Source organism: Acomys minous, assembly GCF_964271855.1.
Source record: "Acomys minous genome assembly, chromosome: 16".
Lineage (NCBI taxonomy): Eukaryota > Metazoa > Chordata > Mammalia > Rodentia > Muridae > Acomys > Acomys minous.
The window spans coordinates 65,600,762-65,702,519 of NC_140498.1; the positions used below are offsets into that span (position 1 = coordinate 65,600,762).

At 48.0% G+C, this 101,758-nt stretch overlaps 3 protein-coding genes across 4 annotated transcripts; 1 reads left to right on the forward strand and 2 right to left on the reverse strand.

Annotated features, from left to right (window-relative positions):
* Positions 1-1,233: 1,233 nt before the first annotated feature.
* Positions 1,234-25,121, forward strand: RAC1 (Rac family small GTPase 1). Of its 2 annotated transcripts, XM_084763587.1 has the most exons (7): positions 1,234-1,533; positions 13,157-13,228; positions 14,828-14,945; positions 20,864-20,920; positions 22,340-22,402; positions 23,063-23,222; positions 23,488-25,121. In XM_084763587.1, exons 1-7 carry the CDS (start codon positions 1,499-1,501, stop codon positions 23,616-23,618), a joined length of 636 nt encoding a protein of 211 aa, XP_084619713.1. In that variant the 5' UTR covers positions 1,234-1,498; the 3' UTR covers positions 23,619-25,121. The 2 variants fall into 2 exon arrangements, with proteins under 2 accessions (XP_084619713.1, XP_084619714.1); XM_084763588.1 differs by lacking the exon at positions 20,864-20,920 and having other exon boundaries at positions 1,240-1,533.
* A 1,916-nt stretch (positions 25,122-27,037) lies between these two features.
* On the reverse strand, positions 27,038-67,745 carry DAGLB (diacylglycerol lipase beta). Its single transcript, XM_084763913.1, has 15 exons — positions 67,564-67,745; positions 65,915-66,066; positions 58,622-58,793; positions 56,089-56,347; positions 52,279-52,401; positions 49,886-50,013; positions 45,649-45,775; positions 44,681-44,764; positions 41,717-41,794; positions 37,104-37,184; positions 36,887-37,014; positions 30,156-30,224; positions 29,992-30,064; positions 27,900-28,144; positions 27,038-27,798 (listed from the first exon to the last, which is right to left on the reverse strand). Exons 1-15 carry the CDS (start codon positions 67,656-67,658, stop codon positions 27,606-27,608), a joined length of 2,007 nt encoding a protein of 668 aa, XP_084620039.1. The 5' UTR covers positions 67,659-67,745; the 3' UTR covers positions 27,038-27,605.
* A 10,802-nt stretch (positions 67,746-78,547) lies between these two features.
* KDELR2 (KDEL endoplasmic reticulum protein retention receptor 2) lies at positions 78,548-95,448 on the reverse strand. The gene is made up of 5 exons (XM_084761088.1): positions 95,215-95,448; positions 86,780-86,880; positions 81,563-81,721; positions 80,004-80,256; positions 78,548-78,724 (listed from the first exon to the last, which is right to left on the reverse strand). The coding sequence occupies exons 1-5, from the start codon at positions 95,303-95,305 to the stop codon at positions 78,690-78,692; spliced, it is 639 nt and encodes a 212-aa protein (XP_084617214.1). The 5' UTR covers positions 95,306-95,448; the 3' UTR covers positions 78,548-78,689.
* Positions 95,449-101,758: the final 6,310 nt, after the last annotated feature.

A 101,758-nucleotide genomic window follows, 5' to 3' on the forward strand; every position in this document is an offset into this window, starting at 1 on the left:
TTAAGCTCAGGGAGTAGGGAACTTGCCAGGCAAGTCTGAGGAACAGCATGTGAGGACCAGAGTTCCAATCCAGAACCTTTGTGTAGACTAGGAGGGCATGGTGACTCATCTGTAATTTCAGTGCACGGGAGGTAAAGACGGGATCTCCGAGACAAGCCGTTGGCCAGAGTAACTGGAATTGGCTAGTTTTGCGTTCAAAGATCCTGAGAATACGCTCAGTGTCAACCTTGGTCCCTCTGAACACTTGTGCATTCACAAGTATGAACACTCTCATATGCATGCCCACACATGAAAACATGCACACACACACACACATAGGGACAATACATATATACACCAAAAATATCTTTAATGCGCCTATCTTCTAATAGGCTACCTTCTTTGTGAATGAATTATATTATATTCTTACCCTGTTATATCAGCAACCTTAAAAAAATTCTTCCAGCCTCCCCCCCCCCCCGCCTTTTTTTATTTTATTTTATTTATTTATTTATTTATTTTTTCGAGACAGGTTTCTCTGTGTAACAGCCCTGGCTGTCCTGGACTCACTTTGTAAACCAGGCTGGCTTCCAACTCAAATCGATCCGCCGCCACCAAGCCCGGCCTGCCAGTCCTTTATTTTCTTTGTTATTTTATTTTAATGGTATATACATGGTTTTTCTTGCATGTTTATCTAGTGCTCCCCCCTCCCCCTTGAGAGAGTCTCATGGGAGCTCAGGCTACCACCTGTGGAGAGCTGGGATGCCAGGTGTGCACTACCGCATCTGTTTCGCGCCCTGGTGGGCATCAAACCTAGGGCTAGGTGTGGAACCCCAAGTTGTACACGCCGGCAAGCATTCTAACTGGGTTACATCCTCAGCAGTTTCTTTTGGGGACAGGATCTCATTGAAGCACAAGCTATATATAATTTTCCAGAAGGTCCTTATGCTACAGCATATTGTAGTTACCACGTAGCAAGGCGTCTCAAGAATCTCCCCCATGCCGTGAATAGGAGTGGGTGAGAGAGGACCCGAACAGGTAACCCGAGGATCCACAGACCTTCCTAATCTTGGTCACGCCCGGGACGCGTTAGCGTGCCAAGATGGCGGACGCCCCGCCCCGCAGCTCTCAGAGGCGCCTTCGCCGGCCGGAGCCGACTACTTCCGAGCTTTCCCGAGCGTTCCCGAAAGCCCGTGGAACCCAGGAACGGCTCGGGCGGGAGCGGCCCCGCCCGGAGCCTGGGAGCTGCGTCGACGGCACCGAGGGGGAGGGGAGGCCGGATGTGAGTGGAGCGGCCATTTCCTGTTTCTCTGCAGTTTTCCTCAGCTTTGGGTGGTGGCTGCTGCTGTGCTTCGCCTTCCAGTCCGCTGAGGGCCAGGCGGCGTGGACAGCGGTCCCGGCACTCCGGCGCCCCGCCGCCCGCAGCCTCGCACCCGCCCGCCCCGCGCTTCCCGCAGCCCGCCGCTTCCCGCTTCAGTGACCGGCCGCCGCCGCCGCCGCGGCCCACGGAGCGGCCCAAATGCAGGCCATCAAGTGTGTGGTGGTGGGAGACGGGTGAGTGCACGACCATGCTGGGGGCTACGGAGCGGGTGTGTGACGCGGCGACATCGGGGGCGGGCGGCACTCGGTGTGTCCCCCCCCCCACCCCCCGGCAGGCCCGAAAAGCCTCGGGCTGGCGTAGAGCTCGCGCCCGGCTTTCTAGGGGGGCGCGGGCCTCCCACCCTCCCGGGCCTGGTTCCGGCTTCTGGTTGGGGGAGGGCCTGGGCGAGCCGGCCGGAGGGAAAAGTGAACTCCACCCTCCTGCATTTCTTCCCGGGCCGGACACCGCCCGTCGCCCTGCTCTTCGTTGGCATGTAGATCGAGGCTGGTTTGAAGAATTTTCCTTTAAAAAAAAAAATTTTTTTTTTCCTTGTACTTCTTTTTGAGAAAGAGAATTAACTCAGGGTGCATCCCCCGCCCACCCCATCCTCCGAAAGCTGGGATAGGTAACGGCCTCCAAGTCGGTCCTATTCGATGCGTGGTTTTTTTTTTTTTTTTTCACCGGTCACTTGGGTGACCTGGAACTTAGGAACGGACTCGGTTGTGTTTGGACTTTGCAGGGTGTTCATAAAAATCTTGATTTTTTATTTTATTTTTTTCACGCTTTGCGCCGAGAAAGTTGGCTGGGATGCTAGCTGAAGGAGTGTGATGAAGATTGTGCATTGAAAGTAGTGTGGTCATTAAGGAAAAAAAAAAAAACAACAAACCAGCCTTCTCTGACGGCGTTAGCTACGGACTTAGCAGATCCAGCTCCCTGTGACTTGAGGCCATTCTTTGCATGACTGTCCGTGATGGTTTCAGGCCCTTGAGGCAGACAAGACTGGTTTTATGCAGTTTTCCCCCCCCCTTTGGGTAGAAACAAGAATCTCAGTGTAATCGGAGCAGAATCGCGCGTCTCAGGGTTGCTTGTGTAGGTTCGTGGTAAGGAGGAAGCTTGGAGATTTGCTACCCGTTTTCCTCAAAACGCAGAATGCAACTGGTACCTTTTTAAGTTGAGTACAGCGCACCGCAAACTTGGTTAATATCTTCCACGCCTGCAGCCGAGCACCGATTTTCCTGAATCGCTGCCTCTGGGTTTATGATGGGTTGTTCAGAATATTTACGTTAAGTCCGTTCTGGACGTTTGGGATGGTCCCTGTAACTAATTGAACCAAACGGTCCGACGACTTGATTAGTTTGCTAACACGTCAGTCTGAGGGTTTTGTTTCAGAGACAGGAAGTCATAGGAACGCGGTTCAGTGTGTTTTAACTACACGTTGGGATCCCATTGAGTAGGAATGTGTATGCTGCTTTCCCCTTCACCTGCTGAAAGAAAGCCGCACTTTGTCTCTTGGGACAGTTAGTTTGATAATGAAAGCAGTTTAGTTCTGGTTCGGAGCCAGGGTCTTTCTGTGTATTTCTGACTGTCTTGGGCCTCTATTGATTGTTGCCCTGTCACAGCCTTGGAAGTGTTGGGCTTACAGGTGTGAGCCGCCAGGCCTGCTTTAACTGAAGACTGGCTTTCTTTTCTTTTTTTTTTCTTTCTTTCTTTCTTTCTTTCTTTCTTTCTTTCTTTCTTTTTCTCTTCTCTTTCTCTCAACTTACTGTGAAAGAACTAAAGCAAGCACCTTGTCTGGGGAACGTTTGAAAGTTACCTGAATTTCCTTTAAAAGTTAAAACTGTTGCATCAGTAATTTGGAATGGGGAGTACCACCCCATTCCTAGTTTTTTTAATAAGCTAAATTGCTATGTCACCGTCTATTTTCCCTCCCACAGCTTAGGGATCATTGAGGAAGAGGAGTGACTTTTAAGACCTAGAGGTCAGGGACACTGGAGGAAACAGTATTTTCTGGACTTCACTTGGAACCACAACCGCAGCTGTACAATATCCTAGCCCAGGGCGTAGAGGGCCTAGGCCAAGCAGAAATGGACCCTTGATGGCTCGTGGGGGTGGGAAAGTCGGCTTTCTTTATGGGTGTGGCCCTTGGCAGATCCACCTAGCTCCAGTGGTTGGCTCCACACTCCAGAGTGTATGGGCAGCACCCAGTTGGACTAGGTGAACTTTTTAAGGGCTTGGGTGAAGTTGGGAGGAAGTAGGGAACGAACATGATCAAAATACATTGAAAGATGTCTTTAAAAAATTAGTTTTTATGAAAGAGGTTAACTGCTGCTAATGCAGTGCAAGCCCATAGTGTTTGAAGATTCCTTAGATTGAAATACACATGCAACAGGTGTGCTAGGACTGAGTTTATCTGATACTAACATTATATTGTAGCTCTGGGTGCCCCCCCTTTTTATTTTTATTTTTATTTTTGCTGGAACTGGAGCTTAGGACCTTATGCTTCCCGGCTAGTGCTGGACAACTGAGATACATCCCGTTACTAGCTTTAAAAAAAAAAAAAAAAAAAAACTTAGTAGAATACTTATAGAATGCCTACTGTGAGGGTCTGGATACTTCCTTTGGATTCCCACTACTTTTTAAGTTTGTTTTGTTTTGTTTTTTAATGTGCATGGGTGTTTTGCATGGATGTCTGTGCCATATGTTTGTGCCAGCAGAGGATCCCCCTGAAACTGGAGTTACTGATAGTGATGAGCCACTCGGTGGGTGCTGAGAATTGGACCCAGATCTCTCTAGCCCCCCATTACTTGTTTGACTTTTGGAGTAACCCTCAGCATTGTCACTCTAACCTCAAGGGGGATGCCTTGGGGTGGGGTGGGGTGGGGGGCCCCCCGGGCAGAGAATTGAGCAAGATGCTGAATAGTAAGAGGCTCTTAAGTGGCTGGTCCTTACAAAGTGCTTAGTAAGTGCTGGTTATCATTGTTACTGTGGGTTTCTTTTTTTCTTTTTGTTTGAGAGTCTGTGAAGAATGTTAGACATAAAAATTCCTGTCCTTGAAATTTTCAGTCTTCTTTAAAAAAAAAAAAACTTAATTATTTTTATATTGATTTATTTGTGTATGTGGAAGGCACCTTTTCATGGCAGGCTTGTGAAGGTCACAGGATAACCTGAAGAAATTGGCTCTCTTCTTCCATCGTGTGGGTCCTGGGGTTTGAACTCAGGTAGTCAGGTTTGCCTTTACCTGCTGACCCATTTTTCTGCCCCAGTATACTTTTTTTCCTTTAAAAACAAAACAAAGTCTCCCATGCACTTCTCTGGCTGGCCTGGAGTTCACAGAGATCTGCCTGTTCCTCACTCCTGAATATTGGGATTAAAGGTGTGCATCACCACATCTAACTGTGCTTAAGAGAAAAAATACTGAATGAGTAAGAGTGCCTGCATGTATATCTAGATCAGGAAGACCAGAAGGGAGGGCGTTGGATCCCCTGGAACTAAAGTTACCGATGGTTAGGAGTCACCATGTGGGAATTGAACCTGAGTTCTCGGCAAGAAGAGCCAGGGCTCCTAACCATTGAGTATCTCCAGAACCCTTTCTATGCGTTTGTTTGTTGTTTGTTTGTTTGTTTTTTGAGACAGTATTTCTGGGTGTAGCCTTGGCTGTCCTGGACTCGCTTTGTAGACCAGGCTGGTCTTGAACTCACAGTGATCTGCCTGCCTCTGCCTCCTGAGTGCTGGGATTACAGGTGTGTGCCTCCACATCCAGCTTTTTGAAGCAAGCTTTCTCTGTGTAGCCTTGGCTGTCCTGGCTCTCACTGTGTAGACCAGGCTGGCCTCAAACTCAGAGATCCGCCTGCTTCTGCCTCCTGAGTGCTGTGATTAAAGGCATGTGCCACCACACCTGGCTGCTGTGCCTTTTCATATTGCATTTGAATTGATATTGTTGGAGCTGTGTGACAGAAGGGAAGTGTACATTTACCAAAAGATTGAAATTTACACTCTTGAGGACAATGTATAAGCAAACACTGGCTTAGAACATTGGCTCCTGAGCTGGAGGTCGTGACCCCCTTGGGATGGAATATCACATACCCTGCACATCAGATGCTTGCCTTACAATTCATAACAGTGGCAAAATTACAGTTATGAAGTAGCAACTAAAATACTTTCGTGATTGAGGGGTCACCGTTACATGAGGAACTGGATTAAAGGGCTGCGGGATTAGGAAGGGTGAGAACCACCAGTTTAGAAGTGTGGGAACATAGCTTTTCATGCCAATAATATTTTTCTGCTTTTCATCACATAAACTATATGCCTGAGTTATAGCTGGAATGTCTTTTATTCCAAAAAATTTAAAGCTGTTAAACCTAATACCACATAGAGTTAATACATTTTATAGGTCTAAAAGCCAACTGATGACAGTTGGTTGAAGTTGTACAAATTGGGAACTTTCTTGCCTAAAAGTTCTTCTGAGGAATTACAGTTAAAAACTCCATTACAGCCGGGCGTGGTGGCGCACGCCTTTAATCCCAGCACTCGGGAGGCAGAGGCAGGCGGATCGCTGTGAGTTCGAGGCCAGCCTGGTCTACAAAGTGAGTCTAGGACAGACAAGGCTACACAGAGAGACCCTGTCTCGAAAAACCAAAAAAAAAAAAACCCCCCCCCCCAAAAAAAAAACCCAACACTCCATTACAGCCATGGTAGATTAGTGGGCCTGTATTCTTCTAATGGGTTAGTCCATGTTCAGTAGTTACTGACAGTGGATACAAAATATGAGTGATTTAAAACTTATTATCAAATGGTCTTTCTGAAAACAGAACCCATGTGTTTTTCTTAGCGATGGTATGGCATGTGCTGAGCCGGTGTTCTTATTCATTCATATTCTTTCTCTCTCTCTCTCTCTCTCTCTCTCTCTCTCTCTCTCTCTCTCCAGACACACACACACATCTTTCTTTGTTCTGGAGTTATGGAACCCTGGCTCTAGCTGTGTTCTCTTGCCTTTATTGAGTGCTGGGATCACAGAGATATGCCATCACTACTAACTCAGCGTTTGTTTTATTTTGTTTTGTTACTGGTGTTTTGTTTTGTTTTTTTGTTTTCCGAGACAGGGTTTCTCTGTGTAGCCCTGGCTATCCTGGACTCACTTTACAGACCAGGCTGGCCTCGAACTCAACACCCAGAGTTCTGCGGTCGTAGGCATGCACCACCATTCCTGGCTAATTCAGTGGTGTTTACCAGTATTAGTTTAGTTTTGGCTGACCAGAAACCTAACAAGTGAATGTCTTGAAGTTTTCTTCTTGTCTGCATATAGGCTTGGGCTTGTAGTCTGTTCAGTACAATGTCTAACTTAGACATTGCTATTCAGGCAAGTTCAGCCTCCTATGATGTCATCCTTACAGGAATGGACACTTTTACTCTGTTTCCTTAACGCAGTGATGGCCTGACCCATGAATTTGCGTAAGTGCTTTATGAGTTTTTGGTTTTTACTTTTTTGTTTGTTTGTTTGTTTTTGGTTTTTGGTTTTTCGAGACGGGTTTCTCTGTGTAGCCTTGGTTGTCCTGGGCTTGCTTTGTAGACCAGGCTGGCCTGGAACTCACAGTGGTCGGCTTGCCTCTGCCCCAGCCAAGTGCTGCCACCACACCTAGCCTGAATTTTTTGTTTTTTCTTTTCTTTCTTTTTGTTTTTCAAGACAGGGTGTCCCTGTGTAGCCTTGGCTGCCCTGGACTCGCTTTGTAGACGAGGCTGGCCTTGAATTCACAGAGATCTACCTGCCTCTGCCTCTCAAGTGCTGGGATTAAAGGCGTGTGCCACCATACTCTGCTTGGTTTTTTTCTTGATGCAGACTTCTGTGCTTATTTTGACCTGTTACCCCAATACTTGAATTCTGTTCTGGCTTCCAAATTTAGATACTGATGATACTACTACTACTACTACTATTATTATTATTATTAATCATAATCTTATATGCATGGGTGTTTTGCCTGCATGTATGTTTGTGCTCCAAGTTCCTAGTACCCTCAGAAGCCAGAAGAATGATTTAGATCCCCTGGAGTTGGAGTTACATGCTGTTGTGAGCCACCATATGGGTGTTGGGAATTGACCTAAGTCCTTCAAAACAACCAGTGCTCTTAATCTATGATGCATCTCTACCTGTCGTATCTTTGCTGGACGCCGTTTGCTACTCCATAGTGATTTGAAGATTCTAGAAGTGAGGAGTGGTCTAGAATAAATCCTCCTTGAAGCTTTGTTATGTGCAGCATAATCAGCCTGTGGTGTTTGAGAAACTTAATGTAGTGTTAATATTTTGGAGTCTCTAATGGTGGTAATGACTATGCACATTGGTTATGGTGTTCCTGTGAGAGTTTTGAATTCTTTTCATGGTACAGTACTATTCTTACTGATTCATCAATTTTTATGAACATACTCTGGTTCTTCAAACATATTTGTGGAAGAAATACTGTTACAGAGAAATTGAGGATTTTAGTTCAAGGTCTTTCAGTTACTCAGATAGGAGAGGTCTTTCTCAATTATTCCTCATTTCATTAATTACTTTGCTGTTTGTTTTTTGAGACAGGGTTTCTCTGTGTAGCCTTGGCTGTCCTGGACTCGCTTTGTAGACCAGGCTGGCCTTGAACTCACAGAGATCTGCCTGCCTCTGCCTCCCGAGTGCTGGGATTAAAGGTGTGCACTATCATGCCTGAGATTACTTTAAATTTTTATGAGTGGATGCCATATGTATGTGGGTGACACAGAGGCCATTGAGTATTCTGAAGCCAGAGTTCAGGTGCTTGTGTTTTGTGCAACCTGATGTTGCAGCTGGCAAATAAACTTGAGTCTTCTAGACAAGCCACAAGCTCTCTTAACCAACCCCAGCCATCTCTCCAGCACCCACGATATTTTTTGAGACAGGATCTCATTACCCCAGATTAGTTCCAATTTCCCTGCGTACCCAAGGCTAGACTTGCACCCTGGACAGGTAGGTATCACCATGCCCTGTCCTTAGGATTGCCTTTTGTCAGATCTGTGTGCTTTTAGACAGTATTGCCTGACTGCATTGCTTTACAGTTATTGGATGAGTACGGTTTTTTCAAGCTTAGGGACATTTTATCTTACAAGGTCATGTACAAAGTTTTTATTTGTTTTAGATCTACATCCCATTGTTTGGTGCTGGGCATGGAATTCAGGGGATTGTATATACTAGGCAAACTCTACTACTGTGCCAGGGCTGATGGGATCTCTTTTCTCTGGGGCCAGGGTCTTGTTGTGCAGGACTCAAATGGGAAGAAACCCTTTTTTTTAAGATTTCCAAGTGATGCCGGATGTGGTGGCACACGCCTTTAATCCTAGCACTTGGGAGGCAGAGGCAGGCGGATTGCTCTGAGTTTGAGACCAGCCTGGTCTACAAAGGGAGTCCAGGACAGCCAAGGCTACACAGAGAAATCCTGTCTTGAAAAACAAAAAACAAAACAAAACAAAAAAAGGCTTCCAAGTGCTAAGATTACACACCCAATTTTTTTAGATGCCTTACAATTTTTTATGTGTGTATAAGACTGTCTTGTGTATGTATGCACATAAGTAGATTCCTGCAAAAGACAGTTAGAGGCGTTGGGAACTCTGATGTGGATGCTGGGAATCAAACTCCGGAAGAGCTCTTACACAGAGCAATCATCCATCTGTCTGCTTATCTATCTATTTTGTCTTTTGACACAGGGTTTTTCTGTGTAACTCTGGCTGTCCTGGAACCCACTCTGTAGAACAGGCTGGCCTCAAACTGAGATCCGCCTGCCTCTGCCTCCCAAATGCTGGGATTAAAGGTGTGGACCACCACATCTAGCTTCTGTGTATGTTTTTTAATGTGAGAATATTGTCAGTGCTTCTGGGATATTGATTTGTGTTTAAGGTTTGGTTTGTAGGTTTCAGAAAAGAATAATAAAGCTGGTGAAAGCAGAAGGGCCATTAAGTACAAAGTTCTCTTAACAGGAAAATGAAGACTTCAGTAGGAACAGAAGTCACTAGTGGGCTCCGTTCTTGGGCCTTTCTGCAGGACAGGGCAGGAAGGGCAGATAGGCTAAAAAAATTAGTAATGTCATGCACTAGGGGAAGAGCCTGTCCGTTTTATATTTGTAGAGTGGACAGGAGCGTTTTCCAGTAGACCCAAGCTCATTTTCTTTCTATCTTTTTTCTTTCTTTAGAGTTTTGTTTGTTTGGTTTTGGTTTTTTGAGACAGGGTTTCTCTGTGTAACAGCTCTGGCTGTCCTGGAACTCACTCTGTAGACCAGGCTGGCCTTGAACTCATAAAGATCCTCTGTCTCCCAAGTGCTGGGATTAAAGGCGTGTGCCACCACCGCCCAGCTCCAAACTCATTTTCTAGAGTTTAAAGATTAAAAAACGAGGTTGAACTGAGCATTTAAACATACAAATTTAGAAAGTTCCAAAAATCCTGCAGCTTGTTAGTCATGGCTCTGACCAAATATGGCTTCCATTCTCCATGTGGACTTATTCTTGATGTTACTTCCTGTAGTTCAGATGTTGACTTTGGCTTCTAAAGTGGATTTATGCCATGAGTTTACGAGCAATGAGTAAATACCCTAAGAGAAGGGTAATAACTTTCTATTTATTTTAATCCATTTTTAAGTTAAGAATTTAGTAAAAGTCCACAGAGACAGGCTTATACAGAGCTTACTTGCTGTGACCTTGAACTTTGATCTTCTCTGCTTTGTGAACTGGGTACTGGGATTACAGACATGTGCCCCCCTGCCTGGTTTTATTTGGTGTTGGAGACCAAACCTAGCATTTGGTGCATGCTAGGCCAACAGAGCTGCATCACCAGCGCTATAGTTAAGGGTGTTTTTTTTTGTTTGTTTGTTTTTGGTTTTGGTTTGAGACAGGTTTCTCTGTGTAGCCCTGGCTGTCCTGGACTCACTTTGTAGACCCGGCTGGCCTCGAACTCACAGTGATCCGCCTGCCTCTGCCTCCTGAGTGCTGGGATTAAAGGCATGTGCCACTGTAGTTAAGTTTTTATAGATCATAAATTGTAGTCAATAATGATTAAGTACATTTCAGCCAGGTGTGGCCTACAACTGGAACCCCAGCACTGAGCAGGCAGAAGTGAATGGGGCACAGGATTATGATGGACACAAATGCAGAGTCAGTCTGGCCTATATAGTGAGTTCAAGACCATGAGGGCCATGTGGTGAGACCAGTTTAGTAGGCGGAGTTACTTGCTGACAACCTGACAACTGGGTTGGATGCCTGGGCTGCACATGGTGTGAGTACCCTGACATTAGTGTATCAGCAGAAGACAGCAGCGAGCTGGGCCCATTGCAGAGAACTGTTTAACCTGAGCCTCCAGGATGCCTCTCAGATCAGTTAAGGGACTGGGTGAAATTTAGAGATTTTAATTAATTAACTAATTAATTACTTAATTTGCAACCTGTTCCTTTAAAGCAGTAGTTCTCAGCCTTCCTAAAGCCATGGCCTTTTAATACAGTTTCTCATGTTGTGGTGACCTCAACCATAGCATTGTTTTCATTGCTACTTCATAACTGTCATTTTGCTACTGTTACACATTGTAATGTAGGGCTGAGTGTGGTGGCGCACACCTTTAATCCCAGCACTCGGGAGGCAGAGGCAGGCGGATCACTGTGAGTTCGAGGCCAGCCTGGTCTACAAAGTGAGTCCAGGACAGCTGAGGCTACACAGAGAAACCCTGTCTGAAAACCAAAACAAACAAACAAACAAACAGAACCAAATTGTACTGTAAGCATGTTTTCTAGTTGTTTTAGGTGACCCTAGTGAAAGGGTCGTTTGACATCTCACCAAGGAGCCATGACCCGCAGGTTGAGAAATGCTGCCTTTGGTTTTTTCTTCATCCCTTGCAAGCTAGGACGTGTATGGTGTGCACATGCACATTCTTACAAATAATAACAACACAATTCTCAGACAGATTTTGCCAGGACCTTCCCAGTTGGACCTTTCAAAGCCGCTGCCTCCAGCTGGGGTGCAGGTCTGGTAGAAGGCTTACCTAGCATGCTGGGGAGCATGGTGGTAGAGGAAGAGGAAGTGCTGCTGCGGATTGAATACAGGGTTTGTGTGTGCGTGGAGAGCGCTCTACCACAGCCCCAGCTGAGAGTTTACTGTTTTAGTTATTACATACATTAATTGTACCAAGGGCTTTCACTGACAAATCCATGTATGTATGGAGTGCACTTTGATCATCCTCACCCCTGTTGTTTTCTCTCTGTCCTCCACCCCTTTCCACCATCCTATATGTTTTGTTGGTTTGTTTGAAGTAGATTCTTAATAAGTAGCCCTGGCTAGAGTGAAGCTCACTGTGTAGCCTGCACTGACCTGGGACTCCCCAAACACCGAGGTTGCAGGCTTGAGCCTCCACTCGGGGATCCCTTGAGTCTTGTTCGTGCAGAGTATCTCGGCATCTCCCTTCCTTCCTTCGTTGCTGTGAGTTCACTATAGTTGAGTGCATTTGCTTACCAGCAGGAAAACTGAGACAGAAAAGGAAGTTCGAATGTACCAGAAGCTGCTACAGGTAAACGAGCTGGTCTGAACCTCAGATCTGGACCTCTCCAGATCTTAGGCTCTTGCTCACACAGGTTTGTGTTGATGTTCTTAGCCTTTCATAAGATAAATGTCTAATGAGTCATTGCTGTCTAGAAAGCCACTAGGGATTGGAAGTTACCTGCCATGATGTAATGTTTGACAGGGAGATCTTTAGGGTGGGGAGTTCAGCTTCATTAAGCCCTTTGTACTGTTTTAAGTCAGACAAGTATTGGCAGGACTGCGTGGTGGAGCTCCTAACCCTAAAGAGTGGCAGGGAAATACAGAGCTTACCTTCTGGATAGTGAGCCCTAGTCTATGGTGGGCTGTGCTGAACAGCAAAATCTTACAAGTCAATTCTAATGGATCAGCTTGACCTGGGTAAACCAGCAGAAGACAGCAGGAGGGCTCATTACAGAGAACTGCTTTAACTGAGCCTGCGGGATGCCCCTCAAATCTTTTAGGGACTGGGGTAAAGAAACTCAGAGATTTTATTTATTTATTTACTTATTTGCAAATGGTGCAACAGTCTTTATTTTTAGTAATATTCCTAAAACCGTACTTCAAGTGTTTGGGAGCTTTTTGAACAGTACCCTAACTTCTGCCTAAGGGAACACTAGCAATCAATCATCTGCCCCTTAATGTACTTATTTCTGCACATTCCTCTTTCACTCTCTCTTTGTAGCTGTTTGAGAAGTTTTGCTCGGTCCCTGTGCCCTTCGTTAACATGCTTAGGATAGATGATGTTAGCTCCTTTTACAGCTCCTAAGGGTGAGAGCACTGTGGCTGCTTACCAGGCTATGCTCTGTTGGGGAAAGGCTCTGGGGGGGGGGGCGGCATGGGAGTTTGAGAGCTGTGCCACTTAGAAGCAGTCAGTCCTCGCTAAATAACAGTGCAGGTTGCAAAGGCAGCCATCTTCCCATATTAATCAACCGTGAGTCAAAGTGTTCTAGAAGAGACTTTATGCTAATTGCTTTTGAGTTTTTACTTAGCATATACTTGGTGACTGCTGGTCCTGATGCCACACACCTAAACAGAAAGGGGGATTGCTGAATCTGCCTTTCCGACACCACCACACCTAACTTGGTTTTTGTTTTTTTCTTTTTTAAGATAAAAAACGTGTACAGAGTGTTAAATGTTACAGAAACTCCTTTGTATACTTTTATGGGTGTGGTATAGGTGTTTCCTGGCCTTTTCTAGATTATTGTAGCAGAATGGTGGAAGCCAGGCTTGTGCCCACATTGACTAACCAGCCTTTTTCTCTCCTTTCAGAGCTGTTGGTAAAACCTGCCTGCTGATCAGTTACACGACTAATGCATTTCCTGGAGAGTACATCCCCACTGTGTGAGTATCTTCCACAGGTGGGAGCCAACTTGCCTGTGTTGCGTTTTATTTTCCTCTGAAACATCAACTGAAATCTAATTGTTGGGTATTTAGAGCTTCACAAAACTGAGCCAGTTTAATATATGATTTTTCTCATATGAGGGAATATACAGTTACCTGATTGATTTCTAGATGTTTAGGAAACAAGAGAATCACACCATGAAGTGCATAGGCTAGAGATGTAAAGAGCTTGACACAGCAGTCAAGGTTTTTGATAACTTGGCTCTGGCAGCTGGAGCACGGAGTGTGGCTTTAGGTTTAGTTGGCCTTTCTGGTAAATCATCAGTTGCTTCCGTGTCACTGCTACAGGTCTATAGAGTTGAAACTAGGGTGCAGGTGGGGCTGGGTTGGATTCTGGGCTGCTACTTTTGTATTGGTTGTCCAATTGAGTTGGAAGAAAAAGTGCTCTAATCACTGAGGGCTCATGGGGGTGGGGGCCTCAGCGGCATCATCACAGACCTCGGGCAGGCCCCTGGGGTTTAACTGGAAAGCCTAGGCGGGCTTTGAGCTCTTGATTGTCCTGCCTCCCAGTGCATACCCCCATGCCCACCACTATCTTTATAAAGGCTGCTTTTATAGTCTGTAAATCACATTAGCTTAAACATTGCTTTTATGCTAAGAGCCCCTATTTTTAAAAGTACTACAAATAATAAAAACAAGTCCCTTTTGCCTTAAGACCGATGTGGTAGGATATTTGTCCTGGGGCTGGAAAAATGACTCAGTGACTAAGAGCACTGGCTGTTGTTTCAGAGGATCTGTCTAGGTTTGATTCCCAGCACCCACACGGCAGCTCCAGTTTCAGGGCTATGCTGCCCTCTTGTAAATTCCATGGCACCAGACATGCGTGTGCTATCCATACATACATGCCATTGTTTTTGAATAATCAGTGATACCAGTAGCATTTTGTTGTTGCTGTTGTTGATTTGAGACAAGGTTTTGCTCTGTAGCTGAAGCTGATGTTGAACTCTTAGTCATCCTCCTGCCTCGTATTGAGATCACGGCACTTTAAATAAGGATTTTTCCTCTCTCATTAGTTAGTAGGCTTTTCTACTGTAGTTAACTAATTTGCACATAGTAATTTCAGGCTAATTTGCACATATATATGGTCAGGTGTACTCACTCTGAAAACCTGGGTGGCTTCTAAAATCCAGCTATTTTTTTCACCTCCTAACTTTGGCCTCTGGTGTAGGTGACTTTGGATGTATAATTTAACTTAGGACGCTCATTGAAAGTGAGCAAAATATGTACATGAGAAACTTGACGAGTGGAATTTGGAAGAGGAAACTCTTTCTGTTTATTAAAGGCGGTTCATTTTGATTTCCGCACTTGTTTCCTTGTGAGTTAGTTGCCTGTCCTTTGCTTACCATCTCTCCGGAGGGTTTGGTTGGTACCTGTGTCCTCCTCCCTCCAGGTGCTTCTCATGCTTCAGGGATGTTTCCTGGACTAGCAGCCTCTAAGGCCACTCTCCTCTTGCTTTGTAGTGGACCTCCTTTGGGAAGCTGTGGGTCTGTGACTTAGTCCCCATGTCTGTGACTAACCTTTTCTTGTCCCATTCTACAGCTTTGACAACTATTCTGCCAATGTTATGGTAGATGGGAAACCAGTGAATCTGGGCCTATGGGACACAGCTGGACAAGAAGATTATGACAGATTGCGTCCCCTCTCCTACCCGCAAACAGTAAGGCTCACTCACATTTGACTTTTACTGGGTTTTACTGTGCATAATGACTCAGTGTCCAGTGCTCGTGCTTGTGTTCTGTGGGGCCTGTGATAACAGTAAATGAAGGTAAATACCTTTGATGCAAGCCAGAATTTGGGTTTTTGAACACTATCCAGCCTTTCTTATTTGCATTCTTTTATTTAGTTTCAAGGTAACCACATACAACAAGCACTATCTTTTGGTTTTACAACATTGTTCTTAAGAGCAATTACTTTGAAATCCAGTTTGTTTGGGGATGGTTTTGCACTGTATTTGTTTTTGGTTTTTTGTTTTGTTTTGTATTGTTTTTCGAGATAGGGTTTCTCTATGTAGACTTGGCTGTCCTGGACTCACTTTGTAGACCAGGCTGGCCTCGAACTCTCATCGATCCTCCGCCTCTGGGATAAAAAGGCATGCGCCACCACACCGGGCTGGTTTTGCACTGTAAAGTCAAATTAAGCAGTTGGGTTGAGCATGACGGCTCATACCTTCATCTAGCACTTGGGACACAGAGGCAACATTGCTACAAGTTTGGGGTCGGGATGGCCTATAATTTGAGACCTCCTCTCAAAAATCCAAATTAAGCAGTTAATGGTAAAGCTTCTTGAGCTGGAGATGTTGTTCAGCTGGAAGGATTGCCTGCCATTCACAGTCCTGAGTCACATCCTGCTACACATAAACACTGGAGACAGTGGCTTGTGCCTGTCATCAGAAGTGAAGGCAAGATGATCAAGGGTATCCTTGATTACATAGTTCCGGCCTGGACTATGTGAGACCCGGTCTTTAAACAAAAAAGGTTAATGCTTTCTTTAAACTAAATTAGTAACTTATCTTAGGGCGTAATATTTATTTTTCTTTTCATAAAGCACACAATTCTTGGCTTCAGTAATAAGTCTTTAGTGTAGATTGAGATTTTAGCTTTGTAAAATAGACCTTTGTGTACAGATAGGAAAACATTTTTTAGATTAGTTTTGTTTCTGTATGGGGCAGCCAAATAATTATTTACTAAAGCTAAGCAGAGCAGTACTTGGCAAGATCAGTGGGTACTTGGTAAACAGTGTCTGGTGCAAAGCAGTTGTCGTATGTATGTCATTTGCTTATCTTAACCGTGTTCTTCATTTTAGACAGAGTCACACCAGGGCGGTGACTCAGGTAGCACATTGGCCTTTCTCCATAGCAGCAGGGAGTAAGGAAGCAAGAGTATCTCTTAGAACAGATTTGGTACCAAAGTGACCAACCTCAAGTGTTGTGACAGGCAGCAGAGCAAATGCCTTGCATTCAGGTCCTGCATTTTGTACCTTGCTGTGTGTTCCAGGCAGTTTCTTCATCTCTGGCCTCTGCCTGCTTCTCACTAGCATAAGACAAGTTAATACACCTCAGGCCAGGTGTGCTGGTTCAGGCCTATAATCTCAGGACTTGAGACAAAGGCAGGTGGGTATCTGTGAGTTCAAGGCCAGCCTGTCTACATAGTGAAAACACAACACAGTAATACATGTTGTGTGCACACCAGTTCTAGCACAGTCCACGCCCTCTAGTGCCATTTCTCCTCCTTACTGATTTGATGGGCCGAGGCTCCTCTGCTTAGGTTTTGCTTGGATGAGCGTTACTTGTGCTCTCGTTAGTGCCGCTCATTGTCTGGCTTGCGGGGGGTGGGGGTGGTGGGGGGGGGGCAGGGGGGGGAGCTTAGAGAAAGGCAGGCTTTCCACCTTGACTGGCTGGGCAGCTACATAACCCTTTGGAGTGCCAGGAATCAGTTCCAATCTGCACCGCTTGGGTTTTAAATGAACTTCCTGTTTGGTTAGTGATGGTTTTACATGTCAGAAGATGTCTTTTCTCTGCAGTTAGAGGAAATGTTACAGATACTGTCTCTGTGAACTGTAGGTTTTTGTTAATTGGTTGTAGCCAAATTTCAAATTTTGAACTGAATGGTTTTTTTTTTCCTTCAGTTAATCTAGTGCTAAAAACGAACTGTGATTAAGAATTTAAAATCAGCCACAGTCACAAGATTACTGTAGTCCTCAGTGTTTCAGAGATGCTCTGTGACTAGTGGATGCTGAATAATCCCAGATTTAAAAACACAGCAGCAGTTGGTATATATCCAGCCCATTGGATGTGTCTGGGAGGGTGTGGTGTCATTTCTGAGAAATGAGAGACACCCTGTTGTGACTCAGTGGGTACAGAGCAGGGCGAGGCCGTTCTGTCTACTGGAGTCATTCTTAGCAAGTCAAAGGTAACTTGGCAGGAGTCAGACTCTGCTGAGTGTCACAGATAAGTGAGGTGGGTTCTTCCCAGATTGACTAAGCTGTAACTGTGTGAGGCCAGACTCAGGCGGGTATTGTAAACCTGTTATGTCTTACCTGTGTTTAGCAGGTGGATGGTTCCCTCATTTAAGGACTGAGCAAGAAAGGAAGGAGTAAGACAAGATTCTTGGTATCACAGCACGTTCCAGTGTGGTGGTAGGGTGGAGGTCCTTAGGGGCAGAGGGGAGAGCACACCAATGGCAGCTACAGACTTGCCTGCTAAGACTTCTGAGATGTGGGAGTTACGCTCAAATGTGCTCACAAATCTGCCTTGCTTTGGGCCACACTGATTAAGTTGGTTGTGGTGGTGCACACCTTTAATCCCAGCACTCAGGAGACAGAAGCAGGCCGATCAGTTTGAGTTCGAGGCCAGCATGGTCTGCAAAGTGAGTCCAGGACAGCCAAGGCTACACAGAGAGACCCTGTCTCGGAAAACCAAAAACAACAACAACAACAAAACTCCCAAAAAACTATGGTTAGAGCCCAGCGGTGGTTGCGAATACCTTTAGCCCCAGCAGGCAGATCTCTGAGTTCAAGGCTAGCAGGGTCTACAGGACAGGTCTATAGGGTTACATAGAGAAAACCCCAGTCAACAAAACAAGCAAGCAAACAAACAAACAAAAAACAAAAACAAAAGAAACCCTGTGATCAGATAGTCTTCTGAAGGGCCAAGTGAGAGATATTTTTGTTTTTGTTTTTGTTTAAGACTTCCTGTGGCCATTGTTGTTATTTTGAGACAGGGTCTTGAGCAGTATGTGTAGCCTAGGGAGGCCTGCAACTCACAGTGTTTTGGTTGGGGCCTCATCTTTCTGAAGGCAGAGATTATGGCTTTTGTTCCTTTTTAAAGACTTGGTTTTGTGTGTATGAATATTTACCTATGTGTATGACCGTGTATCATGAACATGTCTGGTGCCTACAGGGGCTAGGTGAGTCCCTAGGAGCTTTGTGAACGGCCTCGTGGTGCTGGGAACCAGCCCTGGGTTCCTAACCGTGCAAGAGTAGCCTTCTAATTACAGAGCAAAGCTGTCATCTCTCTAGCTCCTCCTGCTAGCACAGTTGAGCACTCACAGCTGGCTGCAGCTTTGCTTTTCGGTTTGGTTTTGGGCAGGGTTTCTCTGTATAGTCCTGGCTGTCCTAGAACTTGCTCAGGTTGTAGGCCACGCTGCCCTCAAACTCAGATCTGCCTGCCTCCACCTTCCACGTGCTGGGATTAAAGGCCTGCGCCACCACTGCTGAGTACAGATTTTCTTTTCTTTTTTTAAGATTTATTTATTTTGTCTACAGTGCTCTATCTGTGTGTACACCTGCAGGCTAGAAGAGAGCATCAGATCACATTATAGATGGCTGTGAGCGACCATGTGCTTGCAGGGAATTGAACTGAGGACCTCTGGAAAACCAGACAGTGCTCTTAACCTCTGAGCCATCTTCCCAGCCCCAGATTTGACTTTCAAAAGGTTTCCTTTGTTAAGATGACTGAGATGTTGGGTCCTCCAGCCAGGGGTCACCAGAATAGGGTATATCCCTCTTGGCCATGAGGGAAGCCCATTGGGGACCATATTATGTGATGGGGTGTGCAGGACTTGGCTCTTGCTGAGTGCTCTCTCAATCTTGTATTTTAGGGCACCCCACCTAGAAGGTGGGTGGGATTCAGTAGGCCCGAAGCTGCTACAGATGAAAAGGCAGTAGCTTATATTCCATGCCTCTTGAAGTGACCTTGGGTCAGGAAATGATGTTTTAGGCTTTATTTCCTTGTGGTTGCATTTCATCAGCATAGTCACACGGGGGCCTGGGCACTTGTTAGAATTTACAGGAACACCTCTACTGAAATGAAGCCGTCTGCCTTTTTTCCAGGTTGTGTTTTCTTGGGAACGCCTGTCCAGTTCTTCTAAATTCTGCCTTTCTCTGTTGTGTGTATAAGCCTTGATCCTGCTGCCTGTGTGTGGAATCCCTATATTAAAAAGAATTTTAAAAATCCAAATGTGAACCTGAAATAAAGATATAAATTGTTTAGGGCAGTGTATAATAAAAGCCACCATACTTCTGTGGTGGTGAGATTTCAGCTACCCCTTGCTCTGCCCTGTCTTCATCTAAAATCTGGCTCATACTGGGGACGGTACCAGCGACAGAGGTGTGACAAGTGGGACCACTGGAGTTGTAGTTGGTGTATGTTTCTGTGCGTATCTGTGACAGAGGTCAACTTCAGGTGCTGTTTCTTAAGAGACACCGTTTTGTTTTGTGTGTGTGTGGTTTTTTTTTTTTAATTTTAAGACAGGGTCTCTTACTGGGACTTGGGGCATACCACAGGGATCCCTGCCTGCCCAGCAAGCACTTGACTAATAAGTGTCCTGGTGATCTGAAGACAGTAGTGTCCCAGTCTCCAGGAAAGATGGGTCAGTGACCCCTGAGAAAAGAGAGGCAAGTTCTGTCACAAGGATAGGGAGGAGCAGAGACAGCAGCAGCAGCACCCTTCCTTGTGCCCTGGTATCAGGAAAGCAAGGTCGGAAGGTACTGAGGGTAGGAAAAAAGCACCCAAAGCCGACTAACTTAATGAAGCTGTATTTAGGCTAAGTGGAGGGGCTCAGAAAGGGAGCAAGAGAGGAGGAGGCCGATGGGGTCGGTTAGGAGTGGAACTATGGCACTGAGCCTCTGCTTCCTCTGGAAGATGCGAGAGCCAAGGCAGGAAGAGTGGATGAAGCTAGAGGGTGCTCCAGCTGTTTCCTGACTATCCCGATGACTGTCACAGTGTAAAACAATGCTTTATTTTTGGTGGAGTTCCCTGTGCCAAGTCCTTCAGAAATAGCCCATAGATGAAACCTGGAGTTTGGATATTGTTACTCTTTGAATTGTGAATACAAGCTTGAGGTGAAGTTAAAACAATTCCCTTGCTTGTCTTTTATTAGAATTTCTGGGGTTCCATATTGGGAAAGTAAGCCTGTCAATTTATACTGAGCATAGAAACAAATGGAGTGTATTACAATGGAAATGGAGTAGGTTGTCACTTACAAAGTTGCCACTGAGTGGTGGCCTTTTCAACTTACAAAGGAACCTTAGTTTGAATAATAACACTGTTCATTTCACTCGCTACTTCAGCCTGAATCCATACCTCACTCCCAGAGCTGGGGAGGATGCTTAGGGCCAGCATGGCTCTCTGCTCTGGAAAGCTTTGAGGTGCCTTCAGGCAGCGCCTCTCCTGTCTTTGAGGCTTCCTTTGGCTGGTTTCTGAGAACTGTAGAGTTCTTTGAAGACCTTGTCACTAATGGGTGCCATTGACAGGCTTTGTTATGTGAAGGGACACTTTTTGAGCACTTTGAACTCTGTGGGGTGTGTTCTGCTGTGGCCAGTGCTGCCACAGCGGAAGTGTCTTGGTGGCAGGCCCACTGTTCCCTAGACTTCCTTGTTGAGCTGCCCGGGACAGCCCCTTAGCTCCAGGCTTCATGGAGTCATGATTTTGTGGCTCTTGCTTTCTAAGATGAATTGTACACCTTTGGCTTCCTCAGGAGGGCTGAGACAGACTTCTGATGAAAACTAACAGGTTATATTGATTTTTGTATTTCTTAGTTTGTACTGAACTCAAGCAAAGTTCTCCTGCATTACTAGGTTGGAGACACATGTGGTAAAGATAGAACCTCCAGGGGCAAAGACAAGCCGATTGCCGTATGTAAGACTTCAGTCGACTAGCCTCAAGCTTTGTCTCTTCTCTCATCTCAGTCTTCCCAGGAATACTGTCTGTCGACCTCAGGCCCCTTGAGTGTCCTCCATCTGACTCACTCAAGGAAAGGTCTCACTTGATGACATAAGCTTTCACTGGAGTGTGACTGCTCACTGATTAAAGTGCTGGATGAACTGCTTGCTTCCCTCTTCCCAAGTGAAAGGAGGGGTGTCCGGAAGCCCCTCTCTGGGATGGTTGGAGGTGCAGGTGTGGAGGGTCCACCTGGTGCTCATGTGGGTGGTTATGCGCTGGGCCAGACTAACCGCCCTCTCAGGGCCTTTCCTCTGACTCTGGTGTCCTCTGGCCTGTGGGGCGGCTGTGCAGTGCTGGTGAGCTAACCCAACTGTGCTTTGAGAGGGTTTGGAATCAACTTGGATGCTGGGAGGCCCTGGTGATTCTCTGACAGGCTTGTGCATGCGCCAGCATTGAAGTAAACAATGTCATTTATAAAAAGCTGTCGTGTGGGATGTTTCTTTCCTTTTCAGGTACGAGATACCAGCTGGATGGTTTAAGGTGCTAGCTTGGGAACTGTACACATTTCACAAAATAGTATAATTGCCTTTTCTAGGGCTGTGTCTTGATAAGCCTAGCATTTTTAGAAACTCTTGGGCATTATTTTATATGTGGAAATATCTGATTTTTACTTTATGTGAAATACCAGATAGGAAGAAAAACTCAGATATTTTATATTTAACCAGCAATTTCTCTTCAAGTAAGCACTCTTGCACTGCTTTTCCTTTGCATTCTTTGGGGCCACTGCTGCCCTGGGTGCAGGTTTCCCAGAGGCCCTTGGCTGTGCTTGGGAAGCTGTGACAGTGCTGGCGTGGTTGGTGCTTGTCTGCTGGGAGATGTCCAACTTAGTTCCCTCCCTGGCTGGAGGGGTGGGGAGCAAATCCTTGGAACTCCATTTTGTGCCAGGGACAGTGACAAGCTGGCTGATTGACGCTAGTGATGATGTAAGATGGTTTGCACTTAATGTGCATGTGGAGAGCTTAATGAAAAGCCTGTCTTGTTAGATGATGTGTTTAAATCGACTGCAGTCATAAGCTGGAGAGAGACTATGCTTTTCAGAAGAGTTTCTGTGTTGATAACAGATAATTAGGTTCCCAGTTGGGCATGACTAGAAAGCTGCCTCCTGGGAATGTGATTTGATCCTTCCCTAGCCTCAAACGGCTTCCAGTGGTTTCTGCTTCCGCTTTCCCTTTCTCACAGGGAAATATGTAAGAAGCCTGCTTGACAGGCTTGGTAATGGTGTGGGTAAGGGAGGCAGCTAGGGCCTGCCTAGGTGCAGGTAGCAGCCTTAGGCAGAGCGCTCCAGGAGTTGAGGTTGGCTTCTTCATGTTGCCTGTGTTTCCTTTCTGTAGGACGTGTTCTTAATTTGCTTTTCCCTTGTGAGTCCTGCCTCATTTGAAAATGTCCGTGCTAAGGTAAGTGGAACTTATGGAAAGACTCTTGCATAACGTCACTCCCAGACAGAAGTGTTAGAAAGTGAAGTGAATGCCATCTGCTGGGAACTTTGGGTGGTTTAGCTGGGCTTTAGTCACTGTACTGAGGAGTGGCCATTGTTAAGCCTATGGTGGCTTCAGGGTGTGGGGTTCCAGCCTCCTTTCTTTGGGAAGCAGGCTCTCCTCACTACAGTGACAAGCACTGGAGACTTGGTCTACCGACCATTTCTTTCTGCTCTAGCATTTTTGTACAACTTAGTAAAAAGGATGAAGGACCCTTTTGGTGTAGAGGTAGGGACCATGATGGGGGTAATGGAGAGTTAGCTTAGGTATTTTCATCCCTGAGTTGATGGTGAGTTTTCTGCGTGATCTTATAAATTAGACTTGTTTTCCTAAAAACAGAAGTGGTTTCCTTTGGGGGTACTTTCCATTCTGCCCTCCTTTCTCCTGGTCCTCGGCGGGTTGTCTGTCGTGTTGTCTTCTGTCTTGGGGCTCTTGCTAGCCAGGGTGCGTGGTTCTTTGAGGCTTGAGAAGGCAGGGAAGCTCTGTGGGCCAGCTGTGGCTGGAGCGTTGGCAAGGTGGGTGGAGGAAGTCTGTCTGTACAGGAGAGCGGCACGGCCATGTTTCTTTCTTCACATCTAGTGGTATCCTGAAGTGCGACACCACTGTCCCAACACTCCCATCATCCTAGTGGGGACGAAGCTTGATCTTAGGGATGACAAGGACACGATTGAGAAGCTGAAGGAGAAGAAACTGACTCCCATCACCTACCCACAGGGGCTAGCCATGGCCAAAGAGATCGGTAGGCTACCCACGTTTCTTGTGTCTGCCTTGCGGTCCTGAGTGCGAGCATCTGGAGTCGCCTGAGAGGGAAGTTCCTCCGGCTTGGGAGTCTCTTTGCTTTGGGCAACCAGCCAAGCCAGGCCTTCACTGGCCTTAGTGTTGGTGGGGCATTGGCTGCTGAGCCACTTCACACTGGCTCACCAGGGGACTGTGCTAACAGTAGGTGCTGTGGAGTGTCATTGCTCTGTGGGGTGCCTGTCATTCCCTGTGGCTGTCTTTTCTAGGTGCTGTCAAATACCTGGAGTGCTCAGCACTCACACAGCGGGGCCTCAAGACAGTGTTTGATGAAGCTATCCGCGCAGTTCTCTGTCCGCCTCCTGTCAAGAAGAGGAAGAGAAAATGCCTGCTGTTGTAAATGTCTGAGCCCCTCGTTCTTGGTCCTGTCCCTGGAACCTTTGTACGCTTTGCTCAAAAACGGTGGAGCCTTCGCATTTGATGCCAAGTTTTTGTTACAGATTAATTTTTCCATAAAACCATTTTGAACCAATGAACCAGTCGATAATTTTAAGGTTCTGTTTTAAATGTAAGAATTCCAACTTACGGTCTATTAAAATTCAGCCCTAAAATGACAAGCCTTCTTAAAGCCTTATTTTTCAAAACCCCCTATTCTTGCTCAGATTAAGAGTTGCCAAAATACCTTCTGAACTAAGTTGTGTTGTGCTGAGAACACATAAGCGCTAAACTGTCGAGAGACTTCTGTCGTTAAGAAGACTGCAGCTTCTGGAGTCGGGCAGACCCTCCCCTAGTTTCCAGACCGTGTGACGCAGCACAGCCTCCTTAATGACACGTTGCCATGTAACGCATCTGTAACTTATCAGCCCATGTTCATTACATAACTTTGTACTGTATATCACAAGGAATGAGTGTAACAGCTCAGCTCTTTGATTTCATAGTGAGTTTTCTAAAATACCAGTTGACTAGCTTTTGCAGAGACTTTGAACAGAACTCTGGTTCCCGTGTGGCCTCTAATGAAGTATTCTGTTCCTAGTCGTGGGTGTGCTGGGTGGAGTTGGAAACACGACATGATCAAAGGATAAAGACAGTATTTTGACTAATATGAAGTAGAGATTACACTACATTGTACATGGAGTAATTCAACTGAATAAAAAAGTGTCACGGGTAAAGATTTTTAACGGTTAATTTCTGTCAAACACAGTAGATGAGAAATGGCCGGTCTTAACGGGGTCTCTCTTGAGCTTTTCCTTCACCCCACACTGCCGTCCCTCCCCAAATGGGGCGTTGAATCCATATTTAAACTGGCCATCCCACAGTTGCTAACTTAGCAAGTGCTTTTCTTTAGGATCCCCTTCTTAACGAGCAATATGTCTGACCTGTACTATAAGATCTTTCTGATAATGCATTTGAAGATTTTTTTTTTTGGTAGATTAGTAGAAGTGCATTCCTGTTTTCACCTTACTTTATTCAATGCTAATAAGTGCTTTCCTTAGTTTTCTAGTAACTAGGTGTAAAAATCATGTGTTGCAGCTTTACAGTTTTTAAACTATTTTAGATATTCTTAAACTATGAACCTTCTAAACATCACTGTCTTGCCAGAGTACCAACAATGTCACGTGACTAATGCTGCCCCTCTAGACCTCACCCATGTGGACACACGCTTCCCGTCGTGGCTCTGCCTAGACATGTTCCTTTGGGTGTGTGAGGTTCTGTCAACTGCTAGTGCTAACGCTGTTCTCTACAGCCTAACTCACTGGCAAGAACAGTGTTGAGCCTTTCAACCACTAGAACAAACTCTTTTCAATTGACAGTTGCAGAATTGTGGAGTGTTTTTACATTGATCTTTTGCTAATGCAGTTAGCATATGTTTTGCATGTATGACTTAATAAATCCTTGAATCATACATCTGGTCATGCTTGTGTTTTTGGAACTTCGCAGAGAGGCTGAGTGTTTGTCTCACTTTAAAACCTTGGGCTGTTGGAGATGTGCTCTTCACACTGGAGGGAGGAGGGAGTGCATGCTGCCTTCAGGGAAAGGGGTGGGTGAGGTGCTTGTGGGGAGATGCCCACAGTGGGGGAGGGGGTGCATGAGCACGTGCCTGTGGGCTTGGCAGGATGAACCACGTCTCCATCCATTGCTTTGGGACCAGTTTCGGTGACTTGTACTTTGAATCTTTAAAAATGGTATTACTTACGGATATGCACGTGGCACAGCAGAGCGTGCTGGGCTTCAAGGTGTGTGCCACCATGCCCAGCTCCAAACTTTTAACCAGAGTTAAGTGAACAATTTTTAAACAAGCAACAGCAAGTAAAGACTACAAGTAGATTATCAGCCCAGCCTGACCCATTCCAGGAGGAGGACTGTGGTGTTTTGACTTGCATTTTGCCCAAATGTATGTTTGTGTACCGTTAGTATGCAGTGCCTGCTGACATCAGAAAAGGACTTTGGATCCCCTGGGGCTGGGAACCAGACCTGGGTCCTCTGTAAGAACAAGTGCTTTTAACTGCTCAGCCAGCACTCCAGGCCCCAGTCTTGCCTGTCTGCGTAGCCCTGGCTGTCCTGGAACTTGCCTTCCCCTGCCTCCTGGGTGCGACTAACAGTGTGCACTACCACTGTTCTCCCCGGTCTAGATTCAGATGTCCACCTTCACTGCAGTGTTCAGCCACAGTTTGCAGGCTGCTGCCTCTTCAGTGGCAGCCCAACGCTGTCTTGTCTCCGAACAGCTTTAGGCTGTACCTGGTAGTGACAGAACTCGGCCTCTTCTGCACCTCTGGTTCCCTGAGGATAGAGCTTAAGGTGCCCTGTTTATCTGTGAAGACTTCAAGTAAGACTTCAAGTCTTATGGCAACTCACTGAACCTGGAGGTCACTGGCAAGCCAGTATGACCCTGGGTGCCTCTAGTCAACCTCTCTCCAGCAGAGTGTGAACTCAGGCCCTCACACTTGCACGACACACTAGCCAAGCTGTCTCAAACCTTGTTAAAAATAGCACATTTTAAGATTTCATCAATCTTACTTTGTTAAGTCTTGCAGGAATCTTGCCTGTCAAATCTTTATACCCCACACGACTCCATGGAATACTTAACCTAACGAAGCTGCGTGTCTGAGGACTCTCATTTTAGAAACTCCAGGCTGGTTATTTCTGGGCTCATCGTGGCTGGCCTTGAACTCAGAGAATGGTCTGCTTCTGCTCTGGAATGTTAAGATTAAAGGTGTGTATCTGGCATGTGTCCTTAGTCTTGGCAGGTTTCCCTTTAGTGTTTTTTTGTTTTTTGTTTTTGTTGTTTTTCTAGACAGGGTTTTTCTGTGTAGCCTTGGCTATTCTAGAGTCATTTTGTAGACTAGGCTGGCCTCAAACTTATATTGATCTGCCTGCCTTTGCCTCCCGAGTGCTGGGATTAAAGGTGTGCACCACCACGCCCGACTTCCCTTAGTCTTAACTAGCCCCCTGGTGGAGTTTTGTGTGGAGACCGCATCTCTGGCAGCACAAGATGGCCTGGGTCAGCTGCGAGTGTGACCTCAATTCCTGGTCCTCCTGCCTGAGTGCTAGGAATAAATAGCAGGCTCAAGTCACCATCAACACTTGGCCTTTCTGTTGGTTTCTGGATGTTGTGTTCTGTGCTTAGTGGACTCTATTGGGAATGTGTGCGGTTCTCAGTAGCCAGAGTGACAAGACAACTTGGTTGACAGTAGAAAGACAAAGACTTAGGACCAGCGGGGTCCAGCAGTGCATGCTCTTGTAGTCCAGCATGAAGAGGCTGATGGGCTATTAACTAGTCCCATTCCCCCAGCAATACAGACCTTCTCGTGCAGCCACTGGTGGTGTATCAACTACTTTATTTCTAAAAGTCCCTCTGAGCTCACCAGCTGGCTCCAGAGCTAGAATGTGAGAATTACTCATACATGAAAGTTAAACAGTCAGTTTCTGTATAAATGAGGAGCTGCTGTGCTGGGCTCAGAGGACGCTCTGCTGCCCGTGGTGCCCCATGAAGAATGCAGGGAAAGAATATAAAGTGCACATCTGTTGTCTTAAGTTCAGACTCATGTAAACAGCTGGATGGGAGCCCAGCAGGAGCGGGGATCTGCAGACCCACTGAGAGTTCTCGGGCAGCCATGGGAGGCTTGCTGCTAGAAGTCCCAATGCCTGTGCATGGTGCCACCTCCAGACCCTATTAATACTGTGGTTTAAGGGAAAAAAACAAAACTAAACAAAACCAACAAAAAAGATTCTATAAATTGTATGGTCATATTGATGCCCATTCTACTGGGCCCCATCAGGTTACTGTTGACGGATACCACCATACCAGCCTCACAGAAGCCACTCACATTCAGTCTAAGAAAGATCAAAGCGCAGGTCCACTGTGCTGGGCAGTGTCCAGCAGAGCTGGTTAATCCACGTTAGAGCCGCCGGGCCCTGGGCAGGAGACACAGGCTGTTCTGTCAGCCACCACTCTGTCCAGGGCCTGAGTTACAACGGTAGGCAGGTGGTCAGTCAGCATCTTCGGGCCTAACAGGATCCTGCTGAATTCTGCTTCGTGTGCCCACCTCGCCCTGTAGTGTGCAGCGGAACAGCAGCCAAACCTGGAACAAACGAGAGCATCTGCTAGTGAGGCCACGCTTGGTCAGGCTTCTGGGCACCCTTGGTGGACAGGCACGTCAGGCCCACGTGTCACCACGCTCACCTTGAACCAGCCTCCTCTTCCAGGTGGATGATCCTGCCAGGTGGGTACAGCGGTGGGTACTTGGTGGGAGAATCTGTTGGGGAGTCGCTGGAACTGTAGCCTGGGGAGGATCGTGTCAGCAGACTCTGCTCCCCAAGAAGAGGCTGAGTCAGGGCTCCCTGGCAGCCTTCATCCAGTTCAGTTGGGCAGTTATCAGGGCTTCCTCCGAACAGCCCATACCAACAGCCGTGCAGCAAGATCTTGTACTGAAAGGTGAGACCCAAGGACCAGGTTGGTCTTGCGCTGGGAAGCAGCCCTGCGGGCTCAGTCTGCCCACCACAGCTGTGGATCATGAGGAGCTTGCGGCACCGTGAAGCCATCATACTCAAGAGCAGTAGCCAAAACGCAAATACAAGTATCTTGAAGTATACATACATAAATATGTGTGTGTATATATACATATGTATATGTGTATATATGCACACATATGTATATATGCGTACACACACATATACATACTAGAGATTGACCCCAGAGCTAAGCCCTATACACGCTAATACTATACCATTGAGCTAGCTACACCCCAGGAGACAGGTGCTACTTTCTGGGGAAAAAAAAAAAATACAAGCAAAGCCTTGGATTTCATACTCATGTAAAACCAGGTATGGCGGTGCAACACCTCTAATTCAGCACTTGGGAGGTAGATGCAGAAAGAGTAAAAGTTCATGGTCAGCAGCTACACAGGTTTGAGGCCAGCCCAGGCTACCTGAGACCCTAGCTCAAAAAAAAAAAAAAAAAAAAAAAAAAAAAAAAAAGCCAAAAGCCTGGCTAGGCTCCCTGAGCCCTTAGCTCTGGGGGGTGGGGGGTGGGGGGTGGGGGGGAAGGCCAGTCCAGTATGATGGCGCACACCTTTAATCCCAGCACTTGAGAGGCAGAGGCAGGCAGATCTCTCTGTGAGTTTAAGGCCAGCCTTGTCTACAGAGCGAGTTCCAGAACAGCCAGGGCTACACAGAGAAACCCTGCCTCAAAAAACCCCAGGAAAAAAAATTATATGTCTGGTAAGATGTGAATATTACGTTTTCTGTTTGGCAACAAAATTAAAAACAAAAAGGGTGGGGGTTGGAGAGATGGTTCAGCAGTTAAGAGCACTGGCAGTTCTTCCAGAGGGCCTGGATTCAATTCCATGGCAGCTCACACCTGTCTGTAACTCCAGTTCCAGAGGATTCGGCAAGCTCACACCAACAAACATGCAGAAAAAACCCACCAATACACATGAAATAAATCAATTAAAAGGGCAAGAAAATAAAGGCATCTACAGTCCCATTATGCCGGTGAAACCGCACATCAGCAGTTTTTTAAATATTGTCAAAACTACCATTGAGTGTGTGTGTTGGTGGATGTTTCAGAGCACAGGCTGGGAGCTGGCTCCTCCACCCCCTGGGTTCCAAGGCCTGGAATCACGTGGCTCACCTAGCCGCCTTGTCTCACTGGCCTTCCCTTCCTTTTCTAAACTACCCCAAAGGCAACAAAACTAGGGCCTCATGCATGCTAGGCAACTGTTCTACCACTGAGCTCTAGCCTCCGCCCGCCCCCTCCTTGGCTTCTTCCTCCTCCTGGCCACACATTTTTGGCAGCCCTACCTCAGTCTCCCAGGGACTGGGATTGTAGGCCAACACCACAGCCCCGCCTCATGGCCATCAGCTTCTACTGGTTAATAGACTTCCTCTCTTTCCCTGAGTGTGTGGGTTTGAATCTTGAGTCTCGTGGACGCTAGGGAAGTGCTTTACCACTGAGCTACACACCCAAGCCTCTACCATTAAAATGTTCCTATCACATTTACTTAGATATTTGTATGTGTGAGACTGACGGGAGGGCCTCCCCCACCACAAGGACTCAATGCCAACCAGACAGTTTGGCAGCAAGCGCCTCCCCCCATCCACCCCCAGCCATCTTGCCGGCCCCCTAGAACCTTTTAGAAGCTGTATGTGTCAGCCTTTCTCTCTAAGCCTGGGAGCAGCCTAACTGAGCGCACTGGGAAGGGCTGCAGTGGGGGGGGGGGGCAGTGTGCTCTCACTGGCCCCTCCTGCACATCTAGCCCCGGCGGGGTGGTTACCTTCGGCTTATTGCAGTTAGCGATCACTCGCAGGATCCTTCGCTTCAGATCCTCCAAGTTGGCCACGCTTAACCTGTTCAGTAAACAGCAGACTGAGCTCAGGACCCAGGACTCAGGCCAAGAGCCCTGACTGACCCCAGGGGCCAACCTCGGAGCACACCAACCTGGGGATCACATCTATCCCAAGGATAAGCGACACAACGAAGTCCTTGGAGTGTTCGTAAAGGGATTTGCTGGAATTTCAAACAAGAGACAAGTTAGGCCAGGTTCCGCTGCTGCAGGAGGCTTCAGACAGAGTGGAACAGCTGCTGGGACAGACGCTGCTGTCACCACTCCAGATCCCCCACAGGAGAGAAGGGGCGTGAGGACTCCAGGGCAGCGTCAAAGCCACAAGGAGTCAGTCAGAAAGAGACTATAGAACTAAACCATCACATGATCCCGGTGACCAAGCAGGCTCAGAAGACACAATCTGCCAAGGTGCCCTGGCAATGTATGAGCAGGCAGGGGCACGAGGCTAGCCACCTGCAAGAACAGGCTGGCCCAGTGTGGTGGCACAGGCCTGTCAACCCAGCCATTCAGAAAAGTGAGGCAAGACCACTGACCTACTAGGGCTAGACTGAATTCAAGGACAGCCTGGGCTCCCATCTAGCACTTAAGTGGTAGAGGGAGAGGGGTTGAAAATTGGGGATAGCTAGGCGTGGTGGCACACGCCTTTAATCCCCGCACTCGGGAGGCAGAGGCAGGTGGATCACTGTGTGTTCCAGGCCAGCCTGGTCAACAAGTGAGTCTAGGCAGCCAAGGCTACACAGAGAAACCCTGTTTTGAAAAAAAAAATGGGAGGGGAGGGAGAAAAAAATTGAGGCTAGCCTGGGCTACATATAGTTAAGAACCTACCTAGAAATCCCTAAAAGTAAATTATGTAAACAAAATATAAAGGTGAAAATCACCTAAGAGATACCTACTTCTGGTGTGAAAGGACTTTTTTTTTTTTTGAGAGAATGAGAAAATAGTGTGAATGTGGGTTTTATGAAATTGTCTTTGGAACTATGTTGATGTTCTGTATGCTAAATTAGAAAACAAAGTTAAGTAACAACAAAGTCAATCCCCCAAATCAAGCTCCTAGGGTAGTTTCCAAACTGAGCAGGGTTCTAATCCAGGGCACACCTGCAGTACCAGCACTCGTGAATCTGAGGTGGAAAGATCAAGGCTAGCCTGGGCTACACAATGAGATTCAAGCCAAGCTGGGATACACGGTAAAATCCCATCTCAAAACCAAACCACCACCAACAACAACAACGACAAAAAACAAAAAACAAAAACAAAATCCTCAAAACCCCACAATATTTCTGCATCTCTCCTATTTCTCTTATGAATTATACCTCAGCACAAGCTGATATGTGACAAACCCTTTTTATGGGGGGGGTTTCAAGATAGGGTCTCTCTGTGTAGCCTTGGCTGTCCTGGACTCACTTTGTAGACCAGGCTGGCCTCGAACTCACAGCAATCCGCCTGCCTCTGCCTCCCGAGTGCTGGGATTAAAGGCGTGCGCCACTGTGCCTGGCTCGACAAGTTCTTTATAGGTCATTTTCAGCTAACCAATGAAGAAGGAACAGAGGCCCACTTCCCAATTCTCAGCCTCTGATAAAATCTATCAAGTCAACGACTCTCACTGCTGACACTATGGAGTGACGAGGTGACAGTTTGGCTGTGAGTGTGGCCAGTAGGAAGTATACGGGGCTCAAACCATCCACTCTGAATCCGATCTAATTACTCAGTGATTACTGCTATTTTCTTCTAATTCTGTAAGGTGTGTGTGTGTGTGTGTGTGTGTGTGTGTGTGTGTGTGTGTGTGTGTGTGTGTGTGTGTGGTGTGTGTGTGTGGTGTGTGTGTGTGGTGTGTGTGTGGTGTGTGTGTGTGTGGTGTGTGTGTGGTGTGTGTGTGTGTGTGTGTGTGTGTGTGTGTGTGTAGGTGCCCACAGAGGCCAGAAGGGGGTGTCAGACCCCTCAGAGCTGGAGTTAGGGCAGTTGAGAACTGCCTGCTCTGCACGCTTGACCTAAACACATGTCCTCATGATGGAGCAGCAGGAGCTCTTATCCTGAGCCATCTCTCTGTCCCCTTACCATTTCCTGGGTAAAACCAACTATGTGGGTGGGACACAGTGTGGGGAGCAGGTTAACCCCAATGTCTCAGACCCACCCACACGGATGGGAATGCTGACTGTGCAGAAAAACATCAGCTGCTCCTCCACAGAGACCCTACAGAATTCCGTATACACACACCACACACACACAAACCCACTCACACACACATCTACACCACACACACACATACACTGCTGTGCTGGGATTAAAGGCGTGCGGCATCATGCCCAGCTTAAACCTGCCTTCTCATTCAGCTTATACAATAAATGTCCTGTGCTTTGGGGCTGCTGGTGTGGCTCCATCAGGGCACAAGCCCACTTGATCCCAGCCTTTCTGTAAACCGCTCTGTTGTTTCTTCTAGGTAAGCGTTGTGCAGGTCATGACAAGACACACATTCACTGACACAAGGGAAGGAGCGCCAAAGCCAGGGTGTGACATAAGCTCTTCTCAAGAAATGCCCTGGTTTCTTCTAGAAATAAAGGGAAAGCTGGATGGTGGGTGGCAGGTGCCTGCTGTGAGGTGGGAGGCAGAGACCTGACAGACCTGAAGCTGGCTGGCTAGCCTGGGCCACACAGTGCAGCATGAACAGGAGGCTTCGTCTGGTAACACTGCGGAAGGAGGGGACTGGCTCCGGAAAGTTGTTTTCTGACTCTCATACGCATGCCACAATTTGCACACCTATACCTGCACCCATACACCGGTAATACTATTTTTTTTTTAAGATTTATTTATTTATTACGTATGCAGTGTTCTGCCTGTGTGTGTGCTTGCACGCCAGAAGAGGGAACCAGATCTCATTATAGAGGCTGTGAGCCACCATGTGGTTGCTGGGAACTGAACTCAGGACCTTTGGGAGAGCGGTCAGTGCTCTTAACCTCTGAGCCATCTCTCCAGCCTGTAATACTTTGTTTTGAAAGGAGTTATAAGGAAAAGACAAAAACAAAACCCATGAAGAGAGTTGTAAGGCAAATCTTCCGTATCCACTCTGAGAAGTGGCACGTAGAGCCTCAACGCAGACAAACTGGGAACCGTTTAGGGATCTATCGGAAAAATGTATCTGTTATTAGAAACCTAGACATTATTTAAAGATGTCCAGTCTCTGTCTTGGGGCTAGAGAGATGGCTTAGCAGTCAAGAGCATGGCTGCTCTTTCAGAGGACATGCACCCAGCACCCAGCACCCAGCACCCAGCACCTGGCCAACAGTTCCCAGGGATCCAACACCCTCACCAGACCAATGAACATAAAATAAAAATAAATTATATTTAAAACCTCTCTGTTTTAAGCCAGGCAGTGGTGGCACACACCTTTATTCTCAGCACTCGAAAGAGAGAGGTGGACAGATCTCCGAGTTTGAAGCTAGCCTGGTCGATTGAGGGAGTTCCAGGATAGCCAGGGCTACACAGAGAAACCCTGCCTCGAAAAACCAAAACCAGTCAACCAACCAAAAAAAAAACCAAAAAACAAAAAAACAAAAAAACAAACAAAAAAAACCCCAAACAAACAAAAAACAAAACACAAAAACACAAGCCAACAACTAAAAAACCCCTCTTGTTGGGTGGTGGTGGTACATACCATTAATCCCAGCACCTAGGGAGGAAGAAGCAGGTGGATTGCTGTCAATTCAAGGCTAGCCTGGTCTACAAAGCAAGTCCAGGAAAGTCAAGGCTACACAGAGAAACTCTTGAAAAACCAAAACCAAAACAAAACAACAGGAAAAAAAAAAACCCAAACCCTCTCTATCTTTAGATATATTTCTTACTGATGAAAAGGTACATCTCAGACTTGCTTCAAAGCTAGTTTATGCGCATGTGTGCTTGTGTGTGTACATTACATTGGAGGTAAGGGAGACATATAAACAGCTTTATACCCTGTCTCAAAAACAAAAAAAACCAAAAAAACCCAGCTTTATATTGACACATGGTTGAAGCTGACTAAATGAAGTTTACAAAGTATACTTTTTCTTCTCCCTTTTGGGAGTGGTACTCCCAATAATCCTCAGACTTTTCGTGAACAAAGGGGAAGCTCTTTTGCCGGGTATGAAGGTGCACATCTTTAGTCCCAGCACCCAAAAGGCAGAGGCAGGTTGATGTTGGTGAGCTCGAGGCCAGCAAGGCCTCCATAGTAAGGACCTGTCTTAAAAACAAAAGTCAAATTTTCTGATGGATATGTAATATTTTGGGTTGGTTTGTTATTTATTTATTTTTTTTACCTTTTCTTTTTCTTTCATTCATTAATTCATTTTTTTTCCCTTTTTCTTTCTTTTTCTTTTTTCTTTCTTTCTTTCTTTCTTTTTTTTTTTTTTTGGTTTTTCGAGACAGGGTTTCTCTAAGTAACAGCTCTGGCTGTCCTGGAACTTGCTCTGTAGATCAAGCTGGCCTCGAACTCACAGAGATCCACCTGCCTCTGCTTCCCAAGTGCTGGGATTAAAGGTGTGCGCCACCACCGCCTGACCCATTTTTGGTTTTCCAAGCCAGGGTTTTTGGACTTACTCTGTAGCCCACGCTGGCCTCCCACTCAGGAGATCTGCCCGCCTCTGCCTCCCTGAGTGCTAGGATTACAGGTGTGTGCCACCGCATCTGGCTAATTTTAGTCTTTGTCGTTGTGGCGAAAGTTTACACAGCGTAGTCTAGTCAACATGCTCAACGTGCTCGTCAGCGAGGAAAAACCATTTTCAAACTCCTGAAAATAAATATCCTGTCTGTTCAAGGCCAGGGAATGCGGACCGTTCAGGTGAACTCTATATACATGACTGACTAGGTGCCATGATGTGTCATTAAGAGCTGGGGCTGGGGGAGGTGGCAGGCAGCAGGGGAGGCTCAAGGGGAGGGCGCAGAGTAAGTGGGAATTCTCCGCCTCCTGCTTAATCCATTACAGAAGACTAGCAGGTAAAAAACATTTGCTGCCAAGCCAGGTGATCTGAGTTCAATCCCTGGGATAGGAGAACCAACCCCTCCAAATTATCCTGCAGCCTTGGCACACCAGCACACAACACACTCACATATGCACCTGTGCATGCTGGTACAAAGAAATGCAACTGACACTAAGGAAAGTTTGAGGCTAGAGAGATGCGCAGTGGTCCAGAGTGTTTATTGCTCTTGCAGAGGACCCAGCAACCACTCTGGGTGGCTCACAACCACCCACAGTAGCTCCAGCTGCCTGGGAACGGATGCCCTCTTCTGGCCTACATGGACACCCGCACAGTTGTGGCAGACACACATACAGATGTATAAATTAAGTAGTATTGGGAATTGAACCCAGGGCCTCACACATGGTAGACAAGTGCTCTACCATTAAGCTACACCCCTAGTCCTAAAATAAAACATCTTAAACAAACAAACAAACAACAACAACAACAACCCTAGGGACTGGAGAGATGCCTCAACAGTCATGAGAACACGCTGCTCTTCCAGAGGACCTGAGCTCGGTTCCCAGCACCCAGGTTGGGCGGCTTACAACTGCCTACAACTGGAGCCGCAGGAAATCCTAATGTCTCTGTCCTCTATAGGTCCCTGCACACATGGGCACACACACATGTAACTGTAAAAAGACCTTTAAAAAAACCAAAACTTAGCCGTGTGGTGGTAGCACATGCCTTTAATCCCAGCACTCAGGAGGCAGAGGCAGGTGGATCTCTGTGAGTTCAAGGCCAGCCTGGTCTACAAAAACGAGTCCAGGATAACCAAGGCAACACAGAACAACCCTGTCTCAAAACAAAACAATACAAAAAAATGGGAGGGGGGCCACTAGAGAGATGGCTCAGAGGTTAAAAGCACTGGCTGCTCTTCCAGAGGTCCTGAGTTCAATTGCCAACAACCACGTGGTAGCTCACAGCCATCTATAATGAGGTCTGGTGCCCTTTTCTGGTGTGTACTTGTACATGCAGATACAACATTGTATACATAATAAATAAATACTTTTTTTAAAAAGAAAAATAAAAACTCAAAACTTAGAACTCTATTAATTTACCAGGATTTTTTGTTTTGTTTTGTTTTTTGTTTTTCAAAACAGGGTTTCTCTGTGTAGCCTTGGCTGTCCTGGACTAACTTTGTAGACCAGGCTGGCCTCGAACTCACAGCGATCCGCCTGTCTCTACCTCCTGAGTGCTAGGATTAAAGGCGTGCGCCACCACACTCGGCCTATTTACCAGGATTTTAATTCCAGTGACTACAGAGGCCGAGGTGTGGGGATCAGTTCAATGTCTCCCTCAGCTCCATATTAAGCTCTGGACTAGCCTGGCTATTTAAGAAATTAAATCTGCCAGACATCTCTAAGGCTCCACTGCTCGGCCTCTGCCTGAGTGCTTGCGTCACAGGCGTGCACTGCCATGTTCAATTTACATGTCTTTCTTTAACTACATAGTTTTTTGTTTGTTTCTTGTTTCTTTTTTCCAAACAGGGTTTCTCTGTGTAGCTCTGGCTGTCCTGGAACACACTGTAGACTAGGCTGCTTTGAACTCAAGTTACTCACAGAGATCCTCCTGCCTCTGCCTCTCAAGTGCTGTGTGCACCAAGCCAAGCCCAACTACAAAGTATTTCTTTCCCTTTTTGATACAGAGTTCCATGCAGTGCTGGGTGGTCTAACCTACTGCAAACCCAAAGAGAACTGTAACCTCGCGTAACCCTCCACACAGCTTCTCCAGTGCTGGGATGACAGGTGCTACCTCTCCCCAGCCCGACCTGACCCCAGGCTTCAGCTGTTTGACTTGTCCTGCGGGGGGGGCGGGGGGGTGGGGGCAGGGGGCACACCTCTTACCTCAGCAGCCCCCTGGGCGGGGAGAAGGCATAGGCACGGACTTGTGGGTAGGCCCTCCGGAGCATGATGGCCAACAGGGACGCAGCTCCGGCTCCCAGGCTGTGCCCCACCAGAACGAGCCGGTACTCCTAGGAGACAGGGAGCAGAGGGAGTTGAGGCCCAGAAGAAGGCAGGTAGAATGGGACAGGAACAGAACACAGACCGTGGACATTCTCACCGGAGCGACACTGAAGGCTTGGCTGAGAATCCCGTCGTTGACCAGTCTGCGGTAAATGTATCTGGCTGCTTGAGCGATTCCCTGAAGATACAGGTACAGTGGCGTCAACTGATGCAGTCTTGGCCTGTGGTCCAGAGGCTGGCTGCCAACGTGGTGCTGGTATGTATCTAAGTGAGTAGGTGGAGCCTGGACAACCATCTATGCAGCAGACACATCTGTGTGGTTCTGCATACGAGTCCACGGCCACACCACATATGACTGCATGAATCAGATAAGGACCAAGGATTGAACCTGGCGCCCTTGTGTATGCTGGGCAAGCAATCTACCAGACCCTTTAGAAGTTATTTTTATGGGCTCGAGAAGTGGATCAATGATGAAGTGCTTCTATCAGAGGACCAGGGTTCGGTTCCTAGCACCCACTTTAGGCTTCTCACAGGCAGGCGCCCTAAAGTCCAGCTTCAAGGGATATGTTGCTCTGGCCTCCAAGGGCGTATACACAAATATACAAACACATAAATATGTCCTCTAAAAAAAATTTTTTTTTTTTGAGATGGTCTCTAAGTTGCCTAGTCTGGCTCTCAGTTTGCTGTGTAACCCAGCCAGGCCTGGCGCTCTTTGTGTATGTGTGGTGTGCGTGCAGATATGTGGGTTCAGTCGCCTGTGTGCGCATGTCTGGTGGCTAGAGATCAACTCTGGGTAACTTCCTGTAGGGCTCCCCGCCTTAGATTCTGAGACAGGGGCGGCTGGCGAGCCCCTGGGATCTGCCAGCCTGCTGGTTCTGCGGCACTGGCTGGCCGGCGAGCCCCTGGGATCTGCCTGGCTCTGCTCTCCAGCAACCCCCACCAGGCCTGGGGTGACATGCCCAGCTTCTCACATGGGTGCTGGGGATCCAAACTCAGGTCCTGATGCTTGCATGGCAAGCTCTTCACACTGAGCCAGCCTCCCAGCCCCAGGCCTTGCACTTTTGATCCTCCTGCCTCAACCTCCCAAGTGCCTGTGCCACCATACCTGGATGGTCTTCTTATATAGATATTCAAACACCATCTAGGGTCGGCCACCCTGGCACAGTGCATCAAAGCTCCTGCTGCTGAGCCTGACAAGGTGAAGTCTTTTCATTTTTTGTTTTTGTTTTTGTTTTTCGAGACAGTTTCTCTGTGTAGCCTTGGCTGTCCTGGACTCGCTTTGTAGACCAGACCAGGCTGGCTTCAAACTCACAGCGATCCACCTGCCTCTGCCTCCCGAGTGCTGGAATTAAAGGCGTGCGCCACCACGGACAAGGTGAATTCTATTCTTGGGACCCAAACGGCGGAAGGAGAGAATGAGTCCGTAAGTTACTCTCTGGAGTGCATGTTGTGCCATGCATGTACCCTCAACCCTACACACACACACACACACACACACACACACACACACACACACACACACACACACACACGCAGGCATGCACACACACGCGCGCGCGCGCACACACACACACACACACACACACACACACACACACACGCACACTTAAAACACACAGTTTGAGTTGTAGAGGTAAACCCACTTTCACACCAAGGAAAGCAGAGGAAGTTGAGACAGCTGTGTATTGGTGCTTTGCGCACTTTCCAACTACAGCTGACAGAGGAAGAGAATACTTCAAGCATGGGACACACAGGCTGTGTTGCGATGAAAGACCCCCAAATAGTGGTCCAGGGACTCTGGCTTGGCGGCTTACTCTTGTGTTGGAAAAGTAAATGCTGCAATGCATGCTCTAGCACCCGGGGTTGATGGGTGTGCAGCAGAACTCGAGAACTGTCCCAGAGGATCACACGGCTCAACTTTGCAGCAATTCTCAACCTGTGGCTCACAGCTCCTTTTTGGGACTACATATCAGATTTTCTGTGCCAGGGCACGCCTGCAATCCCAACACTCAGGGAGGCAGAGGCAGGTGGATTGCTGTGAGTTCGAGGCCAGCCTGGCCTACAAAGTGAGTCTAGGATAGCCAGGACTACATGGAGAAATCCTGTCTCGAAAACAAGCACCAAAACACCAAAAAAGATTTCCTGCATATCATATATATATTTAACTTTATTTTTCAGAGGAGCTTTTTGAGACAGGGTTTTCTCTGTATAGCCCTAGCTGTCCTGGAGCTCGCTATGTAGCTCAGGCTGGCCTTGAACTCAGAGACCCGCACGCCTCTGCTTGAGTTCTGATTAAATGGTGTGCTACCATTGTCCAGCTTGCATATCACACATTCACATTACGACTCATTAACAGTAGCAAAATTACAGTTAGGAAATAGCATATGAAAAGGATTTTCTGAGCCGGGCATGGTGGCGCACACCCTTAATCCCAGCACTTGGGAGGCGGAGGAAGGCGGATTCGAAGCCAGCCTAGTCTACAAAGCGAGTCCAGGACAGTCAGATTTTCTGGCTGGGGGTCACCACAACATGAGGAATTGTATTTAAGGGTCGCAGTGTGAGGAAGGCCTGGTTGCCCATTCAATACTTTTGTTGGCAGTTTCAACAGAGAGAGAAGAATGTAAGAAACTTCTTTGGGGGCTGGAGAGGTGGCTCAGTGGTTAATAGCATTTGCTGCTCTTGTAGAGAAACCAGGTTCAATTCCCAACTCTGGCAACAGGTGGGTCACAACTGCCTGTAGCTCCAATTCCAAGGGATCTGACGCCCTCTGTGGCCTCTATGGCCATTGCAAACACACAGCATCCATATAGACTAGCAGGCACATGTGTGTAAGCAAAAGCAAAAATATTTTTAAAAAAATAGTATTTTGGGAACCACAGCAAGATCGGAATGAGCTTTAAAAGACAGGCAGAGTGAGAAAAAGAGGATTTTCTCAATTCCCATTTACTTACTGATTAGTGGGAGAGCTGCTTATATAGCCCAAGCCAGCCGCCAACTCACTACGTGTAGCTGAGGATGGCGCTGAGCTTCTGATCCTCCTGCCTCCACCTCCTCAGCACTGGGATTGCAGGTGTGCACCACCACACCCAGGTGCCAGGCACTGAACCCCGAGCTTCATGCAAGCAAAGCAAAGCACTCTCCTGAGTGAACCACACCCCTAGTCCTGCTTTAGTAATTCTTGGTGATCAGAGACAATTGCTAACACAGCTGTTCAGCTTGCCTGTCAAGCTTCCCCTCAGAGCCATTTCCCAGGGCCCCATTCAAACAAACTGATTTAAATGCCCAATCCAGTTTAGTTAGACACCCTATCTCAAAAAATAAGGTGGAAAGCAATTGAAATAGACATCCAACTTCAAACTCTGACCTTTGGAAGCGCGCGCACGCACGCACACACACACACACACACACACACGTGAACCTACACATACAAAGGAACACACACACACACACAAAGACAAATACTAGAAGAAGCAACCGCACAAGGAGAGAGAGTAGAAAAAGGTGACCAGAGCTGGGGGTCGGGCGTTAGTGTTTAATAAGTGCAGAGCCAATATGAAGTAATAGATGAGCATACAGCATTGTACAAACAGATGATGTCATTGAACTAAACCCTCACAAATGGTTAAAATGATAAATGTTATCCATACATCCAACACCCATCCATCCATCATCCATCTATCCACCCATCATCCATCCATCCATCATCCATCTATCCACCCATCATCCATCCATCCATCATCCATCACTCATCTATCCATCACTCATCTATCCACCCATCATCCATCTATCCACCCATCACCCATCCATCCATCCATCACCCATCCATCCACCTATCCATCCATCACCTATCCATCCATCACCTATCCATCCATCCTTCCATCCATCCACCTATCCATCCATCACCCATCCATCCATCCTTCCATCCATCCATCCACACATCTATCTCCTCACCGTTGAAAGAAAATCTCATAATGGCGTGGAGTTATTATACTTATTTTTACCAACATTTAAAAGTCATTTCACACACACATCTATTTGAGGTGGGGTTTTCCTCCTCCCAGCAGGAACTCTGCCCCACACCCACCCCCACCCAAGAACAGGAAGAGAGAAACAGAGAACTAGGCTGTGGTGACCACATCCACAGAGAACTTGTGGAGAGTATCTGTCCAGCCCATGCCGCCCACGTGGCTGGGGCCTCCACTCTGAGCTGCTCTGAGCATTTTTCTGCTAAGATATCAAACTTTAACTAGAGGGGAAACTGCCTAGGGCTATAGCTCAGCTGACAGGACACTCGGCTAGCATGCACAAAGCCCTGGGTTTGGTCCCCAACCTGTAATCCCAGCATTCAGACAGTAGAGGCAGGAGGATCAGAAAGCTCTAAGTGATGTTTAACTAAAAATTGAGTTTTAGGCCAGCCTGGGCTACAAATGATGGGTGTTGGGGGGGGGGGGAGGAGGGGAGAGAGAGAAAGAGAGAGAGAGAGACAGAGAGAGAGAGAGAGAGAGAATGAGAATATGTGTGTGTATGTGTGAGAGAAAAAGTGTGAGTGTGTGTGTGAGTGACAGAGAGAGAGAGAGAGAGAGAGAGAGAGAGAGAGAGAGAGAGAGAGAGAACAATAGCCACTTCACATGTTGGATCTGAGAGTCCGCCCTCCCTGGCTTCAGCCACACTCCCCATCTTAGAAATGGCCCCTTCTCAAAGCCAACGCACCTTGTGGGCCACACAGCCCTGCATCTCAATGTCCAGCTCCAGGTTCTCACTTTCTGCGGACAGGTCTGTCAGGATGTCCTGTGAGTGTGGACGCAGCGAGGTGAGCCAGCCTGTGGAGCTGCAGAGCGGGCGCAGGCCGCATGCGCTGGGGCTGAGGGCCTGGCCTCTTGCTCCCAGGTTACCTAGAGAAGTTGTTCTCAACCTGTGAGTGACGACCCCCTGGGGGTTCAAACAGCCCTTTCACAGAGGTGGCCTAAGACCACCAGGAAGCACGGATATCTACATTACAACTCAACAGTGGCAAAGTGACAGTTAGGAAGCAGCAAGGAAAAGGACTTTGTAGTTGAGGGTCAGCGCATGAGGAACTGTACTCAGGGGTCACAGCATCAGGAAGGCTGAGAGCCACTGGTCTAGAGGCTGGCAGACAGCGCAGACTGCTGAGGGAAAATGTCACCAGCCTCCTGCAGAGAACACAGGACAGGCGGGAGGCCGGCTGGGTGCCGGGCAGGAGTGGTGGTGGTGGGCGGGACCTGGGGCATCTAGAAACATCGCTGTCCTGCAGCACTGCGATCTTCCCTGTCTGGGGCATGCGTGTTTCGGGGCTCTGAACAAAGCCCTGTTCCTGTCCCCAGAAGCTCACTCAGTGTGGCTCAGTCAACAATAATGAAGACGCTGACAGGAGAGGCGGGAAGAGTGGGGGGCCAGGCCTGAAGGAATGCAGTGAGCACCTGGGGGCTGGGCTCCATGACATTTTGGTTTTTGTTTGTGATGGGGGTGGGGTGGGGTGGGGGTGTCTCACCATGTAGCCCAGGCTACCTTTGAATTCCTCCTGCCTCTGCCTCCCATCCTGGCATATGCCACCACGTCCTGCTCACCCTTACACAAGAAGCCCCCCAGGCCACACACTGAGGACATCCGACACACTTAGTTGCTGTGTTCAGAGTGGAAGTAGGAAAAGGTGGCCAGGCAGGTCACGGAGCATCCGCCAGGCTGACGGGAAACAATCACTGTGTGGAAAGCTGTGTGTATGGAGGTTTCCATGGGGAAGAAGGGAAGAGCACAGCATATCGATCAGACGGGAGCAGGTGGTGCTGGGAACATGCTTGTAATTCCAGCATCTGGGGACGTGGGAGCTACAAAGGGCGAGCCTGTCTCGATAGAAAACGGGTTGCCTAGGATGATGAGAGCCCAGATGGGGCAGAGATGACAGGAAACCCTTCTCTCGCCGCAGGGAACTAATGGGCAAACAAGTACTGGGAGGGGAGGACAGAGCCAGAGGGCCCGAGGCTGGGAGATCTAAGATGGCTTAGACGGCAGCCTGAACCCAGGCCCTTCCTCACGGGAGGCTGGGCGCAGGCTGGTGCCCTCTGCTATATGCCCAGGCCTCGTTTCTTACACCAGGTCTCACTACGTAGCCTTGAGCTGGCCTGGAACTCGAAGTATAGCCCAGGCTGGCCCCTAACTCTCAGAGACCTGCCTGCCTCTGACTCCCAAGGGCTGGAATTAAAGTTGCGACACCATGATGTCTGACCTCCCCAGCCCCTTTTTTATATTATTATTTTATGTGTATGGGTGCTTTGTTGACATGTTATGTCTGTGCAACACATGCAAGCCCAGTACACATAAAGACCAGAAAAGGGCGCTAAACCCCTGGATGTGGATGGCTATGAGCGGCTGTGTAGGTGCTGGGAATCGAACTCAGATCTACAGGAGCCAGTGCTCACCTAAGGCTGAGCCATGTCCCCAGCCCTGTTTTATTTCGATATAGGGTCTAAGCTGCTCAGGCTAGCCCTGAACTTGAAAGTTTCTGTTTCAGTCTTCAAAGTTTCAGTGAGGATAGGCCTGTTCTGCCTGCTCAGCAGTAACTCTGGCCCTTTCTGAGTAAGCAAAGAACCACCAGGAAGTGAGAGTCGGGGTGAGGGTGGGGGCGGGGGGTGGGAGCGGGGGGTGGGGGCAGGGAAAAAACCAGAAAGCAGATGCCACAAGAGGGAAGAGCTGAATATGTGGAGGCGGGAGTGGACTGGAGGGGGACTAGGGGCTCACTGCACCCTGAAAAGAGCCAGCACATGGGGACTGGAGGGAGGGAGGACCCAGAGAAAACTCCAAAAGTAACTTATAATATGTGACTGTCTTTTTAATAAATTTGGTGCATTATGCGTGTGCACGCTCATGTGTACAGACGCCCGTGTGCCATGGCCTAGGTATGGTGGTTGGGTCAGCCTCCGTCTCCACCTTGTTTGAGGCAAGGTCTCTTGCTGGCCGATGTACGTCCAGGCTATCTGGCCCTGGAATTCTAGAGGGACCCCCATTTTCATCTCTCATTTTGCTGCAGGACAGCTGGGACCACAGACATGCTACAGCCTCTGGCTTTTATGAGGGTTCTGGGGATTGTATGCAGGTCCCTGGCCTCGCCCTCAAACTGCTTTGCCACTGAGTCATCTCCCCAGCTGCCCCCACCCCCTTTTTAAAACTCAGTCTTACTATGCACCCCAAGGAGGACTCAAACTTGCAATCCTCCTGCCTCGGACTCTGGAGTGCTGGGATTACAGGAGTGTACCACCATACACGGCTCAGTGTGTCTTCTGATACAAGACTGCTCTTGCTGTCCCGGAGGGCTCCGGGTGCAGGACTTAGAGGGCGGGCATATCCAAGGGTCAGAAGCAGGCAAACCAAGCAGGCATCCCTCCAGCCTGTCTTGGAACGTGCTGGCATCGCTGCTGCCAACAGCTGCTAGTTCAGTGGCAACCACCTCCCCATCTTTCATCAAGTCAGTTTCACGACCCACGCTTGCTTCCTGGCTCCGATGCTTCCCTCAGTTTCCTCACACGAGGGGGGGGGGCACATGACACGACACTTCCCTGCTCCTAACGGAGGCTTTTCCCTGCTCCGAGCACCCCATCTGTGCCTCCCTCCCTGCTCCCACCCAGCACCCAGGTCTGAGCCTGTCAAGCGCACCAACAGTACCTGGAGAGACATGGTCCCTCTCACGGCGACCACAACAGCCTCCTTCCTGTGATCCAGAACCACTATGAAGGGCAGCTCATACACCTGGAAGAGAACCCAGCACAGGGCCTGTTACAGGGACCCAGAGCACCGTCAATTGCACAGAAACCCGGGTTGCTCTGACCCGGGCTGTCTAGCCTCCGACGTGCTGGGATTGCATGTGTACACCACCACACTTGGCAACTTCAGGAGTGAGGTGTGGAGGACGTGTGTGTGTGTGTGTGTGTGTGTGTGTGTGTGTGTGTGTTCATGTGCGTGTGCCATGGCATGTGTGAAGAAATTAGAAGACAGCTTGAAGGAGCTCGTTCTCTCCTATTATGTGGGTCCCCGGGATTGAACTCTGGTCCTCAGGCTTGGAGGCAGACACCTTTACCTACTGAGCCATCTCACCAAGCCAACTGCAGAAGTCTTCTCAAAAGTTTTGCCAAGAGATTCTGAGGGCCGCAGATCACAGAAGGTTAGAGGGCCACTGAGGGAGACCGACCAGACCTTAAAGCTGGTGGGTGGGTGAGAGGGTGGGCGAGTGCGTGAGTGCAGGCTTGCACGCGTGCATGCGTTCTACGAAGAATAATCCATTCCAGGCCCTGTGGTTTGATTCCAGCTATTTAAGAAGCTGAGGCTGAGGCCCAAGGACAATGATTTCAAGCCTGGGTCACAGACTAAGTTCCGGGATCTCATGGGCAACTTAGTGAGATTATCTTGAAAAAAAAAAGTAAAAAGAAGGCTGGGAATTAGGCTGATGACTCAGTAAGTCACGACACTCACTGCTAAGCCTGATAATTTGAGTTCAATCCCCAGGCCCCACGTGCACAGATGCATGTGTGTACACACACACACACACACACACACACACACACACACACACACACACACACACACACGCACGCGCCCTCGCAGGACATCTATAGGCACCCTGTTTGAGACCATACCTTGTCATGAAAGCTTATGTGAATGAAGTCCCTGTACTGCAGCCCTGTCGTCTTCAGGATGGAAGCAAAGTGGCAGTTGTGCTGGTCACCTTCAACTGCATCCAACTCTGTCTCTGTGACTCTGCAACTAAAGGAAAGGCAAGGAGGTGACCGTGGCAGTCTGAGGCTCTCACCGGGGCACAGTGATCCCCATTGGAGGATTTACCTAGAAAACTCAGGAGGAGAAGGCTGCCTAAGACAAAACCGTTTTTTCATCTAAGACAAAATTGGGGCAAATGCTTTTTCATTAAGCTACTGCATTCTGGACATTCACTCATTCATTCATTCACTCACTCATCTACTCACTCATTCATTCACTCACTCACTCATTCATTTATCTACTCACTCATTCATTCATTCACTCACTCATCTACTCATTCATTCATTCACTCACTCATCTATTCACTCATTCATTCATTCACTCACTCACTCATTCATTTACTCACTCATTCATTCATTCACTCACTCACTCATCTACTGACTCATTCATTCATTCATTCACTCACTCATTTATTTGTTGTGTCTGTGTGTGTGTACTCACACATGCACGGCATAGGATTTCCAACTCTGATGCTATGTGCTAATTCCTTTGAGACAGGAATCCGTGGGGCAGCAGACGGAGTCTGAGCAAGCTTTTCTTTGTGGATGCTCAAGTCCTCATGCTTGAATAGGAAGCACCTTACCAACTGAGCCATCTCTCCAGCCCCGTTACCAGAATGCAGTAGCTACGGGGATGCCAGAAGGGGAAGCAGTGGGGAGCAAGCACGAGAAGCCAACCTGCGGCTGGGTTCGAGAGCTTACGGAGGGTGAAAATTGACAGAAACACCACATGGAAGAGGTCATGTAAAACCTCTGTGGCTGGGGCCGGGACCTGGCTGAGCAGGTAAAGGCACCTGCTGTGTCAAGCCTACTGACCTGAGTGTGATCCCTGGCACGGGCTCTACATGGTAGGAGAGAACAAATCCCTGCGAGTTGTCTTCTGCTCCGACATCCATGCACACACGCTCACACATGCACACACGCTCACACGTGCACACAAAACAAATGAACAAACAAACAAAAATGTAATTTGGGGTTTTTTTCCCCCTTGAAGTGTAAAACTCTGTCCATCAGAACATCCTGCAGGCTGCAGCACCTCAGAAGGGTCAGATGCACCTAACACTTAGACCCTGGTCTCTAATTAGCATTTTCACCTTGCAGGGTGAAGAGCAGAGGCCTCTCCAGGGCAAGCATAGGCTGAGGCTGCAACCCCATCCATCAAAGCCAAGATGTGTGAGGGCATCCCTAGAACCCGTGGTGAGAGGGAGAACCAACTCCGAAACCTTGTCTTCTGACCTCCATGCGTGTGCGCTGCGGCATGCATGCATGCACCCACACGCATCATATGCACATGTTAATGATAAATGAAATTCAAAATTTTCCATTAGAGATGCGGCCATGTGTGGAGGCACACCCCTGTAATCCTAGCACTTGGGAGGTGGAGGCAGGAGGATCAGGAGTTTAAGGTTATCCTTGGCTACACGAGAGCCCGTCTCAGAAGTGCCAAGTAACTAGGGACGTGCTCAGAGAGTGACAGGGACCTATCAGAAGGACACAGGAAGCAGCCCGCACAGTGCGGTGGGGGCATGTGGACGCCAAATACTAATTATAGAAACAACAGCGATGAACGGCAGCTGGGAATGAAGCAAGAAGCGCATGCCGGAACCGATACCGAGGAGCGGGCAGACAAAAACGGTTTGTGCAGAGGAAGAACCGGTGACTTGAGAAAACAGCAAGTTTCCACCCACTCGAGTCATGACTGACTTATGCAAGAACAGAGGGAGGCCAGGGCTGGACCTGGTGGCCGAGGACTCAGTTTAAGGCTAGGAGCTTTCCTAGCGTGCACGAGGCCCTGGGTTCTATGAGGAAAAAGGGAGTGGGGGGGCTGGTAGGTGGTTTAGGGGGTAAAGAGCCCTTGTTGGACAAGCAGAGGATAAGAGTTCAAATCCACAGGAAGCATGTAATATGCCAGGCGTGGCCACGAGTGTGCCTGTAACCCTGCACTGTGAGGTGATGGGGTGGACACAGGAGGATGGTTGGGGCTATTGACCACAAGCTTAGCTCCGGGTTCAATGAGAGACCCTATCCCACGACAATAAAGTGGAGAGATGTACAGCAGGACAATGACTTCCTCCTCTGGTGACATACACCACTCTCATCTATATATTATTGGGACAACAGAAAGAATTCAAACACAAGTCACAAGTTAATAATCAATGATAAAATTCCTGATTTTTATAATTTTACTACAATGAATGTCATGAGGAAATTTTAGGCAGGCTATTAACAGATAAAGACGCATGTGCTGGTGAGATGGCTGAGCAGGAGAGACACCTGCCACCAAGCCTGATGGTCTGAGTTCGAGTCCCAGGACCCACACGGTGTGTGATAATACACTTTCCTGAAAATCCCTGTTGTGTTTAGATACTGAACATTTTTCAGACCTTGCAATCAAGTTAATATGTCCTGAGATCATTTAAAACCATGCCCTCAACCTGCTGTCCTAATGTGTACTTGGCCTGCTTACATTTAACCTGCCTGTTCTCTTTTGTTTTTTTTGTTTTTGTTCGGTTTTGCTTTTGGTTTTTCGAGACAGGGTCTCTCTAGGGTCTCTCTGTGTTAGCCTTAGCTGTCCTGGAATCGCTTTGTAGACCGGGCTGGGCTTGAACTCACAGCGATCCACCTGCCTCTGCCTCCTGGGTGCCGGGATTAAAGGTGTGCGCCACCACCACCCGGCCTGTACAACTCCATTCTTAAACTATTTACGCTTCCATGCCCTGGCCCAGAATAACGTATGCATGTGTGTGTGTGTGTGTGCTGTGGTGATCATCTGCTGAGACAGCCAACAGCGATGACTCTCGCGTGAACGTTGGAAATGGCATGCATGCATAGGTTGATAGAACATCTGTGTGTGGTTTTGAGTGCTGTCCTGGGTCAGTGACTTCTTCCCTTGACAAGCTCAGCTTAAGATTCTGTAGAAGAGTATGCCTCGTTCCTTCCCCCCACACCATGTTTTCTGTGCTGTTCAATAAATAAAGCAGAGCTCCTTGTTAGGGACAGACAGACAGCAGACAAAGAGCAGACACACAACAGAGTGGCCACAGACTACAGCTACAGGCAGAGAGAAGACACAGGGAGGAGAGAGGACAATTCAAATTTGGGTTAACTCCTGGCAAACTATCCAAAGGGAAATGTTTTCTCCTGGTGAACTATTCAAAGGGAAATTTTTTCTTTTCTTTTCTTTGGGTTTTCAAGACGGGATTTCTCTGTGTAGTCTTGGCTGTCCTGGATCACTTTGTACACCAGGCTGGCCTCGAACTCACAGCAATCCACCTGTCTCTGCCTCCCGAGTGCCGGGATTAAAGGCATGCGCCACCACGCCTGGCTCAAAACTTTTGTCTCCCCCCCCACCCCCCTCCCCACTCCCAGAGCTGAGGACCGAACCTAGGGCCTTGTGCTTGCTAAGCAAGCGCTCTACCACTGAGCTAAATCCCCAACCCTTTCTTTTCATTCTTTAATGTGACATAGATGTAACTAACCTTGTTTTGAGAAAATGCTCTCTTCTATTTTCCACATCCATACCCACACATACACATAAAATAAATAAATAAATAAATAAATGCAATTACAAATAGCTCTTTTAAAAGTTGCAAGTGCCAGGTGTGGCAGCCTACACCTTTAATGTCAGAACTTGGGAGGCAGAAGCAGTCATCTTGGTGAGTTTGAGGCCAGCCTGGTCTACATATTGAGTTTCTTCCAGGCCAGCCAAAGGCTAAGTAGTAAGACTTTGACTCAGGAAAAAAAAATCAGAGGTAAAGCACAGACGCTAGAGGACTCAGGATACATTGAGTCACAGCTCTAGATAGATTCTAGATAAATGACTTATAATTTCTTTGTTCTATTCTTTTTATTTTTTTATTTTTTGGTTTTTCGAGATAGGGTTTCTCTGTGTAGCCTTGGCTGTCCTGGACTTGCTTTGTAGACCAGGCTGGCCTCGAACTCACAGGGATCCACCTGCCTCTGCCTCCCGAGTGCTGGGATTAAAGGCGTGCGCCACCATGCCTAGCCTGTTCTACTCTTGTATGCTTCCAAGTGTAGTATTTTTTTCCTTTTAGAGAAAAAACAAGTCCCATGAAAGGACCACACCGTGCTAACCTACCAGTCGCTGCCAATACTGCACAGCCCTGTGAGCGGGTTTCTATAGATGTAGAGGGGCCATCCATAGGCAGCTGCTGCGAACCTCATGAAGTGTTGGCAGTTTTCAACTTCCACATCCAAGTCCGCTTCCTGAGAGAGAGAAGGAAAAGAGCCCTTTTGTGAGCGACAACAAAGGAAAGAGCTGTGCGCATGCACTCCAGGGCGAGCCTCAGGGGCCTGTCCCTGCCTTCTACCTTGTTGGAAAAACAGTGTTTGCTGGATACCCCAGCTAGCTGGTCCTCCGGCCTCTAGAAGTGTCTGCCCTGTCTTCAGCTTCCATCCTGCTGTAGGGCCTTGGGATTACAGATGCGCTCGACAGCACGTCCTGCTTTGACTGAGTTCTGGGACTCTGAACTCAGGGCCCCATGCTAAAGAAGTGTGCACTTTTCCTGCTGCCACCCTGAGACCTTACACCTGGGCTCCAGCTTCTGCCTCCTCCTGATTTTTCATTCCTCCTCGAATCTCAAGACTCCTTTTCTCCCCATGTGCATTGTGGTATACCTGTGCGCACGCGTGTTCACATGGGTGTAGGCCCTGGTGTGTGCATGCATGTGCACGTGGAGGCCACAGTTCACACCGAGAATCTTCACTGTTCCACCTTGTTCACTGTGGCAGGATCTTTGACTCAAACCCAGAGCTCAGGGGCTTGGGTAGCTTGCCTCAAGGATACCCCACCCCTGTCTTCACCTTCCAAGACTAGAAATTCAGACAGGCCAGTACCCCCACCCAGCATTTCCATGGGTCCCAGGGACCCATACTCTGGCCCTCCCACCTGTGTGGAAAGTTTTTAAACAGCTAAGCCATCTTTCCAGCCTCTTGTGGGAGAAAAACTGTGTGTGTGTGTGTGTGTGTGTGTGTGTGTGTGTGTGTGTGTGTGTGTGTGTTTTAATGGGTCTGTGCACCTCTGGCTGTCCTGTCCTGGAACGTGCTATGTAGACTAGGCTGGTCTTGAACTCAGAGATCTACCACCTCTACCGCCTGAGTGCTGGGACCAAAGGCATACGCTACCATACCTAGGACTTTCATTTTTTTGAGACAAGGTCTCAGTACTTATCTCTGCCTGGCTTGGAACATTCTATATACACCAAGCTGGCCTTAAACTCTTAGGTCCACCAGCTTCTAAAAAGCTGGTTTTTAAGCAGCCAGCAATGGACTCCACCAGCAGTGTGAGGGATGCCTGGTGGGTTTTTTTTTTACTCCTGCAGGAACTTCCTGGCTAGAGGCTTTCATGGCTTCCTACCTGGGTGCTGTGAGCACCTGGAGGTTATGTCACTGGGTCAGGGCTTTGAAGTTTCAAAAGCTTACACTATTCCCAGGAGCTCGCTCTTCCTCGTAGGTGTGTCTTAAGATGCGAGCTCTCAGCTCCTACTCCAGCGCCATGTCCGCTGGCTTGCCTGCCTACCCTCCCGCTATGCCTGCCTACCTGTCATGCCTGCCTACTCACCGCCCACTATGCCTACCTACCTGCCTGTCTGCCTGCCTGCCTGCCATGGCTACCTGCCTGCCCACTGGTCCACAATGCCTGCCTGCCCGTCTGCCCGCCGCTGACTGTCATGGGCTCTAGCCCGCCAGAACTATTAAGTCCCAAACAAATGCTTTTTCTCATCAGCTACCTTTGACCTCGTATCTTCTCACAGTAATAATCCCTGGAGGACTGCATGGCTTTTCTACCCCAGCAACACGGGTGCAGTCAATGCCTGGCCGCCATGCAGAAGGATGCATACAGTCTATGGCTTTCTCCCTGTGTTATTTTTCTTGAGGGTCTGGGGACACGGGCAGTGGTAATACAGTCTGCCTAATTATGTACAAGACTCTGGTCTCTAGCAATGCAAAAAGGGATGGCAGAAAAGAGAGAAGGAAGAAAAAAGAAAGAAAGAAAAGAGTTAGTTTTGTCCCTTCTACTGTGCAGCCTGGGGTGGTCTGGGACTCACAATCCTCCTGCCCCCCCACCCCCCCACCCCACCCCCACTGTTGCTGGACCAGCAGGTGTGTACTGCCAAGCCTGGCACAACTTTCTCTTTGGGAAGCATAAAGACCTATGGCACGAAATTCTCCCTCAGGCAAAGCTTGAAGTGCTTCTGCTTCCTAGTCGACATTGAAAACACACTCTGGGGTGACTCGGGCCCCACCCCGGAGGGCAGAACCTAACACTGACTTTCCCACAGGGTAACCAGGACAACAAGATAGAAGTGGGCGCGGACGCTGGCCTTCAGTCCAAAGGCTACCGAGATCATCCTGGGCTACGGCTCTCTGCTTCACCCTCCTGCGTGCCCTGTGCCCAGCTTAGCCCTTTAGCCGTAGGACTCTGAAGACCTACACAGAAGCATGGGCGGCAGAGGTGGGGTCTGTCATTACCTGAGGCTGCCCTGGAAGTTGGGTGACGACCTCCTGGGGCTCCAGGCTGCTGCTGATGCTGTCCTGTTGCTGGTGGAGAAGGGTGAAGCCGGCTGCAATGTCGCTGGGCACCAGGTCTGTGTCCTGGGAGGAAAAGCACAAGGGCTTGCTGTAAAACCCATCAGGCTGCCTGGGGAAACCCCTCAGCATCCAGTAGACTAGAGTTCGAAGGCAGATGTGCAAGTACACAGGCACATTACACGGAAAGAGGTGTTTGTGACCTTTTGTTTGTGTGAGGCAGTCTCGCCCAGCTTAGGTGGCCTTCAGCTCACTATGTTAAACATGACCTAGAATTCCAGATCTTCCTGCCTCCCAAGCATAAGTATATGGCATGCGTGTGTGCAAGCGTGGGAGCCCTCAGAGGCTTAGAAGTGTAAGTATGTGCCATGCGTGTATGTAAGCGTGGGAGCCCTTAGAGGCTAGAAGTGTAAGTATGTGGCATGCGTGTGTGCCAGTGTGGGAGCCCTCAGAGGCTAGAAGGTAGTGGTGGAGCCTCTGGAGCTGCAATCCAGACATGTTTTTTTTTTTCTTGTTTCTTTTTTCTGAGACAGGGTTTCTCTGTGTAGCTCTGGCTGTCCTGGAACTCACTCTGTAGACCAGGCTGGCCTCGAACTCATAGAGTTCTGCCTGCCTCTGCCTCTGCCTCCCAAGTGCTGGGATAAAAGGCATGCACCACAACTGCCTAGCTTGTTACAGGCACGTGTGAGCTAACCAGTGTGGGTGCTGGTAACTGAATGCAGGTCCTCTGAAAGAACAGGAAGTGCTTTTAACCACATACCTTAAAGAGAGCTTTCCTTCGTAGGATTTCTTCTAGATGTTAGCTTAGTATTTTCGAGTACCTTGTCCTCAGACAAATCTACTAACTTGATCATTGTACTGAAATTTCATTTTAAGTGACTTACCTATTTCTGTTTAAAGAAACTGTGTGTGAAAAATAAATAAATAGCCAGGTGTGGTGGCACAGACTTTTAATCCCAGCACTCGGGAGGCAAAAGCAGGTGGATCGCTGTGTCCAGGACAGTCAAGGCTACACAGAGAAACCTTGTCTCGAAAAACCAAAACAACAACAACAACAACAAAACCAAACAAAACAAAAAGAAAGAAATAAAAAAGAAATTGTGTGTGTGTGCAAAAGTCACAGGACAACCCTTATGGGCTGGCATTCTCCTCCCAACTTGCTTTGAGGAAGGGCCTCTCTTTTTATAGCTGCTGAACTATGTTCTCCAGGCTGGCTAGCCTGTGAGCTACCATGGTGCCATAGGAGGGCTGGGATTAAAGATTAAAGGTCTGTGTGTGCCCTATGCCCGACATTCTCATTTCTTAGGCCGATGCTTGCATTGCTACGTACTCAGTGGCAGATTCACAAGGTTGAACATTATGGGGTATACTGTGCCAGCAAAGAAATCAGAAACCAGTAAAACACTAGTGAGACTTCTCGTGTGGACAAGTACGGAAGCCAGAAATCCTCCACTAGCTGGGCCTGGTGGCAAATGCCCAGAATTGTAAGACCCAGAGGCATGGGGATTGCAGGTTCAGGGCCAGCCTGAGCTATACAGTGAATCTTTGTGTCAAAAAGAAGAAGAAGGAGGAGGAGGAGGAGGAGGAGGAGGAGGAGGAGGAGGGGGAGGAAGAAGAGGAGGAGGAGGAGGAGGAGGAGGAAGGGAGCTGGAGAGATGGCTCAGAGGTTAAGAGCACTGGCTGCTCTTCCAGAGGTCCTAAGTTCAAGTCCTAGCAACCATATGGCGGCTCACAACCATCTGTAATGAGATCTGATGCCCTCTTCTGGCCTGCAGAGTGCTGTATACATAATAAATAAATGAAATCTTTTTTTTTTCTTTTTAAGAAAAGGAAGGAAGGAAGGATGAGTCAGGAGGCCACAGATGAATGGCTCAGTCAAAGGCACTTGCTGCTAAGCCTGAGGACCTGAGTTTGATGCCCAGAACACCCTGGGGAGAAGGAGAGAACCAACGTTGACCTCCACACATGCCATGTACCCATCCACATACACAAAACCGATGTAATTGGAAAGAAAAGAAACCAAGCAAAATTCCCCACCAGTAGTAGCAAGTACTTCTAGCCCACAGGAATAATCACAGATGATCCACTGGGCCTCTGGCAGGCAACGAGGGTGTTTGATGCATGGCCCCTTGGGCTCCGTCTCCTGCCCTGTACAAAACCTGCCCGTACAGCACACCTGTCATCTCTGCACTCAGGACATGGCGGCAGGAGGACCAGGAGTTCAGGTCACTCCCAGCTAATGAGACCCTACTGCCCCCCCACCCCCCACAAGTAAACATGGTAGTGACTGGGTACCTCTTCCCCTAGATACCGGGAGACTGGGTTGAAGCGCTCTATAAGATTTAGTAAAAAGAGAAAAGTAAAAACAAGTTTAAGGCCAGCAGTGGTGGCGCATACCTTTACTCCCAGCAGTCGGGAGGCAGAGGCAGGTGGATCCCTGAGTTTGAGGCCAGCCTGGTCTACAGGGAGTGTCCCAGGACAGCCAGGGCTGCACAGAGAAACTCTGTCTCAAAAAAACCATAAATAAGTAAGTAAAAAAGAAAGAAAGATTTTTCAGGCACACTTCTTAGATCTCCACATAAAGGCCGCTGCAGTACGCCATGCTGACACTAGTTCCTAACAGTTCAAAGTCAGTCAGACACTACAGAGGAGCAAGAGAGAGGGCTGGAGAGACAGCTCAGCCGTTAATGCCTAGGCTCACAACCAAAAATATAAGAGAGAGCGAGAGACAGAAAGTACCGAGGGCATCGAAAAGACTCTTCTCTTTTACTTGGTTTCCATACCCAGAATAAGAGTAGCTCCCACACATCATTACACAAACAGACACATAGACACAGACAGACAGACAGCGGGGAAAGAAGAGGCATGTCCAAGTCCTGGAGCAGCCCCGCCTACAACCATGACGCACTTTGTACTTGAGTCACTAGTCATGGTGAGTAGCGAGAAATATTTCTTTATGTTATTTTTTACATTTCTTGGTGTGTTTATGTGTGTGTAGCATCAGAGGACAACTTACAGGGGTCGGCCCTCTCCTTTCACTTACGTGGGTCCTGGGGACTTGAACTCAGGTCATCAATCAAGTGCCTTTACCTGCTGGACATTTTGCTGGCCTGAGAACTCCGTTTCTGATGCATGCCTGGGTGCAGGGCATTATTTATACATATCTCCCTGCTGACTAAGCCAGACAGGAGATATAAAAAGACAACTGGCAGATTCTTTCCTAAGGCGATTTTAGTTCCTTAAAAACGATGTGCTGGCTGGACCGTAATGGACCAGCGTTAATGAAAAGGACACACTAGCCATCGAGAAGGGAGCTGAGGACCAGGATGAGGCTCAGCTAGTACAGTTTGTGCCTAGATGCACGAAGCCTCGGGGTTCTGTCATTAGCACCAAATAAACTGGGCATGGTGGGCACGCCTGTAACCCCAGCACCAAGGAGACAGATGAAGGGGATCAGAAACTAAAGGTCACCCTTGGCTATGAAGTCTATCTCAGGCCAGCCTGGGTTACAGGAGACCCTGTCTCAATAAAGCAAAATAAACAAGGGACGGAAAAGGCCTGGCCATCCTTGCAGTCAATGGCCGTCTGCGAAGCCCTCCCAAGAGCTGTCACCCCACCCCCCGAAGCCCATGCCCAAGGGGGTCCAGGTCCTAAAGGCCATTTTACAGTGGCTCAGTGGCTCTGTGCTCCTCCTCCCCGCACAGAAGCATTTACAGAAGCAGAAGGAGACCAGGGCAGAGCCCTTTGGCTTACGGAGAAGTAGGTGGAGAAAAGGTCGGCCGCGCTGGAGAAGGCCACTCTGGCATTGTCGTCCTGGCCTACGCAGCAGCAGCACAACTTCACCCTGGTCTCCCACAAGCTCTTCGCAGCCGTCTTCAAGCCGGTCAATAACTGGCTCGAGCTGGGAACATCCAGGTGATCGGGGAAGCCTTGGGAACGCAGAGCCACTTTCCCACCCAGCGGGTCAAAGACAACGAGGATGGTGACCATGGTGGCAGCAATGACAATCCAACTGCAAAAAGCAAAGCGTGGGAAAGCTTTGTTGACCAAGAAGGGCTGCTGGCCTGAGCCCAGTACGAGCACACAGGCTAAGCCCAGGTTCTGTACTCCTGAAGGGGAGGCAGAGCTCTGAGAGCCCGACTATGACAAGCGATTTTCTTCTAGAAAGTTCTTTATGAGGGTCAGTGAGATGTCTCAGGGGTTAAAGTGCTTTTGACCAAGCCTGAGGACCTGAATTTGATCTCCAAGTTATCCTCTGACTTCTAACGTGTGCCATGTCATACACACACACACACACACACACACACACACACACACACACAATATAAGGAAAAAAGTTTCATCGTGAATCTATAGCTAACCCAAATCCCACGAAGACCAGAGATTAAAGCCCACAAAGGAACCGAGGACTTGTGTGGTAGGCAGCGTTGTAGCCTGGACATAGAAGTCACTGGAACTAGTTCTCCAGGACCCCTTGACTATGACCTAGGTACTCCTCAGTGCTCTGGGGTTCTTCGTAGTAAAACAAAAAGAATGTCCACCTTATGGAGCACTCCGGTAGGTGCTCTGCCATCAAACTGTTTCTATTAGTGTGCGGTGTACATATGTGCTCATGCGAGTACGTGCACACGTGTGTGTGGAGGCCAGAGGCCAACATCAGGGAGTGTTCCTTGACTGTTCTCCATCTTACTAAGACAGGGCTCTTACTGAGTGTAGAGTCCAGTGATTTGGCTAAGCTCTCGACATCCAGCACCCAAAGTGAGGGGATCTGAACCGAGGTCCTGATGCTGCTGTGCAAGCTTTAACAACTGCACCACACCCTCAGCCTTCACTGTTTCTACACTGCCCATGGTGTGCAAGGCCCTGCGTGTTCTCCACTGCAATCCTGCTGGTAAGATGCAAACTCTGTTGTCCCTGCCTGTGGGCCTCAGGGATGGCAACTCCAGCACAAGCTTCCATTTCTTTACTTGTGACACAAAGGGACAAAACTAGACTGGTGTTAAGATCTTGGGGGGGTGGATGGCTTGGTGGGTAAGGGCATCTACTGTGCAAGCTCGGTAACCCAACCTCAATACCTGGGACCCACATGGTTGAAGGGGAGAACGGACTCCCACAAGTTGTCTTTTGACTTCCACACATGCCATGGCGTATAAACACACCTCCCCACACAAATGAGCAAATGAATGTTTAAAAAAATATTAAAAATCTTTACTACAAAAGATATAAAAAACGCATTATAAGCCTTATTAGACGATTATACACTGTCTTAATTCCTGGCACCAGTTCTAACCTCACCTTCAACCTCCACCCTTCCTTTGGCCATTGGCTTCTCTCTCTCTCTTTTTGGTAAGATTTATTTTTATATTGTCTGTGTGCGAGCGCGTGCACGCGCGTGCATGTATGCCCATGAGTGTAGGTGCTTTTGAAAACCAGAAGAGGGCACCAGATCCCCTGGAGCTGGAGTTGCAGCCTTCTGATGCGAGTGCTGGAAACCAAAGTCAGGTGTGTTTTTTGTTTGTTTTGATTTTTCGAGACAGGGTTTCTCTGTGTAGCCTTGACTGTCCTAGACACACTCTGTAGATCAGGCTGGCCTCGAACTCACAGCAATCCACCTGTCTCTGCCTCCCAAGAGCTGGGATTAAAGGCGTGCGCCACCACGCCCGGCCTCCAAAGTCGCGTTCTTTATAAGAGCAGCAAGTGCTCTTAAGCACTGTTGTTAAAGAATTAATCAATCTACTTATTTTATGTCTCTATGAGTTGCTGTTGAGTATATAAGTACATGACAGAAGGTGTTCTCCTTGATCAATTTCCAAGCCTTCCTCTAAGGCACCTCTCTCTCTCTCTCTCTCTCTCTGAATCTGAGCTCATGTTTTCCAGGCTAGGCTGGGAGGCAGTATACCTCAGTGATGCTCCTGTCACCACCGTCCTTGGAGCTGGGGTTAAAGGTGTACATGGGAAGGCTAGTTTTTCACATGGGTGCTAGGAAGTGAACTCCATTCTCACAGTAGTTTGATAAGAGCTCTTAAGTGCTGAGCCGTCTCTCCAGCCCCTCTTATGAGAGAGGGAACTTGCAGAAAATAAGCACTGGGGAGAAAGTCAACACTCACAGACGGCAGCTGGAAGATGAGTTGTTTCTGACAGATCAAAACCCATCTAAGTCTTCATTTGTTACCCTAGGTCAGAAACGTTCACACGACATCATGGTGCTGTACTGCCCAGAAACACACCTGAGGAGAAGCTAGGAGGAGGAGGAGGAGGAAGAGGAGGGGGAGGAGGAGCACCTCACCTGACAATGACGGTGGCCACGATGCCAATCACAACTGTCTTGTCACATTGGATTCCTTTTGCCACCCAGGCGGCCCCCAGAGAAGCCCAGACCATCTCTGGCACGAAGAGCGCCAGGCGGATATAAAGCAGCTTAGGCATAGACTTCCGAGGTCCAGGGTTACAAATGGTTCCTGAAACACAGAAAGAACCAACTGCTCACAGGTCTCCTAAGATGCGGAGCTGAGCCAGGCGCGGTGGCGCACGCCTTTAATCCCAGCACTCAGGAGGCAGAGGCAGGAAGATCTCTGTGAGTTCAAGGCCAGCCTGGTCTACAAAGAGAGTCCAGACCAACCAAGGCTACACAGAGAGACCATGTCTTGCGGGGGTGGGGGGTGGGGGGTGGGGGGTCTGGGGGGAGAGGGTGTGGGGGAGGAGGAAGCCTGCTGTAAGATGTGGAGCTGTTCTCTGGCTACCAAGAGGGGCTAGAGAGATGGCTCAGCTGATGAAGTGCCTGTCGTAAAAGTATGAGGACCTGAGTTCAGATGCCTAGCACCCACAAGGAAGCTGAGAGAGAGGGCTGAGGTGTGTCTACAACTGTGATGGGAGTGGCTGATGGGTGGATCGTTGGGCCAACTGGTCAACCAGCCTGGCTGAATTAATGAGCTGTAGGTTCACTGAGACACGGTCTCAAAACATAAGATGGTGAGGGATTGATTGAAGATAGTTGATCTTCATCTCCGCCCTCCACACATCACTTACACACCTGAGTATACACACACACACACATACACACACACACACACACACACACACACACACACACACACACACACACTAGCTACAGGCCTGGAAAACTGCTTAGCAGTTAAGAGCATGTACTGCTCTTGCAATGGGACCTGAAACTGGCTATGAACACTTACGTCATACACCACACTCAGCCATATACACATAATTTAAAAATAAATCTAAAAGAAAAAGATATAGCTACTGGAACATCTCTGTATTTTGCTGTACCCACCACTGAACTCTTACTTATACTTGGTGACATGTGCCCAAATTAGAAAGCAAGTGACAAATTTGGGCGGTGGTGTTACACGCCTTTAATCCCAAAACTCCTGTTTTTGCACAGGACCTGGCTTTGGTTCTTGGCTCACAACTGTCTGCAGCTCCAGTTTAGGGGATCCAATGCCTCTGGAGGCTCCTGCAAACACATGGTGCATGCACATTCACTCAGATATGCACATGTACATGAAATTAAATACGTATATTTATTTAATCCTTAGCCAGGTAAGTGTGGCACCTGCCTCTAATCGCAGCACTCAGAAGGCAGAAGCGAGGGGTCAGCCTGGTCTACGGAAAGAGTTCCAGGACAGACAGGGCTACACAGAGAAACCCTGACTGGAAAAACAAGACTAACAAACAAAACAAACAGTCAAACCTCTCAGCAGGGCTGGCTGTGTAGCTCGGCCTGTAAAGTGCTACCCTAGTAGCATACATGAAGCCCTGAGTTCAAACCACAGGACTGCATGGTGGCACAAGCCGGTAGCCTCAAAACTAACATCCTGTCCTCCGTGCTGGGTGGTGCACTCAGAAGGCAGAGGCAGGCGGGTCTCTGAGGCCAAGGCCGGCCTGGTCTACAGCGTGACTTCCAAGATAGCTGAGAAACCCTGTCTAGAAAACAGAACAAAACAAATCCTCCCTGCCGCCGCCGCCCCCTCCCTCCCCCCCAAATAAAAGGAAGGAAGAAAAAAAAAGTGACAAAGGGAAGGGTGGGAAGCATGACAGAAGGTTCGTTTCTTAGACTCAGAGTCGAAGCGACTTCTGGGCTCTAACTAGGGAGGGCTACGCAATCACTGGCCAAACTGGACTTCTGAGAACCACAAGCAGCACTATGGGTGTAATTAAACTGGAGCAGCAGGTATGGGGACTGCCCCGGGCAAAAGAGGAAATCTTTGCCAGGTTCTAACAGCCAGGAACATAAACTCCCCGCCTACTGGACACGGCGCTGAACACTCAGTGACCTGATACGTACTACCCATTATCCCTCACGCCTCACAAACTGCCGGGGAGCGAGCATCTCATTTTACAAAGAAACTGAGGCTCAAAGCTTAACACTTGTGTCTGTGTGTGTGGTGTGTCTGTGCATTTGTGTGTGTTATGTCTGTGTGTATTTATGTGTGTGTATGTGTGTTATGGATGGTGTTTGTGTGTGGTCTGTGTATGTGGTACATGTGTGTGTGTGTGTGTGGTGTGTATGGTGTTTGTGTGTGGTCTATGTATGTGGTACATGTGTGTGTGTGTGTGGTGTTTGTGTGTGGTCTATGTATGTGGTACATGTGTGGTGTGTGTATGTGTGTGGTGTGTATGATATTTGTATGAGGTGCATCTGTGTGTGTGGTGTGTGTGTGTATATATGGTGTGTGTGTGTGTGTACAGTATCTGATGTGGTGTGTCTGTGTATATAGTGCATCTTCCTGTGTGTGTGGTCCGTGTGTGTGTTTGTGTATGTGTGGTGTGTGTATGTCCCTACTATTTCCTATGGAAGTCAATGGGGAATGTTGTGTGCTTTTCTTTTACTCTTCACCTTTTTTTTGTGGGTGGGGGGTGGGGGGGTGACTTTGAGACAGGGTTTCTCTGTGTAGCCTTGGCTGTCCTGAACTCACTTTGTAGACCAGGCTGGCCTTGAACTCATGGTGATCTGCCTGCCTCTGTCTCCAGAGTGCTGGGATTAAAGGTGTGCGACACCACACCCAGCCTTTCACTTTATTTTGTTTTAGTAATTATTTACTTTTTTAATTTTTGTGCATTAGTGTGATGGTGTCAGATCCCTTAGAACTGGAGTTACAGACAGTTGTGAGCTGCCATGTGGGTGCTGGGAATTGAACCTGGGTCCTTTGGAAGAGCAGACAGTGCTCTTAACCCGTGAGCCATCTCTCCAGCCCTTTTCAAACCTTATTTTTAAACAGGATTTATTTTATTTTTAATTTTGTGTACCCATCTAATAGGGAGTGGTGCATGTGAATACAGGAATCCATAGGGGAAGCCAGAGGCTCTGGATCCCCACGACGTGGGGCTGCAGTCGGTTGTGAGCTACCCATCCATATAGGTGCTGAGAACTGAACTGGGATCCTCTGTAAGAGAGCATAGGATCTTAACCTCTGGGCCGTTTCCCCAGCCTTTGCGCTTTAGCTTTTGAGGAAGGCCCTCTCCTCATCAATTCAACTGGGCTGGCTGGCCAATGAACTCCAGGTGCCTGCCCTGCTTTCACTCTCTGGGAACTGGGGTCACAGGCACAGGGCTGAAACAAGAACACTGGTGTAAAATGTTGGTGCTAGAGAGCTGGCTCAGTGGTGAAGAACACTTGCTGCTCTTCCTGAGTTCGCTTCCCAGGACTCACAACTGCACTGCACTCCAACTCTAGGGGCTCCAACACCCCGTCTGGACTCTGCAGGTACTCCCACAGATGTGGCATTCCCACATGCAGACACATACACACAGTTAAAAATTAAAAATGAATCTTTAGTGCTGGATATGGTGGCACACACCTTTAATCCCAGCACTTGGAAGATCTCTGTAAATTCAAGGGTGCCATGGACTACGTAGCAAGTCTCATGCCAGCTGGGGTTACGTGGAGAAACCCTACTTCAAATGAACAAAAAGGATTTAACAAAATTTTTTTTTTTAAATTAGGCACTATCAAGCCTCCTGGAAGGCATTTATATGGTAATTAATTTTTAGTTTTTTTTTTTTTTTACAGAGCTTGGTGTGGTGGCGCACACCTGTAATCCCAGCACTCAGGAGGCAGAGGCAGGTGGATCTCTGTAAATTTGAGGCCAGCCTGGCCTACAAAGCAAGTGCAAGAGAGCCAAGGCTATACAGAGAAACTCTGTCTCGAAAAAAAAAATTTTTTTACAGCCAGGCAGTGGTGGCACACGCCTTTAATCCCAGCACTTGGGAGGCAGAGGCAGGCGGATCGTTGTGAGTTCAAGGCCAGCCTGTTCTACAAAGTGAGTCCAGGACAGTCAAGGCTACACAGAGAAACCCTGTCTCAAAAAACCAAAAAAAAAAAATTTTTTTTTTTACATTTATTTATTGTGTATGAGCACATCTGTGACATGGCACAAAACAAGAGGTCGGGGGAGACTTGCAGGAGCTTGTTCCCTCCTTCACCATGTGGGACCAAACCTGGGTCGTCAGGCTTGACAGGCAGTGAGTGCCTCTCCCTGCCTAACTGGTGGTACAGCACTCTCAGACTGAGGAAGAAGAGGAGCCTGTTACTTTGTAACAGTGGCCAAGACTGAACAAACCAGGGAGCAGGCCTCCACTGCAGGTAGGGTTCTATGTAATAGGACACGTTCTAACACATTGGCTGCATCTGTGATTGCAACTCTGCACCCAGAAGCTCTGACAAGGAATGCAGATGGGGTGTGTCTAATTAAGTTTCCAGATAATCAATGAGATATTGAAAAAAGCTGCATCTACCTAGAAAAAACCAGTTTTAAATTCCTTGGTAATTTCATGTAATGTACCCGGTACATCTTGGCTGTGACCCCTCCCTGGCCCCCCCACTCCCTCAGGAACGCCCTCTTCCTGAGAAGTCCCCTCCTACTTTCATGTCCTTTGTTTTGTTTTGCTTGTTTTTAATTCAGGGTGCCTGAGTATGGGCAGGGAGTTATTCCCTGGAACACGGGCAACTGACCAGTGGCTACGTCACTGAAGAAAAATGACCCTCCCCCTCCCCTCAGCACCCATGAACTGTCCCTGAGCTAGAGGAGGGGACCTCATGAGTCCCTCTCCTCCAGGCCTCATCTGGTTCAGACCTTAGAAAAACACATTTTTTTTTTTTTAAAGACACGGTTTCACTATGTAGACCATGCTGAGTTTGAACTCACAGAGGTCTGCCTGCCTCTGCCTCTGGAGTGCTGGGACTAAAGGTGTGCACCACTATGTGTGGCTTTAAAAAAAAAAACAACCCACTTATTTCCATATTTATTTTTTTCCTCAATCCTAATTTGATGATCCTAACCTTCAGAGACACCGCTGCATTGGGCTGTCCTCAACAAAGACTTCCTAAAGTGACCTAACGTCCCTCATCAGGTACGACATTCATAAGAGCAAGCAAGAGAAGGTCTATGCCACAGATTTATGAATCACAGACACCTTAGCCACTGCAGCCATCTTCTCTGACACAGAAGTTAAGCTATGACGCTGTGCGTGGCGGCGCACGCCTTTAATCTCAGCACTTGGGAGGCAGAGGCAGGTGGATCCCTGTGATTTCGAGGCCAGCCTGGTCTACAAAGTGAGTCCAGAACAGCCAAGGCTACATAGAGGAACCCAGTCTCAAAATAGAAGGAGGAGGAGGAAAAGGAGAAAAAGAAGAAGTTGTTGAGCGATGAGCTCTTAACCCACAAACAGAGATAAAGGGCCCTACCCAGATATGGCAGATAAAAGGCCTCATATGGAAAAAGCTCTGCCAAAACACAGTGGCCTTGAATGCAGACCACCCACTCCGACCCCACCCCATACAGCAGCAAAAGTAGGGTTTCATGGGGGAGTTCTTAAATCAACTACAGGGACGAATGTGGGGTGCAAACCTGTGATCCTAGCCCTCGCTGGGGAAGCTGAGGGAGGAAAAAAAAAATCCCTGTGCATTTTGGGCCAGCCTGGGCTACACAGTAATATCCTGAAAAAGCAAAGAAAACACTACAACAAAAGCAAAACTGTTCCCAACTACACCACAAATACCTATGACTCTGAAAAAGAATCACTTGGTTCTTCCTTCCACAAACCATACTACAAGGAAGATCACAAGCCCTTCTGTGTGTATGTGCAAATATACACTGATTAATGCATGCAGGTTATCACACTGGCCTGTCCAAAGGTTTGCCTGATCCCCACCTAAAGACCAGGCTGTTCATTCATTCCACCTTCACAATGCAATGAAATGTATATTTTAATGCTTTCTGTGCATGGTTGAGGCTGAAATTTTTACAAAAATAAAATAAAATAAACACCCCCCCCAAAAAACCCCAAAAACCTCTTCCTTTACTGTTTAAGCTCTTTGTCTATTTTTCCTACCGATCGAGGGTTCTTTCTTTATTTCTTGCCAAGGCCCCATGCTGGATCTGACGGTGCATTGCCTGGAATCCCTGCACGTAGGAGGCAAAGACAAGAGCGCTGCCCATGGGCGTGCTATGCCAGTCACAAGCCGTAGTGCAAGGCTTCACTCACAAAGAAGAGATGGAAGGAATTTGCCTCATATGCATGAGGCCTTGGATTCAATCCCTACTGACACACACACACACACACACACACACACACACACACACGCCAAGTATGTACGTATGTATCAAGGAAATTACCTCCTTTTCTCATGGGCTACAACCCTACCCCACACACCTGTCTTTTAAATTTTTTCTCTATCAAAATAAGCTTCAAACTTCTGGTCCTTCCACTGTAACCCCAAGAAGCTGGAATGACAGGCCTGCGCTGTCATGTTCCATTTAATACGTTTTCATAAAATGCTGTTTTTGGTTCTAGTGAAAACAGCTCAAGTCATAAGTAACAGAAAATTCAACTCAAGTTGGTTGGCCCAGAAGAGCCTGTACATCGACTAACAGTAGGATGTGCAAAGGGTAGGTCAGTCATCAGAGCTTCTCCAGATTATCCCCCAGCCCCATGCAGAAGCAAAGCAAAATCACGCCTTGGTTTGGTGTGTGTGTGACCTTAGGAGAAGGGGTAAACGTTGACCAAGGAACGGAATTGTGACCACACCCTACCTCAGGGGGAAGAAAAATTAATAATAACATGGAGAGTGATCTGGGAAGGCTGCCAACGATCATCAACCTCCGGCTTTTAAACACACACACAGAAGCCCACACAAACATGTACAGATACACAGACAGGAAAATGTTCTGAGGTCACCTGTAGTGATGGTTTTTCACCTGTGGAAACAGCAGGAACCTCGTGTGTGACCTTGTGTGGGGCTGGGGAAACGGACGGCTCAGTGGCGAAGAACACCTGCCGCTCTCGCAGAGGGCTGGCCTTTGGCTCCTAGCACCTGCCAGTGCAGTGGTTGGCTACCACCCCTAACTCCGGGTCCAGGTGTTCCCAATCCAACGCCCTCTTCTGACCACTGTAGGTACTCACATGCGCGCACGCGCACACACACACACACACACACACTTTAGAAGGAAAAAAAACCACCACTGAATACACTCTAAGTGGGCGAGCTGTACAGTAGGCAAATGGCGTTGCAGGACGGCTGTTAAGATCAAAGCTGGGTTCCCACAGCAAACACGGCTCCCTTTACCTCTCATGCTGACATACACGATGGCCAGCACGGTGCACACAATAACAGCCAGGAGACCGAGGAGCACGATCAAGTAAGTGCTGAGCAGGACTCCTCCAGGACAGTCCAGCTTCCTTCTGTGCATGAGGTACAGGGTCAGGCTGGCAAACCACCTGTGCACAACGAGGGAAAGTGGCGTCATAAAACTTGCTATGAAGACAAAAGGGAAGTTTTGTTCCCCCAAACAAGGTTGAAGTCCGACGTGGAATGTAACTTCGTCACTAAAAAAGGCTACCCGGAGCCAGACGGTTGGCACAGGGGGTGGCTTTCTGTCTTTATTCTATACCTGGTGGAAGCCACGTACCGGGGCTTGCCTGTAATCCCTGCACAGGAGAGGCAGGAGGAGCATCTAGTAGAGACCAGCCTGAGCCTGGGCTATATATGAGTTCCAGGCCACCCTAAGATGCACGAGGAGCCCCCACTTCAAAACTAAACGGGGCTGGAGAGGAAGCTGGGTCAGCAGAATGCTCACCTGGTACGCAGGAGCCCTTAGGTTCGAACCCCGGTGCTATATAAACTAAGCGTGCACAGCTGTAATCCCAGCCCTGGGGAGGTAGAGGCAGGAGGATGGGAAGTTCAAGGTCATCCCCACATTGCATAGTGGAGTTTGAGGCAAGCAAGAGATGTAGCCGACTGTCGAAAGCCAAAGCCTAAGTGAGCTAGTCTTCGGGGGGAAAGTATCCATCACGACTTACAATCATGTCAGCAACAAACAAAGTAACTGCTGAATTATTTACAGGATTTGTATTGTGTGGTCCAGCAACATTCGATTAACACATATTGTAGCCAACTGTAATTCAAACCAAGTAAGCATATCCCTACACGTGGGATCAAAAACAAAAGCACGTTCCTAGACTATATCTGTGCATTTAAAAAGAAACCCAAACCCCAGAATTCTCAAACGTGTCACTAGAGGCCTCCTGCATGCTAGGTGAGCACGCCGTCAAAAAGAGTTACACCCTCCCACCCAACTTAAGATATAACTTCTTCTGTCAGGCCTGCAAACGCCTGGGCCCCGTGTCAGGAGATAAAGGAAAAACTCTGCCTCGAGAAGGAGAGTTTCTAGAAAGAGTTTTTTTGGTGCTCCCATTCCTTGCTCTCTTGAGAATGTTTTTCCTAAGAACGCTGTACCTCGTTGCCAGGCAGGCCAGGCGCTGTCACGCACTAGCGGCGGTTCCCTCTGAGCGTAGCTCCGTTTTTCAAAACCACCCTACTATACTGGTTTTTGGTTTTTGGTTTTTTGTGAACTGCTCTGTACTTGTAACTTCCCACATTTTTGTTCTGCAGAGACAGGTACTTTGCTACCTGCCCAACAAAAAGACGGGAAGCCAGTGATTCAAAAGTTCTCTAAGAAGGTGAGACCTGGAGGCTACGGCTTTCTGATGCTCCAGGGCATCGGCGCCGCGCCCTAGCTCTCGTGCCCTGTCGCGCGGAAGGTCCGGGACACCTGTCAAATGCACACACAGAGACTGCACCTTCTAAAGTCCTAGGTGCAGGCTGACCGGAGCTGGGGGTGCGAGGCTGCTGGGTAAAGCACCTAGGAGACGCGACTTCGGTCGCCTTCTTCAGCGACAGCGCGCCCTCCTCGTCTGCACGGCGGCCTCACTTACCACAGCACACGTAGGAACAGCTCAAAGACCCCGGGGAACACCAGGTCGTCGCTGGCTAGGGCCCAGCGCCGGCCAAACAGCACCATCCCCGGCATGGTGCGCCGCCCACCGCGCCGCCCTAAGCCCCGCGTGCCCTCCTGACTCCGCGGGCGGACTGGACCCCAGCTGCGCGCAGGCGCACGCCTAAGTAAAAAGGCTCGCGCATGCGCCCACCGTCCCGAGTCCGGAGCACGCGCATTGACCTGGATGCCTCTGTCTTTGGGGTGGGGGTGGGAGTGGGAGTGGGTTCTTCCCGGTCCGCTGACCTGGAAGTCAGAGGTGTGAAGTCAATTCTAACGTGCTCATTTCCGTTTAATAGATAAGGATTCTGGTGGAGAGATGGCTCAGGGGTTAAGAGCACTGGCTGCTCTTCCAAAGGTTCTGAGTTCAATTCCCAGCAACCACATGGTGGCTCATAACCATCTATATAGGGATCTGAGGCCCTCTTCCGGACTGCAGGTATACACGCAGGTAGAGCACTCATATACATCAAATAAATAAATATATTTAAAAAAAAAAAAAAGAAGCAAGGGTTCAATACACCGGAAGAAAATGATCTCCCCAGAGAGGCGCACCTACTAACGATGGAGCTAGGGACTTATGCTAGGGTGTCTGAGTCTTCCAGGCTTGGGACGGCTTTGCTGTCATTTGTGGTCCCTTAGGACTCAAGTCTTACTGAGTTCAAGTCTAAAACGCCACCCAACAGCTGGCGAGATAAGATTTGACATCTTTTAGCCCGTCCCTTCTAAACATACACTGTGGTTTAGCCACCTTCATCCCTTTCCCTGGCTGGTCTCACTACCACTGTTTTCCTCTACGGCCTCCTAGGTGACCTAGGTTAACGGCAGATGGGGCCCAAATTATAATTAAGGTTTGCAAGGCTGTCTTGGGCATAAAGTGTATGTTAACTCAATTCAGAGACCTTTCTCGAAGTCTTAACGTCAAAAGCTTGCAGTTCGGGTCTGTGTTCCCACGTCCTCTACCTGTTGCTCCCCCACCCCCACATTAGGTCCACTTTAGTTCCCCAATTTTTGTGTGTGGGTGTGGGTGCGTGGGTGGCGTGCGTGTGCTGGTTTTTTTTTTTTTTTTTTTTTGGCATGTGTGAAGATGCGCGTGCGCACATGTGCTCATGCATGCCGAGGTCGGAGGTTGATAGCAGGAATCAAACCCAGCTGTTTTTCCTGCTCTATTCACTGAGGCAGGTTCTCTCAATCAAACCCAGAGCTTGCAGATGCATCTAGTCTTGGCTAGGCAGCTTGGTGTGGGGGATCTTCTGCTTTCCCCTTCCCAGGCTGGAATGACAGGTGTGCTGCCTCGCCCATCCTGCATTTGCCTGAGTTGCTGGGGCCCTGAGCTTTAGTCCTCAAAACCAATATAGCAAGCGCTTTAAGTCCCGAGCAATCTCCTTAGCTCCTCGCCCTAAATTTTTAACATTTTCTAATTTCTCTAATGGAGATTGTACTCTTCCAGATATTTTTTTTTTTCTGCTTCTCCCCTGGCCCGCCCCCCCACTCCTCCTTTTAACATTTTGGTTCTGGGGATTAAATTTAGGGCCCATTTGCTAGGCCAGCACTTTACCACTGGCTACATCTCCCACGACCTCCAGACATGTCTATGTCTCTTCAGTCAGGTCGCAAATGCAGTGGCACTCTTTCAAAGAAGCCCTCTGGGGCCCTCTTATCGGACAGCACAACTTGGGCCCCATTTCCTAACTCCGGGTTCCTATTGTGCTAACGACTGTCCCCCTGGCTCACGTCTGACTGCTGCCTGACAGGCTGATAAGCTGAGAGATGGTGTTGGGGCAAGCGGGGTTCATGTTAAGATCTAGGCTTCAGGTGAATTGGGGGAAGATGGCGGAGTTGTGAAAATGCCCATCTTGAGGCTGCGGGGTGGGGTGGGGGGAAAGTGGGGTGTGTGGGGGGTAGGGGATGTAACCCAGTTGGCAGAACCTGGCACGCACAAAGCCTTGGTTTCCGACCCTAGCTACTGCGTAAACCAGATGTGGTGGGACATTCCTGTGATCCCAGTCCCTTGGGAGATAGCAACATGAGGTGCAGACACGTAGGGCCATTCTCAGCTACCTAGTGCATTCAAGGTTAGCCTGGGCTATCCCCCCACCCCCCAGACTGTCTCAGAAAGCTGAAAACAAAGTCCGTTTTTTTTTTTTTTTTTGAGAAACAAATGGAGGGGTGCTTATGTAGGCAGAGATGGGTGTTCCCAGGCTAGTGAGAAGACAGTGAATCTTGGAAAACCTGGCCATGACAAATAGCACCTTCCTAGGAAGCCTCCAATAGCATCTGTGAACCCGGTCCTTTGCTTCCCTTGAGAAGGCTTTTCCTGAGAACAATACTCCTCACTGCTAGGCCTGCCAGGGGCTGACTTCACACACTCGTGTCACTTCCCACTGGGCCCACGGGGGTTTTTGCAACACATGCTTATCTCATCGGCTTCTCTTGAAATCCAGCAAGGTCAAGATGCTTTTCACTTCAGCAAATCTCAGAAAGAGCACACATTATTTCCTCATGGTGTTCTCGGTGCTGGAGTTTGGCTGCATGAGTTTCTGCTGTACACTGTTTTACAATGTTCCTGTTGAACGCTGTTATACAATGCTCCTATTAAACACTGTTATACAATGTTCCTGTTAAACAACACTATTATACAGTGGAGAGGCCGGAGGGGATAGCACTTTCTAAGCCCTCTTGCTGATAGAAAAAAAAAAGAGCTTCACCTGATTATCTGGACAACAAGGGTAGGGGGAAGTGTCTGTCCAGTCTACATTTTTTTGACACAGGGAGTCTTCTTTGTAGTCTTGGCTGCCCTGGAACCTGTTCTGAACACCAGGCTGGAGATCAGGCCGTCTCTGCTTCTCCAATGCTGGGATTAAAGGTGCGTGCCATCACTGCCTGGTACTGTTTTTTATTGTTTTGTTTTTCTTCTTTGAGACAGGGTTTCTTTGTGTAGCCTTGGCTGTCTGGCTGTCCTGGACTTGCTCTGTAGACCAGGCTGGCCTCGAACTCACAGCGATCCACCTGCCTCTGCCTCCCGAGTGCTGGGATTAAAGGCGTGCGCCGCCGCCACCTGGCTCATGTCCAACTACTTTTTGAAAAATAGATTTATTTTTGTTTCTCATCATGTTGGGGAGGGGCGGGGGCTATGCAACTGTGTCTCTGCCTGCAGAGGCCAGGAGAGGAGAGGTCATTAGATCCTTCAAAGCTGGAGTTACAGGTGGTTGCGAGCCACCAGATGAAGGTGCTGGGAACAGAACTGAGGTCCTCTGCAAGACCACCACATGCTTGTAAGGGCTGAGCTATTGCTTCATGCTCTATCCACATTCCTCAGCCCTATACACGACAGAGCGCTTTGCAGGCCATTCCTAAGTATGTAATGAGTGAACAACCGTTAATCGAAGGAAGGTCAAGCGTAGTTTGAAGTGGATCAGGTGTGAGCCACCACACCTTTAATCCCAGCGCTTGGGAAGCAGAGGTGTTGCAGGATATTTGATTCCATTGTGAACCCCGAGACTGGGAATTGGGAAATCCCCCCTCCCCCCACCCCCAGTTTCTTGTTGTGGTGTGGCTAGTACACACCTTTAACACAAGAACTTCCGGTTCATTGTAGACAGGTAATTGTAGTGTGGCACAACTTTCTGGAAACAGGATGAAATAAAGGTCAAGAAGTTGAGCAAGTAACCAGTTGACAGGAAGTGAACATAGGAAAACACAGAAAGTGAGAGGAAGTCCAGAGGACAGATAGAGACACACAGGAAGTAAAAAGGAGGGACATTCAGTTTGAAGGTTTTTAAAGATGATGTGGAGGAGCAGAAGGGGCTTTTTCCTTCAGGGATGTGAGCTGAGTAGGAAGGTCAGCTGGGTGCTTTCTCTGCCTCTCTGAGATAGCAGACTTTCTCACCCCAGCATCTGGCTCCTGAGTCTTCATTGGTAAAATTCAATGATTGGGATTTTGTTTTTAAAAACAGCACAAAGGCAGGAGGGTCTCTGTGAGTTACAGGCCAGTCTGATCTACACACACACACACAGGCACACGCACGCACGGTGTGCGCACATGTGCTCACTCCCTGGGTATGCATGCATGGTGTGTGCACATGTACTCACTCCCTGAGCATGCATGCGTACGTATGCACTTGGCTGTGTACACACATGTGTGGAAGCCACGGGTTGACATCACTGTCTGAGACAGACACTGCCCAGGCAGTGAGTCCCCAGAGTCCACATGTCTCTGCCCCCACAGTGCTGGGGTTGTAGGAACAAACTACCACACACGACCTTTATGCCGGTCCTGGGGATCCAAACTGAGATCCTCATAGCTTGTGCAGTAAACACTTCAAAACACTGAGCTGTTTTACTAGCCAGGAAGTGACCTTTAATCTGTCATTTCCTTAAACTGACTGATTCCCTTCCCCCATTTCTCTACTTTGGGCTTGAGTTCCTTTGATTCAAATAAAATCTCATCTGTATCTTGGGTAAAATTAGTGTCTTCACATTTAATTTTTGCCATAGTTGCCTACGTTGACATGCATGTACATTTTTGGGAGGCAGGTAATCATTCAGGAATTTGAAGAGGGTCCCCCCTTTTCCTCATTTTTTTTATGAGGCGTAATTTTAATTGGTGAGTTTCATTTGTTTACATTTATTTAGTTGTGTCTTGCCACCCCAAATAGTTTTTTTTTTTCCGTTTTGTTTTGTTTGAGATAGGGTCTCATTATGTCAACCTGGCTGGCCTGGAATTCATTATGTAGTCCAGGCTAGCCTCCAATTCAGGGACCCACCTGTGCCTGCTTTATAATGCTGTGCCAGTGCACTCAGCTTAAGCATTCTTGTTTTGTTGTTTTTTTTTCGAGGCAGGGTTTCTCTGTGTAGCCTTAGCTGTCCTGGACTCACTTTGTAGACCAGGCTGGCCTCGAACTCACAGTGATCCACCTGCTTCTACCTCCCAAGTGCTGGGATTAAAGGCGTGCAGCACCACGCCTGGCCTTAAGGAGTCTTTAAAGCCCTGAGAGCCTCAGTTTTAGCACTTTAAAGGAGATAATTGCTCCTTTGGTTTGGGGGTTTTGCTGGTTTCCTTGTTGCGGAGACACTGCTGACTCGGACAGTTAATAAGTAAACAGGTTAGGGTTTTCCTTTTAGCTCAAGTGTACTGACACGGGCTGGGGTGTTGGCCTAGAATGAAGCTCAGTGTCTCAGGTGAAACTCTGATGGAGATTTGAGTGCTGTAGTTCAGTATCACACACAGGTGTGTGTGTGCCTGTGGGCGTGTGTTGCACATGTGCATTTTAAAGGATTAGTGCTGTTTTATGCTGCAACTTGCTTTTCTCCTTCCTTTACTCCCAGTTTGTGCCTCTGGTCCTTTCCCTTCCACTCCCAATACTAGTGCTAGAACCCAGGGCCTTGCTTACACTAGGCAAGTGATCCAAACGATCCACCATTGAGCTACAATCCTAGTCGGTGTGTGCTGAATCTACAGGTCAATTTGGGGTCTCTATCACGCTCCCCCTTATTTATTTATTTATTACTTATTTATTGGTGTGTGTGTGTGTGTGTGTGTGTGTGTGTGTGTGTGTGTGTGTGAGATACAGGATTTTTCTGTATAGCCCTGACTGTCCTGGAACTCATTCTGTAGACCAGCCTAGCCTAGAACTCGGAGTGCCTCTGTCTTCTGAGTGCTGGGCATGAGCTGAGCCACCACACCTGGCCACTTTAATTAAAAAAAAAAAATTTTTTTTTTTTTGAGACACGGTTTCTCTGTGTAACCTTGGCTATTCTGAACTCTGTAGACCAGACTGGCCTCGAACTCACAAGAGATTCACCTGCCTCTGCCTCCCAGAGTGTTGAGATTACAGGTGGAGCCCAGCTTAAAATGATTTAGTTTATGTATACTGGTGTTTTGTTTGCATACGTGTCTGTGTACTACATGTGGGCTTTGTGCCTTCAGAGGCCAGAACAAAGTGTTGGATTTCTCTTGAGGATTGGTGTTACAGACGGTTGTGAGCTCCCAGATGGGTGCTAGGAATTGAACCTGGGCCCTTCTGGAAGAGAGACATGTCCTTAACCACTGAGCCATCTCTCCAGCACGCTCTCCCCCAACCTTATTTCTTAAGACATGGTCTCTCACTACTGGGCCCTTAAGTTTTCAGCCAGTCTGGCTTGCCAGCAGGCTCCCAGATGAATCTGTCTCTACCCCTCAGCGCATACCCACCTTTTAGGTGGGAGCTAGGGGTTCAAACTCAGGTCCCCATGCTTTTACAGCAAGCAGGTGACTCCCGGGCCATCATCTCCCCAGCCCCACATTTTATTTTTAATAAGTTATTTCCTTTTACTTTTATGTGCGTTGCTGTTTTGTCTGCGTATATGTCTGTACGAGGGTGTGAGATCTTAGAGGTACAGATAATTGTAAGCTGCCATGTTGGTGCTGGGAATTGAAGCCAGCTCCTCTGGAAGAGTAGTCAGTGCTCTTAACCACTGAGCCATCTCTCAACCCACCTACCCCCAACACACACATTTTACTTTACTATTCTTTTATTTATTTTTTTTTATTTTTTGGTTTTTCAAGACAGGGTTTCTCTGTGTAGCCTTGGCTGTCCTAGACTCGCTTTGTAGACCAGGCTGGCTTCGAACTCACAGCGATCCACCTGCCTCCGCCTCCTGAGTGCTGGGATTAAAGGCGTGCACCACCATGCTCGGCCACACTTTACTTTTAAAGATAAGATCTCAGTGGGTTTCCAAGACTAGCTTGAATTTATGCTTCTTCTGCCTCAGCCTCTGGAGTAACTAGGATGACATCCTGTACCACCATACACAGATTCACCCGGCTTTTCAATTGCAGTGATAAGAAATGGGAATTATAGGAGCCAGGCGTTGTGGTGCACCGCCCCCCCCTCCCCCCTTCCCCCCCCCCCCCGCCCCTTAATCCAAGCACTCGGGAGGCAGAGGCAGGCGGATCGCTGTGAGTTCAAGGCCAGCCTGGTCTACAAAGGGAGTCCAGGACAACCAAGACTACAAAGAGAAAACCTGTCTCCAAAAACCAGAAAGAAAGAAAGAAAGAAAGAAAGAAAGAAAGAAAGAAAGAAAGAAAGAAAGAAAGGGGAATTATAAACAGGACCAGCACTCCGGAGAAAGAGACAGGAAGATCGCTATGAATTCCAGGCCAGTTTGATCTACATAGGAAGCCCCAGGCCATCTAGGAATACATAGAGATCCTGTCCTGAACCGAAAAAGGGGGGATTATACAAGAGAAATAGCTGCGCAAGGTTCCACACAAAGGATGGTTCAGAGCTCAGGTTTACACGGGAATACCAAAACTGACCACTAGGGGGCGACAAAATAACAATGGCGTTTCATTACTGCACAAACATAAGAGATGGTTGTGGAAGGTTCTTCAGAGTCAATTTCTACATATCTCTTCCATTTAAAAACTTTATTTATAGCCGGGAGAGGTGGCGCGTGCCTTTAATCCTAGCACTGGGGAGGCAGAGGCAGGTAGATCGCTGTGAGTTTGACGCCAGCCTGGTCTACAAAGCGACTCCAGGACAGCCAAGGCTACACAGAAAACCCTGTCTCGGAAAAAAACCAAAACCAAACCCAACAACAACAACAACAAAAACCCCAACTTTATTTATATGAGGATGGAGAGATGGCTCAGCAATTGGGAGCGCTACGCTCCTGAAGAGGACCTGAGTTCAACTCCCAACACCCACAGCAGTCGACTCACAACCCCCTGAAACTCCAGCTCCAAAAGGCTTTGATGCCTCTGGCCTTGGCAGAGACCCACACCTACCCACACACCTATACATGTGAATTTAAATGTTTTCTTGTAATTATTATTGTGTGTTAGGGCGTAGTGTCTGTGGGCACAGGTCGCGACACGTACATGGAGGTTGGAGAACAATCTGCGGAGTTAGTTCTTCCTTCCACCTTTACATGGGTCCCGGGCGTTCAACTCAAGCCAGCAGGCTTACGCAGCAAGCACCTCTGCCCACTGAGCCGTCTCACGGGCTCTACACACCTGTTTCTAACAAGGATTCTGAAATTTTTAGCAAAACTAAACTAACATCACCTGTGCCAGAGAGGCTCCTAGCGATACCAATTCCCAGGAAGCTTTTGGGGCAGCTGTCTCTACAGAATGAAGAGGAAAGGCAGGGTTTTTTTTTTTTTTTTTTTTTTTTTTTTTTTTTTTTTGAGACAGGGTTTCTCTGTGTACCCTTGGCTGTCCCGAACTTGCTTTGTAACCCGGCTGGCCTCGAACTCACAGCGATCCTCTGCCTCCCATGTGCTGGGATTAAAGGTGTGCATCACCATGCCCGGCAAGGGAGGAGTCTAGCAAGCCACTTCTTTCTTTAACAATTTATATATTATGTATACAATGTTCTGCCTGTATGTGTGTCTGCCTGCCGGATGAGGGTACCAGATCTCACTATAGACAGTTGTGAGCCACCATGTGGTTGCTGGGAATTGAACTCAGGACCTTCTGGAAGAGCAGACAGTGCTTTTTAACCTCCGAGCCATCAAATCATTTCTTCAGAATACCAAGCTCTGCATGAGAAGCTACAGCAACAGGGGGTCCCTTGAACGTTTTTTGGGAGGTGTAAGGGCATGCACACACCATGGCACATGTGTGGAAGCCAGAGTTAAGCTCTCTTCACTATGTGGTAGGGTCCAGAGATTGAGCTCAGGGCATCAGGATTGGCTGCAGGGACTTTTATCTGCCCCACCCCCCTTTGCTGGGCTCAGGGGATCATTTAAACCTCTGAAATCCTGCAGATGGAGTATCTCTATAGAACTGAGCAGAACTGAAACTCTCAGTAAATCCCATGTTTTGATTTGCAAGACTCCACACCAGCCCGAGTCCAAAATGCATTACTTTACATTAAAAATTGTGGAAACAAACCCCAAAACTCTTATCAGGGTGGGCATGGTAGCATGTCTGAGTTCAGTTAGCCTGGTCTACATAGTGAGGCCTTGTCTCAGCAAGTCCCCGTAAGCCTCAATGAGAAAGTATTAGTTACCTGATAAGCTTTATTTAGCAAGCAAAGTTAAAAAATATGCCACACATAGCCACGCCCTATGAGGTCACAGTCCAGGCACGCACTCTTGGTGCCAATCTCTACAAGATATTGTCGGAGCAGGCCAACAGTTGGGAGGCAGCACCACAGGCAATTTTATTCTCCTTGGGTAGCCTGAGAACCGAAGGTGCTGTCGACCCGAGGCTTGTGCAGAGTGCCCAACTCCAGCCAATGTCTCGTTTATGTGTGTGTTCCCCAACATCCTAATGTGGGAGGCAGATAGATTTGATTTCCCACCCAGCTCCCACTCAGAATCATTAGAAGAGGAGGGAAACAGGCCCAAGAAACTAAATCAAGGCTAAGATGCTGGGGGGGGGGGGTGTGTGTGGGAGAGAACGCTGACGTGTAAGGCAAACAGAGGTACAAAACCAAAGTCAAACGGAAGCTTAAGAGGCAAGCCTACAGGAGCACTGCCAACTGAGGGGTAGGGACCCCACAGTAAATAAATACACAACACGCCCCTCCCCCCAGCTCTCTTCCTCCACAAGCCACTTTAATTGCAGCAAGCAAAAATACTCCCCTTTCTTGCAGTCAGCACACTGTAAGTATTCAACACTCCTGACATGTATGGTGCATCTTATAAAGTCACAATATGAAGAACCCTGGTGTTCCCAGAAAACACAAGAAGCCCAGATTATCATTTGTTTATGTGTGTGGATGTACACATGCATGCATGTGCCCTTGGAGCCCAGAAAAGGGCACTGCACCCTCAGGAGCTGGGGTTATAGGAGGTTGTGAGGCACCACGTGGATGTTGGGAACTGAAGTGTGTCACCAGGGAGCCCTCTCTCCACCCCTTACGTTAATTTTAATGTGTGCAGCCTTACAGAGCTCATGCTGCATCTTAACACAATTACTCAACACTGTAGTATTTAAGGTGCATTATATAAAGTCACAATCAATGACGAAAAGCCCTAGTGTTCCCACAAACACAGGCAACTGTCTTCAAAGCCTAATTCATAGAGAAGACCATACATTCTGTTTGATAAAATGTTTATTTAGGATGTTAACACAATATAGGTCATGCAAGAGACCAGGCTTAAAAAAAAAAAAAAAAAAAAAAAAAGAAGACTACAAAGAATGTAAGGAATGATAATTGGTGTTGCCAATTAGGAAGATTGTCAATTATTTTATCACCAAAAGCGCTATGAAATCAAAACATCTGCATCTGGTATGGTTGTAGTGATCCCCTTGGGGTTGTGACTGGAAGTGACAGGTGCCATTTATGTTCCATTCCTGAGAGGAACAGTGTCCTCTACTCACACCTGCCATCGCCCCCACCCTCTCCATATTCAGAAGGCAGGAGGCTCAGATCCTCCCAGTGTGGTGGCCACGCCTCAGCAGGGTGAAGGGTGAGTGTTGGTGAACATTGCCGACACTGTTTGCACTGGGAACCTTGTCGTTTTGGTAATGAAAACTGTAGGACTTTCGAGATGTGTCCCAGACCTCAAGTGTAGTGTTGTGATGTCTGGGGAATTCCCAGGGTGATGAGGACTGATGTGGACAGACACACCAATGGAACACACTATCTCAGATTTCAAACAAACACAACTCATCTTTTGGCCAAAAAAAAAAAAAAAAAAAAAAAGGAAGAAAATAAATAGCATGGAAAATTGACAGATGCTTGGATAATCTACCAAGTGTCTAATTTCATTGTCGACACAAAGAATTGACATCTCAACAAATTTTCAAAAAAATAAAAAAGGTTTGTACTTATTCTGCACAAAACTGTCACTTTTGAAACTGCCCCAATTCATCTACACACTGAATTTATTAACACAGCATTAAGTTTCTTTGTGTAAACAAATCTTTGTACATAGTAATAAAAAAGATAAGGCAGGATGCAGTAGACAGGAGCTCCTGGTCTCTTCCCTCTGCATCCCCGCAGAGCCACCAGCGAGCGGCTGCCACAGAAGCCAGCCCTGCTTCTCCGCACTGAGCATCCTGCGCCTTCGCTGTGAGACCCTGTCCGAGCACCCTGAAGGGCAGATGCTGCTGATGGTCTTTGGCACTTACGCTGGCAGGCTGAGCTTCTTTCCCTTGAGTACTAGAATTGACAGAAAACAGCAAACAACAGGTCACCAAGTGGACAAGTTCAGTCCCCCCCCTAGTCATCAGCTCATATGCACGCCCAAGTACAAGGAAATAACCATAGAAAACCACAAAGCCATGCCAGACAGAGATGGTGGTGCACGCCTTTAATCCTAGCACTCCAGGAGGCAGAGGCCAGCCTGACCTACAGAGTGAGGTCCAGGACAGCCAGGGCTACACAGAAAGACCCTGTCTTGAAAAACAGAATTAAAACCAACAGCCCCTGCCGAATGAATGAATGAATGAATGCACAACTAAATTCACAGCTGTTCTCTTTTGCTATTTTGTGAGGGCTGGGGGTGGGAGGGAGGGAAAGAGGGAGAACTCAGGAGCTGCACACACGCGCCTCAGTCTGTGTGTGCCAGTCAGGACAGTTTAGAGTGTTGGTCCTCGCCGTCTACCCTTGTTGTTCACTGCTGTGCACGACCAACAGCCCTCACAAAACAAACAAACAAACAAAAACCACACAACAACAACAAAACCCCAAAGCCCAGGAAAAGCACAACTAAATCCATAGCTGTTCTCTTTTGCTATTTTCTTGGGGGAGTGGTGGGAGGAAGGAGGGAGGGCGAGCACACATGCCTCAGTTTGTGTGTGCTGAGTAGCAAGGAGTACAAGTGGGCTAGCCTGTGCTACACAGTGAGCCCCTGTCTCAAGGAACAAACAAAGCTAAGACATTATGTCCCGGCACAGAGCAGGCCCACTATTAGGAACTAGGCTGCGTGCAGGGACCCAGGCTGGATCTATGCTCTCAGCTATCTGCAGGATTCTGCAGGCGTCGGTACAAATGTGCATCTTTTTTCTGAGCGAGGACCACAGATAATTTTCATAAGGCAGCTAGATAGAACGTCTGTTCCTGTACTTGTACAGTGTAAAAATACACATAGGTAAGGATGTTGAGGTAATCACTGGATTTTCATGGCAGGAACTAGAAACCCTCAACACCAACAAATGGACTCCTGCAGACAAGTGGGTCTCACAGTGGGAATGCACCTCAGAATACCCTTGGCTCTTCCCGCCCCCACCTCCCAGTGCTGGACTCACACGCAGGCTTCTACGGGGCTGAGCATTAAAGCCAGGGTGTGGAGCACGCTAGACAAGCACTCTACCAACTGAGGCCCGCTCCAGCCTGAGCAGACGTGCTCCTGTGGGTTAACAGAGCGCCGAGGAGGCAGCTGGGCAAGCAAGCCCTCGCCAGAACCCACTGCTGTGAACTGCAGGCCAGACGGACGTACCTTTTGTAATGTACAAATAGAAGAAGTCGCAGTAGAGAATGGTCTGGACTACACCGGCCACCACAGCAATGAGATCAAAGAAACCCTCGAAGTAGAAGCGCCAGATCCAGTTGACAAGGTACAGAGCACGGTAGAGGCCCAGGAAGAAGAGGTAGTGGGTGGTGATGGTCTCGGCCTCGCCGGTCTTGCTGATCATGAAGAGCTGTGGAAGGATGGCCACGGACTCCAGGTAGATGGAGAAGGTCCATAGGATCTGAAAGACAGGAGGCCTCAGCTGGGGGGAGCGGCCAGCACCGCTCACAGCACGGAACAGCAAACATGGTGCAGGAGGCTGGATGGCTGCACCTCGGATGAGCTGGGAGCTGTCGTCATCTTGTCTACCATGAATCCACACAGACGATGTTCCTGAGTGGGCTTGCCCCAACTAGATCCGGAGTCCCCAGCCCATTCTGCTTTCTGCTGATCCTGTATTGTTCACTGGAGATGGCTCTGCCTTACAATTCTTCAACTTGTAACAGTACAAAAGCAACACATTCAATAGGAAGCATACTTAAATTTTCACCCGTCTGGGCTAGTGGGACACACTAGGATGCTGATTAGCAGCAGTAAGACGCAGATCTGTCAGCCACAGGGCATCACCTGCACCAACAGGAAACAACAGTCTACGAGGTGCTGGGCTGGTAAGCCAGCTATATTAAATGATTTTTTTCAACTAACAAGTTTGTTGATAAATGGCTACATCCCAACGGAAGTCAAGGAACACCTGCATAGTGTATGTGTGTGTGTGTGTGTGTACACACAAGTGCTCCTGCTGGAGAACAGCTTCAGGTGTTTTTTTTTTTTTTTTGGTTTGTCTTTCAAGACAGGGTTTCTCTGTGTAGCCTTGGCTGTCCTAGACTCGCTTTGTAGACCAGGCTGGCCTCGACCTCACAGCGATCCGCCTGCCTTTGCCTCCCGAGTGCTGGGATTAAAGGCGTGCGCCACCACCGCCCGGCTCAGTTGTCATTCTTAGGTGCCATGCACCTCTTTTTTTCAGACAGGGCCTCTCACTAGCCATGAGCCCTCTAAGTAAGCTGGGCTGGCTCACCAGGGAGCCCTAGTGATCCACTATGTCTGCCTCCCCTACTTTTGGGGTTATATGCACCTCTGCACCTCAGTTTCTCATGTGGGTTGTGGAGACTGAACTCAGGTGCTCAACACTTGAATACCAGATATCTCCTGAGCCCTTCTCGGGCCCCACTCTCTTTGTTGAGAGGTCTTATAAAGCTCGCACTGGCCTCAAATTTACTATGTAGCTGAGGGTGACCTTGAACTCCTGATCCTTTCACCTCTACTTCCAAGTGTTGGGTGGCAGGCATGTACTACACTAGGCTTAATTTGGAGGAACACTCAGCAATAAACTCACCCAAGGAAGCTGGGTGGCTTAATTTCTATTTACCAATCTGTTTACTATGTATATTATACCAGAGGATTGTCAGACAGCAAAAACAAAGAGAAGAAAGCCAACCAACGAGAATGTATGGTACCAGATGTGACCACTAACTAATCCCTTAACCAACCTCAAGAGGAGAGAAGTCATGGTTGACTAGGAACGAGAGGCCTCCCACAGGGACCACCAGGAACTCCACTCGGAAGGTGTCATGATTCCCGTCATAGGTGGCCTTAAATTTCATGTAGATCAGGTATACAGTGGCATAGGAGCAGGCGATGTAGATAAGCTGGACAGGGAGAGACAGCGGGTTAGGAGCACATTGCAACTGTTTCTAAAAATTATCATCATTGCCCATACAGTCAGTCTAAAACACACACACACACACACACACATACACACACACACACACTTTTGGCTGGTGCATACTCCTGAGTCACACAGCCACTGCAACTAGAACACAAGGCAGTTTTTTTTTTAAAAAAAAAAGATCGATTTATCTATCTATCTATCTATCTATCTATCTATCTATCTATCTATCTATCCATCTATCTAGTATATGGTGCTCTGCCTGCCCATAAGCCTACAGGTCAGAAGAGAGCACCGGATCTCATTACAGATGGTTGTGAGCCACCATGTGGTTGCTAGGAATTGCAGGACCTTTGGAAGAGCAGCCAGTGCTCTTAACCTCTGAGCCACCTCTCCAGCCTCCCACAGGGCAGTTTTATCACCCCCAATCCTACCCTGTTGCTTCTTTGTAATTAAGCCCCCTCAAGGCTCCAGTTTTGCCCCTCCTGTTCTGTTCCCAGCTTTGCCTTTTCTAGAATGCCACACAATCGAAGTGAAACACATTGCTTTTCTCATGTGGTTCTTCAGATGGCACAATGTGTCTAAGAGCCCGCCAAAGTTGCTCCATTAGTAATCCCCCCCCCTTTAGAGATCAAAAAAGAAAATTTCTGTTTGTTTGTTTTTCGAGACAGAGTTTCTTTGTGTAGCCTTGGCTATCCTGGACTCTCTCTGTAGACCAGGTTGGCCTCAAACTCACTGCTATCCGCCTGTCTCTGCCTCCTAAGTGCTGGGATTAAAGGCGTGTGTCACCACCATCTGGCTCAAAAAAGAACTTTTGTGTATGTGTATGCATGTACTCATGGAGACCAGAAGAGGGCACCAGATCCCTTGAAGATGGAGTTACAACCTGCTGTAAACTGCCAACCGTGGGTGATGGGATTGAACTCCAGGCCTCATGATTAAGTAGCAAGCACTCTTAACCACTGAGCCCTGGCCCTGGCCCATTTCTTCCTTGGTGCCCAGCAGAGGACTAATGTTCAGGTGCATCACTGTCTGTTTATTCACTCACCAGTTAAGGGAGAGGTGTCCTGTCTCCTGTTGGAAGACAGTGAATAGCTGCTGTGAACATGTGTTACAGCCTTTTCTTGCATTTATACCTAGGAGTAGGTTAGTTGGATCAAATGTTAAGTGTATGTTTTAAAACTGTAAGAAACTTGCAAGGAGACAGGCTGCTAATCTCATCTTAAGCTATGACACAGCAGCTTAGAGGGAAAGGGTGCAAAGGTCAGTGCAGGTCTGGGCCGAGGACTTCATCCCACACTTTGGCTAGCTTTTTTGTAAAGATAATCCCTGTAATCCAGGTTAAGCGTTTGCCATTGTGGCTTTTATTCAAACTACAGTCCTTTGTTTAGGGCCACAAAGATGACTCAGTGGGTAGAGGTGCTTGGGGCCAAGCCTGACAACCTGGGTTCAGCTCTTGGACATACATGCTGGAAGGAGACAGCCAACTCCTTAAAGGTGTCCTGACCCCACACCTAAGCAGTGCCACGCGTGCAGTCCCACAGGTGCACTCGGAGACTTACACAAAATAAATGAACATAAAGAACAGTTAAAGCAGTATTGTATTACTTTAACAATAAATATTTGGGTTTTTACTATAAAATTCAGACTGGTATTGTAACAAAGAAAAGCCAAAAGTTAGTATTGTTAGTTTATTTGACGATTACTTATTTTTATGAGTGTTTTACCTGTGCCACATGCCTGTCTGGTGTCCTCCAGGGACAGAAGGGATTGATGTCCCTGGGATGGAGTTACAGGGATCAGGTCCTCTGCAAGGGCAACCAATGGTCTAGTCCACCGAGCCATCTTCCTTACTATTCTTTGTAACAGGATGTTATTTTTATTGCCATGTGTCTGTGTCTGACTGTGGGTTTGTGCAGCGCCTGCTGACCAGGAGGTATTAGATGCCCTGGATCTGCAGTTACAGGCGACATGATGTGGGTGCTGGGCACTGAACTGCTGTCCTCTGCAAGAGCACCACGCGAGGAGGAGCTGGTTAAGAGCACGGCTGCTCATGGAGGAGCTGGCTTCAACTCCCAGCACCCACACAACAGCTCACCACTGTCTGTACCTCCAATCTCACAGGATCCAATGTTTTTTTTGGCCTTATTGGCACGAGACATACATGTGGCGTACTTACATAAATGCAGGCAAAGCACACATACATAAAATAAGTCTTAAAAAGTGTTTTTAAAAAGCAGTATGAACTTAACATTTTATTTAAAGATTTATTTATTATGTATACAGTGCTCTGCCTGTAAGACGGCATCCTATCACATTACAAATGATTGTGAGCCACCATGTGGTTGCTGGGAATTAACTCAGGACCTCTGGAAGAGCAGTCAGCGCTCTTAACGTCTGAGCCATCTCTCCAGCCCTGAACATAACATTTTAATTGATAAGCCATTTCTCCAGCTCCAAAACTTATTTTATGTGTAAATATTTGTATGCCTGCAAAGGCCAGAAAATAGAGTCAGGTCCCGTGGAGCTGGAATCACAGGCTGCTTTGGGTGCCGGATTCTGAACTCTTGTCTTCTGCAAGAGCAGCAAGTGCTCTTAACTGATGGGCTATCTTCCCCAACCCTAAGAGCTAGTCTGTACAACACTGCCTCCAAGACAGCAGTTTTGTACACAGCAACAGAGCTCTTCAAGGGCGCACAATTGAGCCTGTGTTCTTCCATCTTCAAAAGGTCACCCAACCCCAAGGAAAAGCCTGAAGCTCTGAAATTTTATCAATTTGTAAACTGCAGACGCTCAGGCCTACGGATCAGACAGCAGATTTCAAACATGACTGGCGATGGCTGGGATGAGCCCACACCGCCTAGTTATTCCTTCTTCCTAGGAAGTACAACCTGAAAAACTTAACTAGGAAAACATTGGGGCAAATGACTTAATAGGAAAATGAGGGTAATCACCAAGCCCTCACATGCTTTAAAAACCCACAATGACACTACAGTTCCCAGCCCATCATTATGCATTTATATTTGTAAATATCAGCACAGTATTAAAATTGTTGATTTTAACACTATACATGTACAGTAAAGAAAGCATACACATTATGTGCAGCCACACTGACACCTGTAGACCATACCCAGCCCAGGCCTCCTACAGCCGGGGGCTCTCCGCGGCCCTGCCGGTGACGTACAGCTGGGCCTCAGTATGAAGAGAGGACTCTGACTCCCCATCTCCAGTACCTGTAGTTTTGTCCTACAACACGCAGACCTGGCCATTCTGTGTATGTTTGGGCTTATTTGTGTTCCGCACATGGGTGACAGAAATCAACCCTGGATGTTTGCTTGTTTGGGAGTTATTTATGTATATGTATGTTTGTGTAAGTAGACAGGTGCAGGGATGCCCAAGAGGAGCCACAAGAAATCCAGATCCCATGGAGCTGGAGCTAGCGACTGTTGCGAGCCTTCTGATGTGGGTGCTGGGAACCAAACTCAGGATCTCTGCAAGAGCAGCACGTGCTCTTATCTGCTGAGCTCTCTCTCCAGCTACGGTGCTTTGAGACACGAGGCTCAGCAATCAGGCTAGGCTGGCAGGACACCTAGCCCTTGGGATCCTCCTGGGTCTACTTCCCTAGAGCAGACACTGCAACTGCTATGGGTGTTGGAGATCAAACCGAGGTCCTCACGATTGCGTGAGCAGCACACTGAGCTGCCTCCCAGCCCAGCCTAGCCATTTTAAGGCAGCTAATTATTTCCTGATTGCTAGAGTTCAGAACAGAATGACTACAGGTGACTCAAACTGGCTTTTTGTTTTGTTTTGGTTTTTGAGACAGGGTTTCTCTGTGTTAGCCCTGGCTGTGCTGGCCTCGAACTCACAGAGATCCGCCTGCCTCTGTCTCCTGAGTGTTGGGATTAAAGTTATGCCCCACCACACCTGGCAAAACTTGCTTTTTTCCCCCCTTAAATTTGTAAACATTTATTTATTTGGTATATGTGTTTGTGTATGTATGTGGGCATGTGTATGGCAGTTAGGGGACAGCTTGTTGGAGTTGGTTTTCTTCTTCCCCAAGTAAGACCCCAGGATTGAACTCAGTTAGTCTTGTGGCAAGCCCCTGCACCCACTGACCTACCTCACCGGCCCTCAAATTTGTTGTTTTTTTTTTTAAAGCAAAGATCATAAACCCAAATACTGCATGCCCATTTTAACCTATACTTATCAAGATGCTTTCAAACACAAAGTGTTGGGTAGAGGGTGCTCCAAATCAAGTTCTTAGAACAATACTATAAAGTGTTTGCAGAACATGAGGCCACGAGTCAATTCCCAGCACTGTAAAATAATGAAGAAAGCAAAGACATGGAAGCAGAAGGGGAACTGGCTGGGAAGGGGGACCAGAGAGTGCAACGGGGTGACCATGACTGAAATACATTATGTACATGTGCCAAACTGTTACAATGAAACCTTAGTAATAATATGAATGTATGCTAATAAAAACAAAACACACACACACCAGCGAGATGGCTAAGATGACGTCATACCATAATGGAACCTGACAACCTGAGTTGGGTGGAAAAAGAGAACTTATTCCCAAAAATATCCTCTGGCCACATGGGCACCACAGCATGTGCATGCCTGTGTTTATACATACACATATTGGAAATTAAAAAAAAATTGAAATAACAGCACATCTAGCTACTATTCTTGAGTTTTGTTTGGGGTTTGTTTGTTTGTTTTTGGTTTTTTGAGACAGGGTTTCTCTCTGTAGTCTTGGCTGTCCTGGACTCTCTTTGTAGACCAGGCTGGTCTTGAACTCACAGAGATCCACCTGTCTGTGCCTCCCAAAGTGCTGGGATTACAGGCGTGAGCCACAGCACCTGGCTTCTTAAGAGATTTTAAATAGAGAGGCAAAAAAAAAAAAAAAAAAAAAAAAAAAGCTGCTAGTTTCCACAGGTGTGCACAGGGTGGATAAATGCACTGGAGCTGACATCATACTGTACCTCCATTGACATACTATATACTGAAATGCACTGGAGCTGACGTCATACCATACCTTCATAGATGTATTATATAATGAAATGAACGAAGTAAAAAGATCCAGGTAACGAGTTGTGAAGACCAGTGCAAACAGAAGCTGGCTTTTCCCAGAAATGCCTGCAGAAACAAAGGTGAGCATTAGAACACCCTGGAGAAGAACTTTGTCTCCTGAGATCACCCTGGACAGCAAGTGCAGACACACAGGAAAAAGGGTACTTGGGTCAAAGGCCCAGGTCTGGGGACAACTGATTAAGCCAGAGAAAACAAGTTTTTCTTTCTTATATCACTCCTTCTGGGCTCTCCAACTTCTCCTGCTATGGCAGATGGCTCTAGGAAAGTGACTTTGTTAAACTTCAGCCAATATTCCAAGACATGTACCCTCTAAAGACTGAGCTCACCCGCTGGGTATGGTGGCGCACACCTTTACTCCCAGCACTTGGGAGGCAGAGGCAGGTGGAGCTCTTGTGAGTTCGAGGCCAGCTTGGTCTACAAAATGAGTCCAGGACAGCCAAAACCTGTCTTGAAAAGCCAACTAACCAACCAAAAAAACAAAAAGACAGAGCTCAAATAGCTCACTGCTTGCTATTCAGCATCCTTCCATTTAGCTTGCTAGCTGTGCTGGCACATGCCTGAAATCCCAACAGTTGAGAAGTAGGAAAACTGAGTTCAAGGCCTGCCTGAGCTACACAGGGAGACCCTGTCTCAAAGCAATACAAAGTAAAAACTGATACACCCTGACACCATGTTTCCACCTGCAGAGTATGGCAGCGACAGCCCACATGGTGGCGACCAGAACACAGCTGGACAGATGACTTTTCAGACACCTACACCTGCCCATAGGCTGTGTGAATTTCAAGATGTTGCGGTACAAGCAATTCAAGACGCTGGAAGGTGACAGACAGCAGAACCAGGCCCCTGCAGTGCACACTACCCATTAGCTGTCGTCCAGCACAGACCCAGCAGAGACCTCGCCTCAGGCACCCACTGCAGCCTGTGGAGCACAGCAAGTGCACTCTTCTCTGACTTTCTCGGGCCACTTACAGCTTAGGGAAACCACAAGCCTGAATGTAAGCCCATTCTCAACATGAGGAGCAAGCTCCGTCACAAACGCTGACTAGAAAGGAGAAGAGTGGACTCTTCCCATTCAAGGGCCTGGGGCAGAGCTGGGCAGCCAATCTGCTGCTGACTGCTTTCCTCAGAAATAGGGACTTTCTTCTATCAGCGATGAATGTTCCAGAGAAGCACTGAGCAGCTACTACACACTGGAGTGAGAACACGCTGGAGAAAGCCAGGAGCAGCAGACAGGTGAAGCCTTGAGAATGTCCAGTTTGTTTGCTCTATGCTTTTTCCAGTAGTTTCAATGAAACAGGGTACAGACAGGCAGTTTGCCAAAAGAGGGTTTCTTCCAACGGGGCTTTGGCACCAGGTACGTCCTTATCACTTTCAGACTTTATAAGACACACCACAGAGCTGGCTCAGCAGATGAACCACTCGTCATGTAAGTGAGAGGATGCCCATGTAAAGCAGGCACAGTAGCAGGCATTTGTGATCACAGCATTTCTACTGGGAGATGCGGGTGGAGACGGGAGAGTCCCTGGCCACCCATGGACCACACCACCTGATTTATGCAGTGGGGAACAATAAGGAGACAGTGTCTCAAAAAAAGTAGAAGGCAAGGACACCCGAGCTGGTCCTCTGCCTCACACACCCACACAATCCTCTGCAAACCTCCACTAGACACAGACCCTCTTGTGGAAGTTGTACCTCATTCTCTTTAGTATTTCCTGTGCTGCCCACTACACCTGACACATAGCAAGGTCCAAAAAAACACATGCTCAAAAGAAAATGCAATTCATTTTATCTTCACGTCACGGGCAAAGTCTCATCGTGTGTTATTCCAGATGAAACTGTGGAGGAATCTGAGTGCTGCTGTGTCTAATACTGTAAGTAGATAATGCGCTCTCCGCTCAGCACTAATTACTAGCAGTTGAGGGGGAGAGCCCCCCTGAGTGAGCACTAGCACAGGAGAAGCCGGGCGGTGTGTGTGATGGGAACCCACACAACAGCCAGCAGCAGCTAACTCCGCTCCCTGGCCTGCAGCCTGACTAACAAGTCGCAGTTTTTCTCCTTACCACTGAAAAGGTGTCTCATCCTCACCAAAGGAAGCAGTCTTAAGCCACGGACAGGGGAGGGACTGGCAGCAATCTCCTGCGGTGGAGAGGGAATGAATAGCTGCTACCTTATCTGTCTACTGATGGATCTGCAGTCGCTTGGTCAGTCGGTCGGGCTGTCTGTCTACTATCTACCTACCTATCTGCAGTCTGAGGAGCAAACCCAGGGCCTCATGTTAGGCAAGCACCTCAGTACTAAGCCACAATCTCAGGCAATTCCAACCTGATCTTGGACCAAAAAGTTCCAAGGCGAACTCAGTCGTATAACAAGCACTCACAGGACACTGACTGTCAGGGCTTCAGACATCCTGGTACCAAATGCACCGCACGGCCACATTAAAGAACACAACTAGTCAGGTGCGTTGAGCTCATTCCTGGCTACCCACAAAGCTCAGTGAGGTTTATGAAAGCACACAGTTGGGCCCACAACACTTTAAATTACAGCTAAGGCTCAAAGTTGGGTTTCTGACATTCCTACTGGTTTACAGAAGAGATGCCTTATCCAAACAAAGGAGGTTCTAGAAACAGCAGGAATGCCACCAAGCAGTGTGGGTCAGACCACCTGGGAAGGCCACACTCCTAAGGTTCTCTCAAAATATCTGGATATTCTAATTTTTTTAAATGTTTTTTTTGCCGGGTGCGGTGGCACATGCATGTAATCCCAGCACTCAGGGAGGCAGAGGCAGGCAGATCTAGGCGAGGCTAGCCTGATCTACAAAGTGAATCCAGGACAGCCAAGGCTACAGAGAAACTCTGTCTCAGAAAAACCAAAGCAAGCAAACAAACCTCATGGCCTTCCCCTGGACTCCACAACTCACTACTTAAGTCTAGCTCCAAGCCACGCAGGGCAAAACAAGCCTGCAATCCAAGCCTATCTGTACCAGGAAGCCAAGATCAGAGTTCAAAGGCAGCCTTGGGCTACACAGTGGTATCTTGACTCAAAAACCCCAAGGGCAGGAACGTAGCTCACTGGTAGAATGTTTATCTAGGATGGCCAGGGCTCCGGGTTAGGTTCTCAGCAGGAAAGGTCTAAGTTCAAGCTCAGTTGGGGTTCAGGGTAAGGCTAGACCTATTATATGCCATGCTATTTCTGCACTTGTCAAACAGGGACAGACTACACTAGCTTGTTGGGAATGCTAAAAAGGTGAGGGAAGTGCTTTATAGTAAACATGCTGTTGTGAATGCCTGGGAAAAGAATTCTTACTATGTAATGCTTTGCTGGTTTTTTTTTTCCTTATCTTTTCTAAGATTTATCTTTATTGCTTTTAATTATGCATGTCTTCACTTGTGGACTAAGTGTACATGAGTGCAGGTACCTTCAGAGGCCAGAAGAGGGTACCATACCCAAACCTGTGTCCTCTAGGAAAGCAGAAAGCAATGACAGCCACCTCTCCAGTCCTAATCTTTTAAAAAGCCCTCCCATCTTCATTTTAAATGCTAACTGTGTGAGCTGTTTAAAGGCCCCCTCCCTTTAAAAAAATATTTAGTTTTATGTGTGTGAGTGTCTGGCCACACGTATGTGTGTGTCTGCTGCCTGTGGAGGACAGAAGCAGAGTGCCTAGAACTGGAGTTTGGGGTCACTGTTAGCCCCATGTAGGTGCTGGGAAGTGAACCCCAGTCCTCTTCAAGAGCAGCAGGTGACCTTAGCTGCTGAGCCATCTCTTCAGCCACTTAAAAGTCTCCTTTGCATTTGTGTTTGTATGTGCACCATATACATATTTACCCTTTAAAGTAACCTCATGTCTTACAACCTGTTCTGTGAATTCATATTTTGGGATCATCTTTTCTTGATATGAATACATAGCATCCATCCAGTTTAATGCCTGCACAATGTTGCAGTGTGGACATAAGAAAAACTAGGAGACCATTGGACATATGAATTATTTATAATTTCCACCCTAGATCTATCCTTATTTTTATATTTTCTAAGTTTTATTTGTGTGTCTGCCGTGTGTGTGTGTGTGTGTGTGTGTGTGTGTGTGTGTGTGTGTGTGTGTACACAGAGGACAAAAGAGGACACCAGAGCCTCTGGTGCTAGAGTTATCAGTGGTTTGTGAACCACCCAAGATGGGTACTGAGAACTGAACCCTGAACAGCAGCAGGTGAGCTTCACCAAGAAGCCAGCTCTCCAGCCTGTTTATAGTTTTTGCTGTTATAAATTCTACACAAATATCTCTCATCTACAGACAATGCTTTGTGGCTGGAAACGTGGCTCAGTGATAAGAGTGCCTGGTTGGCTCACAAAGCCCAGCACTCCATAAACCGAGCATGACAGCACACAGCTGTGATCCCAGCACTCTGAGGTAGAAGCACGAAGGTGAGAAGCTCAAAGCTCTTTTTGGCTACACAGCCACTAGTTTCCTCCCCACCTTCTTGTTGGGGAGTCACAGGAGGTATCCTTGTCCTTATGGCTCGATACCCATGTCTGGCCCTCTTCACACATGACTTGCCATCTCACTGGCCCTGCACCTTTCACTGTGCAATGCTAAGGCTCAAGGCCAGGCCTCACACATGCTAGCCAAGCATTTTCCCACTGCAGCTTCTTTTAGTCTCTCAAGATTCTTCCCAGCCAAAGATGGCTTTGAACTCCTAGTCCTCCTAGCTCTACGTCCAGAACGCTAGGATTACAGCATGCATCTATAAAATGCAGGGCTGGAACCAGGGGCTCTGCCACTGCAGCTTCGAGAGCAGAAACTTTGCTGCTGTGTGCTGCTGAGTTGTCTCAGTGCTGTGCCCACGATCACTGCATGACACGATTACTAAGAGACTGGCCCTCAAAGGAACAGGGGCCAAGGCTTCAGGTGCTCGGGTGTGATGACGACAACAACAAAAATAAGTGTTGCCACTGGGAGAGAGAGCAGAAAGGATGAGACTTAACCAGTATGCACAAGGTCATGAGGGCCTAGGTTCAACACCCAATACCAGGAAAAGTGTTCTGTATTTCCTTCAAATATAAAAACTATTCAGTTATGTGAACATAGGGACAGTTGCTCCTGTCAAGTCGGATAGGTTGAAAGGTCTACCACCTACATCATAGCTAGGAGGAAAGAAGAGTAAACAAGAGGCAGCCTGGAATCTCATCTCGGGACTCCCTGTCACTCCAACTCAGTGCACAACAGTTAGGAAGCACTTTGCCTAAGAACACAGCTTTGGGGTATGGATTTGGCTCAATTGATAGAGTACTTCAGCTAGGCCCTGGGTTCAAATCCCTGCACCATTAATTAATTAATATTATGGCTTCTTCTCTCAAGGTACTCTAGATAAGGGATTAGGAAGGGAAAAAAGAAGACACCCTAAAAGAGACAAGCTTGCCCGCCACTCTGCCTGGCAGCTCAGGAACTCTCTACACTTCACTGACGTTTCCCTCTACAGCGACAGCAGACGCAGCCACAGAATTCATACTCAAGCAACGTCAGTCTCCTGGCCCTGACCATAAACCAGGTCCTTAAGGTCTGTAGTGGCAAAGCCCCTGCAAGCCTCGCTCCTGGGAGGCCGGGGCAGGATTCTAAGCTTGAGGCGCACTGAACGCCGGAAGGATGCCATGGCTAGCTTCCTTACTAGCCTGCCTCGCTCTCCCCTAAGGAAAGTGCCCTGTGGTTTAGCGGTTGCTGGAGTGTTCAGCCTGGTGTTGAAACCCTAAAATGAGCTCCAATGCTGAAACTGAGAACCACCACCTGGACGGGCATGGCTCAGGTTCCGGATATTTGAGAAACTCTGATCAAGTTCTTCCTCTTTCAAGTCTTTAAACAACTTTTCTAACCCAGCATGGAAAAAACAGAGCAGCTAGAACTAGTCAGCAGTTAATCAGAATAAACAATCTTGGTGATTTTCATTTTTGAAAGGTCAAGAAATTTTATATACCAGAATAAAGAGGCTCCTGAGTCCATGAGTGGGGACAGTTTAATAACGTCCAAGGGACACTTGGGAAACAGGTTAAGAATTGACCCTAACCATGTGCCATCCTGTCTAGGCACTGCAGCTGAAGTACTTTGCTTTCCTTCATGCCCTGGTCTCCCATGAAAACCATGAATTTTAGACAGCAACCCTGATCCCTTTTTCCTTGTACTTTAAGTTCTATTAAGAAGTCTCCTTATAGGGGGCTGGAGGGACGGCTCAGGAGTCAGGATCACTTACTGCTCTTGCCGACTACCTGGGTTCAGTTCCCAGCAACAACATGGTGGCTTTTAACTGCCTGGAACCCCAGCTCCAGAAGATTGAACCCCTTTTCTGGTCTCCAGGGGTTTCTGCACACTTATGGTAAATTCACACAGCAACACAGAGAATTAATAATTTAAAAACAAAACAAACCCTTCTATTTCTGGGGGCTGGAGAGATGGTTTGGCCATTACGAGGATGTAGTGTTCTTGTAAGGGACCTGAGTTCAATTCCCAGCACCCGAGGCAGCTCCTCACTGCCTGCGGCTCCAGCTCCAGGGGACTATGATGGCTTCCACAGGAACCAGCACTCACACAATTAAAAACAAAATATATCTTTACTTGGCAGAAGAACATAAGGAAGAAAATGAAGAGACCTGAGATTTTGAAAGAAAGCTACAGACTGAAAGTAGTTTCTAAGTGGAAGGCATCAAAAATTCTAAACCACTGGCATCAAATGTGCAGATTAAAACTGCTTTGGCCAAGGCAAATGCTAATCTGAAATGTGTCAAATTATAAACTGCTGCTTATGTTTCAATCCTGGCTTCATCAAAACCTTGCTTACTTCCCTAAGCCTTAGTTCCCGCTTCCAATATGAGGACCTGCCCACACGGCTATTTTGAGGACTGCCCGAGAAGAGCCACATCAAACACTCACCTGTCTACTTAATGCACACATATCACAACTGCAGCAATTAATTTGCTATCGTTACAAATTGCTCAGTGCAGCCTCTCAGATCACACCTCCAAGTCAGACACGTTGGTTTCAGTACAGGGACTTTGTAACATCTGCTTTTACTGATCAAAGGTCTTTTTTGGTTGTGCTTACTTCCTGGATCTCAACTACGTTCCAGAGAGATGAGACCTTCAGACAGCAGAGTCAAAAGGGTGATGTTACTTTAGACCAGGTGGTACTTATTAATAAACCAGATAGGTGCCATGTCTATCACTCGGGTCCTTTAGGACTCCTATTTTCTGCTGCCGCCGAAAAAAAATTACATTTCAGTTTACAAAGTTATTGCATTGGGGCCATAGCATTAATTTTAGGGACAGTATTTTTAACATGTACTTAACTAGCTAATTAGCCAATTAATTAATTGTTTGGGGTGGAGAGGGTGTTGCTTTTGGCAACAGGGCCTCATGTAGTCCCCGATGATTCTGAATTCCTTATCCTCTGGGATGCAAGCACCATCACACTCACAAAGAAATCATCTAAAACTTGGAAGATGCCCGATATTTAATGAAACTCGGAAATCCACGGCTACTAGGTGAGGAAAGTTCATCCTACTGCCTCTCCGCAATACTTGAATGAAATATGCATGCACTTAAGAGGGAGGAGCAGGGCCAACTCACTGGTGACGTGGATCCAGGAAACTAGACGAGATCTCAGTGGTACCCAGCGCTTTGCAGTTTAAGAGAACCAGTTATTAGATGGTAGGGCTCAAGAATGAAAACGCAGCTTGCGTCTCAAAATAGCACGAAACTATGCCGAGTAACTCACTTTAAAGACCCAACATGTCTTTTTATGGCGGGTGAAATCCTGAACCCCAAGACTTGAGTGTAGCCCCATTCAACTGTAAGCACAGGCCGGAGCTGACACCATCCTGCCTCCCGACCCCATGCCATGCTCCTTTTAGAGAACAGGATGAACCGCAGGATGCCCTCTTCCTCCAGCCTGCCCCACCTTCGCGGGTGGCCTGGCTGCCACGTCAGGCCCTGCTCCCCTATACCCCTCTTCCTCGAGCAAGTCTCCCATTGATTCCTAGGGACTCAGAGGCGCCCCCCCCCAAAAGCCCAGGGAGAGGGACACGCCTACTAGAACCCCACAGATCCCGTTCTAAACTTTTCAGGTCCAGCAGGACCCGGGGGTGGGTGGGGGGGAGCAGTTACGCTAGCGCTCTCTGCGCTCGGACGGATGAAGTTCGCGGGCGGACCAAGCACAGAACGGGGCCCCCCCCGAGCTGCGATGGTCACCCCAGCCCGTGTGCACCCGTGGCCCCCGCCGGGCCAGCCGAGGTGGGTGTGTCTGGCCGTCGCAAGGCCCGCACAAGCCTCCGAGCGACCGAGGGCCGAATGGGTCCTTCCGTGCGCTCCTGCCCCGCGCGCCTCGCCCTGGCGGCCGCTCACCCGCACACGAGCGCGTCTTCCAGATCTTCAGCAATAGGATGACGATGGCCGCCAGGTGGGACAGGTCCCCAGTAAGCCGGAAGATGTTCATGGCTGCGGCGGTCGGCGCGTCACGGCGGCCCCGGGGCTCGGCAGCGACTCAGGACACGGCGACAGCCCCTGAGAGAGGAAGCGGCGAAAGATGGCGGGAGCGGGCGCGACGTGGCCAGGGACGTGGCCGAACTGCCGTCGCGCGCGCGGGGCAGCCTGGGAGAGCGGGCGGCCGCCGGGGCCACGCCCCTGCCACGCCCCTTAAAGGGCTCCGCAGCCGCGAGCAACCGGACCCTACAATCCCGCGTGGGGCTGCCAACCGAGGACCCAGAGTCCTCCGCAGTTTCCGTCTCCAGGGTTTCCGCCCCGGGTGCCAGCGATTTCCTCTTTTTTTTTTTTTTTTTTTTAAAGTTTTGAAATGATACTTAATTGTGAGGATTATCATTTGTTTTCCTCCCCTGCTAAGGCAGCAAGGGGTATCTCTCTCTCTTAGGGGCATTGTGAGGGTAGTAAGCACAGTTAAAAATCTCTGCAATTAGGAACGCAGGCTTCTCTTGTAGAGGACCCAAGTTCGATTCCCAGCATTTACATAGGGCAGCTTACAATGCTTGTAACACCAGCTCCAGGGAATTCGATGCCTCTGGCCACTGAGGGCATTTGCACTTACTAACGTGCACATACCCACACACAAGCTAATACATTTTAAATAATAAAAATACCTGCTAACATCTATTAATTTTTTTTATTAAAAATTACATTTAAAAAATTACTTTAGGGCTAGAGAGATGGACCAGTAGTTAAAAGCACTTGCTGTTCTTTCAGAAGACCTGATTTTGAGTCCCAGCACACAGAACCAGAGGCTCCCAACAGCCAGGAACTCCAGGTCGAGGGAAATCTAACACCTCTGACCTTCATGCGCACTCACACACAACTGAAATAAAAGTTAACCTTTAAACATACATTTATTTGTGGATGTGGGTGGGCACATGCGATGAGACAAATTATCAGGCTTGGGGACACGTTCCTTTAACCACTGAGCAAGCCCACCCCTTCTTTTATCTTTCCTCTTCCTCCTTTTCCTCTTCTTTCTTTTTGCTTTTGTACACGTGTTCACGTGTGTGCGCACGTGTGTGCTTTGAGGCCAGGGACTGATGACTGGGGCCCTCTGGGTCACTTCACACCTTACATGTTGAAGCAGGGCGTCGCACTTGAACCCAGAGCTTGCTGATTTGGCTAGTCTAGACAGCCAGAGTGCTGAGGGGATCCCCTGTCTTTACTCCCCAAGCTTTACTACAGACCGTGGCATTTTATGTGGGTGTCAGAGATTTGGACCCTGTTTGTCACAGACTCTTTTCTTTGGCAGTCTCTTTTGGATTTACAGTGCTTCTTGTTTGCCATTTAAGGGGAAATTTAAAGAGTTAAAGTACGAGGCTGGAAAGATAATCAAGTGTGCAAAGTTCCTGGGTAGGGTGCTTACGACACACACACACACACACACACACACACACACACACGAGGTCTGGAGTTCAATCCCCAGCTCTGGATACGTCAGCTCCCCAGCCCCACTATTAATACATACAATAATATTAATTGATACACAGCAGAAAGGAGCTGGTCAAGCCGGGTGTGGTGGCGCACTCCTTTAATCCCAGCACTCGGGAGGCAGAGGCAGGCAGGTTGATGTGAGTTCGAGGCCAGCCTGGTCTACAAAAGTAAGTCCAGGACAGCCAGGGCTACACAGAGAGACCCTGTCTTGAAAAACAAACAAACAAACAAACAAAATAAAAGAAAGAAAGATGAGAAGAAAGGAGCTGGACAGTCATTCCTTCTCTTGCCCTTTCCTTCCTTCCTTTCTTTCGTTTTGTTTATCCTTGACTGGCCTGAATTCACAGAGATCCACCTGCCTCTGCTTCCTAGACACACTGGGCAGTGGCTTCTTCTCCATCTCCTTCTTCTTTGGCCAAAAAAGTTTTTTTCAGACAAGGTCTCATGTCACCCAGGCTGGCATCACTCTTAATAATATGACTTGAGAGCCGGGCATTGTGGTGAATGCCTTTAACCCCCTAACACTTGCATGGCAGAGGCAAGCAGACCTCTGAGTTCGAGGCCAGCCTGGTCTATCGAGTGAGTTCTAGGACAGCCTGGGCTACACAGAAAAACCCTGTCTTGGAAAAAACAAAAACAAAACAAACAAAAAGTAATAATATGCCTTGAATGTTGGGATCATAGCAGAACCTCTACCCCAACCCCGACACACCCACCTGGTTTATGTGGTTTGGGCCGGAAACCCCGAGCCTCATAAATGCTAAATAGGGTGGCTTGGAGAGTAGATTTGGTTTTGTTTCGTTGATGCTGCTTTAAGAAGAAAGTCTAAGACATTTGGCAGCGACTCATAAGATTTGTATGTGAATTTCACTGGGCTCAAGTTACACACAGTGTTCAAGTATGTGACTCAGACTGTACCGTGGCTTATAAATAAAGGTCGCCGGATGTGGTGGCACACACGCCTTTAATCCCAGCACTCAGGAGGCAGAGGCAGGCAGATCGCTGTGAGTTCGAGGCCAGCTTGGTCTACAGAGTGAGTTCAGGACTGTTGCCCAGAGAAACCCTGTCTTGAAAAACCAAAATAATAATAATAATAATAATAATAATAATAATAATAATAATAATAATAATAATAATAATAAAAAATAAAGATCTTGAAAAAAAGATCTTCAATGATTTTGGGGGAAAATGCTATATAAGCACTCTGCCAATTGAGCCACATCGCTGGTCCCCGGTTGTTTCCTTGAGCAACTTGGTAGCCCTTGCTTTACTAGGGCTTTGGTTTGGTTGACTAAGCAATTACTGAGCACCTGCTGTATGGCGAGGCTGAAAACAGCTGCACCAACAGGAAGGAAACTGATGACGAGATCTGCATTGGGGTGACACCTGGTGGCTGAACCCTGGGCGTGTGTAGATTTGCCAAGGGAGGGCAAACAGCAGCCCGGCTTAAAGGTCAGGATAGATAAGGAGACGAGGTTCTCGTGGCTTCCTGTGTGGGAAAGTGGTAGGCTTAGGGAACTGACAGCAGAGAAAGCCGTCTAGGTCATGGCCGGGTGCTCGGAGGACACACGTAACAGGCGAGACAGGAGCTCAGGAAAGCCTGACTCTGAGGGAGGGGAGAGGGGAGAAGGCGTCACCCACTGGGATCTAGAACCTACCTTTAGGGGCAATAGAGAGAAATGGCAGATAGAGACAGGGGACAGTGATCTATGTATGTCACTGGTGGACTGATGGTGGTACAAATGAAAAACGTAGCTTTTAGGGCTAGCAAGATGGCTCAGCAGGTAAGGGTGCTTGCTACCAAGTCTGCCGACATGAGTTCGATCCCCCGAAGAGATAGATACACGATGAAGGGGGAAAACTGGCTCCTGCAAGTTGTCCTTCACACATATGCTCTCATGCACACGTGCATACATATATGCACACATGCATCAACTTTTAAAAGGAGGAGGAAACTGCTAGATGGCTCAGAGGGTAGAGATGACTGCTGCCACATCTGATGATCCGAGTTCAATTCTCCAGACCCACGTGATGAAAGGAGAGAGAACCTGTTGCCATAAGCCACCCTTTGACAGCCACACAAGTGACTTGTGGGTGGTCACACACACACACACACACAAACACACACACACACACACACACACACACATGCAATACAACTTTCAATAAAATAACCGGGGCATGGCGGCACATGCCTTTAATTCTAGCACTCAGGAAGCAGAGGCAGGTGGATCTCTCTGAGTGCGAGGCCAGCCTGATCTACAGAGTCCAGCACAGGGAAACCCTGTCTCAAAAAAAGCCATGTGACCTCCAATAAGCGCTTTCCTTCATAAGCTGCTTTTGGTCATGATCTCTATCATAGTGATAGAAAGTGAACTGGGACACCCTCCCCCAAAAATGAATAAAATAAAATAAAATAAAATTTTTTTTTGGCTTTTTGAGACAGGATTTCTCTGTGTAGCCTTGCCTGTCCTGGACTCACCAGGCTGGCCTCAGACTCACAGCGATCCACCTGTTTCTGCCTCCCGAGTGCTGGGATTAAAGGCGTGCGCCACCACACCAGGCCAAAATAAAGTAATTTTAAAGGTTAAAAAAAAAAAATCCATTTAGAGGATTTGGATTTCCACAGACAAGAGTTTTGGATCCAGAAATTTCCACGATTTTCCGGACTTTTATTTGTTAAAAAGGAGATCACAAAATCCACCTCAGAGGATTGTGAAAAAGAAACTGAAATGGAATCTGTAAACACATGAAGTTCACTACTTACTAGACATCAGCTGGGGTCACCGTGGGGAAAGGAGTAAGATAATTCCTGGCGCACAAGTGACTGCACCCACACTTCATCATTTGGGGAAAGAACTGGGGTGGGAGACACATACTGGCTCAAACACAGGACAGCGCACTGCTTTGGGGGCAGAGCCTCTATAAGATAGGAAATTAAACTCAGGGATACTGGGCCCATACGGTGTCTATGCCCAGCATTGTATGTGGCACCTGTCAAGAGTATTGGCAGGTAGATTTATGAATAAAGAGTGCGTGTTGGAAACACTGAAGGTCTGTCCAGAGCCAGCCTAGGTCAAGAAATTAACATTTTTACAGTTGACAGAGAATGTGGCGGCTTTGAAGCTATTAAATCCAGAAGTGTATTTCAGGCACAGGTAGACCCAGGGGCAAAGAGATGCACATAGCCATCTGCTCTTGTCTTTTGGCCTGATCCCAAGGACTCTCCGCAGGGTCCCACCCCTTGTACACACACCACACACACAGAGAAAGGGAACGTCCCCGCTTCAAACTGTCAGGCCTTGAGTCTTGAACTGCCTTTAGACACCCAGCCGATATGAGAGGGTGGAGACTGTTCAGTTCTATGGCCTGGGAGGAGAGGAAGGGATAATATTCCAAAAGAAAGCAGGGGCGTTTCTGGACAGAAAGGTGAGTGGTTGCAGCCAGGCACAGCTCATGTTGCCCTCTGTAGTATGTGCAGAAGAGACAATCAGGTAAGAGGTGACACAAAAGTCATCTGGTGACGCTCTGGAGTGATGCTGGATTCAGCCAGCATTGGGGCCGTGTGGAATTTTTTTTTTACTTTGTTTCGTCTTTGTTGCTGTTGGGTTGTTGGGTTTTGTTGTTATTGTTGTTTGTTTTGCTTTGGTTTTGGTTTTTCAAGATAGGGTTTCTCTGTTACACAGAGCCCTGGCTGTCCTGGACTCTCTTTGTAGACCAGGCTGGTCTTGAACTCACAGAGATCCGCCTGCCTCTGCCTCCCGAGTGCTGGGATTAAAGGTGTGCGCCATCACATCGGCTTGTTGTTGTTTTAAATGTGTTAATAATGAATTCTTTTACTTATTTGTGTGTGCGCGCGCAGGCGTGTGAGTGCATGTGCACGTATGTGTATACATATACTGCTGTGCTGTGCTGTACATGTAGAGGTCAGTTCTCTGCTTTCCACCATGTGGGCCCCAGGGATGAAACTCAGGTCCTCAGGCTTAGCAGCAAGCCCTCTTTACCCACTGAGCCACCTCGCCAGCTCTGTTGTTTTGGGATAGGGGCTCCTGTGTAGCCTATGCTAGCCTCAAACTCACCATGTAGCCAAGAAGAATCTTAAAACTCCTGCCTCCACCTCCTCAGTGCTGGGATTACAGGCATGCACCACTACGCCCCATTTATGCAGTGCTAGGAGTCGAACCCAGGGCTTCAAGCATGCCAGGCAAGCACTCAACCAACTGAGCTATAGCCCCAGCCGTGACTTTCTGTGTTTTTGCTTATTTGTTCCCTTGCGCTCTTACCTCATTTATTTAAAAAAAAAAAAAGATGGCAGCTTTTGGGCATAGGAGGAGCTACCCCCTGAGGCTGCCCCTGCTCTTTCTATCAAAGCTCCAGGTGTGGGAGTGAGCCCTGCACAACTGGCAAAACTCCTTACCTGACTCACCTCATGGCAGAGGTGTGAGGGCATCCATTGAGCCTGGCTCGGATCGGCATGGGCCAGGTCACCAAACCTTGAGCACAAAGTGATTGTCTGTCCCCGACACCACCCCCTGCTTCCACCCCAATGATTGTTTTTTGTTTGTTTGTTTGTTTGTTTCCGAGACAGGGTTTCTCTGTGTAGCCTTGACTATCCTGGACCTGCTTTGTAGACCAGGCTGGCCTCACTCGAACTCACAGGGACCCACCTGCCTCTGCCTCCCAAGTGCTGGGATTAAAAGCGTGCACCACCACCGCCTGGCATGATTGTCCTTTTCAGCCATTTTGAGTTAAGTTTTTTCCCAAGTACTTGGCGGGTAGGGCAGGAAGATCCCAGGCTCTCGGCCTGCATGGACTCTAAGTGAATGAATTCAAGGCCAGCCTAGGTAACTTAACGAGACTCTGTCTCAAAATTTAAAATTTGAAAGACACTGGGGATAGAGGTTAGCGGGAGAGCACTTGCTGAGAATCCACTAGTGACAGTCCCACCCCGAGAATACACACGGTGAAA

Excerpts from the sequence above, each read along its gene's own strand:
- RAC1 (XM_084763587.1), top strand. The coding sequence starts at position 1,499 with ATGCAGGCCATCAAGTGTGTGGTGGTGGGAGACGG. Across the intron at positions 13,229-14,827 it reads GGAGAGTACATCCCCACTGT|CTTTGACAACTATTCTGCCA; the intron begins GTGAGTATCTTC and ends CCCATTCTACAG. Across the intron at positions 22,403-23,062 it reads TTGAAAATGTCCGTGCTAAG|TGGTATCCTGAAGTGCGACA; the intron begins GTAAGTGGAACT and ends CTTCACATCTAG.
- DAGLB (XM_084763913.1), bottom strand. The coding sequence starts at position 67,658 with ATGCCGGGGATGGTGCTGTTTGGCCGGCGCTGGGCCCTAGCCAGCGAC. Across the intron at positions 66,067-67,563 it reads CTGTTCCTACGTGTGCTGTG|GTGGTTTGCCAGCCTGACCC; the intron begins GTAAGTGAGGCC and ends CGTTGTGCACAG. Across the intron at positions 37,015-37,103 it reads AAGCCTTCAGTGTCGCTCCG|GAGTACCGGCTCGTTCTGGT; the intron begins GTGAGAATGTCC and ends CCTGTCTCCTAG.
- KDELR2 (XM_084761088.1), bottom strand. The coding sequence starts at position 95,305 with ATGAACATCTTCCGGCTTACTGGGGACCTGTCCCACCTGGCGGCCATC. Across the intron at positions 86,881-95,214 it reads GAAGACGCGCTCGTGTGCGG|GCATTTCTGGGAAAAGCCAG; the intron begins GTGAGCGGCCGC and ends TTGTTTCTGCAG. Across the intron at positions 81,722-86,779 it reads TATATAATACATCTATGAAG|CTTATCTACATCGCCTGCTC; the intron begins GTATGGTATGAC and ends CTCCCTGTCCAG.